The sequence below is a fragment of the Apis cerana genome, linkage group LG4, assembly GCF_029169275.1.
Source record: "Apis cerana isolate GH-2021 linkage group LG4, AcerK_1.0, whole genome shotgun sequence".
Classification (NCBI taxonomy): Eukaryota; Metazoa; Arthropoda; class Insecta; order Hymenoptera; family Apidae; genus Apis; species Apis cerana.
This window is the reverse complement of record NC_083855.1, coordinates 8,575,854-8,703,469: the sequence shown is the minus strand read 5'-3', so window position 1 is coordinate 8,703,469 and position 127,616 is coordinate 8,575,854. Positions and strand designations below refer to the sequence as shown.

General features: G+C 35.7%; 6 protein-coding genes and 2 long non-coding RNA genes across 8 annotated transcripts; 6 read left to right on the top strand and 2 right to left on the bottom strand.

The window, feature by feature from the left end:
* Nucleotides 1-14,424: 14,424 nt before the first annotated feature.
* Nucleotides 14,425-61,120, top strand: LOC107999055 (uncharacterized). The gene is made up of 2 exons (XM_017058708.3): nt 14,425-15,309; nt 56,271-61,120. The coding sequence occupies exons 1-2, from the start codon at nt 15,235-15,237 to the stop codon at nt 58,158-58,160; spliced, it is 1,965 nt and encodes a 654-aa protein (XP_016914197.2). The 5' UTR covers nt 14,425-15,234; the 3' UTR covers nt 58,161-61,120.
* On the bottom strand, nt 31,496-39,014 carry LOC133666025 (uncharacterized). The gene is made up of 2 exons (XR_009829540.1): nt 37,546-39,014; nt 31,496-37,454 (listed from the first exon to the last, which is right to left on the bottom strand). It is a non-coding gene; the product is annotated as an uncharacterized LOC133666025 (long non-coding RNA).
* On the top strand, nt 45,224-48,429 carry LOC107999059 (uncharacterized). Its single transcript, XR_009829541.1, has 3 exons — nt 45,224-46,161; nt 46,243-48,071; nt 48,139-48,429. It is a non-coding gene; the product is annotated as an uncharacterized LOC107999059 (long non-coding RNA).
* Nucleotides 61,121-69,778: 8,658 nt separating the features above from the next.
* LOC107999039 (putative uncharacterized protein DDB_G0271606) lies at nt 69,779-74,312 on the top strand. Its single transcript, XM_017058673.3, has 3 exons — nt 69,779-69,935; nt 71,485-71,593; nt 71,936-74,312. Exons 1-3 carry the CDS (start codon nt 69,924-69,926, stop codon nt 72,727-72,729), a joined length of 915 nt encoding a protein of 304 aa, XP_016914162.2. The 5' UTR covers nt 69,779-69,923; the 3' UTR covers nt 72,730-74,312.
* Nucleotides 74,313-76,407: 2,095 nt separating this feature from the next.
* Nucleotides 76,408-83,022, top strand: LOC108000618 (uncharacterized). The gene is made up of 6 exons (XM_062073972.1): nt 76,408-76,562; nt 79,630-79,759; nt 80,104-80,361; nt 80,510-80,768; nt 80,875-81,177; nt 81,242-83,022. The coding sequence occupies exons 1-6, from the start codon at nt 76,551-76,553 to the stop codon at nt 81,900-81,902; spliced, it is 1,623 nt and encodes a 540-aa protein (XP_061929956.1). The 5' UTR covers nt 76,408-76,550; the 3' UTR covers nt 81,903-83,022.
* Nucleotides 83,023-85,206: 2,184 nt separating this feature from the next.
* On the top strand, nt 85,207-87,593 carry LOC107999031 (uncharacterized). The gene is made up of 3 exons (XM_062073493.1): nt 85,207-85,357; nt 86,674-86,764; nt 86,864-87,593. Exons 1-3 carry the CDS (start codon nt 85,343-85,345, stop codon nt 87,343-87,345), a joined length of 588 nt encoding a protein of 195 aa, XP_061929477.1. The 5' UTR covers nt 85,207-85,342; the 3' UTR covers nt 87,346-87,593.
* Nucleotides 87,594-98,866: 11,273 nt separating this feature from the next.
* Nucleotides 98,867-107,581, bottom strand: LOC107999042 (nuclear receptor subfamily 2 group E member 1). The gene is made up of 4 exons (XM_017058675.3): nt 107,038-107,581; nt 100,872-101,108; nt 100,561-100,784; nt 98,867-100,264 (listed from the first exon to the last, which is right to left on the bottom strand). Exons 1-4 carry the CDS (start codon nt 107,102-107,104, stop codon nt 99,590-99,592), a joined length of 1,203 nt encoding a protein of 400 aa, XP_016914164.1. The 5' UTR covers nt 107,105-107,581; the 3' UTR covers nt 98,867-99,589.
* Nucleotides 107,582-123,960: 16,379 nt separating this feature from the next.
* Nucleotides 123,961-127,185, top strand: LOC107999079 (larval cuticle protein 2). Its single transcript, XM_017058742.3, has 3 exons — nt 123,961-124,119; nt 124,370-124,633; nt 124,881-127,185. The coding sequence occupies exons 1-3, from the start codon at nt 124,105-124,107 to the stop codon at nt 125,304-125,306; spliced, it is 705 nt and encodes a 234-aa protein (XP_016914231.1). The 5' UTR covers nt 123,961-124,104; the 3' UTR covers nt 125,307-127,185.
* The last annotated feature ends 431 nt before the right edge of the window (nt 127,186-127,616 follow it).

Sequence of the window (127,616 nt, the reverse complement as noted above, 5' to 3'; positions counted from 1 at the left end):
TCCAATTTACAAATTGCAACTCGGATACAGAGAAGATTTTAAGTATACGAGATGTAGAAATTTAATGTGGTACCAAGTTGTTATGAGAATTTTTATTTTGAAATTTATTTATGCGAAAGCATGCAAGATCGAAACGAAATAAGATAACTGAACGTGTAGAACGGAACGAGAAATTCCAGAGGGATTTACAGGAAGCTTGAAGATCGATAAATTGAAATCTACGACGCGTCTAACTTTTTTAAAATTAGTCCTTTCATCATTAATCTTCTTCTAATGTATTTAAAGATACGTAAAAATGTTCTCGAAGAACAGTTTTTATTTACACAAATAAATATAATAACACTTTCATTTCTTCAACATTACCTATTCGAGAATTAATAAAAACATAAATTATATACTTTTCAATCTTCTTCGATTTTATCCTCAAACAAAGATATTCGTTCTTATCAACATTTCGAACTACAAACAATTTATTGCATACACATACTTGGACAAATTACAAACACTCGACAATCCAATTCCATCTCCTCGACATCAGTTCGACTCGTGAACGGTCCACTTCTCAGATGATATCTCGACACGGCGTGCCCTGTTTCGAGCTTTCAATCCGTGAATTAAACACGCAGAAATTTCCTCGTCGAAACTCGGCGACGTGCATCGAGCAAAATATCAAATTTCATTTGTACGATAATAATCCGACCATATTTTAAGCGGAACGACGACCATAATGCTCGCCGGTGCAACGGGGGTGCACCTCAAACATGGCCGGCCTGTTTCATTATAAATATCATCGTCCAATCTTAATGTCAATCTCTGGTTCGAGCATGCTACCGTCTTACGTGCGTGGACCGGCGAAAACGACGAAAATTGTCCGTGGACCGATCGACAATCTTCCCTCGAGGCAGCGCCGTCGATTAATTATGCGGGAAGAGAATGGAATGAAAAGAAGAGAAGAAGAAAAGGAAAGAAAAAAATTTAAAAAGAGAGAAGTGAGCGTATATATCGTCGAATTTTAAAAGTTTTAATAATTATCGATGCTTATATACACGAGCTTATTAATTATTAATATTTAATTATCGATACTTACTTTGAATTATTAATGCTCGAATTACTTTGATCCGTATCGTAAAGAACGTTTCGTAGAAAATATTTTTTATTTACGATTTAATAACCTTGATATGGATTTGATTATTAAAAATTGACCGAAGCAAAATTTTTAATTATATTATCTTCAAAATAAAAGTCAATCCATCGTCCCTAAAATAAAATTCTCAGAACGATATTAACTTCTTCCAAAGAATCGAACTAATTTTTCAACGTATTTAATCGAGATTCTCCGATCATCCGTCCACCGTGAAACACGTAGGATTCCCTATTTCGAATCATTGCTCGTCAACGTGTGATCTGAAACCGACCGCGCCGCGCCTTTATGGCCGGGTTTCTCGGCGATCGGATGAAAAATTTCACGGTACTCTGCTCTCCAGTTTTTGTTCGTTCCGACGATTAATTATGCGAATACCGCCGTCATTTGTAACATCGTATCGTTCCAACAGTTTAATGGTTATAGCGGCTTCAACAAAATCCACTTATGGCTTCGTATGGCGTTTGTGCGTCATCGCGTTTCGTTACATTGCACTCGAAACTGGAAATCGCGTTGGACACGTGGCAAGGATCGTTACTCTGACGTTCGTACGATTCGAGTAACTGGTCAGAAACATCGGTGAATTTCCTCCCTCCAATTGGCTAATTTATCTATAGAAAGATTTCTTCCTTTTTATTTAACAATTATGACATATAGGTAACGAGATAAATTACATTTTTTATCAATACGTGCCTCTTTTACTATTTTCGAAGTAAATTTACTGACTTCTTAATATAGTTTTAATAAGCTTGACGTCAGCAGCAGAGGTTTGCGCATGTTTTCCTATTTTAAATCCTATTCCACTGTAAATCTTTATAATCGATCCGCATAGTTTTCAATGTCGAGAGGTTAGGGAGCTATCTGTCTGAATCATCGGACAGTCGTTAATTTGCATATACGTAAATCGCAATGTGGTAATCGTCGTTATATTAATTTGAAAGAAAAAAAAATTTTTGATTTTTGTCTCGTAATTCAAAACACATATATATATACGTATTTCCTACCAAGCTTTTGTTTCAAAGCGAAAATACGATTTCGTGTCATCGATACGGATTTCCCCCAACTTTTTTCTTCACGTTTTTTGCCCTTGTGACGTCAAACTTCTGACGACCTGAAACGGAATTTCTTACATCACGCGTTAAATGTTTAACGCAATATCCATAATCCAGCGGAGTAAATTACCAGTTTCTTTACTCCTCGTTAATTTCCGCCTATTAATTTGTAATCTGTAATAATTTGTCCTGATTAATCGACTTTTTTTTTTTAATAGGTTGAAAAATAAGAAAAGTGAGGAAACACAGTTATTTTCTACGAACGATCGTGACGTGATTCTTAGATCTTTCAAAGTTCACAAGATTAATGGAACTTTTTTTCATTAATATTTTTATATATGCTTGTATTCGAATAAAAATAATTTTATTCCTATAACAATCGAAAATATTAAATAAATCGACAGTATCGAGATCGGTGAAAGATTGAAGTGGAATGATGCATTTCAAAAAAAAAAAGAAAAAAAAATTATTCGATGCAGAATTCAAGTGTATAAACAAAGAAGAAAGATTGATTTGATGGACGATGATATTTTGCTAGATGAAAAATGTCAAATTCGGCCAAACTTGTCTCGCGAGGATCGCTTCAATTTTAGTTCCATTCGTTTCGATGACATCATTGTCCGGTTTAGTGGTCACGAGAAGCTGACAATAATTATGAATTCGAAATGGTTTACTGGTAATCACTGTTACACCGGTTCTACTGTTATTTATTATGATCTGGTTCGATTCAAACTGACAAAATGTTAATGTTAATACGAAATGAAATATGGTCATAGAAATATCATACCTTGTATTTCTTTTCTTTTTTTATTGAAAGACTACTGAACGTTTAACATTTGCAAATTAAGAGGATTTGCAAGTTAAGAAACAATGTTTTCTAGTTTGTTAGCTTGGAAATGAGAAATAGAAATCAAATCATCGATGATCAGTGATCATGAATCTACATACGCGTTTTATAATAGAAAATAATTTTCTCTATGAATTGTTATCTTGATCATCATCAGTTTGAAAAATATTCTTGGATTTAATTAACATTTTCTTTCTTTGTTTTGGATTGGATTGAGAAATAATCTTTTTTCTGATTAAATAAATTATTTTATTTGTTTCACATTTAATATATATAAAATGATATCCAATATTTATTTTAACATGTTAATTAAGTTTATGATCAGATAATGAAATCTGATATGTCTGTTTTTTTCTTTTTTTTCCTTTTTTTTGCCAAAACTAAGACATATACTCTTTCATACGTGTCACGAATATAAATATTTGCAAATGATGTGTCCATATCATTTAGTCTAAAAAAAAAAAAGAAAAAAAAGTGGCAATTTATAACATGTCAATCTGATATAGTATAATTTGACGTGTCACAAATTTCTTTGCTAAAAAAAGAAAAAAAAAACTTAATAAACCGGAATATTCGAATATATCTTGATGAAATTTGAAAATCACAATGACCTTGAACATTTTATGTAAGAAATCATCGGTACGAGAATTATTCAAAAGATTTCGATGAAAAATCTCTGGAATTATCGAAATTCCTCCAGTAATATTAATTCGTCGTATTATAATGAATGAAATTCCGAGAATCATTGAACTTTCATCGATTCTCAATAAAGTTCTCTCAGACATTTTTATTCAAATTCGATTAAATACAATTTAATAATCCCAGATCGTAATGAATCGCGTAACCTAGGTTATGATACGATGATGATTCAGAGGATGATGAGAGGATTCAGATGGAATCGCAATTATTGCTTAATGAGACGTTCTTCCTGAATATTGAGAATCTGTTCATGAATTATCGACTTTCTCGATATAACTGTGACTTTAAAACGATTTCTTGCGGAGACCTTGACTTCCACATTTTTTGATGACGAATAAATATAGTTGTATTACAGACGATATATTTAACCATACCATGTAATTAAAGATAAGAAAGACTGGATTATTAATCGTTCCAATTAATTCTTTATAATTATTAAATAATTTTTTATAATTATTAAATTAATAAAATAACTCTAATATTTTGTAAAAATTTACTAAAATTTTATTATTATTATTTTTTCTTTTATATTTCATAAAATATAATAAATTATCCAATATCTACAAGATAACTAGATGTATCACAGAATCTTATTTATCAACAATTTGTCATTATTACAAAATCATCTTTGATAAATATCCATTATGAAAATCATTATGAAAATATTTTTTTATGCGTTTCGTCCCAACTGAATCATCAATTAAATTCTTCCTGTACAATTGTTAATGTATTAATTCTATCGTGACACGTATCACGTTCATACCATTAATCATTATCCGATTGATTTTCATCTTTCAACTAGATGAGTTGTTTGTGTAAACGAAGACAAGAAATCAGGACTTTTTGATATACGTATGTACAGCATATAATTTTTAAAAGTTTTTTTTAAATATCCCTCAAGGTTATTCCTCAAGAAATATTAATTTTCATTTTGTCTCAAGTTTATTATACATGGAAATGATAATATCTAGTGGTGAAATTCTATTCACTTGTTGCTATCTTTTTTTTTTCTTTTTTTTTTTTTCTTTATGACATTCGAAAGATATCTGTTGATCACGATATGTTTCACACTTCGAACAAGAAAATCGACGGAAGCGAATTCGAGATGAATCTCAGCAGGCAGCCATCCTCTTCATCGTTTTTGCATTGGTTGGTTGAAACTTGAATTTCTCCAGCATACCGTGATGGCAATAACCAGTAGTCGAGTCGTTTAGAGAATTGAAAAGCAGGAAACGAAAAAAAATTGTCGTATATTTTTCAAAAATCTGATTAAATCAAATCCTTTGACGTTTATCATTTATCGGGGGGAAGATCGAGAGAAAACCATTTTTTTCCCTCGTGATTCGAGTTATTCAGATATTGTAAGAATTTCTTTCTTAGCTTAGATTTAATCTCTATCGACGATTACAAATGTCATCCTTTTAATTTTTCATTCGGAACAATTGAAAAAAATATATATATATTCGTATAAATAGAGATAAACTCTTTTTAATCCAGTATGATGTAGTTAATTTTTTAATATCGATAATAAAAAGGAAAGAAAATACAAAAGAAGTTAATTAAACAGAGAGAGAGAGAGAGAGAGGGAGAGAGAGAGAAAAGCTAAATAAAATTTACAAATTATTATCGAGTGATTAATTCAAAGCTCATACGACAATTTATACATCTTAACAGAATGAATTATGATCTATCGTTAAATTAATTTCACGGAAAAGGAAAAAGAGAGAGAGAGAGAAAAAAAAAAAGAAAAAAAAGAGAACGAAGGAAAAAAATTACAAAATTGATTTATCACTTGAAACATGTATCACGCAAAGCAGTGAATAACCTGTTTCATAAAAGACAGTTAATAAATCATTATTCCGAACAATTCTATCAAAAATGCACGAATAATAAATTCTCAGTCAGAATTATACGAATAATGAATCGTATATGGATGGAAAGGAATTTCTACTGAAATATTTCTCGACATTTTGGAGTCCGCTTGTTCGAAGACAAGGACGTTTCCCGGTAAAACGAAGAAAAAAAGGGTATCTTTGTTGGCAATTTTCGGCACGGTCCACCGACAAAGGGAATCATCCATTCTGTTCTAGTAAACAAAGTGTTACCTCTTTTTTCTAAACGGTCAAAAAAGAAATTATCGCGACAAAATCGGGCCGATCCGAATGGCCCGAGGTACAAATTACGTTTTACGAGTAGCCATCTTTTTTTCCCCTGACACTGGAATGCACTTTAACGAAATGACGAGACCGGATTCGAAAATTAGAGGACGAAAAATCATGTTGTTTTCTTTTAAACCGAACAAAAGTAACGGGAAACTTATCGATTCTCGATTATTATTTATCATTTGTTGTCCTTGATCTTGATGTCTATTATTCCAATTTTATTGGAAATTTTATTATTATTATTATTATTGTTATTATTGTTAAGAAGAAAATTAATTGATAATTTCAGTCGAAATAAATCACGGGGGTAATAAATTCTTTAAACTTTTTTTTTTTTTTTTTTTGCTTTGCCTTGCGTTACCGCCTAATTGAAATGCCAAAGTTTTTCTTTTTTTCGATCATGCGATATAAATTTTTTGTCAAATGGAATTTTGTTTAGTATCGAGAAAAAAAACTTGAAAACAAATTAAGCTGTGGCTATTATTAGGTATGGGCGTCTATGTTAATAATTGTAGATTAAAGTACGGATTTTTTTTTTTTTTATCAAACAATGACAATACAAAAATCTCTATTCAAGTTTTCATTTTTCTCGATGTTGCATCGATGAAAAAGATGAATTTTCCATAAACGTATGCATAGTTCAATTATATAATTATATGTTATTGCCATTAAATCAAGGTTGTCTTGTACCCAATTTGGTATTCAACTATTTGAGAACACGTAATTCTAAATGAATGTTATACGTAAGAGCTTAATAGCATGATTCATTGTAAAAAATGTCCAATCAAATGAAATTTATTTGTTTACGTCGGATGATCGATAAAAATCGGATTTCTATGTATAATCTGTATCGTTTCACTTTTTCCATCCATTTTTACTTTTCTGAAATTTTCTGGTATTTTTCGTGAACATGAATCATAAAGGTAAATTTTATCTCTTGAAAATCAATTTTTCAAGTGATTTTATTTCCCCGGCGATCCGTGAAAAAACGATTCACCTAATTCATTTGCGTTTTCTGCAAAACATACGAGACAAAGGTTATTCCAGGAACAAAGGAAAAATTCAGCCTAAAAACGGATTCTGTAATTTAATATCCGGGTATCATATATAACGATGTTAATCTGTGCCGATATATTCTAAACTTAATGTTCAACCAGTGTCGCAAAATGTTCTATTATAAGAGCCCAATTTTATACAATTTATATAGAAATACCAATGTTCGGCTCGAAATATCTTCTTACGATTAAACGAAATTTCGTAGAATTTCTTTATTAATTAAAAAAGAAAGATATGGAGCGAATGTAAAAATGTGATTAATTTGTGTTTTAACGAGATCTCTTGGAAGAACGAGTTTTATAAATATTTAATAAATTATTTTCTCTCTCAATGTCAAAAGTATATTATTGAAAAATCTATTTTAAATTCTTCACTTAATTAATAATAAATAATTTTCAACTGAACCGATCGTACCGTTAAATATAAAAATCCTTGGAATAATTACAAAATGCTCGGTTCATTCTTACGTATCATCTGATATCAACTTTAAACGAAATTCTTTAAAATACTTAATTACCTTTACCTTTAATTAACGCAACAATCCTCATTTCTCAATTTAATCATTCTCGTTTATCCTGCCGCGCTCGTCATCGCCCCCGTTTGCCTCTGGGAATTAAGTCGATTCTATCGAAGAAATTGCCGATCGGACAGATTTATACGGCTACACAATCTAGCCGATAAAAATGAATAAATTACACGATAAGGAAAATCCGAGTACTACTACTACTAATAATAATTAAAATAAACCGAATAATTCTCTTCCCTCGTAAACAAAAAATAGAAAAGAAAAGATAAACAAACCAGCTAACGAACCAGAAAGGGGGAAATAAAATAGAACGAATAACAATTCTTCTTCTTCTTCTAGAGAGAAGAAAAGGAAGAGAATGACACGTACAGATAAGAAAGAATATTTCTCCTCGTGTTCGAGAAAAAAAGAAGAGGAAAATTAAAACAAAAGCTGAAAGAATCACACTCTTCTTTCTTTATTAAATTCATCTCAAAAGGGAAGCATTAATTAAAATATAACGAATGTAATAATGTTCTCTGCAAACCCAGCAACGAAGAAAAATCGAAAGTAGTACGCGGGTATACCGATCTTCTCTTCTGCTCACCGTCGCCTTTTCAAAAATTAAAGATTAAAAAAAGAAAGAAGGGACGGCAAACGCCCACCGCGAACCCGGCCGTGCCTTTAATCAAAGCTTTATCTCCGATACACAGCAGCAAACCTGTAATATTCGCGACGCGGCGTGTCGGTACCTTGGTCCGTGCACCGGCCCCACGATTTATTGCCGGCTGATAGCAACGCGTAATGCATTCATTATATCGGAGTGCGTGCACGAGCCGAGTGAGGGGTGGACGCAAAAGTCATCGAGGCTGAGATGCTATCCTCGAGAGGATGGGGGTGATTTTTGAGGGACGAGAGATACGCATCCAGGTGTCGGGGTTCGTCTCGTGCGCGCCCCATTCCGGACGGAACACAATGGGGGAACACTCGGGGAACAATGCGGCGAGAGATATGCGCGGCCTAGGTCGCGGCTCGCCTCCAATACGAGGCGATTTGTTGGCGGAATTCCAGCAGAGAGAGAGAGAGGGGAGCAGAGAAAGGACGGCGTCTGGAATTCGAGAAATGCAGATAAAGGGAAAATTTAGCGCCACGAGGACCAACTTCGCTGTGTACGTTTCTGCGTGCTGCGTTTCTGGGGACGACCACGGTTGCGTTGTTGCGGTTTGAGAGAAAGAGAGAGAAAGATAGAGGAGAATGACAACGAAGGAATCTTGTGCGTAAGTTGGAAATGTGTGATGGTACGAGGGATGCGAGAAGAAAAATTGTATTCGAGTATGGAAGTCGATGATCGGTTAGAAAGAGGAGGGAATTATATTAACGCATAAATTTATTATTCGTTTCTTTGGAACGTGATTCTCGATTGTTAATTTCTTTGAGATAAATAAAAATACGAGATCGAAAAAAGATCGTAAGAACAATAGGAATGATAATTATTAATGTGATCTCTTGGGCTAACGTCGTGGAATCAACCATTTAAAAGTGCATCTTTTTCGACCAACGACTCGTAATTCCTTTGAATTTTCGTATCCAAAAAAACGTAATTGCATGTTTGAGGGAAGGAATTCTCGGATTTCGGGGGAATAATGCTTCTGTTCCAGGTTCTGCATGCCTGGAAGCTGATCCAACCGATAAATCGGTGATCGACATTATTAATTCTCGAGTTAAGTGGAAGGAAAAAGCGTTTCTGTTATCTTTCCGGATTTGCGAATAAATAACGTTTCCTGAAGTTCGGCCCCACACTTGTATCCCCGGTTTTTTTTTTTCCTCAACTTGTATTTATACGAATCGATAATGCAACACGGTTCCCGCTTTAGAACGAACTGATGAATCGAATTTTGCCGATAATCAAACAGGCCGATCCTCGATCTTTTCTTCTGTGCGAGTTGTGCATAATTCTTTCCCCTTTGCGACATGTAACTGCAAATCCACTATTCATTTCGAAAAGTTGTATTTTACAAGGATATAAATAAAATCAGGATCGGAATGTAATCAAAGTTGCAATCGAAGATTTTAAGAAATTTTTGATACCGATCGTATTTGCTACTATAATCGGATAGAATTTTTTCTCGAGAAATGAAATTGAATATTTGAAAAATCACGTGATTAACCTTAGAGAAGGATAACTTGTATACACGGAGCAAAAGATATAAAAAGTATTGATAATAACGTAGCATGAAGTAGTTAGTTACGTTTAACGCGAACGAAATTGGCCTGAACATTTTGTAAAAAGGTAATCGAGTCGAAATAAATCATCGAACGCTGGCCAATGACATATCATTCGAGCAAGTTCGAACTTTACTTACGCGACAAATTGGTAATATTTCGGTTAAACCATTGCCGCGTACCGTATCATTACCGACCATTTGCCCCCCTCCCCCAACTTCGTTCACAAATAATTTCTCCGATACATCTGACTAATTTATCCATTTGCATTCACGGCGAGGAAAAGAGAAATATACCCTTCCTTTCCCTTAATAAAGCGATTTGCCACGAATTTAAAGAAAATGTTCAATCGATACGTTAAAAGTTTCGTCAAAATTACACCCCTTCTCCATCACTTTCCCTCCGCGTCAAATTTTTAATTGAAAGATTCGATCGAAATTACCTCCCACACCGTACGCTTCCTCCATTTATCCGCGTGTCCCGAATAACCCAATGTTCCTCGAATGTTGTCCGTCATCGTTCAACTCCATCCTTCGAAACTTCCGGATTCATAAACATCCAATATGCATAATATATCTGTTAAAAAAATGATAAAACGGTCTGTTTCGATCGTTTCGGTAGCCGAAACGAAAAGTTCAACGATTCGGGAATCGCTGGATACCGTTACCTGTGGTCCCAACATCATTATCGATCTAATGGGGGAGCCTAGCCTAATGGAATCTACGAATTTAATTTGTGGCCCCGGTATCGGCCCCGGTAGCCGCCAGATATCTTGGAACATAAATTCGAGGCGGGCGTGTCGTTAAAGTCAGCGTGGAGCGTGCGTGCGGGCACGCTGGTGATTTCGATGCGTGGTCGAGGAACGAATTCGTGGAGGGACGGTGCGAGATTCTGCGCTCTCTTCACTTGACGAAGGTCGTCCCGGTTGTGCGCAAGGTCGGTTATTCATCCGTTCCACCGTTTTGTTGCACAAGGATTTCGTATTAAAACGCTTTTGTATCCCTCCCCCCTCCAATAGGAAACGGTATAACGTGGAGAAAATACGGTTCAGTGGGATGTTCCGATCCGTTGTCGATCCGTCGATGATCGTGTAACACGGAAGGTGGAAGAGAAGGCTCCTTCGTCTTTTCCAAATGACTGATGTCATTTTTGAACAGAATTTTTATATTTAGGGCGCGTACAGTGCGTTTACATGATCCCTCGTTTTGAGGTAATGAGGATGACGAAAAGTGAGTAAATAAGAAGGATGTTTAACTGTAAAATAGATATAAAAGGCAATAAAATTTTATGTTGTTTCGGTGTATAAATATAGGTGGATATGCAAGATGTATCTTAAGCTATAAAGAAATAGAAGATGAACTTAATTCCCTATATTTATATCTCCATCTTTTTTATAATAATCCAATCTCACGGTGTCCGACAAGATAGTCGGCGATTTTCTCCAACTTTTTCTTCGGCTTTTTTCTTCGAATTTTCAACGTAGCTTTACGACGCGAAAACCAGTTTCGGCAAAATTTTACGACGATTTCTTTTCTTCGTCGCAAAATCGGTTTGGCCGCCGTTTTTACGTTCTTCTTTTGTTGCATCACGCGGGATGGCATCCCCCGCCAACTTGCGCCAACTTTCATAAAGATTGATTTTATTGATTTCAAGAAATTGTTTGAGACGGACAGTGATATAGTTCGAGGCGATACATCGCGTGATACATCGTTCGACTTTATTCCACTCGGTGATGTTCCACCGGCTTTAAAGTTTACTTTGAGGCGCTATTCTTTTTTAAACGGTATTAAATTTATGCCCGCAGTAAAAGGAGAAAAGTGTCCGCTTTTGTATCGAAACGAATTCTCCCGGCAATCTTCGAGCGATACTTTGCATATTAAAATTTGAAAATTATCTTCGAGCGTAGTTCTTTTTCCCCTTCCCCTTTTTTTTTAGAGAAAATTGCCTTTGATTCTTCTTATTTAGAAAAAAATACTATTACACTGAAGTTTCATCTGGATATCGTCGTATCTACTTGTTCGAAGTTGCTTGTTCATGCTCGAAGGAAGAAAAAGTATATAATTCTTAATAAAAATTCAAAGTAAGTTTCTGAAAATCACGGGGTAAAATTTATTCCAAAAGATGTTATCAATTAAAAACAAATCAAAAAAAAAAGAAAAAGAAAATCTCCCTTAACAAACTCGTTACGTATCTTAAAGCATCTACACGCCTCGTATATAATAAAAATGAAGGAAAAAGTCGTGTGCGCGTAATAACGGCATCATGACTTTATTAACTTCCTTTTTTTTCCCTTCTTCTTCTTAAACGTAATTACATTTAATTCTTAACATGGCCGTATTTTATCACAAAACTCCACGAATATGTGGAAACGAATATTTCATCCGCCCCGTATCTCAAACAATTTAATCGATTGATTCTTTTCTTCTTGTCAAGATTACCACGTCAAGATTACCCTCGGGACAGATACTCTCGTTAAAATTCGCTATATATCAACCAGAAGTGGCATTTACCTACCCCGTAACATAATATACTCGTAATTAAACGATCAATAAAGACGTATTATACGAGTGGCAAAATGGGGAATTTCTAGAAAAAAATTCGTTTCGAGGGCAATTCTTCGCTCGTTCGTGGAAGGATTTGTGCAAGAAAAAAGAGAGGCGTTAAGGGCACGTGGGCGGTGTGTCGAGAGATGCTGGAGGCCTGCACTTTCGTGCGGCGATGGATCACGGATGACCTTGAAACTCTTGATAACGATCGACATCCGCCTAATTAACGCACGCTCGAAGATACGAACGTGACAAGCTCGCAAAGTGGATCGAACGTGAGAATCTGGACCGATTTTCCCGTCTGTGAATAATTCCTGCGTTTAATTAATCCGCTGCTCGCGGATCCTCCGCACAATGAAGGATCACGGCTCGAGAAAAGTGAGTGAAAATTTCTTAACCTTCGATCGTTTTATAATACGTTCAATGCCGAGTGAAATTGATTTAACGCCACGTTTCGTTAACGATCTTCGTCTTTTTTTCTTTTTTTAAAGTTTGAAAGTTTGTGTGACACAAAAGTGAGGTAAATTCGAGATGTTTTTTTTTAGTAGGTAGGTGTTCATTTCTATGGAGAAATAAAAAAAGAGAAAAGAAAGAAAAAATAATCGAAAGCTGTCTCGAGAGGACAGATATACCGTTTTCGATACTTAACTTCGATGATATTAAATGGGAACGCGATTAAAAATAATTCGAAGGATACATTCCAAGTATTTTTGAGATTGAAATACGTATTCGATATTGTCATATTGAATTAAAATATATAGCATTGTAAATTATATGAGAATTTTTCTGACCGAGCAGCGTCAGGATTGAATTACATCAACGTGGAGGTGGATTTTATTGCAAATGCGAGGTTGAGATACAACTTTGTGTCCGCTAATAGTACGGTTCAATGCCAATTGTTTAAGGGTTGAAGGGGGAAGAAAAAGAAAATGGATACGATAATTCATCAATGTCACGTTTTTCGTTTCGATGTATTTTTCTTTTTCTTTTTTTTTTTTTTTATATTCTTTGTTATAGGGAGATAAATAAACGTCATTTAATCGCGTTACAGTCTTAACGATTCGACATAATGTGTAACATATGTTTCACAATACTTTCTCTTGCACCATTGTGCGGCAACAAAAACTTAATCGGACGTGAATATCACGGTCATAGCTTTAGCGGATAAACGAGGTGAACTAGTGCCTTGAAAAGAGAGGAAAAAAAAAAGAAAAGAATCGCAATGGCGATCAGATCGTTACTATGCTTGATTTGTTGGCAAGGGAGTGACCGAAAGGTATAGTAATCCTAGAAGAAAAGTTTCTGCAATATCGAATTGCTCTTCGATTCAATTATCCTTGATTTTGGTATAATTTCTTATCTCGTGTACTATAATTCCAATTATTCATAAGTGAATTTTAAATCGCGTATATGAAAACTCGATGATAAAATAAATCCCAGAGGATGATACAGCGTCACTTTTTAAAAATTTATTTTTGCCATAATTAAATTTGAACTTCTCATAAAATTAGGAATATATATATATATTTTCCCTAAAAATATTCCCCACATTTCTTTCACCATCTAATACCATCTTCAATAACAACAATATCATCCCCAAGAATTCCAACCAAAATCTTTTTTCATTCATCCAACTACCTCAACAGTACCTTCCCCAAAAATTTCGATCAAAGCATCAACAATAACACCATCCTCAAGAATTCCAACCAAAACCTTTCGATATATCTTTTTTCCATCCAACGTGCATCAAAAAAACACCTCCCACAGTTTTCCCAACACTATCCTCATCAATAACCATCGTCAAAAATTCCAACCAAAACCTCTTCACGCGTCTCTTTCCATCCCACGCTTTCACCCCATCCAACTACCTCAACAATACCCTCCCCCGAAAAATTCCAATCGAAACACCTCTCGCATCGTCCGAAACACGGAACAGAGAAAAGAATGAGCACGAGGAGAGAGAGCACAAAGTCGGAAGGAACGTCGTCACACCGCGTCGTCATCCCGAAATTCCCCAACGTCTCGCGACACCCGCCAAGGTTTCAACGTCCGCGCGATGCAACGACGGACACGATAGGTGCAGAAGGAAGAGGAGGAAGAGGAGGAGGAGGAGGAGGAGGAGAGGGAGGGAGGGAGGGAGGGAGGCGATTCGTCAGCCCGGTTCCACGACGTTCCGGTTAGCCGAGGTAAATCGTGCGAGGGAGCACACGGTGGCGGAGGTTGAGAATCGCGTGTTAGAGAGAGGGTAGAGAGGCGAGTAGAGGCGATCGGCTCTCTCGGATCAGCTGTGAGAGCGGCGTGGCGCCGTGTGCCGCGGCTCTGACCCGCTGTCAGTTGCCCGAGCCCTGTGCTACGGTTAGGACCGTGCAATCGTCACCTTTTTTAACGAGCACGAGACAAGCTCCGGCGACGTATCGAGACGAACGGGCTTCGCGCGTCGACTAGTCTTCGCCTGGGAACCGCTCGTGTCCCATTCGAACGAATTGGCCGAACGAGAAGAGCGTGGTCGCCGATCGATTCGCCGATCCCGCAGTCCTCGTGGATTTGGTTCAGCGATCGCCGAGGACAATTGTACCGAGCCGATCCGCTCTCGAAGAAGAAACGCGATCGTGATCGTGATCCACCGTTGATCCGTTCCAATTGATTTCGAAAGAATCATCGAACCAGAGAATAATATATATCGCGAGTTGTTCGAAATTGCTTCTCGATCGTTCAAATCCTTGCGTTTCGATCATCGTGTCTAGACGATAGAGGGGGGAGGAGGGAGAGGCTGAGTTCGAATATCGTGGTGGTTCTTGTGGTGGATTAAAGTGGTTAATTCGAGGTTAATTCAGAGAGAAGAAGAAGAAGAAGAAGAAGAAGAAAAAGAAAAAGAAGAAGAAGCCGCATGCCTCGCTGACAAGTTCTCAGGATGGTCTGGTAGAGGAGAAGGAGGCGGAGGAGAAGAGAGAGAGAGAGAGAGAGAGAAAGAGAGAGGAAGAGAGAAAGAGAGAGAGAGGTCTGATGGTTCGATCGCGAGAAATGGCGTGCGGAATATCGTTCGAAGCGACTGCCACGAGCACGGTACTTTTCCTGCTGGTGAGTAACGTAAATTTGAACGAGCACGTGCTTCTTCTGAATCATTTTTATACATTATACAGATTTTGCAACACGCCACCGAACCTGCCACTCCCGCTCACTTTTTTTTATATTTCGAGATTCCTCGATGGTGTATCCTTCGCGTGTCTCCATTTTTCTTCTCCTTGTTCACGAAGAAGAAACGTAACCGCCCGTAACGAGGAATTTATTACACCTTTCGAGAAGTTCATTTTTTCTTTTCTTTTCTTTTTTCTTTTGCGCCGAATGTTAAATTTAAAGGGCGCCCGTTATTGGCCCGTAAATCATCCCAATTCGAGATGCTTTTGTTTTGAGTTGTTACGTTCAATTGGAAGGGAACGAGGAGAACCGTGAATTATTTTTACGACCAGCTTAACCCGCTCGTGTGGTCACCATTGGCGTAAATACGAATATCGAGTGGTACTCTCGCTCGAGGTGGTACTCTCGAGGATGCATTGTACCTAAACGCTATGTTTGGTAAGAGTAACATTCACGTTGAACCCGGTGGAATTCAAACTTGCGATTGTATGCTTTTAGACGCGTGCTGTGGATCGTGCAAGATTTTAACCAGAAGAGATCGTTGACCCGTGCCGATTCGAACTGCAACTTGAATGACTATATTACGTAATTTTCGATAATTGTTATTATTTTTTTCACTTTATCTATGAAAAGAAATTAATTTTTATTTACAAGGAAGAAATATTCGTACGATTGTATTCCGACGGATTAAAACAAACGATATTTAAGGATGCATTCATAAGCGTGACAAAATTCATCACTTCCTTTTAGAGTTTTAGGATAAATTTGCAGTTTAAATGTAGTTAAAAAAAAATTTTTCTCGATAAATAATTGGGAATATTTTATATAATTTTTACGAGGAAAATTCTGTGGCAGCAGAAATACCAATCTCTTTCATAAACCACATTTATGCTAAATAACTTTAAATTACATCACAGATCGTAAATGTCACGAATTCGCCAACATCAACCTTTCTTACGTCCTGGATGCGATCCGTCATACACTTTCTGAAACGCCACCCTTTATACGAACCGTGACATTTCCTTCACGATGATTTCATCGATTCTCTTTACAGAGGATTTCAATTATTCGTTTCAATATATATTTTTTTAAAAATCGTAATTAATATATACGATTACTCTTGCGCGAATAAAACACTAGAACGAAATTGTTTTAAATTAAAATACCATTTCGTAACTTGGATGATTGTTAACAAATGAACATACTTTATTCTTTTTCTTTTTTTTTTTTTTTAATAAACATCGTGTCGATGATGTGCAAATTACACTACATTGAAATCGTTAATTCAGGTATTCGCAATCTAATATACAATAGACTTTCACCGCCTATTGTTAAATTCTGCGATCGTAAATCATCGTGCACCTCTTCGTCCAAGAATAATAATATTTTCGCTCGTATCGAATTGCATCGTATCGATGAGCATTAACGCAGCTTAATATAAACATCGTTTATCGCCGCACATTTTACATTATCGTTAATTTACGCGTACAGAATTTGTTTCGAGACAGAGAGAGAGAGAGAGAGAGAGAGAGAAATTTCTCTGCCGGCAAATGGATCCCAACCTACCCCACGACAACGCTCAACGTGTCCATCTACGTTCCCAATCGAATCAAGGTATCCAACTCGATCACTCAAAAAGTCATTATCACGAACCCGTTAACATTAACCTTCACGCGGCTCGAGCGTGGACAGTCGCGCACTCCCAACAACTCTTCTCCTCACGCAAGCCGTGACATTTCTCCTCTCGATTTCATCAACATCACGTATCGAAAGACGTGCCTGGCACGATGTTATAATTTCACGCGGATTCACGACTTCGCACTCATCCCGGTGAAATTTGCAAGATTTGGCAATGATCTTATGGCGATTATTATTATTATTATTTTTTCCTTCTTTTTTCAAATGGAAATATTCTGTAATTTTTAATCTTTCGGCTCGAAAGATCGGTTTCAGTACCCTTTGCACTATGAGTCACTTCTCTCTCTCTCTCTCTTTCTCTCACTGTGAACTCTCGAGTCACATTTCTTCTGACGTGATATTTAGTCAACGAAACGAATCAAAACCAGATTATTGAAAAACAATTACAATTACATCTTTTGATTTTATAATCCTTTATTTCCGTTCCACGATGTTTTCGTTACCGAAAATGATAGAGAATCCTAGAGTATAAAAATGTTTCACAAAGTTTTATATCGCTCTCTTACACAAAAGATCCATTTGATTCAACGAAATCTCAAAAGCTCGGACCCTTAGGGATTAGAAAAGAAAATTAGACAAGGATTTCTTCTCCAAACTCCTCGTTCGATCATATTTCGAGCATTGAACGGTGGCGCACGCACCACGATACATACGACTAGAATCAAGGATACGTTAGGCGTTATCTCGCCGGCGACTGCTATACTTAACGCGTATAAATACGTAGTAGGCGAGCGGAGTTTGTGTGCGAAATGCGCACGCGTCGGTGAACGTTGTTTTCGTTATGCAAGCTGGCGGAATGTTAAGCTGGCGTGGTTCCTTCGGAAGATTACGCTTCGGGGATATACATCTTATGCAATAAAGCACGCGAGCGGCGATAGAAACTGTGAAACTCGAGGCTTCAAACGCCGATTCTCGTCATTCTAGAAATAGAGGGAAAGGTTTGATATCCGTGATTTAACGTGGACGAAGGTCGAGTTGTGGAGTCGAGCCGTGGTGAAACCAACTGTCGTGATGAAGGAGAGTAGCAAGTAATTCTGTTCGATCGATTGAGATTAGAATTTAGAGTAGAGTTTCGCCCGATATCTTGGGGATCCAATTGTTGAAAATGGATTAAAGTTTTTTAAAATTTTTATACGTATACGAAGGGATATTCGGAAATTTTGACGAAGATCGAGAATATTATTGTCGTGGTGAAATCCGTTAGGATGAAGGAGAATTTAAGATTGAATTTAGATCGAAAATTTTAGAGATGGAAAATTGGATCGTTATCGAATTTTTTTATTTGAATTCAGATTGATTTTGATTGATTGTAAAGGAATGGCGATAGAAAATCAGAATGATTAAAAATCGCGCTTGATGATAAAGGAAAGTGTGTTCTTTTATTAGGACACATTGTAAATAATTTTGACGAAGAGAGATATTGTAATAGTGAAATCTCTTTTCGTTTGAATTTTCTATTAGATCAACGAGACTCGACTGACGGAAAAACTCGAAGAATTGCTGTTTTATAAGACACGTGTAAATCTTGAAAATCGTTAAAGAATTATCGATTCCCCTTCGAAGAGAATAGACATTTGACATGGATAGATATTTATCGTGCACGCACGAGGATGAATAAAATACGCAATCGATATTCCCTCCACGTATTTCTTGAAACGTCTGTTCGTGAATTTTGTACATTTCACTCACTTTCGCCACAACAACTGGAAGAATATAAATTATTGCATTAAATTCATCGACCGATATAACATCCCTTTTCTGAAAAAATCTTTTCTTCTCCCCCGAAAATCTTCAAATATGATCTCAATCCCACGATCGAACTCTGGTCTCATTTTTATTCCGCAGCAACCTTCATTTGTAGAAATCCGAGACCGGCCACTTCTAATTATCAAAACAAATTATCAAAACTACCACGAGCATTATCAATCAACCATCCAACGTGATTCCTATCCTTGCCTCGAAGTTCCTTCGATTTTTCTTTCTTTCTGGCCCCGATACGGTAATCCTGGCTTTCGATTGTTCTTATTTAACTCCGGGACACTTCGCGAGAGCGTTGCGCCAGGAATTCGAATGGACGATGTTACGAGGACGATGTCCTCGCGAGGATTATTTTCGGTTGCTCGAAATGGGCGGGGAATGGCACCGAGAATTTTAAACGAGGAGGAGAAAGTGGAATCGACGATACGTTAAATTTGGATTAGGATTAAATTCGAGTTAAGTTTGAATAAAATTAGGGCACAGTGTACGGAAAATTGTTCTTTTATTTCTCTCGAGGAAACGAAAGTGAAAACTATAGCTAGAAAAGAATCGATGTAATAAAAATTGTTGGAAATATTCCGTGAATCAATTGAAAATTTAATAATCCCAAGATTATTAAGGGATTTATTCAATTTCTCAGTTCACCAGATACCCGGACAAGGTCCTTTCCTTTCCTTCTCGGTGAAGTGGAATTTCGAAAATTGAGATGCATCGCCTCGCGACACCTCGTCTCGTTCTCTCAGCCGCGATAATCCAGCGCAAGGTTTTTAATTAGCAGAGCAAACGGGGATAATTGGACAACGAGCAGTTTAAAAGACGATACATCTTGAATTAAAAGGGGGGAGGGAAAAGGAAAAAGAGAAAAAAGGAAAAGAAATTGGGAACGAAGGCAAGTGGAACGACGTGGAAGTGGCGACAAACCACGTATAAAACGGTGTCCCGGTTAATTAAATCGCGAGGAGATTGGGACAACGTGGTCCTGAAAATTGATACCAACCGCTGATACACCCCGCTGTGTTAACGAGCGACCACCGTTGTTCGGTTGGCAAAAAGTGGCGTACCATCGATGCTTACGATAACACGTTTTAAGTATGTTTGGCGGAGCGCGCGAAACGGTAGCGGTCGTGAATAAAAATGCGCGTGTCGCGTTTCGTAATGCACACGTAGACGATGTTACGTTTTTATGTCGTGCGTGTGTTCTTTGCCCGCGGCGAACCATCGAACCATGTGCAATCATTTCGTTTCGACAAATTTTTCCAAGTCGAAATAAATCATATTCTCGGCGTTATTCGAGAATAGAGCGGGAAGGGAATAATAGAGAAGTGAGTTTTTAGAGTTATAGCGATTGGAATTGAGATGATGCGAGAAATAGTTTATCGAGTGGAGAATGTGAAAGGAATGGTATGAGAAATAATTATCGAAGAATACATAAGTGAATATTTAGATGGAAATTAAATGGAAATTAAAGTTAAGTTTGTTTGGATTGAGGAAAATTAATGAGGAAATCTAATACGTGTCCAGATTTGTCTCCAGATTCAAACTATAAAGTTTTCTGTAGAAAATAAAAGTGAAAGAGAAAAAAATATATATATTGCAGAGTTGCACGTGAGCTTTCAATGCCGAATCGTGTTTCACGCAGGTGCATAACCGAATACCACGAGACCGTGTACCGCCTGATAAGGAATGTAGTGATTTATGCGTAAATTTCTTCAACCTCTGCGAGACCCGCGCGTGCTGCATCCCCGTGCACACGTGAGAACGTGGATCACGCGAGTGTAAATATGCTTAAATTTGAAGCTGTGGATATTTCGTTTGAAACTTTATTGTATCCATTATTCCTTTATCGAGAAGATTCGCGGCAATTATATATTGTAGATTGTCCGAAAAATAATGGAATGCATTATGTGCCTCTTCGGGTTATACACCGAATGAAGAGATTAAACGAATACGAAATTCGTTTTTCTTTGCAACAACCAAAAAAAAAAAAAAAATCCATTAGCATTTTTAATTCGAATTCGATAGATTTAAATTTTCCTTTAACAACGATAAATCCGACAGGATTTCATATTCATGTCATGTCACTCAACTCGAGAAGCGATAATATTAAAGTCACGTTATCATACCTATTTACTTTGACCTGCGTGCCATCTCAGCTGGTTTATAAATTCCCATCCGCCATTACCGTTGAAACTACTCATTTTACTCGTTCCCTTGTCCTTCGACAATCGTACCAATTCAAAGTATTCGCGGAGAAATATTCGAACCGGTGTAAAACTATTCCAGCTATGCGACAAATTGCAAGCTTCTTTTCCCTCCAAGGTGATTTCGAATTGCGCAAAAAAAAAGAAAAAAATCGAAACGACCAAATGTTTCGAGGACAAAGAAGGATATATCTTTGTGATCCAGTCGTATTAATCACTAAGCCCTGCATGTAATAATCGTAATTAATAATAATTCAATATAATCCAGGGGACGAGAACGAGTAGTTGAGGGACATAAATTTCTACTCGCGTGTACCGAACGCACGACCGGTTCAGATTGTTCCCTTTGACCATGACCTTCGGCCACAACATAACCATTGAACGAAGGCCACGAGCAGTGACACGCGTGGAAAACTCCATCGTCCGTTATGCGAAATCGTAAATTCTTCCCTCCGTTGAACGGGTTTTACCACCCGCCGGACCACTCTCGAACAAACAAAGAGTATTTTTTTCGAGTAACCGTGTATCCTTCGTTGCTTCGATCGACAATGGTGCAACGCTCGACGAGATGCACGCTCTGTTCCTCTGTTGCTCGTGCAGCTCTTGGTTTCGAGGTGTGAAGTAAAATTGCGTAAGGAATTGCGCAAAGAGTTGTCGGAGAGCTCGAGATATCGAGCTCGCAAGGCGCTCGTGATCGAAATAGTTCGAGATCGCGTATTGTTTAACGATATTGATAATAATAATTAATAATCAATGCGTTGAATGAAAGATTTTGTCGTTCGGGAAATGGAAAATTTCCGTGGCTTTCGATTCGGTTGGCCATAGAAAAACTTGGATGCGCGTTTCTTTATTTATTACAATCGTTAAGAATGGAGGATGTGAGTCTATTGTCTTTCGATTTCCAGGTATCGAGAATAGAAAATGAATCTAGAATTATTTTTATCAATCATTGAGGAGCATGAATTCATTTTCTTTTATTTATTTCGATCGTCGAGAATGGAAGATGTGAATCTTCCGATTTCCAAACATTGAGAATAGAAAAATTTAGCTTTTATCAATGGTTGAGGAAGGATTTAAATCTACGTTTCTTTGTTTATTAACTGTTGTTTATTAAAGGATGGAAGATGTGAATCTTCCGATTTCCAAACATTGAGAATAGAAAAATTTAGCTTTTATCAATGGTTGAGGAAGGATTTAAATCTACGTTTCTTTGTTTATTAACTGTTGTTTATTAAAGGATGGAAGATGTGAATCTACCTCGTTCGATTTCCAAGCCTTGGAAACGGAAGACATGAATCTACTCGCGTCTTTAAAGCAGTAGAAGAGTGAATCTACATTTTTTTTTGTTTACCAACCGAGAATGGAAGATGTAAATCTACGTCTGGAAACGGAAATCGTGAATCTACGATTCTTTTTTCATCGACTTTTTTCATTGATAAAAATCGTATCTCCCTCTCCCATGTCACATTTATTAAACTTACACACGTTGAAACATTGGTTATGTCTGTAAGAAAAGTTGGATTAGAATTCATGGAAAGAAGACCGATTAACGATCTTTACTTGCAAATTAAACAGAATTTTTTTTTTTTGAATTGTGAATTCGAATATTGAAATTCCAGACGTGTCCCACATCGCTCTCTCTAAGACCGTGCTCGATCACAGAAACTTTCGCAATGCTCGAGTTCCGCCAATATTTCCATCGATCTTTCATCAAACCTTTATATTTGCAACACATTTTTTCCCCCTCCTATTGCCACAAGCTTGAATCGTTTTAGCAAGAGTGAAACGATATTCGAAATCGTATCGACACGGTTGCAACAAAAGAAAATATAAATCACACAAGGTTGCACTACGCTGGATAAAACACTGGTGGAAATTAGAATTAAAAAAAAAAACATTAATTCGTTTGATAAAAATTACATGCTCTCTAGAATATGTATAATACAATTTTAATATTAATGATAAATTACATGTACAATATAAGGAGAAAAACGAAAAATGAATAATTATTAATTATATTTCTCTATGAAACGAAATTGAGGAAAATTCGTGAAACGAGATTACAATCCTTTCACGATCTTTCTCGCAAATCTTATTACTCTCTAATTAAAATCTGATCCACTGGACTAGATTTACCGCCACCCAACATCCCGACACGTCACACCAACCTAGTAAACCGTCAGATTTCACGCTTTCACCGTCATCTTTCCCACCATCAACCCCTTTATTAGCTTCCAAATGTTCCCTCGAAATTACTATTATTCCGATCATCTCAGTGTTCTCGACTCGGCCATTTACGACCCAGTTAAGAAACAGGACAATCGTAAAAGACAAGCTCGGACAATCGGTGTATGGAGTCAAAGCTGAGAACTCCTCTTCTCTATTGCTCTCTATTGTGTCTTTTCTTTTTTTATATTCGTTTCTTGCGAACGATCGATGGCCAAGGCAACGAAGATAAATTTCCTCGTATTATCCGGTGGACCGGTTTTCACCGATAGTTTCTAGAAACGGTGCGCAAGGTTGCTAAGTTTTAAACTGACTGGCAAAAAGTGCCCTCCGTGAGATTGAACGCGAGTTTCCTTCGCAATTACCCTATTTCGTTCGCTTTCTTTCTTTTCTGTTTCTTTCTTTTTGCGCGATTCTCTTCCACCAAACTTTCCAAATATGGGCGAATTCCGTTTTTTGAAATTGTGACCGAGAGATTGATTTGTCTCGCCTTGTTTCAAATTTGGAAGAAATAAATAAACAAGTGTCATCGAATCTAATATTTTCTTGAGAAGAAATTCTTATTTTACTTTATAGAAAAAAAAGGTAAAAATAATTAATACCTTTAATATTTAATAAATATTTTATATTAATATTTATCGAGAAATCAACAAATTGAACGTCAATGCATCTCCAATCTTTCTTTTTCTTCCTCCCAAATTTCATCAGCTTGAAATCCCAATCCCCCTCACCTCCAGCTCCACGAAAAACACATGGATGCATTTATTTCCTTGGCGAGATTCGAGTTTCTTTGTCTTAAACTTCCTCTGCCAACAGGCCGAGTTAAAAGTCGCGAATACCTTTTTATTGACCCTGATAAAAACGAGGCGTTCCTCAATAAGGAAGCGGAAGAGGCTCTAGGTCTGTAGGCTCGAGATACCGTTAAAGAAGCATTAGGGAATTCGCGCGCTTCATTGTGGCCAAGGTGCATCTAAGATCGTGGTGGTTTGGTAACGGTACATCGTAACGGAGAAAACGAGTTGAACTTCTCTCGTGTACCAAGAGTTGGGAAAAATGTTTACCCGGATTCTACGGTTGATCGTCATTCGTTTTCGATAGATGAAGAAGATTTGGAAAAGTGATGTTTGATTGATATCGAACGAGTGTAATTTTTGATAATATTTTGATGTATGAAAGATTGTTTAATTTTAATTTAATCGATAAAATTGAGCGTTTTGGAATGTTAAGTGCGAAGGAGTATAGAATATTGTTGTGAGATGGAATGAGAAATTTTATGCTAAATGTATTAATAGTAATTTAGGTATTTCGAAATGTTTTTAGATATATAGAACGATTTAGTTGAAAATAAAATTCTTCTCGCCATTTCCAATCGATATTTATATCTGATTCTACCATCGGTTACCACGTATCAAAACTTGATCATAGATGTGTCAAACGACTCGTAGAACAATGAGATTAGTCTTCGTTGCAGAACGAATCATCCTCTCGATTCATCCTTCGTTTCGAGCACGAACGTGCGTAAGATTCATCCATATGGAATTTTTAAAAGGTCAGCCACGGAACGATACGATGCACCAGTTCGCCCTTGTCGAATCGCATGAGAACGAATCAGAAACGATGATCCCTTACCCTCATTTCCTGCGCGGCCAAACGAGGAACATCCGTCTATAGTTCATATAACAAGAACGAAGTGCTTTTGTTTATTACTAATTCCGCCTGGTGTATTGTCAAGTTCCTGTCCATTCCCGCTTACCAAATGTTCGTCCCGTCAAATTGATCCAATCTACCTTTCTCGACACGACAATACCACGATATTTCCTCTTTCCGTGCGGTAACAATAATGTTTTCGTCGAGGAGGATTAACATAAGAATCCGCTGGGATTCTTTATCACTGTTGTTGCTACCAGACAACAATTAGCGCGGAAATTAATTTTCGAAAACTGGTTTCGGGATTTGATCGAAAATGTTTTGATCGAATTCTACTCGACTTCGTATTCAAAAGTACTTAAATAAATTCCTCTTTATTATCCGTTTTTTTCTTCTTTTTCTTTTTCTTTTTTTTTCTCAATTTTTGTATCTATTACATGTATATATGTATATATGTGTGTTTGTGTGTGTGTGTGAGTTTTTTGTCGTCGCTGATAAAATTCGGATTATTTTTATAGATCGTGGTGGAATATGTTATGCATATTTTCACTCTCTGGATCAAAATAATGCAAAGTTATGTAAATTAATCCGAATTAGACTCGGGGAAATTTATGGGTGGCGCCTACCGGGGTTATTTGTAATGCAAAATATTTTCTTTTCTACGGATATATTCCCTAACTATATAACTCCCGGCTAATTTCCCAAAACCTTGGAGGAATGCAAGAAAATTAACTTATTTAAAAAAAACCATTATCAACACGACCGTCAGCCTTCAAAACACTCTAAATCTTTCATAAAAGGAAACCTTTCCTTTGGTGGGTGTCAATAACACGCGCCCGGATAAAAATTCTTTTCCCCAACCAACTCGATATAACCAGATACCCAAACGACGCCCGACCATCCGCCAATTTAAATTCCAAAGAAAAAGGAGGGGGAGGGGGAAACCTAAAAAGAAAACAAAATTAGAAATATAGAAGCAGCACGCGTTGTGCAAAAGTGTCGTGGAATGTCGTCGGGTTCGGGAACAAGCGCGTTCCAAAGTGCGAAAACTTTCGCCGCCGGGAGAACAATCCTGGAAATAAGATAGGGGGGAGGGGAGGGGAGGGCCACACTCGCGCTCGTGCCGATTCGGATGGCGCCACGGTATTTTTAAACCCGTACAATAACGACCGGCCACATTCCAACCGAATAACTGTCCCAGCCAAACGAACCACCTTGCGAAATCACGTTTCCTTCGCCGATCGCCACCCCCGCGTCTAGTCTCAAGCGCTCCGAGTCCACGGGGAATATAAAGATCTCGAAGAGATCTCTGCCTACACTCCTTCTGATCTCCTTGTAATTCACTTTAATCGGCCCCTTTTTTTTCTTCCTTTTCCTTTTCCTTTTTCTAAGAATCGTTGGGAATCGCGAGCGATGAGTGAGTGGAGTTAATTTCGAGATTGTGAGTTAAGACCGACTGGATTTCAAGCTATATATATATATATGTTGTGATATTGCACATTGGCGCCCGTGTGTCCGTGGAATATCTTCGAGGATCGTTTGAAGAGGTGAAAAAGGAATACGAAGGGTGATAATACGTTGAAGTTGGTTATTTGTTAAGTTGCGTGCGATTTAAGGTGAATGATAAGATAGAAATAAAGTATCTCGTATTTTTGTATGAAATTTTGCATTGTTTGCGATTTTGATTGAAATTTTTGTGTACGTTTTGATCTCTGGAAACGATGTCTTCAAACTTATCTCACGAGTATTAATAGTTTATACAATTTATACATATATAATTTTTATGATATACTAAATTTTATCATTATTCAGACGGTTCCCTTTTCTATCTTACATTCGGATTAATTTATACAGTTTCACGTCGCACATAATATAACGCGATAATATTCATATCCATATATCAAGCAGGTATATAAACGATCTTATGCAGGGAAAAAAAAAGTTAATATCGTTCACTTTTTGCGCGAAGTGTTTAAGCAAAGATTGGTTAAAAAGCTATTAAACATTAACAGCATCAACAAGCTATTGACGTCATTATTTTTGTAAAGCCACCATTTTAACGTGCGATCCACATCGTGCCTCTGTCGACGATAAAATCCCAGGAATTTCAACGAAATCATCAACATAAACGCCTGTCCATAAACCAAAACGATGAAACGAAACGAATCTCTTGCATTATCGTTCCGATTGCTCGCGGCATTTGTTTGCACGTGCGTAAATGTATCTCTATCGAGCATAAGGTTAAGATCCGCCGCGTGTCATTAGACAATTTATCGGCTGAATCATTGCGACACAAATGAAATTGATAGGCGGCATTGTTCCGTGTAATTCTAATGAAATGCTTCGCGAGGTTTTAGATCTCGGATGGAAGATAGCCTCGAACAGAACAGAATTTCGATCGTCAGTTAATCGATCGATGCGTGGTCGCTGTTCCAAAGTCGATTTTAGATAGCGGAAAATATCTTTGCAATGAATCACGTGGAAATTATCGAAAGGGAATCGTGCACACGTGTGAGTTTTATTATTAGATTTGCGAGAAGATACGAAAGATTCGAGGCGATTCACATCGATATTTGAGGGAACATATTTGAAATTCGTTCGTTCTATTCACGAATCGGATGGAACAATTTAACGAATAGTGTTTAAATTTTCCGCTTCCCTGCATTATAGGAGCAAATATCATTCGTCCTTTCACTTTTCATCCACAGTTCGTGTACTCTGTATTTACACGATATATCATCATCAAACCTTTCAAGTCATATTGTTTGTCGGTGTTTCGTTCCAGTATTTGACGTGGATACATTTATTTGTACAAATAAGACAATTTATTATCCATATGTTATACATCACGTTATACCCAATAACTCAGTATCGATTTTATTTATAGAGATCTGAATAAATTAATAATCCACGAATCAATCTAAACTAAAAAATCCTTCTATCGAAAGAAGGAACGGAAAAATTGATTCGCATCTCGTTTCACACCTTTTCATCATTTAAGATATATATATGATATAATTGATCCCATCTCACCTAGAGATTGATTCCTAACGTAAAATCTCTTTATCCAAAATGAAGAAGAAAGACAAATGGAAAAATTAATTCGCCCGAGTCTTTTCTTATTTTTCTCCTCCTCGGTGGAAGATGAGGAGCCTCGAAGAGGAGACGGACGCTCGAATGAGGGTCAGATCTCGACCGACACGAGACACCCATGGGTTGACTCGGTCAAGAAACGAGACGTGGGTGGCGGCCAAGGAGGAGATAGAGGATTCCCGCGGCTATTAATAGAACTGAGGTTATCTCTCCGGCTTCTACATACGGTCGGATGCCAGCGCAGGGTGGAGTTTCACGAAGGGTGTCGTGCAGGCAGATTATTCGTACCGGTTTCCGCGGGATGGTGTGCGTCAATCGGCGATACTGGAACTCTGATTCGATGTACAGGGTGGTCCTTGCAAACCGTGACCAATTCTTTCTCTCCACTCTCCACTCTGCTACTTTTTAAAAGAGAGAGAGAGAAGAAGAAGAAGAAGAAGAAGGAATATTCCAAAAGGAATATTCGAGTTGAAAACGAGATAAGAATGAAGAGTCATTAAACAGTAATATCATCGGATGTCGGTGCATTAACATAATATCGATCTCTCAGCCGCAATTTTTCGGCCTTCTCCAAATCGAGCACACTGTCGTTTAATCATTGATGTACGCCAAGAACTTAATCACGCGTCGAACCGTTTTACGGTTTATCGAGAGGAGATAAGAGGAGGGGAGGGGTATATAACCGTGAATACATGGTGTCGCCACGGTTTGCCACGGTTTTACCTGGGTAAGAAGTGTCGAGACGATAGTGTCGAAGATAAGTGGCGCTCGGTGCTTGCTCTTTTCGCTTCGCTCCTCGGGTGTCTCGGGTGTCTACTAGGTTTGGATTAAAGGTGTCGGGATGGGAGATTTCAGGGGCAGATAGATCGCAGAGATTGGCGGAAATTAATGGGCGGTAGGGAAATGATAAAGGAAACCTTGTGTGTCGTTAAAGGGAAGGGAAGTTTAATGGAGAAACGAGGCGAGGTAATGCACGTTCCTTGGGTGTTAATGGATGGAAATGTTCCACGTTATCTTCGTTTTATGATTTAAACGATGCCGCCGAATGAGCATCGAATAATAATTTTTAAATGTATCCCTATATTTCGAGGTGTAATTATTGAAACTTTCTTGATGATAAATGAGATAAAAAATTATTTATTTAAAATGTAATGTTTTGAAGGATGAAATTTCGCATATTTGGAATATTATTTTGTTTAGAATGAATAAAAGATTGGAGAGAAACTAGAATAAACTATTACTTATCAAACTTTGAATGTTAAAAATCATAAAGTGATTATTTTCGCTTTAATTAATTCGTTTTGAATTATTCTTTCTTGCGAGTTTATCGAATATAAAAATTCAATATAGAAACTATGATATTAGATTAAATATTGATTTTAATCTTCGTAAAATTTACTCTCCTTTGTCATCCTCGGCAAATGATAAAAATTAGAATGAAGGACAAGAAAGGAGACAAGAAATCGTAAAATCTGCAAAAAAGAAATAGAATAGAGAATAACAAAAGACATGAAGAGTGATAAAGAAGGAATTGTATATAAAATTAATTAATTCGCTCATTTCTCTCGAATAAAAGATTTTTCGACACATAGATTTGTTCGTGTTTAGTTGACGGCGCGTACCCAACACTACCATCGGTGACTGGTACGTGCTCCATGATTGGTCAGTGTTTTTCGTCAATAACTCGTTAACGAAAAGAAAATGTTACTTGAAATTACTTCAAGAATCTCCAGTTAATAAGTGTTCCTACATTTTTCGAATATTGTATAATTTAATATAATAAGAAACACAATTGTATAAAAACACAATATAACAAAAAACACAATTTATAGATCAAAAATAACTTCGACCATCGCCATTCAAGGTTCACCCTCGATGAATTCCCAACATCACGATCCTTTTCTGGTTAAATAAAATCATTAGAACCTGTTTAATTACACGATGCCAAAAATACGCGCACACACGAGAGTTGTTAAGGCCTTTTCGACATCCTTTTTCTTTCTTTTCTTTTTTTTTTTTATCGTATCACGGACCATACGGAAGACATTAAAGCGTTTCGCCGATTATGAAATCGTTCTGTCATCGCCGAGCTTGTAATTTCTCCTCAACATCGCCGTTTCGCGGATTCGCGGCTTGTTTTCATTTCGGTTTATCCTTTTTTTTTTCTTTTTTTAAGGCGTAACATTAATTTACCGCGCGCATATGCGATTTGCATCCACTCCTTCGAGGAAGGGAGGGAAGGGATTTATGGCGAGTAAATTCTTAATGAAGTGACAAACTGCGTAACCGTGATCGGGAGATTAATTTAAAGTGCGCGGGGGGAAGGGCCGAGGTTGGCGATAAATTATTTTATTACAACTTCGAATTTATACTGCCTCGTGTACAGTGGACTCGCTACATTGTACTTTCGATGGATTCGATTGTCGTTAACGGATTTACGGAGTGATTTATTGGGAAATTACGAGGAGATCCCTCTGGAGGAGATTGCGACGATGTATTGAAACATCTTGAATTTTAATTTACGCGCCAAATTTTTCTTGATACGCGTGGCGATCGACTTGAAATTTGATTGAGCATTTTCTGATGATTTTAGAGCGTAGCATGTTTCGTGTAGGATTTCATGAAAAATTCTGTTAAAAAAAAACAAACACTTATTAAATTCTCGATAATCCCTTTTATCAAAACTCCCCCTAATTTTGAACCTTGCAACACTCGTCTACTCATCAATGCGAAAAAAGAAAAAAACAAACAAATAAACGCGAAGTTAACATTTATGCTTGAATTCTATGCGAGAAACAAAGGATCGTCGATTTAAAAGTCAAACTACGGGGATCGTGGAGGAGGCATAGATGGTACACGATGGCGCCAAAACTCATTGACATCCCGCCATTACTTATTCGTCGATAGGAAGGTCGAAGAAAAATGGGCAGTGCTAGCCTGCGAACTCTTTGCAGGTATCGTGCACCCGCGTAGGAGTACACCTCGTAAATCTTGTGTTGCCGGGTAGAAAGTAGATCGAAGATTGTGTCACATTCACGTTTGAACCACGTTGCACGCTGCTCCCGTTTCGACTTTTAATCCAATTATTTTAATCGAGGAGGTATCGAGAAACATAATTTCGTCCATTCGTCCTGGTATCGTTGCCCCTAATCGTTCAAGAGTTTCGTCGAGAAGTTGCGTCGTCGAAATCTCGAGGCACCTTTCCTGCTCGGAATGTTTTATTGGTCGAGTGGAAATCGATAAATCTTCAGGTTCTCGAATAATCGATGTAATTTGCCCGGCGAATGTGCAATTCATTTATTGCCCGAACTCTAATTAATTTGATTTTAATTTGATAAATTGGACGATTATCTTATCTCGGAAAATTTCTATCGTAGAAAATTTGTTTCTTTTCCGAATCATTTTTTTATTGTATTCATCATCTTCATAGCTAACAAACATTATACTTGTTTTATATTTTATATTTTCACACGCGTTAAAGATAAGAATTCTTGTTGTTCTTCTTCTTGTTGAGAAAAAGTTTCGCTGAATTATTATTCGTTACAATTAATATCATTCAAAATCGGCGCCAAAAATTTGAAAGATTTGAAAAGCAATCGATTCTCACACTCAGAACGTTTCCCGAGTCGAGGATTTATCATCGTGCCTCGAAATACCCCGAAGCGATCTTAGTCGCACGATGGCGAATTCGATAAAAAGAGATCCGCGATACTTTGCGGTTTTCCTCGTTGCCTGGTTAAAACCACCCGAGAGTTACGTCCACGTGTGCAGAATTTCACTTGTGGCCGGTTAAATCCTTGGCTCCCTTTTACCCGCGTTGAGGTTATGTCTGATATTGTTTAGCGTAGACGCGTAGATCGCAGAAATTAAATGTAGATACCTTTGATACATTGTGAATATACAACGTGTTTCAAAATTCGCTTTGTTTTTTTTCCAAACCATTTAACAATCCACAGTCCACTAAAAATAATATTAGATAATTATAATTATTCTTGGTATATGAATGTACAGGATATTTCAGAATTTATTAAACTATATTTGTCTTTATATTGAAGTTGTGTTATTAATAACAGTCACTAAAAATAATAAGCGATAACAAATTAAAAATAAAGTGTACAGATTGTTTCAAAAATTGATTATCCTTGCTATCCTTAAATCTTAACGAATAAAAATAACAAATTGTCTCTGAGATGAAACTAAAGCAAGTAAAATAATTTAGAAAAAAAGACTTAACAAAACTATTACCAAATCTTAAATAGATCTCGAATAATTGCAAAACGAATAATTTCAGAGGGAAGTGTTTCTGGAAACACCCTATATATGGATCTAAACGCCAATTCCTTGCGTCATATATGTATTTGGGCCGTTGACGCCAGTCGTGGCCAGGGTTGGAAGACCTCGCAAGGACGAATAAACTGGCTGCCCGAAGCGAAGCAGGCCACGTGTCCTGGCTCATCTCGGGTCGCATCCGTTTTCCTTTTGTGCACGCGACGCCTCCCTCGTTGGCTTCCTCTCGATCGGGATTCCCCTTTACCTTCGGCAATTTAAATTTTTGGCGCCTGGCGGTCGGCCAGGCCCCTGCTCCCTCGAATTTTTCGAATCGCCGCGATGATGATACCGGAACGTCGAAGTGCCTCGTCTCTCCAATAGCTTTTCTTCCATTCTTTTTCTTTCTTTTCTTTTTCTACGAGGCGTGAACCCGTTTCTTGTTCCCAATGGAACAATCGAATCGCTCTCGATTGAAAATATTGAAGACATTTTGCGGAGTCATTGGCGAAGATTACGAGGTATTCCGGTACGGAGAATCGAATTGGAAAGATGATTGGTTTGAATTGATCATATTGTATATCGGTTTCGAATAGGAGCCGATATTGTTGAATTCGAATTGCTTCTTATAACTCCCTTTCGTCGTGCTATATTTCTAGTTATATCAATTATATAAAATAATTCTGAGTAAACGAGTAAATGTATTTAATGTAGAAGATTTTTAAAATTGAATTTTCTTCTCTCTCAAGTAAATGAAAAATATTGCAAATAAACGGATCGTTCAGAAGTGAAATTTGAAACTTCGTGTAACTTCGTAATATCATTCTGCCATCCCGGCCAGAATTAAAACGCGAAAATGATTTTAATGAGAGCGTCAATTTCGTTTCAAGGAGCGAGGTTACTTTACAGAGAACAAAAGTTGAAATAAAACCAGGCAAAAAAAAAAAAGAAAAAAGAAAGGACGAACAAGTGAGAACGGCGTCAAAAACGATTTTCACGAGAAGTTAAATCGATCCCATCCTCAAGGTGAACTTGCGCGATTTCATTTAGACCGGATGGATAACCCGAGGATCCGTGCAGCGACAGCGCAAGAGTCTTAAGAGCAATTAAGCGCTCTTTATGAACGCGCAACGTGACATATTTCCTGTGCAATTCCCCGGAACGTAATGCGTAACGGGCGTAAGGGATAATGTGTTAAACGCGTATATATACACGCCACGGAACAGCTTGCTCGTATTTTTATTAGCATCAACCAACACTTTGTGCAAATCTCCTATCAAGGAGTTCCTCGAAGCCTCGAGGATTATGGTTACCGGATGTGCGAGGAAATTACGAGGTGTGCGAGGATTAATGCATTTTGCGAAACGGGAAAGAAAAGTTATTTTTGATTGAAACGAGTCGTTTTCTTTCAACCTTTTTTTTTTTTTATTAATAATCCGAGCGAGCTAATCTTTTTATCCGATGCATCGAGAAAAAGTTTTTTTTTTTCTTTTTCGATCAAACTTGTTCACGACTTGGATCGATGTAAAAATTTATACAAACGGCTAATAAAAACGATATCCAACGATGCTTAAAAAAGCATAAAGAACAAGCTTACTCCTTTATAAGATAATCGCTATATTTTTATCAAACGCACCCCCCCATATGGATACACTCGTAAAAATAAAAATTCGTACACGCTATAAAACTGGCTAATAAAAACATGGCTAAACTTTTGATATAAAGGGTTCTGAAACAAGAACAAGATGGCACCGTAAAAGGATGACAGACAGTTTTTGGTGAGGAATGAAACATTATGTATACCATATTTTATTTTAAGACCTTATAAAATTCTTTTTGTTGGCCAATAAATCGTGAAAGAAAGGCTCGTTTTCTCTTGGTCGTTGGTTCTATGGTAAAAAAAAAGCGTATCATTAGAAACTTGAGTGTGAATGGAGCAATAATCGTGATTTAGGATCAGCAGGATCAGGGTGGCATTGAACGACCTTCGCGAATCAGTGTCCATATACCTGTCACACGCGTGAGGATTATTTTTTCGACTCGGCTTCTACAACCATCGTAACTGGATACTTGGTGACAAACCGCGAACCTTATCGCGTTGGCCGCTTTTCGATGCCATTTTAATTTTAAGCATACCTTCGTGCCATTTAAAAAAAAGAAAAAAGAAGATCACTTGTTTCGAAACACGTTTATTTTCTTTTTTCCTTATTTTTATTCATTAATTTATTTATTCGATTTATTCCAATTTGTACGAGGATTGAAACAAAAAGAAGGAAATTATCAGTGGCGATGGATACGTATCTTATTTTGAAATTAAACAGAAATTATTCTACACACTTGTTTGACAAATGTCTCGCGTACAATTACTCGATCGCATGCATACATCACATTCATCAAGGTATTGAACAAAAAAAAAAAAATCAGTTCGTGACAAATGAGAGCAGAGTGGTATGCCAAGTATTTAAAAGGAGTGCATAAATGAATGCGTGTGCAGGGCGTGTGTGTAATTAATACGACTTTAAATTGACGAAGATATATGTATGAATGTTGCTAAAAAAAAAAAAAAAAGATGGTATAAAGTCGTCGTTCGAATGAACGTAATAAAATATAAAGAAACATGTTGAAATGAATACGAATGAGAATCGAGGAACAAGATTAAAATTAAATGTGACACGATAATTAATGAAAATACTTCTTAATTTCAAGTGTAATCCCTAATAATCTAATTACAATTAAAAATTGAGAAAAATAGAGTATATTTTTTAAATATACTTGAATTAACTCTCCTTTTCGAAACATACGAAGTAAAATGTACACAATTTTTTTTTCAAACCATTACCAATCTAAGATAATCCCGAGATAAGATGTTCTTCAAATAACTCCCTAACTTTAAATGGATTAAAACATGTATTAAAACATATCCAAACACGATACTCTAAGAGTTAAGCTCGATAAGGTTAAATTACGCGCCTGATTTTGCACAATAAGACGACTCGGCTCGAGTCGGAATCGTAAATTGGCGGCTGAGCAACGGCCGGTAATTACAAAGTGTTCAGAAAGACGACGCGATTCGTTTCCAACTAAAAGCACAAGAGACGAGGCTTGTCGGAGATAAGTCCAAGTACAGCGTAGCGAGGATGCAAATCGGATCGAGCCGAGACCATTTAGCTCTCGATCGGAATATCACTCGGAATTAAATACGCTCGCAGAAGCGACACGTGTCGTTAATTAACGCTGAATCACTCCAGTGATATTGGAATCGAAGAAATATTTATATACAGATCTTTCTAGTATTTTGCGACAAATAATATAAACGAAATGAATATAAATTTTTTTCCTTCACGCGTACGATAAAAGTATATAAATTCTAAATAATAATTTTATAGGAGAAAGATATATAGCGATCTATGGAAAGTTGAGGTTAGGTTTATAGATGCGCGATTTTATCGATTGAACATTGTGTTCGTTGATCCGAAAGAAACCTTGAGATTGTCGAGGAGGAAAGAAACGATGAATATAGGAACAGAGATCTTCCCGAGATGTGATAATGGATCGATTGAACGATCGAGTTCTGGGATGGGTGCAACTATGGATGCTGCGATGTCGTAAAAATGTTCGTTACTCTCTGATCGAAGAGCTTACGAGGCTGATAAGTTGAAAACGATGTTTTGTTTTATACCTTTATATTAGCGTGGGTTTATTTTTTATAGGTGTAAAATTTAAAATTCGTTTACAGTTGGTTAGAATTTATATATTTTTTTTTTTGTCTTGCACGCCTACTTGTATAAAAATGTTTTCACTGATTTTAAACGATCGATTTGGAAGAAAGATGGTGGAAATATTTTTTACTTTCGAATATTCTATGAAATAATAGCGACACTCGTAAAATCTCTATAAATTGGAAATAAAAAAATATATATATATATTTGAAATACATTTTTATGACTGTATCCATTGATTTACGTTTTTCAAAAGATATAAAAGACAACTAACTTTTTGTGTTTTTAATATTCGTAAATTCGTGAAGTGGATATTTTGCATTAATAAAATGTAAATTTTCAAACGTGAGAACAGATATAAATTTCTTGGTCATAATTTTCTTTAATGTCAGATCGTATATTTTTCTATTTCTAAATCGATGAACGTGAACGTTTAATTACGCAAATTATTAAAGAGAAGATAATTACAGCCAGTAAATGTTGATTTGCAATAAAACGACTTATATATGTAAAAAGCTGCGATCTATTCTTAATACACAGATAAATCCATAGTTCGTTGCCCCAACCCTCGTAACTTTGTGTAACAAAACACTACTCGCACCTATGCCAGAATTGAATATCCTTAGCCTCCACTCTGAGAAATATTTCTGCCACGAGTTCGAGTCACCCGTTAACAATATACTACGCTCTACTGAAGCGAAAAGACATAAATTCGCTTCTTCGAAAGCTTCGATCCCAATGGAAAGAGATCGAAAGAGACTTACATTAAAATTTCAGTTATTCCGTTCGATTATTTTTCATGGAGAGAAAATCAAATTGAAATGCTTGCAATTCCCATCGTTGAAACACGAAACGATTTATAAATCATCTCACAAAGTATCTTCGACTGAGATATTAAATAATAAAAATATGAAAATCCATTTTCGATAAAGTAACAATGTTGTGCTACATCTTATTCATTAGTCAAACTTGATCATACGTGTTGATAATTTTGCAACGAGTTCTCAAAAAGATGATTCAAGCTCGACATAAATCACGAAATTTCTCGTAATTAGTCCCGAATACTCGCTCCCTATTTTAATATTTTCAACACTTCACGTGCAAAAGGATCACTCCTTTTTTTTTCTTCTCTTTTCTTCTTCTCGCAGCTCACTCTCGAAGGGCGGATAAAAATCGCTACGACCATTAAAGTCGCCTCGTATTTCTTCTGATTTATGGCCGACCGATGCACAAAGCTCGGTTGCCGTTATATATCCTTCGTGAATACACGATCCTTTAAGATCCTCTGTCTTTACTTTTGAGATTCTCTACAAAAGTATCCAGATACTTCCTTTCTCTTTCTACTCCCTTCTCTTCTGTTATATTATTTGAGTTAAAAAGTTACGGATAAAATAATTTGTAGTAAATTGTAATTATTTTTCTATGGTTTCATTTACTATATACTTTTTAATAAACAATGAAAATTTATAGCCCTCTGATTCTGCAAAAAGATAATATCTGAATGTTTCTGTTAATTTGTACTTTGATAAAATTGCTGTTAATATAATTCGATGAAAATGTCAGGAACTCACATTATCATAAATCATAAATGTATTAACATATTTCATATCACGTTATTTACGTACATATATGTAATACCTCTTTTTCGTTATAAATTCCTCAATTTAAATTAAACTCTTCCATATCTTCTTCATAAAGCCCTCAATTACTCTAATCTTGACCACTTTCAAGAACATTAATTCATACAAATACGAATGAAACTGTAACAAGAATCGTATCCAAAAATAAAAATATCAAAACAATTCGCCCCACCGAAAACAACTCTTCGTTAACGTTAAAAAAAAAAAAAAAAATATCGATAAGAAGAATGGAACCACAGAGGCTCCCAATCCTTCCAAAACTTAATCCAACAATTTTCACTTTTTGCAACACTCGCGTTAACGAATTCGTTTTACGGATACATTGTTTTTCACAAGAGGCGTCACGGCGGATCCCGCGAGACGGTGTCACGGCCGTCGAAAGACGAAAGCGGGGTCCATCTTCGAGGAGCGGTTGTCATCGTTCACCCGGGGCATCTGACGCGGCCGTAAAAGAATTCGGCAACGCGGGATGATCCGTGATCGATCGGCGGTCGGTTCTTTCCGGCCTTCGTGGCCGCGGATTCTTCGAGGCGATATTAAAACGATTTACATCTGGCACAATTTGTCACGGCCGCGGCCGGACCAGCGCAGAAGCGATTCGCAACGCGTCACGGTGATTTATCATGGAACGTTGAGACGACATAATGGAAACAAATGATTGGAGGGGAGGAGTTTAACGAGTTGTAAGTCGTGCAACGAAAGCGATCCTGCGTATCGCTCTATTATCGCGATATCGTTTGATCGAGGATATTCATTTATTTTTTCGCAACATTTTTCGAACGTTGAATTTATTCAAAAATTTACTTTCACCTCTCTCGAATTTTAATTCTTTGTCTTGTAAATTATATATATATAATTCTCAAAATTCGAAAAGACGAAATTCTCTTTACTCTATGAAATTAGAAGAAATCATTTTATTAATCAAATTGTAAGAATATTATATCTATGAAATTGGATAGTTTTATAATTTTCTGATGGCGATGACCTTGAAACATTACACGAAATAAGATGAGAAAGAAGGGTTTGGAAGAGGTGGCGTGGAACGAAGGACGTGTTCCCACGCGTAAGTGCAAAGTTACTCGAAGGAAACGTTTTCAGGTTTTGCCATGTGGGGAGGGGTGGGGAATGGAAATAGCAGGAGATGCACGATGCATCGATAAGGTCTCGACCCGTTGCAACTTGGTACATTGAATCGCAGCTATTCCATCCCACATAAACTCACTACCTGTACCCGTCATAACGTTGGATCGGCGGTGCTCAATTGCGATATGAGATGTACAGGAGGCATAATCGGCTCGATTGGTCGACAAGTGGTGTGAAATCGTCGAACACGTGGCACGTGAAATTGTTTCGTTTTAATCGCGTGTAAGATTTACTTATCGGTGACATGTGTCTTTAAACGGTACGGAAACGGAGAGTTTTCTCGTCACGGTTACAAGTTATTAATTTATAATTTGATTCTTCTTGCGATATATTTAAAAAAAATCAAATTCTCGTCGTATATGTTGACGTTGAATAATAAGGAAATTCGTCATTTGAATTTAAATGATGTATCTTCGATTTGGTCAAATGAAGATCAACGTTAATTAGCGATATTTACATTCGCATTTACATTTACATTTGTTTATTTGTTCAATCGCGTGTTCACGAGATTGGCTTTATCGAACACGAGCACGAGTACAAATGGTCGATTCGACGCGAGAAATGATTATTATTCCAAGGTTTATAGGCTGCGTGATATCATAACGGTTTTTCGATTCGCGACTACGCCCGTCTATAATAATCGCCGATAATTAATAAATCGAACGAGGAATTAACGGAAATTTCATCAAATTTCAAAATATGAAAATAGAGACTTTGGAGAGAATTACAAATATATAAATATTCGATTGGTTTAATTAATTTGCAAAAGAAAAATTTGAAATGAACGATCAACTTGTTGCTTAATTTTAGGAATTATCTTGTCAATTTGCAAAACTTGAGATAAATCAGAATTTTAAATATAACGTTGTTTCCTCAATTTGTTAATCGATGCTTTTAAGCACCTTGCCAAATTGCAAAATTTGAGATAAATCATCGATCATCGTGTTTCCCGTTACCACCAATTATTCGCAAGCTCGATGCTTCTCTTCGTGTATTAACTTGCAAAATTGGAAATAAATCAGAATTTTCGACGTGTATCGACGTGTCTCTCCTGTCGATCGTTTTGAAAACTATCATTAGTCAAGGGGAGTGCGTTACGGCGTGGAACGCCGTAAATTAATCGCGTCGAAGCAGCCTTTTTCCCCTGTCCTCAACAGTTAAAGAACAAGTACGCTTAACAAGAAACTCCACGATTCTATTTCCACGTTTATTTGTAATTCATAAGAGAGACTGGCTTTTGATCTCGATTGAGTTATAACGAACGATTAACAAGAAACGTTACACCGATTATCGCGATTACTCTCACCAAGTCAACAAATCCACAGGCGTTTTACACGCATACAACGCATTATACTTATTGTATAACACGAATACCGTGTGGTGATAGGGATTATCAAGTGTAAAGTATTTCTTCCAATTGATTTTGCATTTCTGTATTTTTCATCAATAGATATACGCAGTCATTAGGAGTTGTCGAGTGATTTTATTAGTTTCAATTGAGGTAAACGATGAGATGTTCTTGGAAACTAGTATTGATTTGAACTTGAATGTCTTGTAAATGTCAGGAACGAGTTTTTTTTTTAGATCATTCCAAGAAGAATATTATTTTAATTTTGAATAAACGCGTATACTAATATATTTTTTGCGTTGAATTCTAATCCGAACAAATTTTAACAAGAAAAGATTTAGCATATTCAATCAATATCGATACACAAATATCAAAGAGCAACTATCATTTGAAAATACAAGGGAATAAAATGAATATTATCTCGATCTATCAAATTGTATCTCATATCTACTTTCAACTTTCAACATTCTATTTCATTTTCAAACAGCTTGTTTGCAACAAAGTTGCTAAATATCTCTTTTAAAACTTACTTAACCTGAACCAATTTCAACGAAATAGAAACGAAGTATACCTATGAGCGAGATATCTGTATAGATAAGAAGTCGAAAAAATAATCGAATGCGAAAAAAAAAGGGCCAGCAAATATATATATATATATTATACCTTTTGGTTAATCGCAGTTTCTCCAATCTGGACAAGTATTGTACCGCCGACTCAATAAAACGGCGGTGCACAAAGTTATTGTGCAAGTGTGCGTACTATGTAGGAGTACCTTGGTACGGCCGATATGCCTTTCACATAACTGTGAGTAAATGCCAGGCCGCGGCTCTCCGTACTCCACCTCCCAGATGAGACCTATCCTATCTAATCCAACCGATGCAAGTAATGACTTGTTGCCAGGACGGTTGGTTTATGACGAAAATGCGCGCTCCTCCATTCACGAAAGCAGGTTTTTGAAATCGACGCGCGCTCCGTTGATTTACCGACGATCGATCAAACAGATCGTTAGAGGGCGATGGACAGACACAGAGCGTCGATCGTTCGGATCGTTGAATGTTTTCGTTCCATGACAGCTGCTTTCCCGTTTGATGTCTAAATAGGTATATACCGTGATTATATCATGGAGTTTGAAGAGAGTTTGGATTGCGGAGGTTACGTTGAGAAGGATAAATAATGATTGTTCGGGATAACTGACGTTCTTCCTGATGATGGGAAGGGAAATGATGTTTGTTTAGGTCAAGAATTGTTTTTAGAGAGCAGATGATATTTTTGGATGACGTTTTGAGATTGGAATCAAGGTGATTAGATGATTTTTGACTTGTTCTGGGAATTGGAGAGATTGTGAAAGGTAAAAAGAGAAAAAAATAAATAAAAGTTAATGAATTGCAGAATTATCAGAATACTTGTTACAAATTTTCCGTTGTTAATGTATATTTATATCAAGGACACGTAGATAAAAGTAATTAAAATACGTTATATAGTGGATTCGTGAGATCACGAATAGGGTTATCAATGCCAATTGAAATTCTGTCTCGATTTTATCGATTATGCAATTGGCGACGTATCGTGAAAGAAGACAGATCACGGTTACAGAGTACGGAGCCCGCAATCGTGGTCAGCTTGTGAATGGGAACACGGCTTGATTTTAGATTATGTAAGGTGAACTTTGCAGGAATATCAGAAACTAATCGCATGCGAGAGTAACCTCGAATCGTTCTGGAACTTCTATAATATAACAAATCTAACCGAGTAAATACGGTAATTTCACAAGTATATAAACACTTTAGTATGGAGCACTCTTGATTATTCAAATGATTGGAACAAAATGCGTATTCAATTTAAATCCAATTAATTATTCGATCAACAGAACTCTTATAGATTCTACAAGATTCCTTACAAAGTTTTATTTGTATCATTAAAGTTCATGATATATCATTTTGATTAGATGCAACTAGATGGTTAATGATAAAAGCATTCTTTTAAAAAAAAATTATTTCAATATGATTAATTATTTCAATATTGATTAATGTCATCTCGATTTCGTATAAGTATTTGAAGGAACAATAAAAAAAATGAATCGAAGATAAAATATTCCGAAATTCCGGATCGAAATCGTGTTGATCCATGGAGAAAGGCAACGGTTATTTGACTGACAGTTCACGTGGATCGAACGAAATTTATTTTCAATTGCAACTTTCTCCCCCCAGACATAACGGTCAAAACGAAATCCAGACCGTGCGAATATAATTATCTAGATCAAAGAGAGGAAATCTATTGAACAATGTTTCTCATGTTTCATTTGGCTTTTGAAAAATTTTGTACATGTAGGAATAATTAATTTCAATATAATTTATCGTAATAATTTTTTCTATCATATTTATATAATATTCGTATTTGAAAAATAGAAGAAGTTTCTTTTAAGTTTCTTTTCCTGTGTTGTTCCTCCATTTTCTATTGACACTGGCATTGCTATCGATTTCCATAAGAATCTATTTCTCCATCGAAAAGACTCGATTCCCTTGATAGACGTTGCACATTGCAAATGCCAAGATCAAATGTGCACCGATGACGTTGACCTATTTTCCAAGATAAATCACTGACCACAATGCATCTCATCTTCCACGACTCTGCTGCCATCTTGCAATCTTTCTTGCACACCTGTGACTAACTAATGTCACATCTTTCTCGCGTTGCATTGTCATTTTTAAATATCCGCCATCGTTCGAAGAAATAAATTCCTTAAATCGTTCGCGTTCTTTTCTAAATGTTTCCGTTCTCAATATTTCCACGAGACTAATTTATATTTATACGCATTCCATATCATTTCCTCGGTAATTTTAAAGTTCCATTTTTAAATTCTAGCTTTATAAAAAGAAAGAATAATATTACAATATGTCGAAGAATATTACAATATGTGAAAAATAAATAAGTGAAAAATAAAATTTTAAAAAGATAAAAATATTCAGAATTACCGATATTTTTATAACATTTGCGATAATGAGTACCTTTCAAAATTATCATGACATTTTCCAATTTTTTAAAAATTAGATACGTATTATTTCAATAAAAAAAAATGATTCCTCATCGATTTACCAAAACGCAAAAAAATAATGCAGTGGTATTTTTTCATCTTTCTTTCATAATTTCCCTCTCCCCCTTCTCTTTCTCAGAAAAAGAAAATTCTTTCTTCTCTTCAAGGAATAAAAATTCTTCCTTATAGAGGAACCGGTACACGGAACAGTCGGATATTTACAAGGAACGACCCGGGGTGCCATTTGCGGTAACGAGACCCCCTCGGTCTCGATAAAAGAATCATGCACGTCCGTCAACGTCCTTGTGCTCGTCGCGTGCATGCAACCGCCTTCACATCTTAATTAAACGTTTCTTTAAAAACTGGCGGTCGTACGAATCACTTTGCAGCTCGTAAACGAAGGAAATAAAGAGGGAGGTTAGGTTCTCAGGTACCTTTGTTTCTTGCTCGCGTACAGAAGAGGGCGCGCGAGCGTTACGCGAATTAATTTCGAGGACCTTGACAGATAAATAAACGTGATGCTGTTTCACGGTACGACGCCGCTTTTATCCATATTTCCTTGTGTTTTCGTTAATTAAAACGATCCATTCTTCGAAAAGAACTTGCGTTAATTTGTTGGAAAATGTTTTGTCGGATAATTAATTCGATCGCTACGATGCAATCGTTTGGGAGATAATAGGGAGATAAATTTGTTTTCATGAATGTATATTCGGATAATTGATTTAGAAAAGTTGAATTTATGATTGGAAATAAAATAATTCTCGAATGTAGGTGATTTTAAATTATTTTTAAAAAATTTTCAAATTTCGAGTATTTTTTATTATACTATAAATCTATTTTTTAAAAAATTTTTTTTATTTTTATTACTCACAAAACTGTTCAATATATAATAAGTTTTCTTGTTGATATAATGGAATTTACACGGCAGTGCTAAGCCTTTCACAATCGTATAATCGGAAACTGCGTCAAGAGTGGCACAGGACACACAGGGTTCACGTTTCTCCTGTGTGAGTTCTCCTCTCTTGCTCTGCTTTTCTGACGTAACGTAGCAAGGCCGCAATAAGAAATTGTTTACTACGACCTGTTCGTCGCCGTGATACCGTGATACCTGGAAACAATCGATTTCATAATAAAGATTTTTCACGCCTTTACAATATTAGTAGAACGTACGACAAGAGTTTCGAACAAAAACACTTATTGCATCCTTTTTCAATTCTTTTCTTTCTTTTTTTTTTTTTGTTTCTAATAATTTCAAGTCCACAGGTTCAAAACAAATGACGAAAAAGAAGAAAGTAGACTTCCTTCGTAGCCATGAAGCGTAACACCTGGCTTAATATGCAAAAAAAAATCGTCCGGTTGACATTATGTGTTTTATTAGCATATAAATTATCGATAAGAGGTTCGCATAAAACCGAACAACATTTATCATTGTAACCACAATTTTCTTCGAGAATCGTGGACAATAATTATTCACGATCATTATGACGAGAAAAAGAAATAAATAAATAATCTCGTTCGAGGTAATAAGTTTTACAATTAATCTTTATGAGAGGGAGAAGATCTCAAGTACATATATTAACGATAATTTATACATATTCCTTAAGTTAATTTCCGCGTTCCGCTATTCTTTTTTATTTTCATTCGTAAATTCGAGCAAGATTAAGTTTCGAGTAAGAAAATTTTCCACCTGTTACTGATTCTCCTCGGTCATTTTGTCAATTTGTCGTTTCTCATGTAAGTTTCGCTTCGCGGAAGCGAATTACCATACATTAGCCGATACGTTTAAAATTATTTCGCTCGGATAATCGTTATAAATTATGGACATCGAATTATGCCCACTATTGTTAGACATTCGTCACAGTAAAGTTTTACGCATACGCACGAAGTGCGTAAGTAGGATATTTATCGAGATTATACGTGAAACGTAGTATTTTTGCGGTAATATACGATGCCTTGTAATAAACGAAGTGCCTTTGTCCGTGAATAATAATTCTAATTTTTTTCCTCCTCCCCCCTCCCCTCTGTATTCTTTTTTTAGTTAAAATTATTCATTTTCCAATATCATTCGATGTTTTTTTTTTTAAATAATCAATGTATGAAATATAAATACTCGTTTAGATTGTAACAGTTGAGATAAATTATAAATTCTTGCGGAACCTGTTGCCGCATTATGAGAACTCGCTAGAATAATTAATAATAATTGACTTCTAATGATACTTTTTTACGATAGTATTTTATTTTCCATTCCTTGCCTCGCTTTTTAATAACTTTCAACAAAATATTATCATCAAATACAAATATTACAAATATTTTTTACTTCCTTCTCTTAAAAAAAAATATACTCTCGTAAAACGTTTAGTTACAAATAATTCTATATAAATACACCGTAGATGTATCTTATCCCCATATACATTTTCTCGCAATTTCATCGTCTAATAATAATATTCGTATCGAAAAAAATTGTTTACCGAGAAAAACTTCTGCTTTTCGGTCGCAAGATCGGGGGCCAATCGTTTATCTCTTCGTTCCACGTTCCTTCGTTGATAAACAAGCGGTTATAAAGCCCATTACAGCCATATTTCGCGCAACAAAGTCGTACACGCGTATCGAGGCCACCCGATTTATCGAGTGCTCTCCTTCGAGTGTAACGCGAAACCGTATCACGGGCAATTACTTGATGAGTCTATAACGCCTTGTAATTAACCCGTACCGTGTGCCCGATCGTGTGACTGATTAATTGCGAATTTCTTTATTATTTCGACGTTCATTGAAGACGGAATCGATGGCTCCTGTTTTATGCGAGTGAGATTTATGATCCGCTTCGAGGGGGAAAAAAAGAAAAGAATTTTTTCTTCGTTGATGGAAAGCACGATATTAAAATACGAATAGAGAAAATTGAAGTTTGCGAAAAGTAGAACGAGTTATGTGGAATTTTTTTAATTAACAGTTGATGGTATAAACTTGGTTATGTATAATATATACTCGTGCAAGGAAATATTAAGAACCCTACAATAAATAAATAACGGTATCCTTTTTTTTTCCTCTTTATTAAGAAGATTTATAAAAAAATACTTTATAAAAGTCCTCTTTATATTCTATGTTACAGAGAATCAAACCTTAAAAAGAGGTAGAAATCCGTCATTTTTCATCCTTTAATTATTACGAAACGTTAAATTTCTGGCGCCAGCCGATCAAAAGTCGCCGCAATCGTCACCGTCACTGTCAAATCTCCACATTTGAATAATCCAAACGCTTGCCCACGCACAAGGAAGTCATTAGGATTTCATGGCGCCTCTCTCAATCATCGATCCTAAATGCCTTCGGTCTAGTAAGCGAATCCGTTACTTTCCTAAGAAGAAATCGAAACGGCCGGTTCGCGTGTTCGCGTTCGATCCAGCTCGTTCGTTTGGTTCGTGACCTCGCGATTATCCAATACCGTAGAAAGAATGTAACACGTAAACGATTTCATCTCTGCTGCGTGTTTAACGGGCGAGAAGCGAGGGTGGTGCGATCGTATCTACTCTCGGTTCTCGTTTCGTGAAACGAAAATAGATGGACCGAGGAGAGGTGTTCCGTCGCTTCGACGGTGTTCGACGATTCCTTCCCCCATTCGTTCCTCGACACACTTCGAGCGACCTTTGCGATGCCTGGGCGAAAGGTCATGCGACCCCTTCGTTCGATCACGTTTTTTTCCTTTTCGTTTTGATCGATGCCTCGTTCCAGCGTGGGCGTTGACATTGACTGCTGCGGTTTCCACCAGGAATGTTTGCACAGAGGAGGTTTGGGTGTCGATAAATCGCGGATGTTTGCGAGGATGGAGGTGTTTCGTAATGCGCAACTTTGAAAATTTTCTTATTCCTTCCTCGATTTGTTATTTCTCACAGAAAAATAACGACAAATGTTCTCGTATGAGATATAATTTTGTATAATTTATAGATTGTTTTTCTGGTATAGGCATATATTTATTAATTAGTATTATTTTATTTATTCTTCGTTGTGAGGGAATAATGAATAAATTTGATGAGAGTTACTTGGCACGAATCGAAAACTACCCAAATATATGATTTAATCGAGCCTAATTAGAGAATTCATCGAATCTAGATCCTCTTGAGTAATAGAATTCGTGATATTCATGATATATTTTTATTTGGAATTTATTTTTTGTAGTTTGAATTTTTTTGTGAGTCTTGACTTTGAGTGACTCAACTTCTTTGTACAAAATCCTTCAAAAGATGCAATGAATCGATTTTAGATATATCATATTACTTTATCCATCAAGGGAGAAGAGGATTATATTAAATGGAAAATTTGTTTCATTTAAAAAATAAATAGAGCGTAGCTAAAAGTTGCTTTCCTGTTTGACTATATAAAGCACGGTTGCTCACCTTACGTAAATTATATAGAACTGGAGTGTGGGAGGACTGAAACATTTATTACGGTGTCCCCGAGTACGAAATTACGCCACTGTGCATTGTGTAAGCATTGCTGGGCATACGCATGCTAGTTAAACTTTCGCTGGCGAAACATTGGAAAAAAAAAAAGAAAAGAAAAAGAAAAGAAAAAAACAGAAAGAAAAGAAAAAAAAAAGAAACTGACCCTTACCTTTTTTTCGCGATACGCCGACTCTTGTCTCTGAACACAGGCAGCTCGAAGGATTTGCAAATTTGCGAACTTCCAGTGTATTTGCATATATTTAATCTTCGATTGACTGCATTATGATCGGGTCATTTCAGACATCTTGAACGAAACAATTCTGTTACAAGTATATTTTAACTCTGTTACGATCTTCGAATTCTTTTTTTCTTTTTTTATTCAGTCTCGATCTTGTCCCGAGAGAAGAAAAAAAAATTGCTTATGCTTTCGATAAAAACTTCCATATTATCCGTAATTTTGTAAAATGTATAATTGACAATTGGTTCGAAAATATATTTTGAGGTAATTTTACCGTAAATAAAGATAGGTTACGACTATATTATATCGTAATTATATAAATTTATTTCAGGGGACTCAATCATCCACTTCCGCCATCCAAGGATTAATTATAAATCGTGTGTATCGTATCGAAATTTTGAAAAAAAAATTCGAATAACGGCTTTGGCCTTGATTTCGAAAATTAACTAAAAAATTAAATCGATTGTAATTAAACTAAATATCGCATTGATGGCAAGTCAATTAGTATATATGATCGTATGAGAGCTTTTTGATACGGATATTAAATTATAATAATAAAACCTAATTGGCTATAGTCGCCACTCAATACATGTTTATAAATATATATATATATATATATATATATATATATATATATATATATATATATATATATATGCATACTTTTCATCACATTTTCCATGGATGTTTAATTACCGTTTGCGTGTTCTTATTACTTATATGCATCTCATACTATATTCTTTAACGAACACATTATTATTACAAATGTAATAATGTATAGATATAAATATAAGTGAGTACGTTCCATAAATATATAATCAAGCTTACTAAAAATTTATGTAATTGCACACGGGCAATAATTTCAAAGTTCAATTTTAATTTCTTTTTATCAATTATTTATGATAAGAATACGTTCCTCTATATACGATTATACATATTTTTAAATTCGAAAAATTAAAATTCAAAATTTAACAACCGATTAAATTACACTGTGTTATTTACATTAAGAATTTTATGTTACAATTCCATTAGATATTTGTTGCAATGTTGCACGATGTACATCGTCTCGTTACAATTCCCTCCTTAAATAAAAAAAAAAGAAAAAAAGGAACAATAAAGTTTCTGTCCTCTTTTTACATCACGTTCGAGTAGCAACAATTTCGAGGAGTTGCTCAACTTCATGGATTGTTGCTGCACGATAATTTGCCAGGACGTTTGCATAAGCGATGTAAGAGAATATGAAAGAGCTTTATATCGATCGGGGTGTTCATTTGAAGGAGCGTGATTAGTTTCGCCCGATCATAATTCCATAGATTTTTTTTTAAAGTGGCGTGGGAATGATCATGAGAATGGCGTGCAATCACCGTGCAAATCGAAGAAATTGCTATTGTTGTGGTGAAGAGACGCTTATTAATTAATTGTTAAACAACCCTGAACGTGCCAAAGAGGAAAATCTCGCTATTGTAAGCAGATATAGCAGAACGAGTGTCCTTTCCTTGATTACTTTCGTGAACTTCAAGGTGCTGCGAAGCTATTTACGATGATAACGTAATACGCACGATGAATTATCTTCATTATCTGGTGAAAAAAAATCAATGAGAGAGTAAGATTGTTGAAAGAAGATGTAAACTTGTTGCTAGCAATCACTCGTTAGATTCTTGCTTGTAAATTATGAGTTATTTTTAAAATAGAATATTATTTCGAGTTGTGATAAGATTGTTTGAAAGTTTCTTTGCTAAGAGATTAATTTTCTATTAAAAAGAGAGAAGAAAAAGATCTCAAAATTTATTTTCTTTCAAAACTAAGAAATTTTTATTCTCATTTCTATATTTCAAAAATTTTTATTACCATTCTAAAATCTTAACTCGAATATCTGAAAATTTATTTTTCTCTAAACCCGAGAATTTCTTATTTTCAAATTATTTTCGAATTCTAAATCTAAATATTTCAAAGATTACTTTTCTTTGAAACTAAAGATTAATGTCAAAACAATCGGTTTAAAAAAGGAAAAAAAAATTTTGTGGAAAAGGATTAATCAATTTACTCATTGAGCGTCGAGGTTAAGATTTCCGATGGGAATATCCAAAAGCAGATGATGGCCTTGAAGGGGAGAGACATGCATCGTCATCGGCACGACACTGGAAAAGAGGAACGACCGATACGAAACGAGATCGAAGCAGCGTAAATCGAAGCTGTCAGGACAAAAGCGTTCGTTGACAGACAGTACGTCTCTGAAGAAAGACAATTAGTCTTAATGGAAAAAAGACCGGCTTACATTGGGGCAAACGGGTTGGACAGGCTGTGTGTGCGTAAAGAATATATCAGATTGTGCGTAGTGATGGGATCAAGTTCAATATGTGTTCACGAATTCAAATAAACTCGGATTACGATTAAATATAATTAATATTATTGTATTATAGATTAAAACAACCCAAAGATTATTCAATTCACATTACCTACAAAAATATATTTATTTTGTTTTGTTGAAAAAAAATTTATCACAGATAAAATTTCAGCTCGAACAAATGTATTAAAGGATTCTTGGTGACAGGTTTTAAGGATTAAATGTGCTGCCATCTATTTTATCTTATCCAAGTTCTAGTTCAAAATAGATTTATTTTACGGTTCAAGATTCGAATCTATAAGAATTGTACTTCATCCCATCACTAGCCTTGTGTAGTACGTACTCTTGTAAGCTCCTCACCACACCCACTCGCAACCTTGATTGGTCTCCCTTGCAGATTCCTTAGAACTTGATATATTTGTGTTACTTATTCATCACGGATGTATCTTTCGAACGATTCAACCACGTGCTTTATATCGTCTACCAACGATTCAACTCGATTCAACCAGAATAATGAAATAGAACGTACACCGGTTTATTCCTCTTCGTTCGAGAAATACTACTCGTCGAGTAGTGGAAAAAATGACGGGAACGATTGATGCTTCCTTTAGGTTAGGTTACCTCGAGGATAAAAATCTTGCTCCCTTGAACGACTTAAACTTAAACAATTTTTAGTTGTCTCTCGTTTTGACAGAATGTAAAATGGAGACACGCCGTTACGCTTTGCGCTGAGTTCTTGAGTAATTAGGATAATTGAGGTAAGCAGACTTTAGAGAAGCGTATCTTGTAAGTGTATCGAGCAGTCTTGTAACGTGTTCATAACGCTCGTTATTCCACCAGAAGATTTATTTCAATTTTATCGAATTCGCAACTTGTTATCTGGAAATTAATTTCGTTCGTTGCCACGGAATTTAATCTGTGTGCTTAGAGAAAAAAGAAATATTTAGAAATTAAAATTCTAAAGTGAAATAATAACAGTGATTAAAACGACTTGACTAGCGGCCCACATTTGCCAATATGCTCAATTCCGTGATTCCTTTGCGATGCGTTTGCTATTTAAAATGGCAGCCACACCTGCGTGGAATCGTCATTCATATCTCCATTGGTATCATTCGTTTTAATTACGTTATTGGGTACGATTGCAACAACGATACAATGCCTAGAAGTGACCGATTCCCTCAGATGTTCCGTCGATTAATTTTAGGACGTCGTAATGTCTGTGTACGGCTTAATAGTGTACAGCGGTAGAAACGGTGTATCTCATTATTTAATGTCGCCTTTCAGAAAAGCTTAATGAGTTCTTAAATACTAGCTTGTCGAATCGAATCTTATGCAATATTTATGGGGATCAGTTTGTACCGGCTTGTTACATTAATCGTGTTTTTGAGTACCTTATCTTTTCAACCGTGTAATCGATTGAACAAGAATTGCGTAATATCGTTATAATATTTTACACGGATTTTTATTCGATATCTTTCGAGTTTCGAGAAAGTTTAAATTTCTAATTCTAAAATTTCTTTCGATGCAAGAAAAATTTGTTAAAATATTCCAACATTTCAAAATGGCTGAAACGATACCGTTGTCGGAAAGAGAGGATTGCGTCTATCACACAATAAATCTAACATCTAATCTAATGATATCGAACACGTGTGAAGCTCGCTGTCCAGCTCGCTCAGCTCGTTCGCATCCTCTCGAAAAGTCACGATTCTTGGACGGTGACGAGGCCTGGTTTTAAAATGGCCGCACCTGCATACTGTTTATAACGCAATGATATATCCGCTCGATCTGGTCCAATGTTTGTCCGCTCTCGGAACCCACGCAAATTCCGCTATTCACGCTTAACCTCTTAATCACGCGCGTGTATCTTTAACGAAGCCGTTCTTATCGATAATAATTAAAATGCTTCATCATTCGAGTCAACGAACGAAATTCGCTTCGTAACGTGAACAGGTTGATTCATCGTTCAAATATATACAGTAATGCAACAGGAGTGCGTTTACCTTCGAACACTTGTCAGTGACGTAACGTTAATTATATCTGATTACGGTGATGGAATGACAAGCGTGTCATCGAGTCGAAATTGATCACAGGCAAAATTTTTCGATTTCTTCTCTGCGAGTTCCAAGTTCAAGGTTAGATACTCAATTTAATTAAAATCGTTTAATTAATCGAAACTTTTAATTTTTAAACTCTAATAAGTATACCGTTAACGTATGAGATATGTACAAATAAATTTTGGAAAAAATATTTGGAAAAAATCGTAATAAAGACATTTATAAAATTCATTTAAAATTGTAAAAAAAATATTCTAGATTATATTGAAATTATAAATTTATTATATTCTAAAGCACAATGGCGCACAATTCCAATAACTAAACACTTACGAAATGACATTTATGATATTTCGTGTACATTTCTTGGAACATTGAGTCATCGAATCTAATAAAGTCGTTCATATCATTGTACTATTTTCAAAGTTCGTTCCATTTTCCATGTGATCCGAACATTGCGCGAGATGTCACAACTTATTACACCCGTATCATCCACCATTCTCATGGCAAGAACGGTATTCTTACTTGTCACACTGTCACTTGCAACGATACAAATCGTTCTATCTTTCCGTGAATTACATTCGTTAGCAACCGGTTATTCCTTTATCACGATTCCGTCTCGAACTTCTATTAATACATACATATGTGTATATATATATATATATACACCGTTAGTTTTAGTCGACAAATATATAATAAGAAGTATTCGTATTCTATTCGCCACGATCGAACGAGCCTCTTCGTAATATCGAACGCGACATTGACAAAGCGCACTAAATATTACTCTCTTAATTTACGTCTTAAAACTTTATCGAAAACTTGATCTTTCAAATTAAAATGATCGTTCGTAGAGATGAGAATTTATCATATTCTTCTCTAATTAAACGATATTAATAAATTTGGTCAAATGCTCGATTGAACTTCCATCCCTTCATATTCGCATATTTCATACGAATGAACGTGCAACGCTAGACATCTGCAGGGAATAAGTGGGCGAACCGAATGACCTCATCCGAGGTGTCTACACGACACTGCTTACATACGTGTTCTCCTTTCAACAGGAAATCGTTCTAGACCAGTCTTGGCTGTACGTTGTACACGGTCACTTTATAAATCGAGCGAATATCTCCGTTTGTACTTGTTTCCATCCGATTTATAGAAACATTTATGGAAACAATTCGATTATAATAATTTCCTTTAAAATATCATCTAAATATAAATACAAATATACATATGCAAAAGATAGAAAAATTTTGTCAAATTTTCTGCCACTCCAAGATGGCATAACACTAATTTTTTTTAAGTAATTCGAAACACGATTATATAAAATATGCACTCTTATCCTTTCATCGAAATTCACGAATTAAAGATCCATAAAGAAAATCACATTCGTATCTTTCTTCGTATCTAAAAAAAAAGAAAAAGGAAAGCAAGAGAAATTTAATCAAATTTTAAATTCTTTCAAAGATAAGTGATTTTTTTCTTTTTTTTTTCTTTTTCACGAATATCTCTCGAATCGCTTTTAATACTGTTTCGAATCGTTTGTTCAGGGGGGAAGGGGGGATGACGCAATGGCGGCGACCTTCCGCGGGATTGCAAAAATTTCAATTCAGAGCGTTTTACGGCGGATCGAAAGCGACGAGTAAAATCGTGGCGAGGAGGTCTCGACCTTTTTAAATTATTAACGATCCAGGTATCCCGGGCTTTTGTGCCGTGGATAAATATTTTTACGCTTCCCTCACCCTCTCCCTTTCCCTCCGTCCACCGTTCTCTCCGGGAATCGCGTAATAACGATATAAATTAAGACTTTATGCCCGTGTATAGAAAGCGAGCGATCCGTGAATTCGGTGTTTTGGATCATTGTGCGACGGGGATTTCGTGGATTTTAACGGTGCTTTTATCGTGAGGTAGCGGACAATGTGGGGCTCTGGATGGTGAACCTTGAAAAGAAGAACAAGCGACGACCGGTTTACGACCGTTTAAGGACAATTAAGAACATGAAACGTAGAATCAAGGATTTTTGGGAGGGAGGGGGAATTTTTATATCTCATTACTCGGGACAGAGAATTTTTCATCGTGAAAGGTGTTTAACTTGTCGCGCATATATTTATCTCGAGACTAAAAAATTAGTAAGAATTCGTGAAGTGTCTATATTTGAGTTTAAAAATGCTGATTGTGATTCGTGATTCGAAGAAGATGTATTATTGCGCATTTGTGAATACGTAAGTTTTAAATTTCGCGCAAAGTGAAATTGGTAATTGCATGTTACGACTGTTCTTTATTATTTTTACGAGTGAAGGATGTCCCTTGAAATTTCAATGGTCAAAGTCATTGTGTAAATATACTCGATTACCTTAATCTACAACTTGTTTGAACGTATGAATATCCGATCGAAACAGTGAACGCTGATTTTAATTTCACTCACACCTGTTTAAGCACGTGATTCTCGTATTTCCGTATTCAGAAGAGAGTAAGACGAAAGATATTACGAGCCTAAAACATACAAAAGTTTGTTATTAAGAATTCGTTTGAGAAAAATCCACGTCTTTGAATAATAAATTGATCTTCGACGTCATACGTTACTTACATTACGATTATTCGTTACACTATATGCAAACGAGAAATAAAACGAAGATATTATAGTAGTAGAAATATAACATCTCATTGCTACTAACTTAATAAATTAAATTTGTTGCGAATTTAAATACTCAAGTCGAGTTTTATTAAAAACTTCCCCAATTTTTATCACTAACCCATTATTCGAATTTAAAGGTAATCTAGAAATATTTTTATCGCTCCAAATTATTATTCACGCGAAGTATATCGCCTTTTTTTCGAAAAGAAAACGTTCAACACTTTTAATGAAGAGGGGTATCGAAGGCCGCCACTTTTTTCAATCATGCTAGGAAATGAGGTGTTCGTAAAAGATAACAAGGTGACAACTAGGTGGAACATGAGTCAAAACTCCTCCCCTCGTGCCATAAGCTGCCTCCTCCTCCCCTTTCGCGGTCTTAACATAATTTATAAATTGGTAGGATGCACCTGGCACGACCTTCGCGTGTTGACTAAAGCGAGTTGGCGCTTTATCGTTGGGCGCGAGAATTGAAAAAATAAGACATGCGTCCTCGGCTCGTAAAGTACTTGCGAACTTGTTCACCGATCCCACGTGGCTTTAATGGACCCACAACGCTTCGTCCAACTTCAACGTTTTACAGATACTCGAAAGCATGCGCGATGCTTATCTCGACGGAACGATAGCAAGCTTTTCTTCGAACGATCCCACTGTCTTTCTGAATTCACGACTCTTGCGCATTCCGTATAGATAACGATTGACTTCGTGCAACTTGGCTCGTTGTTGTATTCCCCTCCGTATCCTGAATTCCGAATTCTCAATATTTTAAGTATTTTAGTGTCGATATATTTATTTTACAAAAATAAACTTGCCTAATATTAAAATTAAATGATTAATGTAATTAACTAATGTAAGTAACGAGTAATGCATTTTATATAGCGATATTATTCAAAAAGTTGTATTTTAATTGTAGAAAATAAGAAAGAATAAGCAAAAGAAGAATTTTGAAGAATACGAGGTGAAAAATTAAGCTAATGCTTTCGTATAACGCGGTTAAGGAAAATTTGGAAAATAGAAATGAAATTTTTTTTAAGGAAAAGAAACATTGCAACAAGTAAAGAATGCAATTTGAACACTCAAAAGATGAATATCGAAAGGAATAAATATATGGATAAATATATAAGTACATATGCTTAGTAGTTAATGATTCTGTGGCGCTAGTATCGCGTCACATGACTAGATCCTAATTTTACCTATATATTTGAAAAAAAATTCAAAACAATGTTTTTCTTATCTTAAAAGCCATCTTCACAAAATAATCAAGTTTTCATCCAATATATTCATCTCGTAGATATTAAATATCATTAATATCACAATCAAAAAGAAACATGAGTCAAAAATAATTCCGTCTGATCAAACGAGAATCAATTGTATTTACACTGCACGAATTTTCTTCCCGGATTTCACTTTCAACGAGGAAACAAACAATTTTCCAGGTACTGCTGAAGGCGGCACTGGTGTGGGACGAAGTACACGGTGCTCCAGCGAAGAGGAACGACATACTCGCGGGCACGGAATTCCTGTCCGTTTTCATAAACGGCGCCATGGCGACACCACCGCAGCGGCGCAGAGGTTTCAGACGCGGAGGACAGTCGGCCACGTCAGGAGACAGCGCGACAGCGGAATCTCATCAGCACGAGGCGTCGATTTATCGAATATCGCGCAATCCCGGAAACAGACAGGTGGTCCCAAGAGCGAGGAACACAAGCGGGCGTGAAGAGGTGGTTCGATTCTATCCCATAAGTCACAAAACGTTGGAGAACAGGCAGCAGAATCTGGCGTCGTTGATCGACGAGTTGACCACCACCGGCGACATATCCTCGACGAGGCTTGCTCCCCAGAGTTCGATTAGCGCGACGACGACAGCCACGTCGACAGGCACTACGCGGGAGAAGTCGAGGACGAACGCGACGACGACGAGCGTCAACTCGACCAACAAAGGGGTCGTAGGTCGGCAAAAGGTTATAGGCGTCAGCGTGACGTCCACCGTCGAGGCCACGCCGTACAAGGTCAGGGTGGAACATTACGACAATACGGACGCGACGGTCGTCTCGCGGCCTCCGAGCTCCATCTCGATCTCGTCCAAAGACGTTACGAAGGAGACAAGGAACGGCACGGCGAGGGCTTCCACAACCACGAGGACCACGACCGCGAGAACAACGTCGACTACGATCAGCGCGACAACCACGACCACTGTCCTTTCCACGAGGACGACCACGACTACCACGACCACGACCACACCATCGTCCTCCAGCTTCGTCACGGAGGATCTTAGCAACATCGTATCCGAGTCGAACAGGAGCGAGTTTTCCGTGGACGAGGGATCGCCCAGCACCAGTTGGCGATCAGCCAATCATCAGAGCTCGATCACGCCTGGCCCACTCGCCAAACACACCCCGTCGTTCGCCCAACATCGAAAGACGAACGGCACCACTGGAAGAAGCGTTTCCTCCGGGGATACGATCACTCTGCCAGCGGAGGACAACTACGAATTACCCGAGGAGAACGAGGAACCTAAAGAGCCGAGCGAGGAGCCCGTAGAGGTACAATCGGAACGGTACCAGGCGGTGCAAGGACGAAAGGCAGGCAGACACTTCGACGCTTCCCACTACAATCGACCGAGTAACAAGATGTACGGCCAATCGTCGAAGGGCTACAACAAATCACCACGACCGTACAGCGAGCCGGCCAAGTCCTACAGCGAGCCGGCCAAAGTGTACAGCGAGCCTGAGAAAGTGTACGGGGAGCCGGCCAAGGTGTACAGCGAGCCGGCCAAGGTTTACAGCGAGCCGGCCAAAGTGTACGGTGAGCCTGCCAAGGTGTACAGCGAGCCTGCCAAGGTCTACAGCGAGCCTGAAAAGGTGTATTCCGAACCGTCGAAAGTCTACTCGGAACCTGCCAAGGTATACTCTGAACCTGCCAAGGTGTACTCTCAACCGGCCAAGGTGTACAGCGAGCCTAGCAAGCTCTACGATTCCGAGGGACACCCGTTGAATCGGCAGGGAGAACCTGACGAGCAGAATTACGAAGTAGACGAGTCGGTGAGCGTGAGCAGCAATGGAAACGTGCACGGGCCCCAGATGATGCTCACCGAACCTTCGAACGCCTCCGAGGTGGAGGATGGCCACAAAGTGGGCTACGTGGTCGAGGGTAGGAATTACAGGAAGTACAGAGTCGAGGAGAGGACTCCGGATGGCTTCATCGTTGGGGAATACGGGGTCGTGAGCCATGACGATGGTTCCTTGAGGGGTGTCAGGTACACTGCGGATGGTACCATCAACCCTCGGTTAATTTATGACGCGCTGATGAAATTTCTGGCCTTGTGAAAGGTGAAGAGGTGAGACAGATGTGGACAGAAGTGTTGAACGAGGGAGGTACGGAGTCGACGACGTGTCGCGTGGCTTTTGTCGAAATCGACAACGAGACAGAGCGATTAATCGTGATTTTAATTGGATCAGGAGGTAATCTAGCGATTGTTCAAATTCTAAGGTGAAATTGAATATTTCACGAATGTGTGTCTACGTTTTATTTGTGTATTCATCGTGTCGCCATTGTCGAAGATAATATTGCGTAAGACCGAGAAATTCAATGTCATCGCTGAGCAAGGATAAAACGAACGATTAAACGAGCTTCACGAACAAGCGAACGAAAACTTGGACTCGTTAGGCGCGAACGGTTATCTTTGGTCGGTCGTCACTCCGTCGTTTCTGAGGTCTAAGGAAAAGGTCACAGCGATTCTCCGCTGACTTGGCTGATCCAGTCTTTCGTCAGAGAGGTTGAAATTACAAAGAATACCAATTTAAACATTATTATTCATCGCTTGTTAAAATTAAAGTGTACAACGCGATAATGGACACTGATTATTATTTTTCTTTCGATATGTATAAATCGGTATATTTATTTTTATTTCAATTTCCCAATCTGTAACAGTATCAAAAATTTAAAGAAAAAAAAAACATAAATATTCTATGAGAATAGTTTCGATTGCATAAAGCAATGTGTATATCATCTTTTCGTAGAGTTAAACTTCACGTAAATATTTGTACGATATTACTTAAATTGAAAATTGGCATATCTATATTCTACAAATATATATTAATTAATATCTTCTCATAGAAAATAACTGAATTGTATATTTTAATTATTTGCTTGAAAACATTGAATCAATTGTGATACTTCGTACATATTACTCGAAAATCAATTTTATCGTTATTATCAATGCCATTACATTGTAAAAACAATAATTCAATTCGCTGTCTCGTCAAAAGCGACGCGATTAAGTCGACGGTAAACGAAAACGACTGATTCTTTCGCTCTTGCCAACGCAACTGCCTCAACCGATTAATATTTAAGAATGGCCTTCCACCAGGAGATCTCGCTGGTGTCTGGCGTCGGTGTCCACTCTTTTTTGACGGGAAGGAAAAGATGGTCGCTGGACGATTCGATCGGGCGAAATGCGTGGAATTCGAAGCGAAACAATTCTCGTTGCGAAACAAAAGTACGCTTCCCTTTCGATGGCGAAAGCGATACCTAACCTAACTTTTGTGCGCTCGCTCGCCTCCTCGATGGCCTTTGAGAAGACTCTCGAGCGGCAATTTCTTTTCCCTTCGTTCGTCTAGCGATTCGAAAACTCCTCGATCGTGGCGCCACGTAGTTGCGTAAATTTTTGTGATCGCGTTAATCGCGCAAGCGTGTTTTCTTTTTCTCGAGATTTGTTAAAATTAGGAAGGTGGTGGTAGTGGTGATGGAGATACGACGCACGGTGTTCGGTGGTTCAGTCGATGATTGGATTGTTCTTGGTAAAGATATTTTTCGTACAATGACTTTTTTTTCCTTTTTTTTTTCATTTAATTCCGAGATTAACGCTAGAATCATGAAATTCCGAATCAATTCGAGCTTCAGATTCTTTTTCTTTAATCATTAAAAGCAAGTGCAAGTGCTTATTTTTATAATTCCCTATTTTAACTTTAGTGTTTCAACTGTGTAATATATTTAGATATAAGTTGGCAGCGTTAATTCGAAAAAAAATGTGAAGAAAATCCTTTGTCACGCATAAATTGTACAATTTGTTAAGTAAAAAATATGATCGTTATATAGAAAAGAATCGACTGAACGTATATGTCGCGTGCTTTCGTCACTGCGACGCTTCTGTGATGAAAAAGCGGATCGAGAAGTCGCAGCTGCCCGGGCCTCCATTTTGGATTCACTCTTACCAAGTTAATTTAACACCTTTATCTCGATCGCCTGAAACTCGAAGGCTCCGCAGCTGCGGCCAAATTGCTGACTTGTCACGGCAGCGTCTCTGCGCACTTCTTTGTAGGATTTATGTATCTATTGTGCTAAGCTCTTTAAAGACGTTCCCGCGTCATGGAAGTATCTCACTCGTCGAGAGAGCCGTATAAACGATAACGTTATTTTATTATTAGGGTTTTAAATAGCTCATTCTTCCTCATTACCTCAATCTTTGAGATAGTTCCTTCTGCCATTTAAATAACGTGTAATTCGCCTTAAATTATAAACACGATCTCGAACAGAATTGTTACTTCGAACGATCCGAATAAGACAGTAATATAAAATATTTTTCGGACAAAAATTGTATTATATTATCTTGTATCATTTAGCGATAATTTAAATAATATAGATATTATTATATAATAATATAGATATTAAAATGACTTGATATGATATGAGGGACGAAAAAATTCTTTAAAGAAATTTCTTTCAAATGATTAAATATAATGGTTGCAATAGATTTTTTTTTACACGCGTATATACACAAGATTTATATATTTTGAATTATTTGATATAGTTTTATATCAAAAAGACGAATTTTAACTTAAAATCACACTTTGGTCGTTTTTTATTAATTAAAGAATTTTATAAAGAAAATTACAAGTAAATATTCATATCGTTCGAGGGAAAAATCCTTGTCTTGATCTTTCAGGCACGTCTGCTCGAAACTTTTCCGATCGACCACGGAAAAACGAATCTCGAAGCGGACGTGAGGTCTGTTCGCGTGGAATCGATGAAACTCGTTCGCTCGAATGTTGCTCATCCTCGTAGGTTTAAGTTGCGCGTTCATCGTCTCTATTTTTTATTATATGTAAGAGTAAAGTATTCTGATATTAGTTACACGTGATACCATTATGATTTAAGAAAACTGTCTCTCTTTAACGTTAGGCGTTACAACGATAAGTCTAATGTTTATTATTGAAATATTATAGCGCTGTGCAACCATTGTCATTTCGTCGAATACAACTTTGTAATAAATTCCATTGTCATAATATTTTTTTTTCTTCTTTTAATCCGATTTAACCTTTTAGACAGAAAATGCGAGTTAATTAAATTATCAATAACACTTAACAATTTATAAATTTTTACAAATTATATATATATATATATATATATATTCCTTTAATTTTGCACGTTTATTTTTCTTTATTACAAAAATATAAAATAAAATTCCGAATAACATAGAATCATCTACTTAAACTTAGAGAAAACATTCAGTTTTACATAAATCGTTGAAGATGACGATCGGTAAATCAATTTTATCGCTTAAAATTATCCCGTCTTTTAATTAATATCTTTACTCGTGTGCAAGTAATATCTTCTCTTTGAGAATCTCAAACTGTCTCAATAAATATAGGAAATATATTGGGAAAAAGTTAAAACACCACGTCGAAGATTTTAAATTCCTATTTTTTATTTTGTTTATAAAAGTCTATATTTTTTAACTTCATCTCACTCTTATTAATTTTCCATCATTATCGAGATACAAATGGACTTTTACAAACACGTTTGCGACATAGCCAAACAAGGGAAGAAACAGGAAACCATATAATTTCCCACTATGAATATTCTGACTCTCGTCGATAAATTTTACGTTGTACCTTTGATTTACACGCAGATCCTGTATCAACATCACACGTTTTTTTTTCTCCATCCGTTATCATAATTATTTTAGAGAAAAAGAGAGAAGAAAGAGGCCGAATTATCTGGCAAGGTTGTAGGAAGGTTGTCGAGGACAACGATCGTTGGTTTACTGGATTAAAAAATGATTTATAGGATCATTATCGACACGAAAGCAAGTTGATAATGGATCGAAAGAAATCGGATATTGACCGATCTTGAATTTAAGAGGAAAAAAGGGAAGAGACACGCAAAAACCTAATCACGGTTATGATAATTCACGATAATTCACTCTTATGAACTTTAATCTGTACTCGCGATCGTGTCACAGGGCTGCAATTTTGTCACGGAGAGAAAACAGAGAGAAAAATTAATTCGGTATCGAAGTTGGGAGAGACGTGTTATTATGAGAACGAATAAATTCAACGTGTGACGTTTATTATTTCTTTGTAAAGTACGCTTTTTTACGATTACGTGTCCCTTTTCATTCAACAGTGACATTGATGCGATAAAAATATGTAAATAGTTAATCATGTGTTATTACAAGTTCAATTAAATTATATGTTTTATGATTTTGGATATTAATGTGCAAGTATTAATTTATCTTTTTTGTATTCTATTTGAGAAACGCAAATTTTATTGATACGTTCAATTTTTAATTTTTGACAGTTGATTCAAGGTATAAAAGAAATTAATAATTTTATTATTAAAAAAAATATATATATGTGCATATATCTACGTCTATCTTATCACTTATTTTATACATCCTGTTATAATTTTTTCTGTTGATTACATTTCAAACACAGTTCCTCGATCAAATTTCAATCATAGAATAGGCCAGAAATATGATGACACGTTTGAATCGATTCAATATGTAATTGTAAGGTGAGAAAGGGGATGTAATAATTTTCATATCCAGCGCAGCTGCACGAGCGTCAGTAAAGGTCGATTATTCAAATGGAAGAAATTATATCAAGCAAACCAGGAGGCTCCATTTTATTAACAACTTGTTCCAAACTCCTTCTCTCCTGCCCTGGCATTAATTGTGTCTCGCGAATCGGCGATAAATCACATTGGAAATTCACTGTTATCAATGTGGCTGCCTCGTGACAGTTGAAATTGATACAAATTCAATAATTATGCTCGAGGATACTCGTATCTCTATTCGAAATTCTTAATAAATCTCGTCCTTACGTAGCCAGCAATTATCAGAGAAAAATAATTCTGAAGAGGATAATCGATAAATCAATGATTGATAGGAATAAATTAGATTATTGGAACGTTTGACGAATCTTTTTCTTCTTTTTCAATTGATTAAGGAGAATATTCCAAGAGAATCGCGTAATATATCTAATTATATACACGAATCGTTAATCAAGATGACATTAATAAGTGTGTACCTATCTGGAATGTATATCGTTTAATTATTACAAGTTTAACGAGATAGAAATACCTTTGTAACTATTTTTGCAACGTGAAACTTAAAGTATAATCGAGAAGTTGGTTGCCTTGACTTTTATCGTATTATTTGACTTTCGTGAATTATTTATTACTTTAATTATATTACATTTTTTTTTTGAAAAATTTCTTCAATATCCAGCATATTACTGTATATAATAATTTGAAGAAAATTTAAAGAAAATAATCATCAGTTAGCTTTCAGTCTCTATTATTTTTACTCTCAAGTATCAATAAAGATCGATAAAGAAAGAATTAAAAATTTGGAAAATAATTTCCCAGAAAAATCAGTAGATATTTCTATTTTAATGTGAAATAATTTTTCTTAAAATTCTTCCTGTTTCACATTCTTTCCACATCCGCTTCTGCTTCCTAAACCATATTCATCGAATACGTCGATCTCTTTCTTGTCCCTATTAATTTTACGATGGTCAGAACCGGTAGCCTCTGCACGATACGAATTTCACGCTTGTCTAGTTCCCTCTTAATCTTCTCCTACTCTTTTTATCTTCCTTTTTTTTTTCTTTTTTTCTTCTTTTTTTTTTTTCGAGCCTCGTCTTTCTCGAAAGACGATCTCGATTCCAGGAGAATTTCGTTAAATTTAACCAATGGAAACGAAACTCCTCGCTATTAAAATATTCACGCGGTTAGATCGATAACTTTTTCCCCCTCCCCTACTGATGTGAAACTCCGACCGGGTTGCTTCATTATCCTGGCGCCAGACAGGACACTACGGGGCCCCGTGTGTTTTAGCCATGGGGCCAGTGAACGTCCTTGGTGTCTTTCTGGGGTCTTTCCTTCTTGGAGTATATTTGTTGGGTGTCGTCCATCGGGAAACTTATCGTAGAAATGAAGTGGTGATTGCTTTATTCTTTTTTTTTTTTTTTTTTTCGTTTTATTGATGTGAAACGTGGTACGTAAATGAAGGTCGATAGTAATTTTATGTAGCATATTTAAGAAAGAAAAATTGATATGAAATAGATAGATACATAGGTTGAATAAATTATTGTTTTATTGTTACATTGTTGAAATGTTGAACGTACTGGTATTTTCTTTTTTTTTTTTTTTTACTACCTACTCAAAATCGATGGCAATAGCGAATCGAGTCACGAGAAGATGTAGGTTCAACGTGGAAAATTTATGCGTTGATATTTCTGGGATTCTTATCTGTTTAATGTAAAAATCGGTTTTCTTTTCTTTTTCTTTATTTGTTGGATATTGAGCGGCTCAAAAAAAAGAAGAAAAAATTGAAAATTATTTGCGACGAAGTCTATTTTCTGATTTTCAAATGAGAGCGTTATATTGCAGGATAAAATAATTGTTATATATAGTGAGTGAGATATTCATTCAGTTAGTTTTTTTATGGATAAGATATTTTATGTTTAAGGAATTAAATATAAATCAGAAGCGAAATATACAATTAAAACTAAATTTCGATGTAAAATTATCAATACGAGAGAGAAATATTACAATTCTAACATTAAAGATTGAAACACATTGTAATTTTGAAAGATATAAATAATATTGCGTTCAATTAACGCGTGGATCACGCGCCGAATGCAGAGAAAAACATATAGACAAAGAAAGTAAGTGATAAGAAAAGGACAGAGATAGGATAAAAATATTGAATTCAGCGCCATCTTCAGAGTGCCGCAAATGAAACACAAAAAGAAAGGACAGAAAATAGTTAAAAAAGGATAGAGATAGGGCAGGAATTGACATTCAGCGCCATCTCTTAAAAATTGTCTGAAACTTGTCCTCTTCAAGTTTCTAAATATCTTCGAGAGATGGCGCCATCTGTCAATTCTCCCATTGATTATCAGTATAAATAAGACAAAGAAAATAATAATAAGAGAAAGACAGAGATAGGATAAAAATATTGAATTCAGCGCCATCTTCAGAGTGCCGCAAATGAAACAGAAGAAAAAAAGATAGAAAATAATAGAAAAAGATAGATATATTAAGAATTGGCTTTGAGCGCCATCTCTTGAAGATCATTTCAAACTTCTTCTATTCAAGTTTCGAAATATCTTCGAGAGATGGCGCCATTTGTCAATTCTCCCATTGATTAACAGTATAAACAAATACAGAAAGAATTGGCTTTGAGCGCCATCTCTTGAAAATCATTTGAAACTTCTTCTATTCTAGTTTCTAAATATTTTGGAGAGATGGCGCTACGTGTTAATTCTTACCTATTTCTATCCTTTGATAGAAGATTGACAAGTGGCGCCATCTCTCGAAGATATTTAGAAACTTGAAGAGGACAAGTTTCAAACAATTTTTAAGAGATGGCGCTACGTGTTAATTCTTACCTATTTCTATCCTTTGATAGAATATTGACAAGTGGCGCCATCTCTCGAAGATATTTAGAAACTTGAAGAGGACAAGTTTCAAACAATTTTTAAGAGATGGCGCTAAATGTCAATTCCTGCCCTATCTCTATCCTTTTTTAACTATTTTCTGTCCTTTCTTTTTGTGTTTCATTTGCGGCACTCTGAAGATGGCGCTGAATTCAATATTTTTATCCTATCTCTGTCCTTTTCTTGTCACTTACTTTCCTTGTCTTACTTATTGTACGAATTTAAGTCGCTCAAAAAGAGGTTTCCGATATTTATCGATTAGAAATCTTCATAAAATTTATTCGATCCAATTTTTATATGTTACAAGCATCTTATAAATATTTATTTCATATATTTAAATGTAATATTTTGTAATAACAATATGTATTCTTGCTAATAACTTCTTACAGACTTTTTATATTATATTACTGTTTTCGAATAAATATAAAAAAAAAATTTCAATAAATTTTATCGTTTATTTGAGTATGAATAAAAAAAACGCATTTAATTTTAATTTAAAACATGCTTTTTAATGTAAAACATGCTTTCTCTAGCTCAAAAATCTGAGCAATCTCCAAATAAATTACACTCTTCCCATTTCTTTATATACAGTTCTAAACGTAGTTCGCATTAAATATATAAAAAGTAAAGATACAGGAACGAGGTATCTTGTCAGAATGTCTGTTTTATACATTCCATACATTCTACGTAACGGTAACAATCGCAACGCACGATCGATATCATTTCCTATGCTACAGTTAACGCTCATTTAACCAACCAACACTATCATATTTCTGCAATAATTTCTGATTTCTACAGTTATCATAATTAATGTTCCTTTGGTTACCTTTTCATTATCCTTCTTTCTTCCATTTCCATATTTTCATGCATTGGGTGAGTCATCCAGCTCTTACAATCGAACAAGATTATATTCCATCTGATCGACTCGCTTACGTAAATCTAGATAATATATCTAGTGTTAAAATATAAAATATAAAAATATACATAATGCATCCAATATATTACAATTAATGCAAATTTCTTTTCTTACCCTATTGTAATTATTGTTTTGGATTAAAAATAATTATTATTCAACGATTTATTAATAAGTGAGAGAGATTATTAACGAAAAAATGTACGAAAATTTATCGCGATCAACAATAATTATAGATAAGAGAAACTAGTAATTTCGCTAATAATTTCTTTTTTTCTTTTTCCATAATTAAAAAGTAAAAAGATGATTTTATCTTACTTTGGCACGTAAAAATTAATTGCTTAATATCCGTCAGTAAAGCATCGAACGTTCTATTTTTGAGCTGTTCCGTTGAAACGCAGTTCTTCCTTACGATGTACTTTCTCCGCCAGTTTCCGCGGAACCTTTTTTCTCCTCGTTCCTTTCGAATATTATCGAGGAACTTTCCTTGTTCTTTCGATTTGTACCACGTTTTTCTTTTTCGGAACATCGCGTTACAAGGCCTGCGTGGCTAATTAATTCCGTTGGATCAGAATTATCTATCGACTCGATCGTTCGTTGCTGCATTGATTTTCCTAGTCAAATTTTATCCGACTGTGAGAAAGTATCTTAAAAAGACTTTTATTTCACGTTTCATCTATGTTATCGAACTTGGATCGAATTTGCATAATTGATGAAATTTTTTGTTATTTTTCCCAGGATTAGGGAAGGAAAATTCTTTTTAAATTTTCATGCGACGATTCATAGAGATTTATTAGCAGTAATGAAAATTAAGCAATTAAAGGATTCAAATATATACGTAATTTATTTTATTTTCTCGATTCTGGATAATTTGTTACGAGTATTATAAAAACGTTTTATAATACACGTTTTATAGTACACATGTTTTATTGTAGTTTTTTACGTAATAGTATTCTCTCTTCTCTTTTCTCCTTAATTTTAAGGAAATAAGTTAAATTAAATTATTCAAGTAAATTTAAGCATTTAACATTTCATTGTTGTATACCCTTTAATATATTAATTACAAGTTTGGACTAAAAATTGACATAAAAACAGAGTGTTACGTAGATACTATTCTTTCTTTTCCTTTAGGCGAAAACTTCCTGTTACTCTCGAGAAGTAACCAAGAATCTGACAATTTCGAAAATTACCGTGATTTTTCACACGGATCTGGATAAAAAAAAAAAAAAAGTCGAGATTGCCCCTTTAGTCTCCTAGATTTACGAGGTTCTTAGACTTCGTTTAGAACGAATAATAGTTCTCTTGTACAACATCCACGTAATATCCTCTAATTTTGCCCGCGTAGCTGACATTTTTTTCACACGGATCAATTTAATATATTTTCGCCTCCGTAATAAATTCCGTGAACCATGTTTTCGCAATGGAAGGGTTTTTTTTCGAAAATTCGAAGATGAAAAATTTGCTTCAACTCTGAAATTCGTTTCAATAAGTAATAAAGATCAATCAGAGAAAATATACGACATACGATTTTTTTTATGTTCTAACGTTGAATGAAAAGATTTTGAAATGTTGGAAATAAATTTGAATTTGTAAAAAAAAATTTGTATCATGAAAATGTTTTGAGATAAAAAATATTGCATTAATAAAAATACATGAAAAAGATAAATGTAACTTTGGTAAAATTTTTAATTCGTAAAAGAATAAATGAAGATATAATGCGCGATAAAAAACATGCAAAGATCTCTAAAAATAATCTAAATTGATAACGTTATGCGTACTCGATGTATATGCACATATCCATTGTGTTACACCTTGATCTTAAGAGATGTCAAGATAAATCTCACAATTTACATTTTCAATTTGCATTTTTTGAAAATCGAAAAGTTCAGGATCACCGTATCCATTTTCTAGTTGTTCACTGTGCACCAATTTTTATTTTTATTTTTCTATTTCAAATATTTTTATGGCCGTTATTAGATCTCATTAATAAGTGATTTGAGTCAATTATCGGAAATCATTTGCACGTTATAAACGTTAGTTATGCACGATTTGTAAAGGCATAAAGCAATCGCTTACGACATGCATGAAGAAATTGCTTTTGTCTTTTCTTTTTTTCTTGAGTCGGTATGAACATATTCTGATTTAGAGATTTTGAAATTCTTTGATATTTTTTTTTTCCATCACTTTTAAACTTTTTTCAACGAAAAAGGACACGAATAGTTATATTATTCACTATCTAAATAATTTATATTATCCGTTTTGAACGAAAATTTCTCTTTTTCCTTGTAAAATGTATTTTATTACGTATTGTATATAATTGAATAGAAAAGATAATATATATTGTTGTTACGTTATTTTCCATTTCTTCTTTGTTATGCTTTAATGGAAGACAAATAAAACATTTGATGCACGGAACCGGTTTCATTGACTTCAACAGTCAGCTCTTTGACTTACGAACGATTGATTAAGTAACAAATCTTAATTTCGAGTTGGTTAAACTGCACCATGCGACAGTCCTTTTTTATAGGTATTACGTATTTTTTATAGGTGATGTATTTATTTTTTATCGTAATATTTATTTTTACACATTACGATATTCTAAGAATTTGGAAAAAAGAAATATATTTCTCGAAACAAAAAAAAAAAAATGCTCGAAAGCAGTAGATACATACGAAAGTAGTTTTCACCTTGTACAAAATTTCCTCTTATTCCGGTAAATTCTTGTACTAATAAAAATTTCATTTACAATTCTATCTTACTAATTAATTGACAAGATACACCTACGCATAACGAAGAAATAATGAGAGATAGTTTAATTCCTTCGAAGTGAAATTGATCAGGAAATACTTACATTTCTAATACGAAACATTTTTATCGATACAATTGTTTTCCCATTTGTCATATTTTTCCATAAACAGATCATATCCAAAGAATCAACATTTCTACATTACTATTAACGCCTCCAGAATTTAATTACCTTACACTCAACGTTAATTAACACTGTCACCGTTATTCACCATATCCCAAAAATGCTTTACATCAAATATGCTTTACACCGTGGTTACTTAAAATTTCACGAACATTTTCGATCGCCAACGCCCTTACCAGCTTATTGTTTCCTCTCCAAGAAGGTTGTAAACCTCGTACACGGTATCCACACCTTCCTAAATCAACCTTTGTGAACAAATAGTTGCGGCAACGACATTGCATTCTTGCAATCGGGCCCCGATAATATCCCGGGGGCCCCCTTCGGTGGCTCGCTCGTTACCCGAGGCAGAATTACTTTAAAAAGTAGGTAGCCACCGGCCGTCTGCTCGGCCGACCAATTACACTCGGGGCCGACACCGAGTATATAGAAGAGCCACGGCGGCTCCAGCGACTGATTTCCGCTCGAAGAACCGCGAACCGAGCATCCACGTTCATCGATTCCTCCGCCCGCCACAGCCATGAGACTTCCAGTGAGTGATGATCAGATAAATTCAAATTTTATTCAAAAATCTTTTGACTCGAGTCAATTTACTTTTTCCATTGGTGGAATTGTCGAGGGAAGGGGGGAGAGATGAGAATTTAATTTTCTTTTCTTTTTTTGATTTTCAATTTTATCTTCGATAGTGACTAAGTGAAACATATATGTAGTTTTTTAATAATTTTTGATTTAATGATAGATTGATAATTCATTGGTATTGATAATTTGTCGATGAAATTCCATTGGGGGTGGATTTAGAATTTGAAAACGAATCCACTATTTTTGGTTTTCTTTGATCATATGAGTGAATCGAATTATTTGATTTTATTAAGAATGAGGTTTCACGATGATTTTAATTTTTGGTGGTTTTCATTGATGGTGTGTTATTGGAAGTATTTTTTTGATTTTTTTTGGGAGGGAATGACGATGGCACGAATTATCATTCGAGATATCGCGATATATCGTTTGAAAATGATATTGGATGGTGATCACAGAGTCGATTTGTATCTTCAACCACTCTCTTTGAGCCATGTTGTTTTTTATGGTGATAAAGTAGAAAAGAGATATTAGAATTAAATAAAAAAAATAGATAAACTTTATTACGATGGTATTATACTATGAAACTATTTTTGACATTTATTTTGATTCCTATGTTCTCTCATATAATAATTTAAAATAATAGAAAAATGAATGATTTAGTTATCTAAAATTTTACCATTAGAAATTCCAAATTCTATTTCTATTTAAACTTTCGCAATCATTTATTCTCCTTCTTTTTCTAAAAATTTATTGTTCTTTTGATAGAAATAAATATAATTATGAATTAATTAATGCAGTTTCTCTTTCTTAGGCGTAACTATACGCTGTTCAAGACTCGTGTGTGTTTCACATTTCAATTCGCGATTTTAGCAGAATAATTCATCAAATTGAGGGGGAAAAAAAAAGAAAAATTCTAAGCTCCATTATAAAATCCTCTCAAACACGCATGCTTATTTATTTACAGCCATCTCTCTCTCTCTCTCTCTCTCTCTCAGTTCTTAACACTCGAATCGTAATTACTAAACGAAAGTTCATTCTCCAAATAATCAATCTTAATTTTCCATACTTAATGGATATCGTTTACAATTCATGGCACTCTCGAACAACAAATTAAACTTAATTTTATGATAATTGCAACTATCCACGAAAGGTGCACAATGGAAGAAAGTGAACCAGCGTTTAACCAGTTCGTTACTTTAGAACAGAATCAATCAAAAAAAAAAAAAAATAATAACAAAAAAGCATCTTATTTTAATCAAATCTCTCCACCCTTCAAACAGCAGCAAAACGACCAACGAACCGAAGTCGCTGGCGCTCGATTTCCATCTCGATCTCCGAGAAAAGGACAGATCTCGCGCCCTCCTTTGACCAGAGAAAGACGGCCAGAGGAAGATTTCGCTTTCTAAAGGATCTCAGATTACCAAGATTACGTTGCGCCATCGTCGTATTCGTTGTTGTATATTCGCGACTTCTCGCGATAATGCAATTTTATCTGTTCTCAGATCCTCTTTATCGCCTTGTTGTTCGTTTCGACGACGATGGGGCAAGAGAAGAACGGTCAGCGTTCCCCTCGTGCACCGCAGCCGCAACTCAAATACCAAGATCCGAACGGTAAGAATAAGAACACACGAAAATCGACAATTAAAACGATATTTACGCGAGATCGAACTACTCGTCTCTCTTTCTCTCTCTCCTTTCCTCGAGAATAGTACGACGGATTGAATTTCTATTCGATGGGTTAAATTTAATTGGCTTTTAAACGCGTGCCGCGATAGATGATAGTAATTCGATCAACTTCGCTTTGTGATTTGATTTCAATTGTTCGTGCTTGCAACGGGATCAACGATTGTGCGATTGATCTCGTGAGAGGTTTTTCATCGTGGATTTTCAGGAATGTTTGTTGCTTAAATGAATTGTACATAACGGCATCAACGTTATTATTTATATCTTTAGGTCTAAAGGTCGATTGGAAATTTTTCGGCATCCTGAATCAGTTTCGACCTCGGCAGAAATCCAGCGAGCAAACGGAGGCGGAGTCTCAGCAATTGCAGGACGAACAGTCGCAACTCGTCCAGATCGAATCCGATCGGTTGGAACACAGATCGTATTTGCAACATGAAGCACAGCCAGAGGCTCAACAGATACGGTACAAAACGTTCGTTCAACCGATCGACGTCCAATCGCCTGATCCAAATCAGATTCAGTACGGCAGATACTCGGATCCTCACGCGAAGCAAGTGATAGTGGAAGACTTCAAACATCCTGACCCATCATCCTCCGTTTACGCTTATTCTCAGCAATCGGCCCAGCACGATCAACAATCGGCCCAGTACGAGACGTCTGAGAATTACGGCGAGGAACCACGGAAAACCAGGCGAGAGTATGCGAACAGGGGTAGAATCGTGTACAAAGGTAGCTACGAACAGCAACAACAGGAAGAGCCTCGGGTGGAGCAGATCGCTGTGCCCGTGGAAAGGCTTCCATCGCCGATCCCTCAGAAATTGGTCATCGATAAGAACATGCCTATTCAGATTCAACAGTTGCTTCAATATCAGGCAAGATTGCCATACGAAGTGATCGCCAACAGTATTACGTACAAACCGAAATCTTTGTTCGTGCCTAAGCCAATTCCTGTAGATGGAAAAGGACCGTATCAGTATCGAAGCAAGGTTTATTACGTGAACAATGAACAGTACGACGACGAATTCCACTCGACTAAACCTGTCCAGGAGAATCAGAGGCATTAATGGAATTTGGAATTTGAAATTTTATCGGAGTTGGAGTTTTTTTTTATGTTTGTTTGGTTTGGAATTTTGATCGGTTCAATCAAAGATGAGGTTTGACTTGAGATGGAAGGAAATGAGAGGATTCATCGTTTTATTTCGTTTTTATATCAGTACTAGAATTAAAATGTATATCTGAATATGATGGTTTGTAGATGGTTTAAAGTTATTTAAAAAATAATTAGATGTATTAATCGTGTCGTCTGTCTGGATAAAAAAATTTTGATATTAATTTTGCTGATAATTATAAAAACGAAAATCTGAAATCAATTTTTGTCCATCGTTCAACGGAAAAATCGAAGATATTTCCAATCTCGACAATCTCTCTTGTTGAAGAACAAAGGTTTACACTTTTTGAGTAATATATTCTGGTATATTATTAAGTCGCACACAGTTACTTTATTAAATTCAGTCACTGATTTCAGCTTTAATTTTTATTCACGATTCTTCTTACAGCTTTAATGGATACAATGGATACAATTGTTTATCAATATTTTCAATTTGGATTTCGTCATAACGACAAAATTCAATTATAGCTTATAATTCGTATATAATATACACTTAAAATAAAAACCATATCACCGTAAATTTAGTATATAAATATTATTAATTTTTATACAAATTTATATATTTTTTGAAATCACTTATGCCGCAATAAAAATCCCACTAATTTATAATTATATCTATTTCAGTATATTCGATAACAAAAATATAATATTATCGTATTTCTTTAACAATTATTTATCCCGCAATAAATATTTCGAACAGATGTAACAATTAATATCGATCTTTTTTAAATCAATATAAACTTCAAAAGAAAAACAAAAAAAAAAGAAAAAGAAAGAAAACAATTTTTGGAACTCACACATATGTAACACATAATTTCCATCCATCTCTATAAATTCCATCGTCTTAAAATAAAATAAATAATTCAAATTTTTTTTTCTCCGCACAACAAAATCATTCCTCGTTTCCATGAACGTTTCCAGACGTGAATGGCGTGAACGGAACTTCCGGCGTAAAAGTAACTCGAGCGCACGGTTACGAAATGGTTATCGATCTCTCGAGAGCCGCTTCCTAGGGGAATTTATCGAATATCACGCGCTCGAGCACGATCTGCTCCGTTTACTCGTCGATAAATCTCCCCTTGTTGAAGCACGCGTAGAAAGTCGGATGGTTTCCACCTTTCTAATAAAGACGCGTGCTCTGACCGATGATGGAAAGCGATACGATAATATCGAACGTTCGTACGACAAGTCGAAAGTAAATACGATCGTTTGTTTTGAATCGACGATCGTGTATCGTAGAGTATAATATTTATCATTAGGATGTCGAGCGATATCTGTATAGGAAATCGATTTCAGTTAGTTCAATCGAGGTATTCGTGTTTGTTAACATCGTAGGAAAGCAACGATCTATGTAATTTCGCGTTGCATATCGGTTTGATTAATTATAAAAAGAAGAGGAAATAGTTGTGTATCGAATAGAATATTTTAATTTATAGAATTTTCTTTCTTTTCTTGAATAAAAATTTTCTGGAATTTTAATAGTGCTTTTTCTTGATTACTCGTTTATTTTAATAATTTAAAGTCTTCGATAAAAAGGGAAAGAATTTTATATCGTAAGAAAACTAAGAAAATTTAAGGTACAATTTATTATAACACTTAGAATACAGATACAGTTTTACGTTTCAATCATTAATTTTAATTATATAAGAGAGAAGTGAATTACACATTTCATTAACTCAAACGATTTTTCTTTCGAACGAATATCTGAAATAATTTCACAATTTCCTAATTCGCGTTTAGAAAGAATTAATTACTATTTCCTTAACATTGCAAAACTTCCGGTTTTCTGCTCTACTTTTAAGGTAAGGCCTCTTAATTGCCGTTGGAACAAAACAAAAGATCAGAGATGTAGTTTTTAGAAGAGTTATGGAACTTCGTAACGAAAGCGACAGCATTTCAAGCGTACAAGGAAGAGCATGTATGTAAAACAGTGTTGTGGCCTTCACGCATCTTGAGTGGATTCGTGTTATTGCGATTATGCACGCGCTCAGCATACGTGTTGCAACTTTCGTTTCTATTCTGTCCACAAACGCATTCATATTTCACTGGATAATCTTTGAGTTCGTTGATCTGAAGAATAAAACGATGTTCAATTTCCTTTCAAAATTCATCTTTGAGTTCATTAATCATCAATTCGTCAAAATGGACTAATGAAACGATATTACAATTTTTCTATAGTAAGAAATGAGGTTATAATTAAAACAGAAAAAGATATTTTGTTATATTATTTGTTGTAATGTAATGCGATAAAAATTAATTAAAGAAATAATTAAATAAAATAATTAATAATAGATGTGTGTTCGATTTATAAAAAGAGAATCGCGATAAAAGATTTGATTTCGTTTCAGAGAACCGGAAAACTGGAATAACTCGATTCGTGAAGCATGATTGTATGCTCTCCTCTTACTTTTCATATTTTATTCGAATCATTTCGTTCTCTTCCGGCAAGATAGGCAACAAGAAAAAAGAAAATCTTCGATTTGATACATTTGATTTTAACGAACTTATATTGTCTCGAATCTCACATTTGTAGATAATCATGTCGAATGAGTAATACTAATTGTATATATTATTTCATGTTAATTTCACATTATGAAATTTTAAGTTCATTCAATTACAATTAATAATAAGTTACATAGTAAGTAAATATAATTTATTGAATGCAACAGGATACGTGAAAAATTAATTATTCACGTCTATTTGTTTTATTTGTTTGCAATGATTACTTAAGTTCAATATGTGCATAACCGCATTTAATTGTTGCGTAGGGTCGTTGCATGGTGGTAACCTTTGAATGGATTCTCTACATGGGAAACGTGTCTTTGAATCGCATTCCTTATCGATGGCTTCAGCGTTTTTTCCAACGATGCAATCGAATGTACGTTTTTACGAGCAACGTAGAAACATAGTTACATTCATTGTCGACATGAATCTTCGTAACATTTTTATTAGCTCTTCAAACATCTAGGTAAAATAGGGACACCTTTAGTTCAATGTAATTTCTTAAAATATTATAAAAAAAGAAAAATAAATATTGGTATATAACTTTTCTTATATTGAATAAATATAATTGATAATTTAATACATATTTAAATAAATCTTTTACAATCTTTTATATAATCGTTAAATAAATCGTTAAAATTATTTCTTTTTACAATAACTAAAAATAATCTTGTCATAAGTTATAGATTGAATGCAATACTAAAGCAAAATTTATTTACTTTCAACGAAACATAAAAATAATGCTTATCTAATCTTATCTTCATTTAAAAAAAAAAAAAGAAATATCGATTCCTTTTAATTTCTCATTAACTCTCCATTAAATATCAAATCACTTCCTCCTCTCAAAACATTTCCGGTACCACAGCATATCTGGCCACAGTAGTGGTGAGCCACAGTAGTTTGTTCGAGAGGAAGCATCACCATTGGCAGTGAGACCAGTGAGGCGAAATGAGAACTGAAAGAGAAAAAAGAAAAAAAAGAAAGAAAGAAAGAAAAAAAGAAAGAAAAAGAAAGAATTCTGAAAAGCCAGTTCCGTGGAACGGTAATCCAGGTAGCAGATAAAACGGAGGGCTGGTGGAGGTGGGACGAGAAGTCACATCCCCGTCGCCGAAAGCCGCCTTTTACGTAGCCGCCTATAAAGTTGTTCCGGTGACCGCGCGGCCGCCTCAGATACACTCCACCCTTGAACGCATCGACCAGCATTGCTTTCTCGCCATGAATTTCCTCGTAAGTACCTCTCTCCTCTCTTAATTTCACAATTTGTCGTTCTCGAACTTCAACAACGGTGAATGAATTAATTCGATCTCGATTTCGATTGAAATTTTTCCTTTTATTTTATTTTATTTTTTTTTTTTTTTTTCATTCACCTGGTTTGGTCTAGGTTCTCTGTGATTATCGTTTCGAAGTTTATTCTCTACGGTTTGTGGTTTAATATATTGGTGAGTAGAAAGATTGGAAGGTATGATGGATGTTAAAATTAAAGCATGGCGGAACGAAATGTGTCGCGTGTGATTTAAATCGCGACTGCGAAATTAAATTGTGCGCGATATTTATATATTTCTCGATTCCTTTTTATTTCATTTCGAATAAATTTAACCAAATTTTAGCTTATTATTTTAATTTTATTCTTCTGTTTTTTATCCTTTGTATTTTATGAATTAAATTATGGAAATATGGGAGAAGGATAGGATGTCTTTGAAAATTGAAACGTGCAGAAGGAAATGTGTCGCGTGTGGTTAATCGCGATGAGATGTCTCGCATCACGAGTTTCCGGTAAAATGGCGTACGTGTCCGCGCATCGTAGTTTAATTATATCGTGGATGCACGAGTTATTTCGAAAGGAAACTCATCGCGTTATACACCGTGAAATTGGTCGTAAAATTTTTTTTGGGTGAGATTACGAAATTTATGCTGAAAATAGAACATACGTACGATTTAGTAACGATGAATTTATGAATTTGACGAAGAATTGGCTCTCATAAGACAAATATAACGGACAAAACGTGATTATAACAAAACATGATTGGATAATAAATCGTTATTTGCGAGATAATTTTTTTCTTAGTGATTGTTGATCATTGCTTTATTTATTAATCAGTAAGATTGATAGCAATGAGAATTTCTCAAAGTATTTTTGCTCGTGGATATTCGCTTTTTCTTATTTCTGGAAAAATTATTATCCATTTTCTTTTTATAATAGCTACAAATATACGAAATAAAAGTTCCATAAAAAGTAAGGACATTCATGTATGTATTATAGTTGTATCTTTTATCCAATTTCAACAACTTTTTACAGTTACCTGATAATTAGAATAAAAATAGGATAGTTATATAGAACACACACAGTATTCTTTTACTTTCAATCTGCGATCAGAAACAATGTCAGATATCTTTCAATTTATAGGAATATGTGTAAGGTTATTACTTTATAATATTTATTTTAAAATTATTAACGAAAAATCATTAAAAAAATATAAATGTGCAGAAAAATAAATAACTTTACAATATAATTTCTTCAACAAAGAATTTGATTGAATTAAATTACAAAGATGTAAATAATTGGACAGAAGGATTACAACATGTAACATTCCATATCTCGATCAATATTTTTTGACAAGGAATCATTACGCCAGACAAGAACCCTTTTCTTCGAGAGTAAACGAAACAGGCGTGTCTTGTCAGCTAATTTATATTTCACTTTCCATAGGCTAACGTGTAATTCTTACAACGGTTGTGCTCAATAGCCTGTATTGCTTGATAGATTTTGTTTCTTTTTCTTCTTCGAGTGGAATGCTCGGAGGAAAGGTACACCAATACTCGTCGCCTTTTTCCGATTACGGAAATTCTTGTTTCTAATCACGCGAAACTTTCCCCTTGAGAAATTGGAATTTCGTCGATTCGATCGAAGGCATTGATGATTACCAAATTTAATAATTTAATAAATAATACATAGGAATTTTATTTAAAGTAAATCAAATTAAATTTTCTTATATTTATGATCGAATGATATAACGTATATGCATGTATTTCCATGCATGTATCGAATGACATTACAAAGAATAAGATAAATCACTCGATAAAAAAGACAAATTGATTTGGTTTAGTTGTCTAACTTAGTCTTAATTAATCTGAATGAATTAAACCTAATTAATTATATATAGGTAATAGATATTTATCAATTCAAACTTACATAGTTTGCAATTAATTAAATAGATTATATTATTAAAAATATTTGCTAAAAAATTAATTTGCAATATATGATAACTTTTTTCCAATATATTTCACTATTCCAGATTTTTAATAATTTTAGGATCACCTGATAAAATTTGTACTCCATTATTCATTCGTGATTAAAGATCGTTAAATTAATTAGAATATTTCTTCGATGATAATTGAAAGAATTAAGAAACAATTAAGAATTAAAATACAAATTATTATCAAGCATAAATTGAACGAAAGGATAATAGCTAGCAGGATAACTGGATCGGGAACGTTTAAAGGATAGGTTTCCATCGTGGTTCTGAAACGTGTTATTAACTTCGCTTGATCACGAAGAATCTGGTCTTGAAGTTACCACTTTCCCTTCCAGCCACGGTGCCCCGATCTCGAAATACAATTCCATATAAATGCATAGGACACGAACCAGTGTGCTATCGCAACTGTCACTGAGTCAAGTTTCCACCGTATTAGATAATACTTGATTAAAACTTCAGGTTGCGCAATTAATCCTTAAAGCTATATCTCCAGACATTTATTTTCTTCCTTTGTTATTATCACATCAATGAAACTTGAATGTTATTTCATTAATATTCCTGTTAATATCCTATAAATTATATTATCGATGAAAAGAGTTGTTATTCTCTTTTGAAAAAAATGAATTTTAATTGTAAAAAATAATGTTTTTATGAAATTAAATGGAAGAGAAATTGGATAAAAAGAAGCGAAGTTTTATTTTATTTTATGTGAAAAGCTGTTTAAATAGTAATTAGAAAGTATACTTGGTGATTTATTGAGTAATACAATCTTTTCTTAGATAATACAAAAACACTTAACGATTGTTACTTAATATATTAACGCTTAACGCTTTCTTATTTGACTATTTAACTATTTATTTGATTATTAAATGTGTTGCAAAGTATCTCAATTACATGTCAAAATATGACAAAAATAATAAAGTGAAATATTAGTCAAAGATATGTCTTTAATATTAACGTCTCTCAATATTAATTAACACGGAATTGATATTTTTAAAAATGTTAAATAATGAAGTGTTATTAATTTAATATTATTTCAGGTTTTACTATTAATAGCTCTTCCTGCGTGCTTGGCACAATTTACAATACAGGGACCCAGTGACGGGAATCGAGTCGCTCAGGGCTTACGAATAGAGGAAGGGAAAGGAATCGAGTACACGGATCAAAATGGTAAAAAAACAGATAACAGATACCGATACTGTTCCACACGAGAGGAAAAATCTTGTAATTTATTCTTCTATCTCTCTGACTGATACAAATTTATGATCAGATTTACCGTTCAACGTTGTTACGTTGAAGCTATGTCGAACTACTTTTTCAATTCAATTCAAATATATTGAAATCTATTGTCTATCGAGTAAATTATTTTGCGATGAAAATTTTTATTCAATTTATTCTTTATATATATATCAAATCTTTTCGAGAAAATATTTCTAAAAATAATTATAAAATATCGAATGAATTGTTTTCTTTTAATTTTAATATTAATTTAAACATGTTTGATTTGTCTACAGACGCACACGATAGTGGTTTCAGTATTCAAGGTGCCACGGATGGTAGTGCTCAGATACAAGGTTCCAGCGATGGCCATTCCAATTTTCAAATTCAGGGTGCCACTCAGGGTATAGCTGAAAGATATGTGCAAGGACCCAGTGCAGGAGCATACAATATCCAAGGAGCGTCCGATGGACACAGTCAATCGATTATTCAAGGAGCCTACGATGGTAGATCAGGTGCTGCTCCAAAATCTCTCCAATATAACGATCCCAGTGGTGAGCGAATTTATAATTTTTCTTCTCTTTCTTTTTTTCTAGATTAATATTGCAGAAATTATTAAAATTAGATAATTAATAAAATAATTCAACAATAACCGCTAAAGATCAAATTACTAGAAAATTAATTCGAAATTTCGTATGAAAGGACTGAGAGTAAACTGGAGGTCGTACGATCGGCAATCGCGGCCAGCAGCGCAACAGGAATATTCTCAAGCTGCAGCTCCGACCGCGCCAAGAGCATCGCATCGACAAAGAGCATCTGCCCCTAAACAACCACCTCCACCGCCAGAACCAGTCGCCTTGCATCAATCGAAGTCTATAGATAACGCTCCTTCGCATATCAAGCATCTTCTTCAGCTCCAAGCTCAACTTCCATACGTGAACATTATTCCTGAACCGTACAGGTAATGCCAAATTCTCGTTAAATCCATTTTCTCGTCGTGAACGCAAATGGATATCCAGATTTGTCTGTTGTATCGACCACCATAATTACAAATTTTCCCTTCCCAGATACGAAAATCTGATATCGCTACAAGGTGCGAATCAACCGCAACCTCGATACGAACCTCGATACGAGGCCGAGCCCCAAGAAGAATTGCCTCCAGAACCACGGCGTCCGGCTTACCGCGGGAAATCACGTGGTCCAGCCAGACATAGACGACAAGCGCCGCAACAAGCGCAGCATCGCAAACTTCCGCAACCACCAGCCGAGCCAGAGATCAAATACTCGCCCAATCTACCTCCTCACCTTCAACAACTCTTAAAATACCAGGCGCAAACACCTTACGTTAATTCGATTCCAGAACAGTACAGGTAAATTTCATCTTGCTTGTCAAATTAATCGATTCTCGTTCGAGCGCATTCGTCAAATTTTCAGATTTAATCCGGATCCATTCGCGCAAATGCAGCTGGAACAATTTCGCAATTACTATCAAGATTTGATTAGACAGCAACCAACGTCTCCTGTCGTGCACACAGTGCCACCAGCGGTCGCGCCATCTCCTGTACAAGTTTCACCATCGTCAGATCCATCGCCCCATTCAAGAAGACAGAGAAGACAAGCGCCTCATCAATCGCGACAACAGCCAAGACCACAGCCAATACCAGCCGAACCGGTCCCCCAATATTCCACAAATATTCCCGGTCACATTCAAAGTTTGTTGAAGTATCAGGCCCAAATCCCTTACAACATCATTGCCAATCAGATCGATTATCGCCTCGACAAACCGTACGTGCCCCAGCCTGTCCAACCCGCTGGACCACCGCAAGTTCAATATCAACCTTCCGTGAATAATCATCCGTATCAAGAGCAGACAAGCAGCGGCTATCAAAGTCAATTGAATACCGCTTACCAGTCGAGCGATCCGGCTTACTATCAGGATCAAGGAAGAGACGCGTATCAAGGCCAATCAAGCGGGTACAGTCAAGTTTACGCTTCTCAACCGCAGTATCCGCAATATACTCAGGCTCAACTTGGATACGAGAGAGCTGATCAAGGAGTTCGTCCTGTGACCGAGAAGCAATATAATCGAAAATAAATGGGCGTAATTGTTTGTTTGTATCTCGATTTGGTATTATCGTTTCGTTCGTCGATCGATTTTTAATTAATTGGAACGATGTTTTCCATTGTTCCGAATATTATTTGATCACACGTTCCGTTTCACGACCATGTGTAATTGCGAATAAAATCATGCGCTTTCGCCGAGATTGTTTCGTAATACTGAAATATTTAAAGGATCTTTATGCATTTTGTTTCGTTTCGCATGCATTAAGTTACTCGTGAAAGTGAAATACTTGACACTACAATAACGTTTTAAACGTTACATCTGCTTTTCGTTAAGAAGTAATTCTATGTAGGAAAAATTCTAATCATATGTACTTTAAAGGTTGCAGTATTTTTAGTAACATTTTCTTCCAAGATTTATCTTATTATTATTTAGATTTAATAAAAATAGCTGCGAAGAATATTTTTATTCGTCGAATATTTGCTGCTTTTAAATAGCACTCGAAGTGATATTTATTTAAACGGATAATATTGTTTTCTATTTTGTATATGTACGTAAATGTGATACGAAAAGTGTACTTTTTGAATATTTTTTTTTTTGTTATTAAAAAATCAATTTCACATAAATTCATATTCTTTTCTTTTTTTTACAGGATATTATATTTGTCGAAAATTCCTTGCGTTATACAAAAATACGAAAGAAAAAATTATCTACTTATCAAATTAGAAACGTAATATTATTTTAATTACGATTATATGATTATATACACGATATATTATATCATTAAATAATTTTATGTAATTAAAAACTTAAATTTCTCTCTCGTTTTAAGATGTCAAAATAACTATTTGCCATTACTCTGAAATGTACTTAAAGGAAGTGTACTGTTGTTAACGGAAGTTATTTGAAATGGATTTCTACATCGGAAATTAGACTTTCCACTTCCGGTGAAAGAGGAACGAAAGGAAAGAACGAAAGTAACGCGCCATTTTTGTCGTATAGATTTATTTATAGAGATTTATTTATATATTTCAACGATAACACTAAATGCATGAGCTTTTTCAATTAACAACAAACAGCTTGTCCATTTCATAGTTTTTATATCTCAATAATAAATATAATCTTTTTTCCAATAAAATATTTTTCACATAAATATATTATTTCGATTTTAATTATTCTGAACTAGGAATTTTTAAAAAAATAATGCGTATAATAAAAGATAAAGATAATCATATGTATATGATATAAACGCATATGGATAAAATTTATTAAAAAAATAATAGTTAGACAAAAACTAGATCGCATTTCAAGTTTTACGTTTCCAGTTTTGCGTATGATCCACTTTCACTCGTTGCTTTTCCTCCGTATACTTAACGTAACTGAGCTAATCGTCTTGACTATTTAATAGCTCAGAAATATATTTTGTAATTTGTTAAATTTCTTTGAAATAAATCAGACTAGCCTCTTCATTGTTCTTGAAATTTTACATCTTGCTAGATTCTTTTTTTCAGTACCTACATACGTACTGAAGAAATGGAACGGTGAATGTAGAATTACATACATTAAGGTCAATTCCTTTTACAACTTGTCCAGTCATCGATTAAATCGCGATTTTTTTTTTATGGAATATATAAAATGTCTTCGTAGAAACTGTGCATTTTGTTCGAGATATTAATGCGGTCGACTTAGGAATACGGAAGTGACCGATGCATATGCTTCCTGCAACCGGTGGCTGTACCGTTACGTGACTAGAAATACGTGTTTTGCCTGGGACATGTTTTTGCTCAATCCATATTTACGTCGATAACAATTTTTCAATTTCGTTCAATTTTAATTTGGAATGCGAAATAAAATCGATTAAAATTATAGAAAAAATTATCGATACGAAAATCTCATCTCTCGATATAATTTTTAAAATTGAATAAATCTTTTTCCTTGTGAAAAAGTAATAATAATAATTCTTTATCTTCAAAAATTTTAAAGAGTATTACACGCATGTTAATAACATAATAACAATGAATAAATAAATCAAAGAATTATTGATAAATGAAACTGATTTCGATTGAGTAACAATTGATCTGTCGTTAATTAAGGCGCTATCAACATTCGTGTGAATACCTTTTTCGATCCACGAACGAATTCTGTTTCGTCTTTGCTTCTTAGAATACGGTTGATCATAATTCAGATAAATTCCAAAGCGTACAGCCTTCCATTCAAAAGGAAAAATCGATCAAACGACTTTCACGTAACTTCGAATTAACCTCTGATATAATGTGCACTCGAGAAAAGCTGGTTCCGACAGCGTAACCCAAGTTTTTTACAGAGAAAGTTCATTTAAGCGATCGAGCAATTTCTTTCTTAATTTTAGAAAAGTTAATCAAAAATAATAATTATTTGCTTACTTAATTGCGCATTTTGAATAATCAAGTTAATTATCACATTCTAATAATTACTTATTGTAATGTGTCATTAGAACATAAGGATTATAGATTCAATTTATTAAATAAGGCTTGATCAATAACTTGTATTATTATTGAATACTTGGTGCGCGAAGTGTTTAAGTCGTAAAATTGAACGCAAAAACTATTATACGACTGGTTTTACAAGGATAATGCTAATCTCGATAATTAAAAGTAAATTACTTTTACGATTTAGTAGCAAGAACTTTCTCGTGATTTAAAATTTTTATTAAACGAAGGACATAGATAAAAATACCGCATTTTGGAAATAAAATAATTATGAATAAAATTATGCAGCATAATGGCGCGTGAAATAATAATAGACTATATAAAACTTTTTTATATTGTACATAAATATCTTATTTCATTCATATTATACTTTTCTTATGAATATAGTTAATCGTAATACTTTTCACAAATATATATATATATATATCTATATATATATATATATATATATCTATATATACAAACATACACGCGTGCAATTTTTCTTCTTTAACTATTTTCTGTATTATTTTTTTCCATCGAATCTTATTATTATTTTTATATCGACAAATTTCAATACTCCAACTTTTCGCTTTTCACTGAAACATTCTTGGAAAATACTATCCACGATGATCCTGCGCTTCTAACTAATTCGAAATAAAATAATTCTATCAACATCGATGCACAATGAAATCTATCCAGTAAAAAGTAATTAGACAGAGTCATCATTTTCGAATCGAATCGTCCAACAGTTACAAGTTTTCCCGTGAGACTAGCTTCCTGGATAACAGTGATAGAAACGTCGCATGCCGTGCATACAAGGCGCGTTTGTTACGTGACGAACGGACGGGGGACTTGGCCGGAGAGAAGAAAAAAAAATATATATTCAATCGAAACCGACCAACCGTGAAAGTTAGTGGTTGGCCGGACCACTTACCCTGGAAACGCTCGCCCATATAGAAGTGCGTCGCGACGCGGCCGCCAGTTTCGTTCAGCTCCCATCCCGAAATCGCCTACACCTTCGCCATGAAGTTTCTCTCTGTGAGTACAAGTCGATTTTGTGCCTCGCTCCCTTGGACGATTCAATAATTTGTTCTCTTTCTTTCTTTCTTTCTGTGAATATTTCTTTTCTATTCTATTTATTTTTATTCTTTTTTTCTTTCTTTTTTTTTTTTTTTTTTTGAAAACAATGGTGAAGGCAGATTGTGTCGTTGAATAAGAAAATAGTTTGTAGGGCATTCGTTTTTCGTAGTTATTCAATTTTTATTTATCATTATGTATCATCTTTGAAGTGATGATAAAGTTTTGATAAATTTTAGTAATCTATAGTAATGAAGTATAATACATTGCATCGTCATTATTTATTTAAAAATTGAATAATTATTACAAGTTTGTTACTCTCATTATGTTAAGTTAATTTTATGAAGTGAAAAAATATTACGTTTTTAAAATTATACAATTGATATACAAATTATTTTAAATTAATTTAACGTATATTAAATTTCTCGATACACGGTTTATTTTTCCATTTATTTTTAGTGTAAAATATTTTTCTCTTACTCAACAGTACAATTGGAGAAATTTTAAAAGTTGGAAATAAATTGAACTACCTTCGTTCAAAAGTAAAGAATAAAAATAATTAATTCGAAATATTCAAGATTACGTATCTATTACAAATTCACGCTCAATTAATTCGTGAGAAATTACTTAAGCGAGACCTACATTATTTCTTACAAAGATTTATCATCTCTATAACGTTCGAAAGGCGTGTATTTACGCCTCGATATACGCCTATATCGAATGTTTCTATCCTTTCCCTTCGTGAGAACTCATACTTTACTAGTATTCAAGTATGCGCGCTTTGTGCGCAATAGTGTGAGATCGGTAAATTGCATTAACCAACTTTCTCAAACGCGAACCGATTTTTCCCTCCATGATTATCCGCAATTTTCACACGTTCCCGCGTCTTTATGACATTTAAAAGAGAGAAAGACAGACGTTTCTATTTCAGTGCCATTACGTTCTTCTTACCTTATTTAAATAGGTCACAATAGAGAGAGAGTGAGCTTTTATTGTTTTGTTTTATTGAAGGTAGAAAGTCTCGATGTATCGACTTTAGAAGTTGACGAAGATGACGATAAAAAGTTAAAAATTTAATTTAAAAGTTAAAAACTAGATTCTTTATGATATATGTATCTAGTTCACAAGCAACGATATTTACTCTAAGCAGATATAAAATGAGATATAAAAACGAGAGCTTATCCAATAATTAAAATCTACTTAAACGCTATTACTATTTCATAGTGAAATCGTTCAATCAGATTTTTAAATTGATCAGGTAACGTTATACATTCCAGGTTTTAACATTAGCTGTAATTATACCTATTTACGTTACCGGTGATGCGTTCGGTGATCTTTTGGGACAAGAAATACAAGAGCCCATTATCGGTAAATTTTATTCCTATACTTTCAACATAAAAATAATTCTTTCAAACTTGATTCATGAATGCACTGATATTCTTCATATATCGTTGAAAAAATTTTCAGCCCATATCCGCGAGAAGAGGCAATCGGGTCACTTTCGTACAGTGAACCAAGCACCACCACCTCAGATACAGCAACTGATACACGCGCAACAATCCCGTCCACCATTGGTGCCCGTTCCACCACAACCAATTCCAAAACTGGGTCCATCTCAACCTATCCAGCCTCAGCAATTATCACAGGCGCAGGTATCTCAGTACAAACCGCAAGTGACATTCGCCTCGGGTGTCCAGCAACCGGATTACAAATCGATTCCAGTGAACAGTGGTCAATACAAGAAACCGATTCTTCCTCAACAACCTCAGTATCGTCCTCTTTCTCAGCAGCCTCAGTACCGCCCTCTTCCTCAGCAACCCCAATACCAACCCCTCCCTCAGCCTAATTATAATGCAGCTCCACAATACAACAGCAAACTGCCACCCCACATCCAGCAATTGCTGCAATTTCAAAATAGTTTGAGTAACACGATTCCTGGAAAAGCATAATAGGATTTTTGAGAAAATTTGAAAACTTTAAAATTGTATATGTTCTTCGTTCTGTTTCGTACATTCTTTTGTTATTCGAGATTCGTATGAAAATTTGATAAAGAGTGTAAAATGGAAGATTTGAGTGTTGCTTCTTGATGAATTATTGAAAGGGAGAACTTTTTCAGCTTCTTCAACTTTCAACGAGCACGGTGTGTTCAATTGTAACGTTAGAATTTGTAAAATAAAATTGAAGATTCGATGGTGAATTGTATTTGATCAATATTAACGCTGCAACTAACTAGAAGAATCAATTTAAGTTAACCAGTCCTATTAAACAAAAATACAAATTATACACAATCAATTATTAATATTTTAATCGTTATAATTCTGGTGTTAATTATTATATACAAAAAAGAAAAATACAAATGATTATTTTTTTGAAAACAGGCTTATACAATTAAAAAATCTTTTTACTGTTCGTATCAATCAATCAATTGCTTCGACAGTTTTATTGATATGAAATTTAAACAATAAAGATATTTTCGAAAGTATATAAGAACCGATTGAGTTGTGAACACTTTTTATATCATCAATATTTCCTTCCGCCAAGCAAACGAACTCATCATCACTGGATTCGTCCAAGCATACCAGAAGGGGTTCAAGGTGGTACGGTATTACGTCAAATTACGTCGTTAAACGCACCGCTTCGCATTAAGCGCACTCAATTCGTCACTCGAGAAATCAAGGTATCATCGCACCGATGGATCCGCACAAGGGGCGGGTTTTTCAGCGTTACGGGACGTGGTGACAGGATAGATCCCCCCTTCCCCATCCTTTATCGTCGCCCCATGCCCGCGCGACAACCCACACGTTGCAATATCCCCCCCGTCTCCCCTTTTCCCCGAATAGAGAAGCGCAGCCCTAAACTGTGCCCTGTACCGCAGTCACACCACCCTGTGTCCCCGATTTTTACCTCCTTGCATGCCTTGAATACGACCCCATGGATGGACTCACCGACAAACAGGGAAGAGGATTAGCGAGTCCATTAAAGTCGCGGACTCTATTATCCGGAGGGCACGGCCACGGTGACATCAACCGACTGCCAGTGGCGTAGCAACGTAATTTACTTCTTAGTAATAATCTTTTTCTTTTTTTTTTTTCTTTTTTTATTCTCTTCTTATCGTGTAGTGAATTGTAGCGAGTATCGAGTGAATTGTTTTATTTACAATTATATTTCACGGATTGATTAACGATCTCTTTGTATCTTTTATCGATTCGTAATACAATGATATAGACATAAGAACGTTTAATTGATTAATTAATCATCGATTATTAAACTATCAACTCAAAAAATAAATATGTTAAAAAATGAAGCATTTTAGATATCATACAGTTTGCCACGAAATGATTCCTCTTCTTTGTGTGTGTGTATATATGTGTACGAAAAGAGGGTAATGTGGAATCGACGCCATTGGCAGGGTGGGGTGAGGGGTCACGGAGGCAAATTACAAAGGGAGGATTACCGGCAGCTGGGCTACCAAGCAACCATCTCTCTTCTGGCTCTTGCTCGCGAGCCATCCATGTCGTTCGAGAGCTCTTTGTCCTTCGACGCATTGGTAACATAATTATCGGAGTTATAGCAAGCCAAAACCCAAGCCGCATCTGAAGGGGTCGCCCTCGGTTACGAGCTGACACCGCGTGCACCAGTGGACCTTGCTCTAATTTGTAACACGTTCTAAACGTCTTGGTTTCGAATCCTTTGGCCGAGGGTCGTGATTTATCGAGTTTAGGAAATATTTACAAGATGAACTCGTAATACTTAAAAATACTTGATTGTTAAATTCATTCGCGAAGGGTAAAAGAAATTTCTGAATTCTGAATTTAAAATATGAATATTAACAATGTATATTTTTACAAAAATTTGATCATTAAGGAGACAAAAGAGAAATATCGATAAATATTTTTAATTGTTTCAAAATATTTCTTAAATACCTGGTTCATGAAATAACGAGACGATATATTCAAATACAAAATAAAACTCAATTCAAGAAGAAATAGATATCGTTCCGATTTTACATTCTTCATATACGTTTACACGTATAGAAACCTTAAATGCGAATCTGGCGAAAATTTCATTCGAAATAATTAATTCTTCTGCCATCTGGCTCGTTAAATCCCACATGAAAAGAAATCAGACCATATACGCACACTTTCCGAGCCTAATTACCTTTCCAACCCGAGACATCAAGTATTTAATAGTAACAGACTTTGCATACCGGTGTTTCGCAACAACCCGATTTGCCGCAATCGCCGTGTCACGTTTTTGCAACTCGTTCGAACTCGAGGACATACGCAGACAACGAAATGTAGGGTCGAACGTTCATTGTTCGAACGTTGGTGAATGTCTATTTGTGACGAAATTGTGAAAGGAGAGCTGAATATCAGCGAATTCGCGAATCACGCGATTGATAAGAAATCGCGAAGAAGTAGATAAAAGCTAGCCCATCGTGAGAGTGAATTTAGAAAACTTTCTGTTAATGATCATAGGAAGGTAGGATATTCGTATGAATATCGAAGAATTGGAGGGTGCGAATCCAGCCCAGGATTTACTATGTCGAGCTAATATCGTTGCTCGATTTTTCATTGGGAAGTGGGAGAGTTAATAACTTTCATAACAAGATATAGAAGAAACGTGGGAAACGGGTTGCGGTTCGCCAATGTGTTCCAATAATTGCGCTTAATCCTTAGGGTCGCGGCACGCGGCCACCAATCACAGGCAAATCCATGTCAATCCTCTTCGTTCCACCCTTTCTTCGCTTCAAGCTCAAGGTTCTGTCAAATTCTTTTCCTACGTTCGAATTATTGTATCGTTAAGGTATTTAAGAAATTTTAATTTTTAATAAAATTCGATATGACAAAATTTCATATGATTTATTCCTCGTGACATTATACGTGTATTGAATAACATATATTGCGATATAATGGAATTCTGGCGAAGAAAAGGAAATATGTAGAAATTTATTTCCACATAATGGCTGGTGAAAATAATTTCCTAGAGATTTTACGTATTATTAATTTAATTGCTATTTTAAAATATCGCTTAAATGGTTTGAAACACCATTTCATTATGTAATATCGCGGTTTATCAGAAAAGGAAATCTTAATTATCCATTATTATCAAGATCCACGAATATAATATTCATCCGTGCAACAGAATAATATTTCAACTTTCCACTTAAATAAATGTGAAAGTGAATTACACGTACGCGAAATGATCACATGCCTTTTATTTATTTCCTCTTTTTCGAGAATAGTTTTCGATTCAGAGAAATTAGTTCGTTACTGTTAAACAACTCAACAAACAAAATTCGTGGAGAAGCGAAGGTACAAAGAGAAATAAAGCACGGAAAGACAAGAGAAGAAAAGAAAACGCACATCGAGGATGAATCCCGAAACGATACCAATTTCGAGACGAGCCCCCTGACCCTTTTTTTCAGTACCGCGAGACCATTGTGAAAAGAAGCTAGACCGGAAAAATCCAGCATGGCCGACCAGTGACGGGGGCCAATCGTTGCGTGTTCCGTGGCCAGCTGCACATCCCTCTAAGGGGATCCAGATATTTCGACAGTCGTCCCTTCTTCTTCGCTTCCGAGACGCCCTAACTTTCTGATTTTTGCCTTACGAAGTCAGCCATTGTGAACAGACCCGTTTCCCTTGAATATGAACGGGAGGCCTCGTGCAGTGCGTGGATCCTTCTTCGTGCGGTCTTAAGCCGAAAACATAACCACCGTTCACAACCTTTCAAATCGTGCGCGTTACACACGCGAGCTTTTTGTCGTCTTAATCGTGCCTTTGGAACGCGACCATGATGTACTCTGTTTTCGTATGTTGCCAACGCGCTGTGAACGAAAGAGATTGCCCACAATGGTACAATAGAAGGGGAGAAAAATCGAGACTGGATTTTTCATGTACGAAAAATTATATGTGTGAGTTTTGGAAACGATAGTTCTTTTCTTTTTCTGGATGAATGGACATTTTATGGGTTATTTTCGATGATTTTCCAGAAGAGAAATCTTTCGAATCTAGTTTCTTATTCTATCACGATATTTATATATTTCGTTTATATTTTTCAATATCCATCATCCGAAAATCTTGTTCGATTTTTGTTTGTGCTCCCCCAATGTATCAAAGTATTTCAATTTAACTTAATTTTTTCTCTACAAACAAAAATAAGACAAATATTACAAAATTATTACAAAATATAGTAAATCAACCCTTTTCTCGTTTCTCTAGAATGCTTTTCCAGAATGTTCAACAGAATTGTTCTCGAATCGCCTTTGGATGCACCTGCCATGCCTGACGATCCAACAATCCGTACTTAGGATAGGCCAATTTTAACAATTAAAGTCAATAATATCAGGAAACAGATTAAAAGATAGACGATTATCCTGGCTCCTGGTTGAAGAGAGTCGGTACTCGGGCCGGGATTCGACTAATGGCTCGAGCAATGAGATCCTCCCCCATTTGTTCTCGGTCTTTTTAATCCGACGACGTGATTAACACCAAGAAATCCAGCAACACCTGTGACCGAGTTTTCTCGGCCCGAAAGAATACCGAAATAATGCTGGAAGGGTTCTCGTCTTAGCTACGGTTTGAAGCTACGTCAGGTGGAATGAGGCTGTGGACCCCCTGCGGCACCCCTTAATGCACTTTCACGTTAGTTGGTATATTTCGTGCGACTGTTGGCCATACGCACGCTCTCCAGGAGGATCATCGAGAAAATCGTTAACGCGAGACCTGTTAACCGATTAAAGGGGTTCGTTAAGACGTTAGCCCTGATTTTTGTATTGAACGAGTTAATTATCACAAAACTTTTGTTAATGGATATATAATAGGGATAAAACTGGGATAAGACGTTTCTCTCTCAGGGAATCTATCATCATAAATGAACTGCTGATTTCTCAATCTCTCTGTTTAAGATACATGTATTGTTCGTTGTATTATACATTGTAACTGTTATGCTGTTGCTTTATTTAATTTAAATAGATACAACATTGTATTAATTTGTAAATTGTTTTAATATAAATGTTTTTCGATACCTTAGGTTTAAAGTTTGAAATTTTTAATTATATATATATATATATATATATATATATATATATATATATGTGTGTGTGTGTGTACGTATATACGCAATTACGAATATATATATGATTTAAATATAAATAAGTATAGTTCGAATTAATCGATATCTGATCTTGATTGTAATCGAGATTAATAGATATTAATAAAATTCAATCGATGTATTTATTATTAATGAAAATTTTCAAAACTTGGCATGATAAAATCTAAAGAAAAAAAGAGAAAAAGAAAAATATACTTATTTTTATTTTAAAAAATTTTCCATCGAAACAATATTAACGAAGGGATTAACGCGAAGAAAGGAGAAGAGGAGGTGGCACGTGATATCGGGCAGCCACGATCGAGAAAATAAAGGAATCAAATCGCTGCCTACTCGACGACCGGATACCCTATTTTTCGATCCGTGACATTTCACTCGGTAAGGGTGGATAGTAGACGGCGATATAATTTATTCGGACAATAAGCACGCGCCCTTCTCCCCCTCGCCCGTCGATGCTCGAGGCATCAGTGTCATGGCGGTGATGAGCCCTCAATGACAACGACCAACATAATCTGTTCCCATCAGCCAAGTAGACATAATGGGCGCGTCAACGGGGGTTAACAATGGGCCAGGCATTTTACAGGAGAGCGCCGCTGGAACTCGAAAAACTCCCACTGAAACGGTTCAGACCGGAGAAAAAAAAGTGGAACAGTGCTTTGCAGAAATGAAGAGAGGGGGGAAGAGAGTGCGGTCTATTAGGATAGGGCAGAAATCGTTGTCTATCGCTGCGAGACTTATTACGTATGTGATCCACGTTTTAACCTGTGTGATAAATTGAAAAATTAATTGGTTTACGGTAAATTTATTTATTTTTTATACAGTAAATAATATTTAATTTACTTGGGATAATAAGTTTTATGGTTGAGATAATAAAGCTTTATATTAATAATTGGATATTCTTTTAAATAGATTCCAAGATTCTTCGCGCATTATAACTATTATATACATATATAAAGAAGTTTTAATTTGATTTTATTTTATTATAACTAATTCGCAGATTTATGAATACAGATATTAAATCTAAGGATACGAAGATCGTAAGTATCCTATCTAATAAAAAATTTTATATTTTCTTGATAATATTTATTATTGGGCGTAAAAATAAAATTCTATAAATTTCACAATAAATTTTTAATTATCATTAAATACATCAAAATATATTTTCCACGTCAACTTACCTTTCTATTTATTGATCAAAAAGAAAAGAATTTTATATTGTAAAAAGAAATATAATCTGTTCCTTCCTTCAATCAATTTCAATTTATCGAAAGAATTATATTTAATTATTTATTTATTTTTATTTTTATTCTTCCATTTTCTCTTTTGCCAATTTCACAATAACATGAAAACAACAACGAAATCGAATTCCCCCTCTAAAAATCGCGCAAACTCACCCCAAACTCATCCTTCCACTCTGAACAACTTAAATACGAGATGTTATTCCCGAATAAAGTTTGGAAAGGAAGGGGGCATTCCCTCCGGCGAATCAGCCAAATATTTTGGAGGAGTTAAGAAAAATGCGTTAGCCAGAAAGATGGTCGGCATCGCGAAGGGTAGGACGTCCCAGCTGGCATCTCTTAACTGCTCGCTGCAAACGGGGGAGTGGGAACGTTGTCGTGCTTGGAACCGGTGAAAATGTACGTGGAGGCCGTCCTTTGCTTTATTAAATTCCTGACACGATACGACCTGGAGCACGTGCAAATATTCATTCACGGGGAAAAACCAGGGGTGCGGGCGCGCGCCTTAACGCTAAATTCAAGGCGTGCCGACGCGTGTGATTTAGCGGCGACGTCGTCCTCTTCTTCTCGAGCTCTTTGACAGATCTATCGGTTTAAGAAAAAGTACTTTTACATTAAATATTAAATCGTTAGTAAAGGTAACTGTGTATCTAAATCCATTCGAAATTTTATAGCTAATTAAATGTTTCGTTCAATGACATTTATTGCAATATCAATTTAAAACTTGAAGACCAAAGTGAATACAGTTCGAATAATATTTTATTGGTTTATAAAGATAAATTATTGTAGGTTTATTACAGTGAACCGTGCATCGACATAAATTCAATGAATTATAGAAAAATTTCTAATATTCAGCTTTTTCGAAATGGTGAAGTATTGCAATAAAATAATAAACGACCTAGCATTCGTGTTAATAATGTTAAGAATAATGAAATAGCAAATATAAATGTTAAAAACAAATCAAAGAATTACCAATCAAAAAAAAATTGTTTCAATAAACGAAATATACTTATCAATTTCGACTAATAAAGTACGACATAATAATTTCATTCTCATCAACTCAATGCTTCACTTCTTCTCCAAATTCAGTATATCCATCGATTAATTAATTTTACCCACGAAAAAAAAATATCCAATCTTCTAATCAAAATTATCACTCAAGATTTGAACAAAATCACGGTAAGCATCCAATGCATAGAGGGGGACGCAACAAACCAAGAGAACGCATCCCAATCCTCTCCTTTCCTTCACGATTCTCCTCTGTCGAAGCTACCAAAGTTACCAAAATCTAGATCGGTGAAGTGCATCGAACCACCGGTGCTCCCAGTTGCTCTCTAATTGACTACAATGCCGGCCACGTATGGAGCGCATTTTCTGTTTTGTTACCTCAAAACAAAGGACACAATGGGCGGCTGATCGAGCTGAGAGGGCACTCGACCACCGATCCCACCCTCCCTCTCCCCTCCCTCCGGGTTGTGCCGATTCCGGAGGCGAACATTCGACACAGGACGCGGCGTAGGATCGGTCGAGGATCAGGCGACGAAATCGAGATTGCAACATATAGTCGAGTGCCCTTTGTGTAACCCACCGGCGGAGAGCGCAATTACATCCTCGCGCCCATTGTCCCTCGACAGCTTTTTGTTACTGTTATTGTCCGGTTACCTCGTTCCGTGGCGAGGAAGGGAGAGGAAAGAGAGGAAAGAGAGGGGCTAGTGGGAGAGGAGGAGACGGAGCAAAATCGAGAAGAAAAGTGCGCGGACTTTCGAACTTTCGAACCAAAGGTCTGACTCAGACTTTTCCCGTTTTATTTTCTCGCGCCTGTAATTGTGCTTGCGGATATATGGATAATTAGGAGGCTGGATGGTTCATATAGGATGGAATATAAATGGATTGTTTGATAATTATGAATAATTCTTTTTGGATTTTGTATAAAGTTAATGTTCGTTCATAAAAACGTAATGACATTTTCAAGATATACAGGAATTTACAGAACTTTTTGTGCGTACAAAAAGATAAATATCGAGAAAAAAAAGGAAGAAGAAAGAAATGAAAGAGTGTACAAGAACCTTCGTCCAGGTCCAAAAATTAATAAAAAGGCAAAGAGTCGACGGAAAGAACGAAATATATTGTTAGAAGTAAGGTTACGTATCCGAACAGGCATTGTTCGCCTTGTTGTTTCTCGAAATGACCCCCGCGTGTTACGCGCCCCATTGGTACGTCTTGTGGCAAGGTGCTGACCGTGCTTCATCCATCCAGTGGTGGGAACCACTTGTCGACTTCGTGATCGAATGCACACGCGCAATTACGCAATTGTATCGATATATACGATTGGGAGAGGGGGATACGGGAAGGTCCCTTTTATTTTAAGCGAAGGAATTCCATCCATCCGTTCGATTCATTGTTTGTCCGTTGTTGTTTGCCGCCGCTGCTGCTACGCTTCTGATTTCCATCCGCACTATTCGACCATCTCACCATCATCGGGGATTATTATTCGCTCGGTTGGAAACGTTACAGTATTACATTGTTGAAAAGCGGTGCCTCCTCGAACGGAGGAGCACCACTCAACTAGTGGAGTGGCGGCACAGGGGTGGCGCACAGGATGCGGACACTGAATATAGGAAATTGTAACATACGGTGGCTCGAGAGTTTCATTAGATCGAGATGTTAATTGCGCTATGTGATTTGCTTCTTCTCCGATATGATTTTTCGCTAGCCAGCTAAAATTTTTTCACTTTGTGTCGTTTTGTGGCTTTCAAATCGAGGAAAGATTATGTATGATTAAAAGGAAATAAAAATTGATTCGATTTAGAATATCTTCTTTTTTTATTTTCCTCTCGATCGTGAGACTTTCGATTCGGAGAAAGCTTAAAAATAATGATGCGTGAAAAAATTTACGAAAAGTTATATATTTCCTGATGAATTAGATCGATTCGTTCTGCTCGAATTGATCGAATGTTGTGAGAACAGCTATCCGTCCCTTCTCTAATTTCAAAGAGGCAGCCGCTTCGTAACTTACTCTTGTTTCTCGGCCAATCGTATCAGTCGCTTTGTTTCCTCGCCTTGTTTGCAGTTAACACGCTATTTGCTTCCGTTCGTCCCAAAAAATTCTACGAAATATCAAGATCCCTACTAGGCCGTGCTTACCCTCGTAGACAATACCTCATACCGATACTTCTGGGCGGACTGTTTACCTGAGTAATTTGTCAGAATACAATGTTTGAATCCGAAATCCTCGTGCTTTCGGAAACTTCTGTGGTCGTCACCTTTTAATCTGTGCTTTTCAGTAGTGCAGATTGTTGCCTATTTCTTCGGATTCCGATGATTTAAGATTAAGATTAGGAACAAACAAATCCATTTTATCATTTAACACTTTCGCTCGTATCCTTCTCTCTCTGAACATTCGAAAGAATTAAAGAATTTTATTCTCTTTTTTCTTAAATTGTAATGAAATTTTTCGAAATACTTGTTTTTACTTTAATTCGTAATTTCGTTTTGTAATAAATGTCATGAATCTTTCGAGGAAGTAACGGAAGAAGGAAATAACGCTGGTAGCTATCGACTAGCGAGCGTTGAGTATCGATGTAAACAGATTTATGAGCAAAGGAACACAACGACTGTTAAGTGCCAACATTTCAAGGTTCAGCCATGCGAGTCAGAAGAGTCACTCAAACGCGGTTGGAGCTAGCGCCGACACATTTTTCATCCCGCATTTCGTTCTCATCTTCCTCTTACGCGATCAAAGAATTCGTGAGAATATTCTTTTACGTTTCTGAAACACGTTTTTCCTCTTCAGGTGTTTCATATTTTTTTAGAACATTTTTTTAGAAATCATAACAACGTATGTAGCAACGATTCCTATTTTTAGCACAAGAAGCTTTTTACAATTATATTTTGAAGAATATATTTATATTTAAAAAAAAATTCTGTTCTTCATCTATAAATCTATAAAAAAAAAGCATCATAAATAAATTTTTATTCCTACTGGAAATATTTTTGATTCTTCGAACAATAAATTAAAATATCTCTAAACCAAATTCAATTACACTTTGTAAAAGCCTCGAAATAAATAAATATTTCTGGTCCTAGATCATCGTTAAAAATAACACATGGCGTTCTTTATAAAGGGGGCGCGTGACATTAGCATTTACAAAGGACACGAATGCAGACTTTGCCAGCCAACTTCCATTGGATGTTTTCGAATGCTTTTTCACCAACCAAGACGATTATTTACCCGCCTTAACGATTACACGTTGGTCTACCACTGTAGAAAATATCTCTAAATATACTGACAGCCTGGAACTCCGACGCAGACCTTTGTACAGCGATTACCACTCAAATCACCGTAAAATTCTCGTGAAATGCGTTTCATTGTGCCACAGAAAGTGCAGGTAAAATTTAGATGTTCCCGTTCCAGGAGGAAAATTTTTTTCCCCTCCTGGAGTAGAAAAACGTGAAAGAACGTTTAGAATTTTTTTTCCAGAGAAGAATCGTTTCATTTTTTTATTATTATTATTAATTTTAATTAGTATCCTTATTAATGATTTATCGAATTAATTTTTTTAACGTTTAAATCGATTCGAAATTTGGAAATAGCAGAGAGAAAAGAGAAAAAAAGAAGAGGAATTCTTTAAAATTTCTGAGCATAGTAGTAGATCGAAAAATTATTAATTTTAAAAGGAGGTTTATGATCTATAACATTTTATTCTTTTTAAAATTCTATTTACAATACGAACGGCACCATTAGCGCGATAATATCATTTTAATCATTATTTTAACATTCATTCTAATACTTAGGCGTAAGTATATCTTTACATTTTTGTACATTTCGTTTATCTATGTTAATTTATTTACAATTCTTTTGATTCTGCTTCGAACACCAAAAAGTGTCACAATATATGAGACCATAGAAATTATAATAGCTATTATTGTGATAGCTATTATATATTATTATAATAATAAGGATATCGATATTCTAAAATACTTAAACATTTTTTCGAAGAAAATTAATAAGGATAATGATAAGATGTTCTTCCAAACATACAGATCAATATTAATTACTTTATATATATATATATATATATATATATATATTATTATATATATATTCACAAAAAAAAATAATAAATTGCTTTTATAAAATATACACTAGTTTATCATTTGGTATATACATTGCATTATATACATATATCGTATTCACGTTTTTTAATTTTGTCCTATTATAAAATTTTCTTATAATACAAATTTGTTTTCTTTAGTTCGTTCCAATCTGATAAATTGTATCCTGCGTATTTATATAATTTGGCACTAACTACATTTGTACTGTAAATTTTTTGCCATAGTTATATGCAGGTACTATTCGAAAAGAACAAACCTCAAAATAAACTTCTAACAAGGTTTGTCTAACACCGCACGTCCAAATTGTCCCTTTTTTTGATGGAAAATTTCGATAAAACATAATATCTTATGTTATATATCCATCAATTAACATTAACGGAGTTACGCAATATCACAAATATTTACTTGACAAATAATGTCAATAATCACGGTCATGTTTTTTTTAACATTTCCTTCCAACGTTTTTCACATCGTAAAATGTAATTTATATACTTTCACAAATTACTTTTCACAAAATGTTTTTCATGCTTATTCAACACCCTCAAGAGTTTTCCACATATCACAAAAACTTATACATTCACAAGCTTTCACATCGTATCGTTTTCGCTTTGCTACCACGTGGTACAACTTATACACAAGTTTCTTCGTTCCCACGAAATAGCACGAGTAATCAAAATCTGGATATATTCATACCATTTTATCGACTATAGGTAATCACAAAACATATTTAAGCGGCTTTGTACATATCGCAAATGATCCTCTCGATTGGAATAACGCCGATAGTCCTTCTGAAGAACAGCTCCTCGATCGCGTGCGCGGAAACGGAACGAAGCGAAGGAAGTAACAACAACAATTTTCCAAACCTGAGAGCGCCGAACGAGGCGCCGCTTAACCTTTGCCCGAGCGCGAGTTGCGCGCCATCCCTCAGCCTCGCAACCGCTGCCGCATCCCTCAATCTACTTCCTGTATTAGGAGACGTAGATCCGTTACTGCTCCTGCTGCTCGGCAGAGGTTCGCTGTCCAGCCCAGCTTTGAAGAGGACGATCGCCCTGATGCAAGCGTACTCGTGCTGATCGAGGCTCATCGCGTGGAAACCGGCCAAAGTTTCTCTGAAACGAGTCACCTCGACTGCCAGGCCGAGACCTTGAGGACCCGGTGGAAGGAGAGGGGTTGGATCCAACGTTGGAAGGATCTGGGCCGCGGCGAGTAGAAACAATTCTCTCCAAGAGGATTCCAACAGTGTCAGCTGGTCTTCTATGACCAGGTTCGTTCCTATTGCAAGATCTCTGGCCCAGTGGACGTTGAGGAACAGCAATCTGGCTGCTTGCTCGCAGATGGATTCCGCTGTTATCGCTGCAGGGATCAGTGGTAAGGTCGGTAGACCCGCCACGCTCACTGGAATCTGAAATTGAAAGAGCATTTTAGCAAAAAATATGAAACGAAGAGTTAGAATTTAATTTGAAGAGTATTTTAGTGCAAAAAAATGGAAAAAAGGATTTGGAAATGGAATGTTAATTCCAATTTTTCTTTCGTAATTCCAACTAAAGTAAATTTTATATCGATTTTATACGTTATTTTAGAGAAGCTTTTAAAAATAATGAATGAAAATTATAATCTTTAGGTTATCGAGATTTAAGAAGAAGAATAAAATATTATTATTCAATTATATAAAGATATATTAACAGAAAATTCACCTACCTTCGACATGGCCATGTTATTGCAGTAAACAGGATGTGGAAGGGGATGATGAGGGGCAGGCGCTGGCACGGAAACTCGAGGTTCATTCGGTGGTTTGGGCAACGCTAGATCTAAAGCTGCTGCCGGTGGGGGTACCATGTTGGCCATCATTTCGGGTTCTTTAAAGTACAAAGCCATCTGTCTTCGCAGAGTCGAATTTCGCGGACCACGCTCGTGTTGGACAGCTGGAAAAATATGAAAATTCGAAATTAAACACATCGTTTAAAAGTTTATATATTAATTTTTATCCAAAGAAACTCGTCAATTTTTACCATCTTTGTTCATGCCGGCTTGAATGCACTTGGCCAAACGACACGCCCTACACTGATTTCGATGAGTCTTATCCACCATGCAACCACCTTTAGATTTAGCCTTGCAGACGTACTGGCGATTCCTTCGAATAGATCTCTTGAAGAAACCGGCGCATCCATCGCATGCGAATATACCATAATGTTTGCCCGAGGAATGGTCCCTGCATACTTTGCAAGGGATATCATAAAGGATTCGACCTGCGATAAACAAAAACACATTATTAATAACCTAAAAGTTATCTTATAACTCTACATATTAACAATCATACAAGAATCAATTAGTCCAATTTTTATAAAAAAATTGCAAGATCCTATCGATCGAATTCAAACTCGAATCGAAACTACTTTTAACTTCGAAACGTCCCACGCCTCTTCAATTTCCCTTAAACTCGAAACTCGACGAAACGAAGATAGGACTTTCGAAGATAGACTCAGTCTCAGGATCGATCCTAAACTCCTGCATTGTTATCCCGTTCCCGGATGGGAAAGAGAATGAGAAGGTGAAAGGCGCGTTTAAAGCTCGAAGAATGCCCGGTATTTTGGATTGGAAACCCGTTTACCATCGAAAACACGGATCCCGTGAACGACGTCTCCGATGAATGGATCGATTTGTCGCCAAGTTAACGCGACCACCTCCTGGACGTACGCGTTTCTATATACCTGTCCGTGTGTATACAGGGCGCAGCAAGGGTGTGGTGCGTTTATAATGGGGGTACCAACTCGTTGTCACGGGCTCCGCCCACGCCATTCAGCCCTACGAGACTCGTGAATGGGGGCTGAATGGACCGGATGTGGCTGCTGCATTCACCGCCACTCTTAAGTGAGCAGCAAGAAACACGACACTTCGCTCCACGTATCGCCTGATCTCCCTTGATCAAGCCCTTCCCCCCTCCCTCCGGCTCCTTTATCTTACTTAACGTGGATCTTATTATTATGGAAGGAGAAGGTTAAACGTTTCGGTACTCCACTCCATCTACTCTATCGCCGCTTTTTTCTTATTCTTCCCTTTTCTCTTTTTTTTTTTTATTTTGGAATTGAAGGAAGTTTCGATTCGAGTCGTTGACCATCTCTGTGGATAAGCTGTGTTTGCTCGGTAAGAGATAAGAAGAAGAGATTTCTTTGGTAGGATGAGAAGTGGAAGAGGTTTTCCGAAGATTTTTATCGAGGGATTTTTATCGTTGTTTGAGAGGGTAGTTGGCCAAGAAAGGGGATGATTTTAGAGGAAATAGAAATATTATGAAATATTCTGTAAATAGAAAATGTGAAATTGTTAATTCTTATTATGTAGAATATGTTAATAATTGTGTTCGATATTTTTGAAATTAGGGATTCTTCGTTTTAATAATTTACTTGGATTCTAACAATTTATTTGGTTATATTCGTGAATTTTTGAAATAATTATGGATTAAATTAAATCTAATATCTATTTAGGAATTTCATCGTGAAACTCTTTGACTAGAAACGAGGAACAACCTGTTGATTTCACCAGCAGGATTTCATCAAACGCTTTTATCTCGATATTTAAATTTATATTGATATTCTTTAGGTTTTAAATTTAAAAGAAAAAAAAGGGGAGAAAGAAAACAGGAGAGGAAGAGTGTTTTCGCGTAAAATATCGATGAAAAACGTATGTACGTACGTATTACACGAAATACGATGCGCGCGTACTAACTACTGCAACAAGCGGGTTGCAATGACAGGGGTGCACCCTTGCACGACATTGGAGACCCTTTTCTCCCACGATAAAGGGAAAGTTGAATCGCAAACACGTATACTTTCCACGTGGAGAAAGAGTTTTACTAAAACTTCAATTTCCAAGAAGTTTCTTAGCCAAATACGTTTAGGTACGTTTTTTTTTCTTTTTTTAGCAAAATTAGCATAAAGCAATAATAGAAAATTTCATAGCTGAAGACGGTAAAAAATTATTTTAGTTTCAGAAATTCGATTTCACCTATCTCTGTATAATAAACTTTCAAATTTTTAATCTATTTATAAAACAGGATTGAATTTAAACGACTATTTGAATTTTATAAAATTAAATGAGATCGATCATATCATCGATCAACCTCGATAAACTCCATTAAATCCAATCAAAAAAAAAAAAAATTAAAATAATATAGTAAAGACAATACAAATTTTTGATTTATCCACAAGTCTATATTGCGCGTTTTATCTCGATACGAATTTCAAACTAACTCGAGGAGGACGACGAAACGAATTGCAGGAAGAGAGGCGTGCACGTAGGAACGCACATGCTCGGTCTCGAATCACGCGATGCGCGCCGTTATTCGAACGTTGCATCAAATTTGCATTCGATCGGCGTGGCTCGCGAGTCATCCGCGATTGAATTTTTCATCGTCGTGTAATCGAGGACTACGCATTACCGAGCGCCGGTCATCTTTCCTTTCTCGTCAATCATTCATGGAATTTTTACAGTGATCGAGGCGCAACCCTCCGGAAAGGAGACGGGCACACCAAGCGCACGCTTCGTTTGCGATTAACCACACGCGATTCTCGCGATTATCGAGAGGAATCGATTTTGATTTTCTCTTGATTTTTTTTTTCAGAAAATTTTTGGAGTTTTTTGTTTATTTTTTTTTATTATATATTTTTTTTATTTCTTTCTTTGTTTTAACTGTATAAAGAAATTAATTAAGTAATTCGTTTCGTAGTTGGATTATTATATTTTGTTTTATACGATTTTACTTAAATAAGAACAAAAAATTCAAATGTCTCGATAATCGTCCTGTTCATTTATCGTTTAAGATTAAAGATTAAAGGTAGATAGTTTAAATTTTCCTCCTCTAAGAAGAAGATTCATCAGAGGATGTGATTCACTTTTGTCCGAAAACGTTATTTTTATCAAGGATTTTTCATGGTTGAAAAGATGTTTGGTTAGGTAAATTTGATGTTGCAATTGTTCGTGACGGCGAAATTGAGGGAAAAGTTCGCGATTCGGGGTGAAGGGGTGAAAAAGAGGCAAGCTATATAATTCGTCGCATGACAATTTTAACTTGTGCTTCTTCTAATGACTAGATAACTTTTCCTATGAGTTTTTTTTTCTTGCCCGCACGTTACATTAAATTTATATTATATTACTTTATTACTTTAATAACGAATGAAACGAACAAATAAACAAAAGATATAAAATTATTTTTTTATGCGATCAAACATATACAAACAAGTACAATTTTTTTCTTATCGCATCTTATCCCTTAGACGAGAGGCGAAAAGAGGTAGAACAGAACATTTCATTTTATGAGAAGTAAACACAGTATTCATAGGCGATTTTAGGATAATCTTTCTTTTTAACGTTATGCGCTACGAAAAACCTCCAGAATTCTAGGATTAAAAGCCTCTTACCTACCAGCATTAAGAAAATCTCTATTCATTTTAATTATTGTGCAAAGTAAATGATCCGTAACGTTACAAAATATTCGCGTTGCATAATAAAAATTTTAAAATCCATTTAAAAAAAAATATGCATTAAAAACACTCGTCAAATGGTGAAATCGCGTACTCACATCCATATTGATTAACCCTTTTAGAATCAAATTATTTCGCTTCTTTTTTTTACGAATTTTTCATACAATCCAAATCCCTATTTCCATCATCAACGATCATTCAAATTGCGAACGAACAGGAAGAGCTACCTACTATCTCTAATCATTTCGATGACATCATCGTATCATCGTCCATCGGGTGTTACATGTATCGTTAGTGGAGCATGGGAATTTCACGGCATGTGTCGAAAACCGGATGCTCCCTCCCCTCTAATGTATCGATGTACACACGTAACGCACGCGCTATCTATTCGTCATCTGTTCGAGAGAATAAGGGGTTGCATCCACCCTTTGGCCAAAGATACGCGCGATTTTTTCGTATTTGCTCTTCTCCATTCCACGTTCCATATCCCCTCCATTACGTCCAATAAGTTTTGTTATCGCGTTAATCGTATGCGATAGACGCTTTAAACTTGGAATTAATAAAAAATATCCTGAGGTTGTTCTATCCTGTAGTTTGGATGTAGAATTACTTAAATTCGAAAAAATATTGTTTGGAAGCGATGAATATCAAAATTAAAATTAAAGGGAATAAATTGAATGATATAATGTTGTAGCAAATTTTATCGTGCTATAATTCTTAAATAATATTCAAATTATGAGAATAGAGAAAATGTTTAAAACAAACTGTAAAATAATTTTCGAGTTAAGCTAGCAATGAATCATAGGGGATACATTGATTTGTCGACAAATGACGCTCGAATTTAACCACCCACGACAACCTGTTACCGCGCCACGGAGATTCGTAATTTAGCGCGTAACACGTTGGCCATCTGCCATTATTTTCTCATGGATGAATGCCACCAGAGACGAATCATTTAAATGCACGTTCCGTTTAAATGCCGCATATGCTATTTGTTTCACACGAGACCACCCTTTCTCGCTATGGGATAATTAACAGCTTTTCTTTTCTTCGATATGATTAATGCTTTTTTTTACAAGTGAGTATTAGTATTTTTCAATTCGAAAAATATAAAATGTAAAATTAAATAGACAATTATATCGATGAACGTGTAAAAAAAGAATTTCTTTGATAATTTGAACTATAAATAAGGAAGGACAAATTGAATAAATTAAAAGTAATAATTAAAATTAATATAATTCAAGAAAGATTATATTTTTAATCTTGAAGAACTATAACTGAAAATGAAAATTTTCAAAGTTTAGATGTTTGATTTATTAATTTATTATTATACTATTATAACTCAAATTATTCCATTTTCTAATCGTAAAACTATATATATAATTATTTAGAAAACAATTCGGAAAACTATATATATTTATTTCCTTATAATCTTACCACGAATAAATAAAGCCCTAAAAGCTTCGTTTACTATAAAAGAATAAAAACTTTAGTTTATTTTACGATGACCATGATTCGATAACCATAAAAAACTTTTAACGAATGTCAAAATTTCTGGGTACTTTTCATTATTTGTCTACAATTCTGGCAATAAAAATAAGAATAGAAAAAAAAGGAATTGGCGCCTTATTTCAGGTACGATCCTCCTTAAAAAAGGACAATTGTTACCTTCTTAAATGATGACACCAGATATGCAGAAAGTAACAAACAATGGCTTTATGAGTGTGGTTACAGAGGTAATGAGTTGTCATAAGTTTTTACTATTTTACTAGTATTTTGTCAAAATGTACAACGCCATAAACATGGCTATCGTTAGGCAAAGTCGAAAAAAAAATTTTTTTTTCTTTTGTTGTACATTTGTTATACATTATAAAAAAATAAAGAAAAGAATTACTTTAATGGAATAAGAGAATATGGATTATAAAAATAAAAAAAGTACTAAAGTAAGTACTAAAATTCTTGATCAATCAATCAATAATCAAGATGGAGACAGATGATTTTTTTTGACATTTAAGAAGACATTAGAAATAATTTAAATATTTTGGAAGTCTTTTTCACATCCATTGACACGATGTTGTGATTGTAATACTCTTTCAATTTTTTCTGATGTAATATCAATAATAACAAATTCGTAATTATATTACGATTCTTAACTTTTGGAATAATAGATTATTATTGTTAGGCGCTAAATGTATGTGTTATGTTTATCAACAATACTACAGATTACAAATATCATGTATGGTTTATTAGAAAGAGAATATTGATGTATAGCACATTTCATAATGAGATATTAACTCGAGCTATAAACAGAGAAGCGATTTGTTTTAATTTTTAATTTTGAAGAATTCAATAAAATTGGAAAAGAATATTAATAATTAAAACCAATCTATAACAACTTCAAATGTTCGATCATATATCAGAAATCCTCATTAAACATTATCAATACTTAAAATTCGATTCAGATTCATTTAAAGAATACTTTCTCTTCCAGACCATGCATATTGCGTTCAAAAAAATTTTCTAACATCGTTAAAAATAAACGAAAGATTCGATCCTGTTATACATAAAAATACAACTTCGAGAAACGATCTCAGGACACTAATCGTACCATCTATCGTGATTACACGTCCACGTCACAAAATATCAAACCAAATTCAAACCGATTCGAATTAATCCATATAAAATAAATCTTGAAACTTACTGGAAGATGCAGGCACTTTTTGCTGCGTCACGGACATGTGTCCGATCTGCGGATCCTGGCTCTGCATCCTCGCCACGAATCCTTTCCACGGCACACCACTATGAGTCTGTCGATAATAAACGTGAAACCAAAAGGAAAAAGGGAAAAAGAAAAAAATTAAAGAAAAAAAAAAGGAATCAAACAACGAAACAACGATAGTTTCACTCCGAATCGTTATCCGTATCGTGGTCCCATTCGCAACACGAAACAAGAAACTGGAATTTCGTAAACACGTTGAAGAAACGTTTCAAAAAAAATCGGAAACGGTCGATGCACTTCCTCCCCTGGATGGATGGCGAGAACCGAAGATGAAAACTAACTCCTCGATGAAACGTGACTGACAGTCATCGTGGCAAGGACTTCTTGATGGTAAGCATCGGTTCCTGATCGTTTTCAAACAAACGTTGGTTGATTGGCCGACGACTTCCCTACCCTTCGAAAAAGGGCGGTCCTTTTCGAGAGGAGCCGGTTCCTCCCCGCCTTGGAACGGGGGTTGAACGTCAGCCGTGCACAGGGTGGAGAGGTGGCGAACGCGGACGAAGGACGTCAGATGTCTCCCACTTTCCGTCGACCCTTTTGTACGAAGCTATTCAACCGAGGCCGAGGTGAAAACGAAGCCACTTCCACCCCTTTCGCCCGGACCTCTTGTCGCCGGTTTGTCACCCCCCTTCCCGCGTGAACCAAGGCTAATTTCGTAGCCGCGTTTATTCTCGGATTAAAGATAATCGCGTTCGGTCAGCGCTTGTTTTTGCCTGAAGGGAATGTTAGGTGAGGATTATTTCTTTTCTTTTTTTTTTTTTTTTTTTTTTTTTTTTTTGGCAGGAGATGATTTTGTGGTTTGTTGGTCGCTTACACTCGAAGGTAGAAAGGAAAATTTTAAGAAGAAGGGGAACGAATTGTAATTGCAATTGGTTTTTGTATCTTGTTAGTAACGAAAGTGAAAGGAATGAATTATATTTTTCCCATAATAGAAGAAATTTTGAAGTGGAAATGTTTTAATTCAATTATAATAATTTTTGTATTTTAGAAGATTAAAAAATTTTATTATTCTAAAAGTTTTTTAGAAATAGAAGAAATTTTGAAACGATAGATTTATAGAATATGGATTATATAAATTCAATTTCTTGAATCACATATTTTAATATTCATTAAATCATAAAATCTGAAAGAATAATAGACAAGGATATCTATTGAATAAATAAATAATTAATAATTACTCCGTTAATTAATATTTACTTACTCGAAATAAATGTATTTAACAAATCTATATTTGGACAATCAATACAATTTATTATTACCTAAACGGCATCGTAACATGTCGTGCAGGCTACAAACATTCGTTACAAACATCAAACCACGTAACTCTCGAGATCAACTGATGCGTGAATAAAAAATATCAGGTACAAAACAACTGGAAAAAGAGAGAGAGAGAGAGACACGCACACACAGAAAAAAAAGACAAAGGAGAGAAAGTTGGAAAGAAGAGCGTTAGAAAGAAAACATCCCCGTTTCGATGAATAGAGATACGTGGAGGAGGTTAAACAGAACGTACACCATGGAATAATGCGCACAGGCAGATGCGCTGTTTCCTGACTCCCTGACTCCATCTTGAATTATCTCATGCCGGATCCCTTCGTGATGAGCGCACCCCTCGCGCGGGAACATGGCTTAGGGGATGCACGTACACACGCTCGTCGGACGAGTGCACGAATTACGCGAAGAATCCGTCATAACCGACCGTAATATTACGGAGATTGGATCTCTCGATCGTATACTGGATCACCCTATACCGGTTTCAACGAGCCTTTTCGATCGTATCAACCGCGGGGTGGATTTATTTCTTCTTTTTTTTTTTTCTTTCCTCCTTCGACGTGGAGATTAATGCGATAATATATAGTTTAGAGATGAGGATTAATTTTTGAGGAATAATCGAGCAAAAGGGTTTGAGAGAGACGGAAGGATTAATTTGAAATATCTGACGAATGAGCGACGAAATATTTTTCGAGATATTATAACAGAATGGGTAATAGAATGGCTGGAATTATTTTTTTTACAAGTGTAAGAGAGCGGATAACTTTATGGATGTTAAAAATTATAGGGATTCAAGTTCATTTCATAAACCTCGATTTGTTCAAATAACGAATAGAAAAGCATTCGACTTTGGCGAATGCTCGCCGAACCGTGGACTCAGTTTTTACCTTTGCCGCAATATGTCGAGGGAGAAGATTATCCGCGTAACTGTCCCGAAGAGTTTTTACAAAGCCATTCTATTCTTCGTTGCATTGGTATACGTGGATATATATATAAATGGGAGAAGAAGAGGCACGAAGAAGAGATTCGAGTCGCTTTGTCAAGAAGGCAAATGCAACTAAACGGTCCGTAATAGGGCCGGAATCAAAATACAATTGTTTAGGGGTGCGTTGGGAAGGATGTTCACAAAAAGAGACGAATCTATCGAAGCTTTTCCTTTTCTTTTCCTCTCTTTTTTTTTTTTTTTTTTTTTTTGTTACGAAACAAGCCTAAAAATGGAACGTAATCTATTCTCTGTAATTCATTCTTTTCTAAAATCACATAGGCAAAATTTATCTCGTTCTTTTAATTTTCTTTTTTTTTTTTGTCTTATCATTTTTTAATCGAAATAGTAGAGAAAACGGTAGATTTATTTAAACAACTGGTTACAAGTTTTGTATCGAAACACAACTGTTTGGCATCGCACGAGCTTACAGAAACTGGTACTGAAACTCAGAGTACTTGTGACCAGTGAATCGTACGCACGAGGGGCTGTTGCCGTTTTAAGGGGACAAATTGGTGGTGGTAGCTTACATTATGGAATATAATGTTATCGATCTCGTTTCATGCAAAATGGTATGTGATTATTCATTCATTCGAAATGTAATCCTTAACTCGATTGAAGTTAAGTATTTTATTTAAAAGATCAAAATTTATTTATCTTTTCCTTTAATAAAAAAATATAAATTTTATTGACATATTAAAAGATAAATATATAAAACAATTTTGTTTATTATTCATTTTAAAAGTTGAAAAATATATTACTACAATACAGATATTATCTAAAAGTTATAAATTATAACCATTGAAAAAAATATTGATCTTAGTTAGTAAGGAATTAATAAAGATCAAAAGATCATAAAAGTTTTGAAAATTAAAAGTTAATTTTAATGTCTGACGATAAAGACGTCCAGGTAAAGTTTCATTGTCAAATTGTAACTTTTAAAGTAAAATCTACTTTTAACCGTGTAAACATCTTTTATACCGTCCAAAACATTGTTTATATATATATATAATTAATTTGTAAAGGTAATAAATAAAAAAAGATAATAATTACATTATCTGTCAAAACATCTTTCAGGATACTACTGACATAACAAAAATATAACTGTAACCCATTTAGAATATTTTTCCGAAATTCAATAATTTCTTTCTGTTTTCAAAGATACTTAAATAAAAATATCTATATTTCAAAAGTTTTAACATTCATCTTATTCTCTCGTATTTAAAACCATATTGTAAATATAGAAACCTGTTCATTAGATAATTTCTGTATTAGTCCAAAGAGTTTTATTGTTTTCTTTCCATTCAAAACTAAAGCCAAGTAAATAATAGAATATTTGAAAAATATATATGAAGAGAAATAAAAAAAAAAAGATAGTAATAAAATATCAAAAAGAAATTGTGCAGCTCAAATTTTCAACATTTTATACCATCTTATCGAAATCTGTTTCGTAATATGCACAAATTACTTTTATCTTCGTGAAAATAAAATCCTCTGTTCTCCAAGGAATCATCTTCAAACACACAGATAGATAAATTCCAAGAGATAAAATTCCGATAAAAGGGTTAATGCATAACCAACACAAAGCCAGTTTAAATTACAAGCATCACCTCTACTGTTAGAAATATCGTTGTTAATTCGAACAGACTACCTGTGTCCAGACAAAGAGTTATATCGGTAAAAAGTTGACAGGTGATGGTTTATAGTCACTTAGAAACAATAATAAATTATCTCATAAAAATGGTTGAAAAACGGTAATTATAGAAATTGAAAGAAGAGAGAGAGAGAGAGAGAAAGAGAAAGAGAGAGCTTTAACAGTTTTAAATCCAGAAATTTGCGAGCTCAGGTAAATTTCTTGCTCTCATCTTATTTCGTCTATCTCGTCATCTACGCACGGGGTGCATAGAGAACATGGCGATAATCCTGGGGCCTAGCCTATTCAACTGTTTGTGTCTTGTTTTACTGGTATTGCATTTAACAAGGTTTTGAAAGGCTTGTCTCTTTGGAGTATAAACAGAGCCGATCGAGAGAACGTTTTGTGGCATCCGCTTTGAAGGAAGCATGCGAAGGAAGACTTCGTTACATTCTCTTTAGAACAATAATTCTTCCAAGATGGATGGACTGAGGAATATAATATAATTTTTAGTTTCGTTAATCAATTTTATTCCAAGTAATGGAAGGAAATTATTAAATCAATTAATTACGAAAAAGATTTAATCTTTATAACAAAAAGTAACATTTAGTTCTACAATATCGAGGATCAAAGCCGACCTGTATTTAAGCGTGAAAAGATGCTGGACCCTGCTAAGTCCAGGCATATTCCAGGCCAAGGAGCAAGAGATCTTGCAAAATTAGGTTGACATTTTCCTGGTCGAAGCGCCTTCTCGTTCATGGGATCATTGGAGCAAGTGATAATCCCATAGCGATCATACGGTCGACTTGGCAGACACTATAGAATATTCGGCGAAATTTCGGTCAAAATTTCCAGCCTCGAGATCTAAAAAGAGAGACGTAAGGGCAGAAGAGCGGCAAACACCGCGTTAATGGAGGATAAGCTCGTGCTTCTGGACTGACTCTGTTTCTATTCCTTGGATATACTGTAAGAAAGACTTTTATGAAGTTCACCTGCCCGTCCCTCTAAATCTTTTTCAACCCCCTACCGTCTTCCAACAATAAATTTTTCCAATGGGTAATTATGAAATGATAGATACACTTTTTGTGTTCCACACAATTTTATTATACGCGATAAAACACGTTTTACTCGAAATGTAATTGAATAAATTTATAAATGTAACTAAGGAGGATATATTTTTAGAAAAAAAATAAAAATAATGTTTACTTTAATTTTATTGTTTCGAATCTTCATTTTCGTTTCACTTCATAAAATTATTAAAATATTATCGATACCAAGTTGTGTATAGTATCTTAATTTTTATAACAATCATTTATCTAATCATTTTCTTTTTCACGTATTTAATTTATTCATTATTTATTATCTCACTTCATAAATCGAACTAGCCATCACGCGTTTAATCAATGAAACATATACACGCGTTTTAACACATCGTACATCATGCTCGAAAGCATCCATCCTCGATTCATGGCTCGCGTGATGCACGAAATCGTTTTATCTTCGCCGCGATTAGAACAACGACGAGCTGGCGCAAACGACCTGTTGCTCCTTCGTCTAAACAGGAGCCGGCGATATTATTTCATACAACGTTTTGTGGGAAACGCGGAACATATGGTTGGATCGATACAAGCGGGAGAGAATCATCGATGCCCCCGCGTTTTACCTGAACGACGAGGGTGGAAAGTGGGTATCCTGTCTGATGAAACGCGGTAAAAATCGCCATATGCGGAATTATTGCCTCATGTGAACGATCTCTTTGGTTAAATATGATTTGACATGGGAAACTGTAAACTCGTCAGGGACTCGTCGTCCAAGATCGCTTCTATCGATTTATGGAAGAGATCGTGCGGAAAATTTGAATTTGCTCGAAGTTTAAAGTTGTTTGAAATCGTTTGAATCTGTTTGAAAGCTGCGTGATCGAAATTTTTAATCATTAAGACGTGAAGTATTCGAGATCAGAATTAAAACAAAGGTACAAATAACCTTTATTTAAAGAATATTAATTTTGATTATATTAACTACTTTGTTCTTACAAAGTGATAAAGAATATTATATCTATGACAGAGTATTGGATTCAATAAAAACTTGACCATGCTCTTCAACCGTGAGAATTCAACCGTCGAATCACTATTGTTATTGATTTGTTGCGATCTCGATAAAAAGAAAGAAGGGGGAAAAGAAGAGGAAGAAAAAAAGAAAAGATTCTGTAAACGAGTCAGGAATTTGAAAAGCAAAAGAAGACGCGCAACGCGTCTCTCGTCTCGTCTCGAGACGCTAACGTTCGTTAGTCGGGCGGAAGTTCACTGTTATGAAAATCAGTTGTCGGTTAAAAGGAGGATGGAACGATGGAACGTAACGAACGCTTACGTTATGGACGTACGTTTTCTTTCTCCCGATGAAAAGTGGGCGTTCACCGAAATGACAAGTAGCTGCACCGGCTAGCGGATCAGAAATCAGAGACGCTACCACCTCGGGGTTGAAAAGGAAGGCGAAGAAACTCCTTGAGAGTAGTACCTTACAAGACGGTGGATCCATCCTGGGCGGGAACATCCGGCCTCTGGTTACGCATTCACCTCGTCCAAGAACTATGAAAGTGCTCCTCGTTATTTTACCGGTGGAAAAGGAGGACAGTTGGTGGGAATCTCTCTCGTTGAATCTTGTTGAATAAACTTTTCTCTCTCTCTCTCTCTCTCTCTTTTTCTCTTTTCTTTTGACAATGGCGAGTGGTAAAAAGTTGATAATTTTATTTCCTTTTTTTTTTTTATATCGCTCAAAAGACGAAATTATGAAACTTGTTTCGTTGAATTATTTGACAGTTTATTTAAAAGTGGAAGATTTGTAATCTAAGTTTCAAGGAATATGTACAAAAGAGAAGTTTGGGATTGTTATTATTTTATTAATAAAAATATGTTTTTTCTTCTCTTTTTCGTTCCTAAGAAAAAATAAGTTTTCATTTTCCCCTTTTCTTTACCCTTTCCTAAAAATTATACAAAAATCCCTTTCGAATACTTTATCGATCAGCTAAATCTTCTCCAGCTCCAACCAACAATATACAACGTTCATCCTCCATCTCAACCGTCTATCATCGAATACAAAGTAATATTGAGCGGGGGCACATTTTCCACCATGCGTTTACGCATTCAGTATGGCGGATCCATACTGTTTCGGGGACAACCACTCCCAGTTCTTCCATGAAAGGGCAAAAAGAGACGTCTTCTTGTCTCCTAAGGGAACGAAAAAGATCCCTTAACGCTCTTGCCTTCGACTATAGCATCGCCTACCCGCACTGACTGTGAGCGAACTTTTCAATGGCCGCCCTGAAAAAGCACAACAGCCCGGCCAGTGACGTAACTCGAGCCCTCTGTCAGCCTCTGACAGTGCTGATGCTTTGTCAGCCTACTCGCTGGCCTCACCTACTTACTTACTCACTTCGTTCCTTCCTTCTCCTTTCCCCCTCCCCCATTAGTTATCTCTCCGTCTTACCCTGCCCACTCTCCGTGAAATCGTTTCTCGCGAATTGTTCCTATTCGCTTTACTTTTCATCGAAATTTAGAAAATTTAATTTGACATATATGAAGCACAAGAAATATATAATATACAAAATTGATCGTTCTTCATTAAACTCGATGTTTTCAATGATAATTTTTTCATTATTCGAGTGAACGGAATCGTTTTCTACGTTTTGTAAAATATTATATTAAAAATTTAAATCGGAGATAATTTTGGTTTCTAGGATAATTACACGTATAGCGAAGGATTCATGATTCGTGACACACGATTATATAAAAATCAATAAGAATCTTTGCATGATATTATAGATTCGATGTTCGTTAAAAAAAGAAAATTAATCACGAGAATTTTAAGAAATTCTTACGAGATAATCGTGCACTTTACGTAAAGCGGCGTAGAATCGATGATTCGACAAATCATCGCGTTACCCAAACAAAAAACTGTTAAAGAGAGCGCGGAGTAAGTTCGTTTTTCAGGTATGCGCAATCCCGTGCAACGCCCCGTAATAGAATTCTCCCTTTCCTTTTTTTTTTCCTTCGCTTCACCCCGTCCCCTGTTATTATTCCCCGTGTCCTATTCTGTTAAGAGAGGCCCGCACCGCTCCCGTTTCGCCTCCTCGAGATCTCCTCGAATTTCGTCGACGCCGTTTCGCCGTTCGCCTCCTCCTTTCATCCGCGTCCTCGCCGGCCGATTCGCCTTTTGACGAACTGCTTCTTTGGTTTGAAATACCCGCGTCATTCAATATGCCCGCCCGCGCCAAACAAAGCGCTTCCGGAAGCACCATGAGATTTCGACTATATCGCCGCGTCGCAGGTAGATCGACGGTAAACGAGATGATTTCTCGACTCGAAATAACTGTTCCAGGCAATTTTTATCCGAGACGTATGACAGATAAATGATTGCTTTTTTTCTTTTTTTTTTTTTTCTTTTTAATTAATGGGATCGATCGACGATTTAAAGAAAAGACGACAAAGTGAAATTTGATCTCCATGTGTAAATAGATAGTTTTCTGAAGATATTATGAGATATTTCTGACCTCTAATCGCATATGCTGTAAAAATTCTGCAATTTACGAAATTTATTAAATTGTTTCTCTTTCTTTTACAATCATTAATTAATATATTAATGATAAATTGGGAAATTGGGAAATTATGGAAAAAGAGTAAAATAAGAATAAAGAGTAAAGAGTTAAATTTTCCTTTGTGTGTAGAAGATGTTTGGATTATTAATAATGTTATAAACTTTTTCTTCAAATTAATTCTTGGAATATAATTTACGATATATTTAAAATATTTCCTATTTCTAATTTTTAAATTTTTAAATTTTAACTATTAAAACGTCGCATATTTATAACAAAAAAATTCGATTTACTAAACTAAAATTCCTAAATTCCACTTAGGCGAATTTTCTTCTCTACGAGTGGCTAAAAAGGAGAATAAAATAAAATTTCTTGTCGATGGTGCGTAAAATATTTAATCCACCATTTCTCATGGTCTTAACTATATTTCTGCTATACAAACAATCAATCCTGGTTTATTCAATTGCCGCTGTTGCGGTTTTACGATGGCCATTTCTGGGGATATATATTTTTTCTCCAGAGTACAATATAGAATAGTAATAAGTCGTGACAAAGTGAGCATTTCCGAAACGAGGAATCCAAGACCAACCTTTGTATTCTTCGATTACAATTGTCGTTGTCTTTATTGTTTCTCTCAGTCCATCGTCAAGTTTTAAATTTTTTTAATTCGTAGAAACTTCTTAAATTCATAGATAATACAAACTGTTCACATTTTTCTGGCGAAATTACGATACATTATTCGTCTAGAATAGAAGAGAGAATTCCTTACTTGACTATCGATTATTTGAAAGTTAAAAAATTTATGAGCTTGTACCTTTCTTTTTTTAACCAACGAAACTTTTAAATTACATTTTCTACAACTTTTCGCTTTAAGAAGAAATTGTTCGATTCTAAGAGCTTCGTATTATACAGACGAAATTGAAATTAAAAATAAAGAGAGAAATCCTCCGATTCTTAGAACTATACTATATTAAAGAAATGAAAATTATTGGAATATTTAAAGACGGAAGTTAAAATATATTTCTAAGAAAAATTTTTCGATCGCATTTCTGTCAAAACAATTTCTAGACGGATTACCAAGTCTTAATTAAATACATCCTACTTACCTGAAGCAGTTGCTTTCCCCATTATACAATCTCGCCAGGTAGGTTGAGCATACCCAGATAACAGAGAAAAAAAATTTCTACGAGAAGAAAAAAAAGTTTTTGGGAGGGATTTGCTCGGAGAAATCTCGAAATTTTCCATCCACCCAAATTTTCGGTCCATCGAGCCAAGGATTCCTAGTTTAATTTGCGTATTTGCGCGGCACGCGGCAAGAAAGAAAAAGATTACGTGGTGTCGGCAATCGCCAAGGCATGAATGAGAGGTTGCTGGCTTAAAGCAATAAAAACCAATCCTGTCGGCCATTTTCTTATACACAGGATTAGATACCTGGCGTGGCTGCAATAAAAATCGGCACTCGACGAAGTCCCTTCGATCTCTATATTTTAATCCTATATTTACAAAAGTGTTGCTTTTCGTCTCTAAGATGGTCGCAATATATTTTCGACGATTGTGTCGTGGTTATAAGTTGATGGAACGGCAGTGCCGCTTTATTATATTATAGGATATTAGGCAGGTACGCCTTCAATTTGTCACGTACACTCGAAAATTTTGAAAAGTACGAATCAGTGGAAAAACGTTGTATTTATTGGAGACGTAAAAAATCGAATAGATATTGAATTGAGATTTTCGTCATCCAGATTTTATTGTTAATTTTAATCGAAAAAGTGCTTCGATATTTTTTTTATATAATCAATCTTTTTCATAATTTCATTATCATTTATCGTTGCAAAGTAAAGAAAGGATTTTTCGCGTAACGATAAATAAATGTGCAAGATTTTTGTATAAAAATTTTTGCGTTCAAAAATACAAAATTTCAATTAAAAAAAAAAAAAGAAAAGATACAAATCAATGAAATAATTTCACGAATAACTCTGGAATTATTACCATATAGGACGAGGGCTCCAGTCGCATTACGAAGATGAACGAAGGTCGTGCGAGGGTGAGACGATGATGGAACCGTGATTCAACGCGAACAACGTCGATAGGAGAAAAAGATCGGGATCCGGATCGAATATCTGCGAGAAAGAGGGAAAATGGAGCACGTGTTCCTTCTATGGGAGAGTTCGCACGGGGACCATTTCTCGTCGGCTAATCATTTAATCGTAAGATATGGTCGTTGCATGGAGGATATATAGAATCAAATATCCATCTATATAAATTTAAGAAGAAGAAACGATAACGATTTCGGCTCGAGAACGATCAGAGACTCCACGTTTCGTGGAATATATGGAAGAAAAATGTAATTGATTAATTATAAAGTTGCGAAAGGAGAGTTATTAGGTAAATAAAATTTGAACGACAAATTCGATTATTCCTTGTTTCAAAAATTTCACACTTTTCGCCCGAGGGGAAGCGGTACGATCGAAAATATATATTTGATCGTTTTAATGTATGTGGGCATGAAATCGAGCGAATCGATTCACGATACACCGTGTTGTACAGATGTTTGTAACTACAAGTAGGAGGTTGCCACCCTCTTGATACAGCCCATCCCCCTCCCCCGTTGGCACCGTCGCGACGTCGATCTATTTACCCCTACGACACTTGGCAGCCGTGTCAATGCGACCCCCGTTGAGAATTCCATTATCACGGCCACGATTTATACCCCGTACTCTCCCTCTCCATCCGCGTAGAAATGGAGCTTTCCTATTCCATTCTTGCGATATTCGTCTTGCGAGAACAGATCCCCACCGATCTTGATCTTTCTTAGGTCAACAAAATTGTGCCGCAAAAATACATTTCTTCAAATTGAATTTTTCAAAAATATATTACATCTTTATATATATATATATATACACATAACGTTAATGCATCATGAAATTAATAATATTTATCACCTCTTGGATTTTTAAAACAATCAACAGGAATCTTTATTCTTATAATGTCATATTACGGAAAGATCTTTAATCAGGGATGCTGCGAATCCCTGGGGGTTCACCACGCCTCTTCCAACACCCGCCCACTCTCGCATGCGTAGTTCGTTCGTCTCTGGGAATTCCGTCAGGAAATAATTAGACCAATTCTGAAAGCTGATAAAAATGTTCTGATTATAGAATTTTGCATCACGTGCAAAATTCTTTTCAATTAAAAGAAAATCTTACTTGTCAAAATATTTCTAACAGTTATACGATACATGTAATTATATACATATCTGGTAAAATTTTAGTAAAATGATAATTAACATTTTAAAAAAAGTTAGCCAATAATTGCAAACACGAAAAAGAAAAGAAATTTAAAATCGGCTAATTCATGATTCGTTAAATTTTTCCTCGTACAAGGATAAAAGGGCACAATGGAAACACGATCGACACTTCATATTCTCCGAAAACTTTCCCACAAACGGTTGACGAAGACATGCGGGCCGATCCATCGCCAAGGTTTTACCTTTTTCTTTTTTTTTTTTTTTTGTTTCTCGAGTGTGCTTCTTTTCCTTCGCTCGAGTGTGCCGACTCACATGCATTAGCGTATTCACGTACGCGGCCAGCACACGTCGCCTCGACCGTGCACCTTGTGTCGCCATTATATCTCGACCCCCTTCGGTTTGCCTGCACTCTCTCTCGCACTTGCCCACACCCAAGGGATCTCGCCTTCTCCTCTCCAAGACAAATATTTATATCGCGAACGCCCGCTGCGCCATTGTGAAATCTCGCGGCAACTCTTGCTTCTTTCTATTAAGGTGTCGAGACCGCCTTTCCTCTCGTTGCTCACCCTCTCCCGATTTTACACGTGGAATTCACACCAAAGAGAGAGAGAGAGAGAGAAAGAGAGGGAATTCACACGCTCGGAATTTGTAGAGCCTCTTAAGTCGATCAAACTGTTGATACGTGAATTACGGAAGAATATATGTATATATATATATATATAGGTATTCGTATGAGAAAGATTTGTTATTCTAAGCAATATATAAGAATCTCTGTATCCTTCTGTTCAATCAATTCTGCTTTTTTTCCTTAAAAGGAAAGAATATTTTACGATTACCTTATTTTACGATAACGAAAGGAATCGAAGAAGAATAATTCAATTTGTGACGAATAATAATTCTGTACAAAGAAAAATACGTATCGAAGACGAGATTCTCTTTTCAAGAATACACTCTCAAGAGATACGAAATGATTGATTCGTTTGCACTCTGGTGGATGGATAACGTCCTGTTTGACACTAATATTTCGCCGTTGGTCCGTGGTGACAGAGCTCCAAAAGCCGCCCTCCCCAAAAATCGGGCCATCTACATTCACTCCTCGAGTATAATGCCGGCTCCCGCAGATGGCAAGGACAAATCACTTAACGCGATCCAGCTCTCCTCCCCTTTTCCTTCCGCGGAATGACAAATTATTTTCCATTATCACCGCTGATGACGAGGTACGATCATGGGTAAAATATGAAGAACATCCACTCCTCGAGGAGTAGAGGATTTAATTAACCAACGATCTGGACGTATGCAGATTTGGCCACGCGATAATTCGCTTGATTCGATTGATTAAGAGGAAAGAAACGAGTCGATCATTTTGACGAGAGTCGAGATTATATATTTTATTGATCCCTTCGAAGAATTAACGAAGATTAATTCAATTGATCTTTTCTGAGAAACGCACGAGTACTTGAAAGAATGAAAAACTCAAAAATGTCGATTCGAACGAGGACATATAAAATAAATCGACCTAAAGTTTCTGAAGTTTCGAATCTGAAAAACACCTATGACATCCCCTTAGAACAACTTATTATTCTCTCTCCAACGTTCCATGAAAGAATCCGATAAACAGAACCAGAAGACTCTTGTTGAAATTCACTGACAGCCTCGCTACACCATAGTTGACGGCATCATGCGTGCCTATGTACCTCTAGATCGAGATGAGAGACGTCGTTTTCATCGCGTTTCCGAGGTCGAAGGGCCGCGATGGAACGACAACCAAAGAAGGAAGAAAGAAAGAAAGAAAGAAAAAAGAAAAAAAGAAAGAGGCGAGGAGAGGAAGGGAAAGGAAAACGACACACGACATGAATGGACGTGGAGCATTCAATGTTTTATCGAGGATCTATGCCGGCTGAATGCCTTCGAGGAGTACCTTTGTGCCCGTTCGCGTCACGAGGCGAGTCCTTTTTAAAAAAATAAGGGCGTGGGAGGAGTGACGACGCGAAGGACGATGGTATATATATATATATATATATATATATATATACGTACAAGCGCCTGTTTCGTACGGCTAAGAGTACTGGAGGATAAGGCACAGGTGGCCTCTTCGTACCTTCACGCACCACTAATTTCTTCCTCATTATCCACTGTAGGCGGTCATTCGAGGTTCCGAGCTTCTTGTTCCGCATTTACCTACCTATTGTTGGACGAAAAGACCCCGTGGATCGCGTCTTCCCTCTCGAACGTCATCTCGGCTTCCTTGGGCCCCTGTGATGTACCTCTTCTCCTTCTGTTCATGCTGCCCTCTTACTTGCGCAGAAAAAAAAACGAAGTTTGAACGATTGTAAACAAACGCGATGGTTGATAGTTTGTTCTTTTATTGAAAATAATCTGTTGAGAGAAATTATACGTGAGATATATTTCCATAATTTATTTTTCAAAAATCAAAGCCTTATTTTTATGGAAAAAATTTCGTGGAGAATTATATATTGGAATATTCTATAAAATTGATATGTTACCCAAGACTATTGAAAAATTTATATTTATGCCTGACACAGGCATCTTATCACGCGTAAAGGGGATGAAAAGACAGAGAAAAACAGCCTGAAGTATTCGCATGCAAAATCACGTGTATAGCCGCGGGCCAAGTGCGTATAAAGTTTGCTTTCCGCTTTTGCGGCGCGATCGTTCCGGGGTCACACCCTCTCGAGCACGCACTCCTAAATACCGGTGACTGACACTATACCTCGGGAAAGGGGATTAGTATTTCAATTATTTACACAACGAGCCCCGTCGCTCTTTCTCCGTTACGTTATTTCTATGCGAATCTTCCTTGCTGTCGCGCTTCGCTTGATCCTACTCTGTTCCAATGTGGATAACGTCGAGTGGAGGAGTCACGTGGCGATGTTTACTCACCGATGATTGCAACTTTTCAAACGCTTTTGATCATGCCGATTGTATCGGTAATCCGACCTTGTCATGGTAAGTTAATGTTCCTACCTTACCGACCTCTGCATTCGTGCTCGCCAGATTGTAAGGGGATTAAGCGTGAAATGTTAAAAAAATATTACAATCACATATGGTACGAAACGGGGATGAGATTTTAGGAGATCTCGAAAAAAGACGAAATGGTTTTTACGTCCTCTGCATCTATTTCCTGCGCATTCTACATTATATATATAAAGAATTATAGAGTCTGTTAAGATTTTTTAAGCAAAAAATTAAACGAAGATAATTAATCAAATATCGGAGCCCCTTTTTGTGCGAATGAATGTAGTACAAGTAAGATAAGGAGAGTAAATAATGAGAAAAGGATAGAGATAGTATAAAAATATTGAATTCAGCGCCATCTTCAGAGTGCCGCAAATGAAACACAAAAAGGAAGGACAGAAAATAATAGAAAAAGGATAGAGATATGGTAAGAAATGGTTTCTGGCGCCATCTCTCGAAAATGTATAGAAACTTAAATAAGAAAAGTTTCAAATAATATTCAAGAGATGGCGCAGAAAGTCAATTCTCAGTTTATCTATCCTTTTTCTATAATTTTCTGTCCTTTCTTTTTGTGTTTCATTTGAGGCACTCTGAAGATGGCGCTGAATTCAATATTTTCATACTATCTCTATCTTTTTCTCATTATTTATTTTTCTTGTCTTATTTATACTGTGAATTAATACAAGAATGGACAAATAGCGCCATCTCTCGAATGTATTTAGAAACTTGTTTAGGAGAAGTTTGAGACGATCTTGAAGAGATGGCGCTAGTGGTCAATTCTTACTCTATCTATCCTTTTCTATTATTTTCTGTCCTTTCTTTTTGTGTTTCATTTGCGGCACTCTGAAGATGGCGCTGAATTCAATATTTTCATACTATCTCTATCTTTTTCTCATTATTTATTTTCCTTGTCTTATTTATACTGTGAATTAACAGAAGAATGGACAAGTAGCGCCATCTCTCGAATGTATTTAGAAACTTGTTTAGGAGAAGTTTGAGACGATCTTGAAGAGATGGCGTTAGCGATCAATTCTTACTCTATCTATCCTTTTTCTATTATTTTCTGTCCTTTCTTTTTGTGTTTCATTTGAGGCACTCTGAAGATGGCGCTGAATTCAATATTTTCATACTATCTCTATCTTTTTCTCATTATTTATTTTTCTTGTCTTATTTATACTGTGAATTAATACAAGAATGGACAAATAGCGCCATCTCTCGAATGTATTTAGAAACTTGTTTAGGAGAAGTTTGAGACGATCTTGAAGAGATGGCGCTAGTGGTCAATTCTTACTCTATCTATCCTTTTCTATTATTTTCTGTCCTTTCTTTTTGTGTTTCATTTGCGGCACTCTGAAGATGGCGCTGAATTCAATATTTTCATACTATCTCTATCTTTTTCTCATTATTTATTTTCCTTGTCTTATTTATACTGTGAATTAACAGAAGAATGGACAAGTAGCGCCATCTCTCGAATGTATTTAGAAACTTGTTTAGGAGAAGTTTGAGACGATCTTGAAGAGATGGCGTTAGCGATCAATTCTTACTCTATCTATCCTTTTTCTATTATTTTCTGTCCTTTCTTTTTATGTTTCATTTGCGGCACTCTGGAGATGGCGCTGATTTCCGAATTTTTAATATCTCTGTCCTTCTCTGACAATTTACTTTCCTTGTCTCATCAGATGGCGCGTGATTCAATATAAATTATTATAAATACATGATGTCGATTGAACACACTTTCGTCATTTTTCTTTCGAAATTACAATATACCTTGATCTTAATTTAAAAAATGTAAGCAATAAATTAAATAAAAATTATAGTATATGCTCGTTTCTTTTTATTATACATTAATTATTACATAATAATTCAACGATCATCAAATATGTGTATATCCAATTTTCTTAATTTTATATAATTAAACATCCCCCGTCTATGTGAATGTAAATTAACAAATATGGATTACAACACTTCTACAATGATTCAGAAAACTGACAAATGACTGCAAATATTAACACTAGGATAAAGATAATAATATTTATTATTAGTACAATAGTGTAACAGTTCTGATTCGAGAAATGTCAGCGCGCGTTGGCAAGAGGAAAGCCGAGTGGCAATGGAAAGGCGTGGTAGAAGATCATAGTGCAATCTGCATTATTCCGTAGCCGGGGCGCGCGGGCGGCCATCAAGGCCTCTTCAGGTCAACGTGATCCAATCTGCCGTATAAAACGCCCCTCTCGACGATCCTTCGAGCACTGTTGTACTTCTCGTCGCCCCGTTGTCGTTGTTCCTCCATTATGGATGCCGTATTCGTAAGTACTCGCTCTCGATTATACATCGAAACTCTTCATGGTGCATTGTCAACATTCGATCGTCGGATCACTTCCTCGTTCCATCTGACGTGCACTTGAAACTATGTAATGAATGCACCACCATTGACCATTGTTACTTTGTAATACACGCCGCGATTTTATCGTCGTGTAACTCAAATTTCTTTCAGTTTGAACTTCTGAAAGATGTATATTCTTTCTACGGATATTTGCTTAATTCTCGTACTTTCAGGTGTTACTGTTTTCCATGATCGCATCGATCTCTTGTCAATCCCCTAATAGTCAATACCAATCACCCCAACAAGCTGCAATTTTGAGCGATGCGAGATATTTGGCTGGGGATGGAACTTTCGGCGCCGCCTATTCGCAAGAGGATGGCGTCGAGTTCAAGGAGGAAAGCGATGTTTACGGAAATCGTCGTGGCTCTTACTCCTACGTGGATCCTACCGGTCAAAGACGCACGGTGACATATACGGCTGGTAAAAATGGCTTCCAGGTACGTTAATCTCGCTCAATTTAATTTTATTTTATTTCTTAGACACGAAAAATAATAAAATATTTGGAAAAGGATAAATTTAAGAAATTTACAAATGGAATATTATTCCATTATTACATATAATTCATGATTAATCGACAAAATTAATTAAATAACGTGTACTCGATATAATATTTTGTTTAACGTTTGTCATTTCGTTCAAACGTCGTTCCAATCCAAATTTCTCCTCTTTTATTCGAACAAACAGGCGACAGGCGACGGCATTCCCGTCCCACCCCCGCAAGCCCCGCCACAGCCAGAGTACGTGCCTCTGCCGCAATACAACCCACCCGATTATCAACCACCGCGTTACACTCCATCCTCTCAACAATATCAACAACGAAGTCAACCAGTGTACGAAGTGCAACCAGAACCTCAGCCTCAACCTCAATTTCAACCTCGACCAGCTTATCAACCCCAACCGCAACAGTATCAACCAAGGCCTCCTCAACCACCACCGGAAATCCAATCTATTCCTTCGTACAATCCTCAACCGCAATATCAACCCCCTCCTAGACCATTGCCACAATACAACGCGATAACCACGCCACCCCCACGAAGGTTTTATCCACCTGGAAAGCTGAACTTCAACAGGACTCCGGATGGTTACTCTTACACGTTTAGCAAGAGCTAAGTAGAATGTGATTGGGAGGGAGGAGGAGGAAGAGAGAAAATAAGGATTGTTTTTTTTGTAGGATTTTAAAAAGAAAAAATTCTGTAAATTTTATTATGTGCATTAGAGAGATTATTTTTGGAAAATTTATTTTTAAATTTGAGAGAAAATCGATTAGTGATTTCGTAATTTTCTTTTTCTTTTTGGATGTAGATTAATATTGGTTATTTTGAAATTATTTTTTGGATATGATGAGTGGAAGATGAATAATTGGATTATAATTCAAAAATTTGTTGATTCGTGAATTTTTTTTTCATAAGAATTTATCAAAATTAATAAAGCATAAAATCGACGTGAGAAATTGTTATGTGTATTATAATGTAAATTTTTGGTATATTGTATCATAGCAATTTGTTGTAATTTATTTTGAAGAAAAACTAACCTTCTTATTAAATACTTCTTAGAATACTCGTTAATTTACTTGTATATTTCGAATTATTTATTTAAAAGTTAAACTTTCTAAAAAAAATTATAATTTATTAAATCGAATCATTTACGAGAAACGAAAGTTTCAAACAGTTTACTATTACTCGTTGATAACGAAATTTACATATTGCGTTTAATAACGGAAATGAACAAAAACGTAAATAAGATACCCGATCATGCATTTATAATTAAGAGATTGTAAGTGACGAGAACCTTGTCCATGATCTTACTACAAGATTTCTCACATAAAACTAATTGAACTTCCTCTGAAGTGCATAAATTTTACATAAATTACCAAGAGAGATAACCGACGAATAAATTAATGGATTTATCTTACCAATTGGAAAGATTCTTTCGTCCATTTGCATTATCTTTAATTATGAGAGCAATTACATGCAAATATGTTAAAATTTATAGAATCGATTGGATCAACTTCTGTTCATTTATTTCGCTTAAATAATTCGAAAATATTCCACCCGATATTTTAATTATAAACCAGATTTCCAATGCAAAACCTTACAGTTTCGTTTCTCTCTTAGTATTCGCTAACAGTACTAAAATAGTATCCCTTTTTTTATCAATAATTTCATCACAAAATAATAATTAAATTTTCTACAATTCTATAACGTAAAACAAAATTTCTTGTTAAAATAAATTTCTAACATTCCCTGAAATTTTGACCCAATCAATATCGATGAATGATATCTTAATAATTATTATTAAGATATATAAGAAAAAACCGAAATTCAATCGAAATTCTTTTTTTCTTTTTTTTTTTAATCGGCTCTGTTGGCGTCGACGCCCTGCGTTTTGCATAGCAATTTCCTTTACAAATGCGAACACTATCCCGCGCACTTCGGGGTCACGTTACTTTCATTTAGCCTTTGGCGTGCTCCGATGTTATTGCAAGCAAGCTAAGGAGGATCCCACGATCCGTGAGGGAGGATACGTGATCGTTTAGGCGTGATCCATGCCCTACTGCAAATACTGCCTCGAACATGTAAGTCATCTCCTTCTGAAACAAGTTACACGATACGTTACAGGAATTTTTATCGTTTCACTTGTCTATGTATCTATCGCGATATAACCATAAACGTATCTATTCTTATATTATTTTTGCGTTTCGAAACGAATTTGTACAGATCTCATCCCTAATATTTGTATCCGACCCACAATTGCTAGTGCTAGTTAATTAAAAAAAAAACGTCGTAATAAATAAAACACAATTTGTATTTAATTATCAAATTATAAAATTCGAATAAATATCGAATATTACTTATGCCACCACCAAAATATTATAATTAACGATTTTTCATTATCCATATACATTTTTGTTTCGCCAATTTTTAAAATTGTACGTCTACAAAGAGAACTTGTGGAAGAAAAGAAATAAAAATCCAGGATGTTAACAATCTTTCTGCTCGATCGTTATTCATACGATCCTCAGTCCCGATTTCTCTCGATTGTCAACTCGTCTAATGAAAGTTGCAATTAGCCTCGTCCCGAAACGGAAGCAGGAGTATTCGACAAAGGGGGCGATTATCTCCATTATCTCGGCTCGCGAATAATACCTACTCGGTATTGTTAAGGTAGAAATGCAAGCAGTTGGGCTGGATGTCCAACGTTTACAGCACGGGTGCGGCAAGGTAAACCGGCCGTATCGAAGCAGGAACTCGATAACCTTAGCTGTGGGCCGAAAGAAACGCATACCGCGTCACGTCGTTGTCGTTTAAGAAAGTCGATCACGGGTTTAATTTATGGGGAAACGGGTGCAGCTCGTGCTTGACGCAGCCATGGACCGGCTACATATTTGTCGAGCCACTTCGTGTGCCCTGCATCCGTCTT

What these genes read in the sequence shown, in the direction of transcription:
- LOC107999055 (XM_017058708.3), top strand. Translation starts at nt 15,235, where the DNA reads ATGGTTCGATCGCGAGAAATGGCGTGCGGAATATCGTTCGAAGCGACT. An exon ending in GCACGGTACTTTTCCTGCTG is followed by an intron (nt 15,310 to 56,270) that starts GTGAGTAACGTA and finishes ACAATTTTCCAG; the next exon opens with GTACTGCTGAAGGCGGCACT.
- LOC107999042 (XM_017058675.3), bottom strand. Translation starts at nt 107,104, where the DNA reads ATGCAGAGCCAGGATCCGCAGATCGGACACATGTCCGTGACGCAGCAA. An exon ending in AAAAGTGCCTGCATCTTCCA is followed by an intron (nt 101,109 to 107,037) that starts GTAAGTTTCAAG and finishes TGTTTATCGCAG; the next exon opens with GTCGAATCCTTTATGATATC. An exon ending in AGCCGGCATGAACAAAGATG is followed by an intron (nt 100,785 to 100,871) that starts GTAAAAATTGAC and finishes ATATTTTTCCAG; the next exon opens with CTGTCCAACACGAGCGTGGT.
- LOC108000618 (XM_062073972.1), top strand. An exon ending in CGAGTACACGGATCAAAATG is followed by an intron (nt 79,760 to 80,103) that starts GTAAAAAAACAG and finishes ATTTGTCTACAG; the next exon opens with ACGCACACGATAGTGGTTTC. An exon ending in CCAATATAACGATCCCAGTG is followed by an intron (nt 80,362 to 80,509) that starts GTGAGCGAATTT and finishes TTCGTATGAAAG; the next exon opens with GACTGAGAGTAAACTGGAGG.
- LOC107999039 (XM_017058673.3), top strand. An exon ending in CAAATACCAAGATCCGAACG is followed by an intron (nt 71,594 to 71,935) that starts GTAAGAATAAGA and finishes TTATATCTTTAG; the next exon opens with GTCTAAAGGTCGATTGGAAA.
- LOC107999079 (XM_017058742.3), top strand. An exon ending in CTGGTAAAAATGGCTTCCAG is followed by an intron (nt 124,634 to 124,880) that starts GTACGTTAATCT and finishes TCGAACAAACAG; the next exon opens with GCGACAGGCGACGGCATTCC.
- LOC107999031 (XM_062073493.1), top strand. An exon ending in AATACAAGAGCCCATTATCG is followed by an intron (nt 86,765 to 86,863) that starts GTAAATTTTATT and finishes AAAAATTTTCAG; the next exon opens with CCCATATCCGCGAGAAGAGG.